Genomic DNA, 105,557 nt, shown 5'->3' with positions numbered 1-105,557 from the left:
TCTATAATATAATTTTTGAAAACATCTGTTTAGATAAGGTTGCTTCCAGGTTTATTTTATTTGAACCTTCAATTGATTACTGTTTTATAGAGGGCCACTGTTATGAAGTGGAAAATATCTTTGTTGACGTATAGCCTTTTAAATGTAAAAATATGTACAACAATTGAAAATGAATAAAAAGTAAAGTTTTAGTATTTTTTCTTAGGGTAATCTTTATTTGATCCTTATTTAGATATGTCTTAATCACAGGTGTTACTGTAAGTTAATCTGGACAGTGAATCCAACATGTCAGTATGTTGTATTCATATGGGAGAAATTGTTATCATTCTGCAGATGCTTTAAGACCCATTTAAAAAAACAACTTTATTGTTAGTGGCCTGATACTGTTTTACCAAAAAGCTGAACCATGGTTTTGCTTTTTGACCTTTAGTAAAGTTACTAGTAAAGTTATTATAAGTTGTACCTTTTATTGCATTTTGCTGTTTAGATTACAATTTATTTCACATGCCACGATTCTTTTCTTATTTCATAACATAACATAATTTATGCTGTAAATCATATTTAAACATTGTGAAAAACAGCTTGGTTTGCGCTTTCTTTGGTTATATGGGCCATTAGATATTTTATGTTACCAGTTCAATAAAAACAAACACTTTTTAGCCCAACAAAACCGAGGGTTCAGGATGAGCTTTTACTATCAAAGGGGGATGCTCCGTCGTCCGTCATCATGCGTCAACATTCATCTTGGGCAAATTTACTTCAAATTTGGTCTGTAACATCCTTGTGACAGTCACACTTGCTCATATCATTTCAATTTGCCCCTTTTAGGGGACAACAGAGCTAAAAATAGAAAAACCTTGAAACATCTTATTCTACTGAAATAATTGATGGATGATCACCAAACATTTTATGTAGCATTCTTAGATGGTCTGATATTAACTTTATTCAAGGCCACTTTTAGGGATCTCTAGATAAAAAAAATAGAAAAAAAACCTTTAAACGAACTACAAATGTAATTGATTGATGATCAACAATTTTTGTCTGTAGCATTCTAAGGTACACAAATTGCTTATATTAATTTGACTGGCACCTTTTAACTGCCTTGTAGCTTTGTTAGATGTTTTTGTGTTCAAGTTTGCCAAAATATTGTGATTGGTCCGCTATAAGGGGACTCGAAAGCTAAAAATAGAAAAAAAACTTTGAAAAGCTTCTACTGAAATAATTGATGGATGACCAGCAAACTTTGTCTTTAGTATTAAAAGAAATTCATGTGAAAAATTATTTCTAACACTGAAAAACAGTTGCTTCGAGTGTGAGCGATTCAGGGCCATCTTAGTCCTCTTGTCTTAGCTTCTAACATAAAGTCTTCTTCAGCAAAATTGACGTTTTTACCATATTTTATGAAAATCTTATATAAGATGGCTTACCTTCTAACAGGTCCCTCTCCACTGTAGATAAGATATGTTTTTATATCACGAGCTAGCTTACAGAGGTACAGTGCCTCTACTTAGTCGCATGTTCATGACTGAAATAATACTAAGGGGCACCACAAGTCTTCCTTCATTAGAAGAGATGAAAAGATGCCAATGTTGTTTAGGTATAAAATAAATAAAAAATAATGAAAAACAAAACAAAAAACAACAGATGTGAGCTTGATGACGGTGACTGAATGCGCCAAGTGCACACCAAGATCAGACTTGCCGTATGCAGTACTTGTTTCGATCATAAATGATTTTGTCCTGACTGTCAGATTTAAGATACTTGTAATTAGTGCGAAAGGATCAATTAGGAATGTGAATCTTGACGTCACGACTGCATTAAAAGAATTTATTTTAAATAATTGACATTATGTTAATATTTCATGTCTGCTTCGACTCTGTTATGGAGGTTGGACATCTGTTTAAGACAGGATGCGAAATAAATACTGAATTAAAGTTGAAATAAATGCCAGTTTTTGTCTTTTTATTTCCTATTCACGCCTTGCAATTAAACGCCATTCTATTGATATTGAAAAATTGTATTTGAAATTAACTAATTGCCACTTTAATTGAATGATTATGTTAATTGTGGCTTTGATCTATGTTTTATATTAAACAATTAAAAGTTTTATATGCTGCGGCAGTTGTATGATTTTTTACATTACTAAATAAATATGCATTTGTAACACACACATCTCCATGACCTTTAACCTGCTGAATTTCTTTAAAGGACTTGACCGGCATCGGGGTCAGTCAATGTGAATTGGTCTATATATAATGGAATGTCTGTAATGCAATGAATAATTAAGTTGATAGTATAACAACAAACCATTTAAGAATTATAATTTATTATATGAAAGTTGTTGGCAAGTGCGAGATACATGACCCGATATTGCATTTTCACATATATTTATATAGCAGATGATAAAATGTTCTAGACGTCATAATTAAATGTTCAATTTAAATCACTTAGAAAATCACAACATTAAAAAATATCCAACTGATACATTTCTAATTTTTATCAATATTTGAAATACTTATCGAAAATCTGCTCATTGTAGACCAATCCACTTTAAAGGAAATCAGTTAAAAGGATAGAGCCTGACCAAACTGTGCGAGTGTGTAGACTGCGCATGCGCATGCGCCATTCCAGTAGTGTAACAAGAAAAGCATTGATGCAAACCATCAAAGAGCGTCCATGCAAGAAATGCAGCAAGTGAAGAGGAACTAGTAGACATCTGATGACCAGATATTCTTATAAGCTTTTCAATGGTTAATTGGTTTTTACCAGAATTGTTTAATATTTATGAATGGGCGGACGAAAGACATTGTTCATCATGAACTTTGGTAGGCATGCTAAGATTAGAATATTATTTTTTTCCACAGGAACTTGAAATTCTATCAATATTAACGATAATATCCAAAATATACAGGTCTATAATATCCAAAGTGTAATTAATTGTTTGTATATTTTCATTTTTCATATTTCATTTCCTGCAAAATTCTCCAGTTCGTTATTTATAGCCATAGCTCGACACGAATGACCGTTTCGTTAAGCAAAAACTACTTCTATAAATAGATATTCGGACTTTCACAATGTTAAGGTCATCATTCTATTTATAGGTACAGCAATACACAATAACCCACTGTGTGTACTTCAAAATGAATAATAAAAAAAACCCGAAGAGCGCGATTAATTGACGGATAAGATAATTTCGCATTGCGAAATTCTCCAGTTCGCTATTCATTGTTTGCGACATTTCATTTTTGATAATCAAATACCCTCATACCAATCGGAATGATCCGCTATTATGACCGACGAAATGGCCCGAGAAGTTGCTGCCGCCCTTTCACAAAATCTGATTTCATTCCATAAGGGGCGTCGCGCTTTGGCGCGGACGCCAATAACGACCTTTACGGTGGGTTTTCATTTGACCTTGAAAGTGAAGGTTATATTAAGATACGCCAAAGGGAAAAATTGTTGTAGGCTTGAACGTTTAAAATGTAGGCTTGATGTTGATCGTATATAATTGCACCGTTCGCTATTCATTTAGAAATTTCCCCTAAAAAATGAATGAAATGGTAGAGTGAAGTGTGCATTTTAGCAATAAATAGTAAAATTCGTTTTCACCGACGTTCTTTATTTGAGATAGTAAAAGCAGTTATTTAGTTTAACTGTCAACTACATACTTTACAAGTTCCACAACTCAAGCACATATATATTCATTACAGAATTTATTTTAGTTCGATTGTGTAGGAAGCTATAAGATTATAGACACACATTCAAATCCGTTCCTGGAACCAACCAGTACTGAACAATGAATGTAAAGTTTCTTGCACAAAGAAACAAAGACTTGCCCCTGACGGGGTTTGACCTTCACATTCATGTAATGACCATGTACAGTGAACGATCATTACCTTCTTTGCTTGTTTAGTCTTAACAATAAAATTTGACTTTTAGTTCAGATTCCATCAGGCATTTAAGTTTGACCATAGAAAACATTGAATATGTCTCCTTGTCATACTTGGAACTTCATTGTAGAAATTATAACCATGATAGGATGAGCATTTGTTTTTCCATTGATTAAAGTCGAAAGTGAATAGTTTTTATTACTCATTTAAAAACAGTTAATATTTTGTAAAGGACCGTTTTTATTCTGTTCTCATAACTATGATACATTTGTGTTAAAAAACTGGACCTTGACGGTAGCACCCTTAGACAAATTTCAAATACTTTTATCCACCAAGTACAAAATATATGCTAAAAACGGTGTATATCTTATCTAGAATTTAACAGTCAATTTTGTAAAGGAAATACCTGGTCATTATATTTTCTTTTGTATTGTCACACGGTCCTGTTTGAAACGCCGCTTATTCAAACGAACTATTAAAAACCATGATCCGATCAAATGATTATTCGTTGAAACAATTTATGTGAATCTTAATTGTTTACCACAATATCTGTGTCAACCACGACTTAACCAAAACTCATACATTAACCTTTGTATTTTGTTTTATTTATCTCTCTCATTGTTGTTAAGGAATCCCGTTTTTAATAACTTAACCATACGATAAATCACCGAACAAGGAAGCGTAAGATTTATGGCTTCAAATTATGGACATAAAACAGCAATTTTACTTTAACAAAACCATGATTAATTCATTAGTAAGCGTGTGGTTAGTTTTACATATATCTAAGTTTATCCGGTTCCTCTTTTTTTTTCTCAATTTACTTATTGAGGAAATTTGCTTCCCACTTGAGAAATGCAGCAATTGTGTGTATGTGTCGTAGACAGACCGGTGTTTATATAAACGGCACGTTTTATGAAGAAGAAAAATTGGTTTTCTACATGGCAATAGTTTATTTTACAGATGCGTACACTCTTACGTGCATATACGACAAGTGTAAAAAAAACGAAAAACGTTACGTACTATATATTGCACCAGAACAACACCTACCTACCTACCTACCCATCCACCAAACCACCTATCTATCTATTTACCTTACCTTACCTACCTACCGACTGACCTACCTTACCCACCCACCAAACCTACCTAACCCACCCGGCAAACCTACCTACCTACCTACCTACCTACCTACCTTACCAAGCTACATGTACCTAATAACATAGCTACTTACCTACCAACCTACTTACGACCTATTTTCAATAACAATATCAATTCTTCCCTAAATAAGACTTCACAATGAATTCAACCTCCCGAGAGCCGCAACTCTCAGTAAGAAGCCAAATCTTTGCCCCTTAAAGGTGGTCGTTCTGTATAGGTTTTACTGTACATGTATCACAGTTGCACTAGGAAGTTTTAATGTTTGTTTCGCACGATTGTTAATTTGATACATGTATGTATATATAGTTATGCTCTACGGTCCGTAGATAAGTAATTATTGTAGATATATATACGAGATTTTTCTTTGTAACAGAACTTCCGGGTTCTCGTGTTAAGACGAAATGATAAATAACTTTATCTCTTATAAATATCCTCGTCTGTTTGTGATAAAGTATTAAGTTTTATCAGTTTTGAAATTTGATAACATCTAGGTTATTTGAAAAATTGATTTTCCTATTAGATATTCAAAGACTGTAAGCAAATGCAGCAAGTTACGATTCGATGCAGTGCAGTACTTGCCGTACGGTACAATGTGACTGTGGCCGCTAAATATCGCCCTTAACGCTAAATATCGCACCATTGCCGCTAAATGTTGTAACCGTCGCTATAAATGTCGCAAAGTCTTCTGATTAAGCCGGTGCTTGGGGAGCTTAATTGAGAGACTTTGTACTTTTACATTATCTCATGAACAAACTCAAATAAACCGAGTCTACAATTTTATATAATATTGAATGTAGTTTTTTGGTGCTATTTTGCCTTGCCTAAGACTAATATTTTAGCTGACAAATCCATTTTGGTGATGTTCTATTTTAAATAAAAGGTCGGAAATCGTTTATTTATCTAGTACACATAGTACAAAGGTGCAGACAGTAATTTGAACTGTGGTTTTTCATTTCAGGGAAACTTTTTTATTATACAGCAGCAAGTATTTAATTTATATTTGTTCATCCTACATAGTTTCGGTATGAGACATAGCTCTTTCTTAAAAACGACATAAAAACGTTAACTAACTTGATTCATGCCAAAGACGCGAAACATTAAGTGACTATATTTTACATCTAATCATTTACCTGTACTTTCCTGTGATGGATGGTAGTAAATTATTTCATTTTATATTTTGAATAATAAAAATTCATTCGAGCCCACTAGAAAAGAAGGACGTTTTGGCTAACTAACCCTTTATATAATTATTTCTGATTATTTCCATTTCTGGTAATGACGCAAGAGTTAAATGAAATTTATATCAGCTTATTTGTTAATAATGTTTGTAGCTTATTTCAACCGCTCTCGGACCTTACTAAAACTTGTCACATGGGGAATCCAAGTAGGGCTCGAACCCACGACCGTTTGGTTGACAGGCAAACATTTAACCAATAATTAAGCCATTTAACCGAATACTTTCCTTTCTTCCATGTAAAGCTATGCAGTTAGATTATAGTATGAAAGTTTTCCTATTCAGGTACGCATTTGTAGTTTTAGTATCCCGCGGATGAATATTTTTCGGATGTTTCCTCCACCATTAGGAAGCCACCAATTCATTACTAAACAGCTGGCCGTCCTATTCACTTTGAGGTATATTTGTGTACATTTTTGCGGCTTATTGGGTATCAGTGTTGTTTAGTGTTCATAAAACAAAGCCTTCAACACTCATGATGACCCCGATAGCAGATCTTCGAAGAAACTTGATAGTTGCATTTCTATCTACACGCAAAGCTCGTACGTTACTCTTTTACATTTTCTTCTATATGTAAGAAATATCAAAAATTGAAACTTTGAAATGTGATCAAAATTAAAAATAAAAAGTAATAAAATATGAGCTTTGATATCTCGGTTACTTTTTCGACACGCACATGGTAGTCACGAGATAACGATAACGTTCACTCGGAAGTTTACAACTGCATGAACTTCCGGTTACATTCTGTGACAATGTATATATAGTTCTTTGGAACTATTTGCAAAGTTGGCTCATGAAAAGTCAATGTTGAAAGGTTATCGAAAAAAAATTATAGTGATAATTATCGGAATACCATGTAAGCTATAAGTTACAACACAAAACCTTTAATCTAACACCCTACCAGGCAATGTCGAATATTTTTTAGCGCGAATTATATGTTCAGATGTTGATATAGTTTCCTTCGGAGGATTTCCAGTTAAGTGTCATATTAGACCTGCTTCACCAACATGTTATACTATAATATCGTTAGTATACTTATGCCAATAACGCTTCAAACGTTGTGAATAGACGCGTAATTACCACTTCATGACGTGTTTACGTAACGTATATATACACTGCTCGATAATATTTACCTATACGATCTATTGTTATACCTAACGTATTCATTACGCCGTAAGATAGTAAAAGCGTAACGACAACTGCAACGTAACGGAGTATTATTTCATTAATATGTGTCCATGTTTAATATGTAACGTAAAGATTTATTCAAATGGTTTAAACGGATAAAACGTACGAAGAGCGCAGAGACCGAGAAAAAATTGCGTCTAAATTTCGTGGAGGTTTAGGTATGTAAAAATAGTTAAACTTCCTCTTCCCGAGCGATAAATTTTACGTTATCGATATTTCAGCTTATTTCAACTCGGCTTTAGTTGAAAGCGGAAGAAAAAAAAACCTTAAGCGTGTTAAATCTAAAATAACTGAAGTACATTTTTTATTATTATTAAATTCTGTGTAAAGTGATTCGATTCGTTGGACAGCTTTTTTCCATATTCATTTCATTTTAATCTTCAAAAATTGAAATGTGCACTCCAGAAGACAGTTTTAAATTCAGATTTTAATCTTTGGTAAATAATCGTGATAAAGAAATTCATTTCATAGGCTAATCTAAAATGGATTAAACAATACCATATACTAAGAGGTAAGAGGTTATCGAAAATGAACTTGTTATACTATTTATTATAATTGGCAGTGTCGTTTTCGCCGTCGTCGTTATTATCACTATTGTCAGCGTATTCATCATCATCATCATCACCATCACCATCACCATCATCATCATCATTATCACTCTCATCATCATTATAATCATCATCATTTTAACTGTCATCAACACCACCACTGCTATACCCCACCACCACCACCACCATCACCATCGTCATCATCACCATCATTAATATTCATCATCATTGTCATCATCAGTATCATCACATTTTTGTGTGTAAATTTCTTAACCTTAATTACCTAAGAGTGAAAACTTAATAATACATCCAATTGGACATCCAATATAATATCTGTTTTATTTTGGTGAATGCTTAATATAATCGTCATGTAGATTATAATCGTTGGCCTATTATTCCTTAAGGTTCTAAAGGAAATGTTTGGCTGTTATATCAAATGCTCCTTTATCTTTAATTTAAAAAACAACAACAAATAAACATTCAAACATACAAACACATACACATTGCCTATGATCAAGGAAGGCTACTTTTGTATTAATTTGCATATTGGAATTTTAGAACCGTATTTGTCATATATTATGCTTTGTGAAACTGTTATACGGTTGATTCACTTTAAGAAACGGAAGGAGGTATATAAAGAAAATGAGTCAATTCGCGGAAGTTCAGGTAATGTCATTAAGGATTTTGTAGGTCTTTTCACGCGTCCGTATATTGGTAAACATAAATCATATACGAATATGGATATTTCAAACAATAAAATCTTAGTCATTTATGTAAGTTATAGATAATTATCGGCACGGTAAAATGTACTCGTGAGATTATTCTTAATATATTCTTTTTAAATTGTATTAGGTGTGGTAAATATATATATAGATATGATTTTGCTTAACGTGACTTAGTGCTTTTTATATGGGTTAAAAATAATGTTCGTTTAAAGAAACAAATTAGCAAACGATCATTCCGCCTTTCTTTCTTTCTTTCTTTCTTTCTTTCTTTCTTTCTTTCTTTCTTTCTTTCTTCCTTCCTTCCTTTCTTTCTTTTTTCTTTCTTTCTTTTTTCCTTCCTTCCTTCCTTCCTTTCTTTCTTTCTTTCTTCCTTTCTTTTTTCTTTCTTTCTTTCTTTTTCTTTCTTTCTTTCTTTTTCTTTTTCTTATTTCTTTCTTTCTTTTTTGTAAATGTTATATATATACCTATCACTGTCAAACATATGTAAGAAAAAATATGAATGAAGCAATTTTATGAAGAAATATAATTCTCTCAGTAGAAGTAGGTTTCATTCGCCCTAGCTTTTTGGCAAAGTTTATGTTACAGCGACAAGCTTGTTGTTGAATCAGTAGTTGACAGCCCGTGACCATCTTTACATCGTTACTAGACCAACTACGGCTTCCTTTTCCTTGTGTACTGTCGAAATTGACAACAACAACATCAATGTTGTTGGGACTAAATGTCAAACAAAAACGTTCACCTGTTTTTTATATAATGAGAAAAAAAATAGAGAGAGAAAAAACACCAAGAAAACATTAATGAATTGGTCTGTATCAAAGGTAAATTTCTTAAAGCGAAGAAAAATGTATAACTAATTATGATAATGCATGCAATGTTTATTAATATACCATATGATTGATCAACTGCGAAACTACGGAGGCCCATTATGGATATTTTTGAAGCGTGTCGCAGCTCACTGCGTAAAACTACGGAGGCCCGTTATGGATATATTTGTAGCGTGTCGCAGCTCGCTTATCATTATAGACGTGAGACGAATGTAATATATAATGTACTTGATTTATGGACACGAATTTTGTCAGAGTTAGTGTAGACGAAACAAAATTGTTTCCTGCTCTCGTAAGTAGTATGGATGTCCACATGTGTCGAAATGTGTCGGAGGGCGTTTCTGGTCATCAACCACCAAATAAGTTGGACAATATCTATGTTATACTACTCTTTAAATTAAATCTTTATTTGTTTTCGTAAAAAGTGATGAATGTGTTTCCGGTTTATGTAACCATCGATTATGTGTATACATTAAAAAAAACTTATCCAAAACGCCACAGATGAGTGTAACAAGAAGAACAATACTGATGAATTACCAATTTCGGAAACTCCCGCTGTTAGATTAGATAATTACTAGAAATATGCCAATTCTGTATATTTTTTTCTTAAAACGTTTCTGAATAAACAGGATATTATTCGTAATGACTAATACCAAGCAACAAATATAATTTTATTCAAATCAAACAGTTATTGAATTTTAAAAAAGTGTATCGATGCTGTTAAGATAGCAAATCATATTGTCATAATTATGTATCATTTCGAAAACCGGTAGCGGAAACAGCCGAGTCACTTAACTCGTTGGCCGTTTGCAGTTTTCTAACATGGTAGGTTCCTAGGATTAATATTTTATCTTATTATCATATTGTAATAGTTTTTTTTTTACTTATTTTTATATAATGATTTAAAATGAAAGATTATTTTGAAATATTCAGTATGTAAATGATGTTTATGCTGTTAAAATATCTGTTAATCAGAGTTAACTTTCTTGCATATGAGACTGGCGTTTCCGTTAGTTTCACCCATGCCGGAAATTTCATCTGGCATGGGGGGTTCCAGATGAGTCGCGTGCTGTACAATGGCACGATAAAGATGACGTCATTTTACCGTTATGAATGATTTTGTAATTCATACGCTGTTGAATGAAAGTAGTTACGGTTGTAATGATATAAATTTTCATTGAAAATAAAGATAAAGAATTTAAAATATAATGGAATATGGTAGAATATGCAAGAAAAAATATCTGACATATGTTTGCGGTTCGGATCGGAATATCCGGCCCTCGGTCACCCGCCCATGGGCGGATCACCTCGGGACGGATATTCCGATCCGAACCGCAAAATATGACAGATATTATTAATCTCTATGCACCATTTGACTATTTTTTATATAAGTTATGTGCAGAGAATCATAATTATTTCGTCATTAATTAACATTATGCAATCATAATGTTTTGATTGACGCTAAAACCGTAAAATTGACAATTTGGGTCATGGCACAATCTCTGCATTGTTTTTACGTGCGAAACGATTAAACAATCATTGATATTTGTATATATTGACCCGAGGCGCTCAAACAGTACGAATCAATTTTTGTTAAAACTAAAGCTTCTTCAGTCTTAAATGAAAAAAGACCTGAAAAAGAACCTCCGAAATTGTAAGATATATGACCGGGGCGTAAAAGATTACAGAATTTAAGTCTACCGTACACTATCTAAGTTTATAAACACGAACCGAAATTATAAGGAATATCTATATAAGACTATAATATATATTATAATATGTTGCTTGTGGAAACTCTTTTAAGGTAATTATAATACTTAGAATTTAATGTCATTGAACTAAAACACATTTCATTTTATTTCATTCTTAATTTAGACGAAATTAGACTAGGCTACGTGAATATTTTGTAACTTAATATATGTAACATGCATTGTATGATTAAGCGGATATTGGGTTTTAAAAAGTTTACTTCCTTCATGCTCAAGTTAAGATTAAGAGGTTACCAAGAAAGATACATTGATCGGACGTGGCAGGTGCTTGTACCTGGGTAACAGGGTACACATTAAATTGTATAGACTTACAAGACACGCAGCAGTGGATGCTTATCAGGCATATTAACTCAAGTAACTGGCGGCCCATAACGAAACATGTACGTATTGCATTCACTGAATTTCGTAAAAAAAAAACACTTTAAAAATACGACACATATCGCATAGTTCTGTGTATTATGAATGATTTTTGTGATATAATAACAAGGAATTCCACAGTTCAAATTCAAACGCTCTTTTAATAAATACATGACACGGAAATTGTCGAAGCTCACCGGAATCATACGAGAGATTGGAAAGTAAACTAATGGCCAAGATTCTTATTACCTTCATTAATGTTTAAATCGATGACGTCAGAATACTACCATTTTGACTATTGTTAAACATGGTGCATACCAATAAAATAAAACAAATCGGTTCAAAATTTGTATAAAAGTAATCATTAACCTTACTTCGATCAATCAAAATGTCAAACAAGAAGAAAAATGTCAGGTTTTAAAGCTTCTAATAATACTTTAATTGTTATTATAACATTGATTCGTAAAATGAATCATTGTTTAAATAGATAAATCATGATCGGAAGACGCTCCGCTGGTACAGACATATAAATTAAATGGGATTTAACTCATTACAGGATTGGAACAGTACCTCTAGATGCTTGCAAAATTCATGATCACAAAATAAACAAATATCGTTTTTTTCGCCGATTATTACATTGTTCATGCTTTGTACATACTAGAATCGGGGTAAAAAGATGAATTAGACCTTTTAAAATTCATTCCGTTGGGTAAAAAGGCAAGATTTTAGCATTTTATCATTCAAGCGCCTTGTCCGGTATATACCGGAATACGATATTTAGTGTGGTGCGCCAATCCTTGAATTATATGCTGAAAAAAACTTTTTTAAAAGACGAAGTTCAACTGTAAACCTTTATTCTTAAAAAGGCCGTTCGCATGTTGCAATGCATTTATTTTAAACCAAGAAGCTGTCTTCAGATGTATGTTAACACTCAATGTAAACCAATTTTTGTCGTTGCTTGAAATAAGCGTATTGTAAAAGGTCTACAGGTGTTCGTAAAATCTACATTGTAAGACTAATGGTATATTTATTCAATTACCCTTTAATGTACGGGTTTGTGCAATGGGGTTTCTCTTCTTTAAATTTCAAAAATCTACCATAATATATAGCCTAGCCAGCTAGGTAGCAAGAAGGTGCGGAAATAGTAAACACCACACAATTAGTGAATTACTGACATGAATTAAGGACATGAATGATAACATGTCCGGGGTTCGTACTCTCAGTCACTGAAAGGGCAGATGGACCCTTATTAACCCTTTCGCTGCCAGAGGGTTATTGTTTTATTGATCACCTATTTGCCAGAGGGTTTTCTAAGAAATTACTATATTTTTAATTAATATTATTATTATTATTTGTTATTAGTATTATAATAAACATATATGTTTCCAAATCTGTGAGTATAATAATAATTATTGTCGATGGCATAATTTTCTTTATATTTATTTTTATTTTTATTATTATTATTAATAATTTATTATTATTACTATTATTATTATAAAACGGCTAAAGCCGTCCATATGGCAAATACGCCGAAAATAACAGGGACGGCTTAAGCCGTCCCTATGGCAGTGAAAGGTTAAGTATAGAATACATAAAAACAAGGATTTGCAGACTGACCTGGCTCTGTACCGGTGGCAAGGGTTAAATTTTTATGTATTCCAGCAGGTTAAGGGATAAAATTATTTCTTTGACACTGGTATAGACAACTCTAATTGATTATCGATAGCATGATTTGTAATGTTAAATGATCATATTATCTCAAGATAAGAATGGATCACAAAATAATTCCTTAGATCACACATTCCAAAGTAAATTTGGACAGGGAACCAGGCTAGGTATATGTTTAACCCTTCATATTTAGATTAGCGAAGAAAACGCAAGCTTCATGCAATTAATTACGTCTTTATCACTATTTCTTCACATGTCTATAAAACGTATTTCATTATTTGACTATGAATAAAAGCTTATTAAAGTTTGATTAATGTACTGGTCAATAGCTTAAGCAGACTTAGGTTATTAACTTATTTTTTATTACGCAGGAATCCACCATTGATTGAAAAGAGAAAGGACTGGTTATCAAATTGTAACTAAAAGCAGAAAAGTTTCCGTTCAAATGTATGCGACACCAAGAAACAAAGTCAATGCACTTTTTGTTGTCATTAGTGTTATGAACAAAGTTTACACAAACACTTGGAATGGACAATTCGGTTAACTAATTGTTAAGGACGGTTGTTATTGACTTTAAAAGAAAGGATGCGTGATAAAATTTCAAAGTCACATATTTAAAAGACGCATAATGACACAAACTTCCTAACAAATGTCAGCGTTATCCATCATAAATCTAATGATTGATGTCTAATTAATATACATATTATCATTCAAGGTCCTATTTTTAAACCAGAGCATGCTCAAAAGTTCCTTTATTTATAATAAAACTATTTAAAATGATAATTAATTCTGCCTCGCCGGTTATAAATGTCAACTGATCTTGTTTAAAACGTCAATTCATTGCCCACATGCTATATTAGGTCAGGAATGGCAACGTGAGTTTATGTTAGGATTTAGTGATACTATATGTTCTCCTTTGTTTGCAGGATATTGGTCTAGCATATTTTTCTACAGATTTTAAGGAATAAATCGCGAAAATACATTACAAATGAAAATTCCACTATTTTAATCCATTTTGAGTCAGTTTCACACCGAGTTTTTCTCAAGATCTTGAGACTATATCTGTTCTCCGATCTAGATGCACATTTTATATTATTTCGGTAGAAATTTGGCTTTTGCCAATTAATAGAAATTTTCTTTGGTGGTACGATGTGAAAAAGAATGTATTTATGACCCGTCACCTCGGCTAAAATGTATATGCAGTCATTTTCATCATACAATATGCCAAATGTTTTTGTTGTTATGTGTTTGTTTATTTGTTGGTGTTTTTTTTTTAAGAATTAAAGATTTGTATAGCAATTGCCGAAAAGTACTGCTTAAAAGTTGGAAAATATATTCTTAACGCAATACTGTTTCTTATTTACAGTGATGTTAAAAGGAATACATCTTGCATGGTAAATCAATTAAATATGTGAAAATAGTTATAAATCAAAATATTTTTGGAAGATTTCTGCTTAATTCTTGTATATTATCTTGTATGCAGGAAAGATAAATACGACTCAGTAAAAATACCTATGAGACAAACAGCGCAAGATTAATTTATATTATTTCATAAAAATACCTTTTAATTTCTAAAAGAAGACTCCTTGGACGTTACACAATCTAATACCATGTGTCATTGCATTGTTAGTTAATTAGTAAGTTAGTTAGTTGGTAAGCTAGTTAGTTAGTTGGTAAGTTAGTTAGTTAGTTAGTCTAGCTAAGCTAGCTAAGTTAGTTGGTTGGTTGGTTGGTATGTAAGTTAGTTAGTTAGTTAGTTAGTTAGTTAGTTAGTTTAGTTAGTTAGTTAGTTGGTTAGTTAGTTAGTTAGTTAGTTAGTTAGTTAGTTAGTTAGTTAGTTAGTTAGTTAGTTAGTTAGTTAGTTAGTTAGTTAGTTAGTTAGTTAGTTAGTTAGTTAGTTAGTTAGTTAGTTAGTTAGTTAGTTAGTTAGTTAGTTAGTTAGTTAGTTAGTTAGTTAGTTAGTTAGTTAGTTAGTTAGTTAGTTAGTTAGTTAGTTAGTTAGTTAGTTAGTTAGTTAGTTAGTTAGTTAGTTAGTTAGTTAGTTAGTTAGTTAGTTAGTTAGTTAGTTAGTACGTTAGTTAGTTCAGACGACAAACTGGTTTCTGCTGATTATAGTTAACATTATATGTATATAATTTATCATGTGATAATGGAAAGAATAACTTCAAGATTCCAAGAACATATCAATTAAAATATTTCATTACAATCTTTTATTATGACATATTTGCTGAATTATAATATTTTAATTCTTTCTAGCGAGTTTAAAAACGAGCTTAATTAATTACAGCTACGACTGAATTTTAATGAAGTGACGTATATTTTGCTTTTACGAGATTTTACGACGCTTTTCGAGATTTTCCTTTTAAGCATTTTAGCTTCGTTCAATTAAATATGTCTTAGATTCAGGTGTGCATATGTCGTAAGGCTAAATTAGACTTCCTGTTTAAATGATATATATCGTCTGCTTTTAAAAAAATTGTAATTTCTTCTTAAAATTTTAAACCGCACATTCGAATGCCTTGATAGGTCCCTCAAAAAAGCAGGAACTCTATTGATATTAGACTTTAACTTAGGTTAACTGCCGGGTAAACATTAAGTCCATAAAAACGACATAAAAACACTTTTGAAAAATCACACTCTACACACTCACATACGTTTACGGTTTTTAATTCAGATGTCTATCGCACGAGGAAAAAATGATTTTTTACAGTTATAAATGAATTCTTCTTATATTAAGTGGTTGTTAGGATTCTTGCTCCAGATGCTCAGTTTTAAATCCATCTTATAACAATAAAATCAGCCAAAACAGGACATCCCTAATCCTATTGAAATAGCTGTTAATGTTGAAAGAAACATATTGAAACATATTAGAACTATACTAAAAATACTTAGCACGTAGAATACTTAGTACGTCTAGTCACACCAAAAAAAAACAACAACAAACAAAAAATTTTTTTTGTTTGTTTGTTTTTGTATTTTGTTGTTTTTGTTTATATTTTTTTAATGTTTTGTTGTACCCCCCCCCCCCCACAAATAATTCGTAATTTCAAATTTGCAAAGTATTGTGTGACAAAGTTTACTGACCGTCTATTACTACCGGATGCAAAAATTGACATTAAAAGTGTGTCCTGTTTTGATTTTACAGAAAAAACAACAGCTCTGTTTTTTAAAACACTTGTGGTTAACCAACAATTCAGTCAACTTCCTTGCTTTTGAATACAGATATTTCTTTCCGTTTGTTCATTGGATGGCATTGTAAATAACATAATATATATCATAAATAACATATTAATTATATTCCGGAAATAAAGCAAAATTCACGTAAAGGGAGACAACTCAACAAAAAATATCTCTTACCTTTGCAATGCTCACTTTTGTATGGTGGCTGATTTGTGTCATGTCGTAATTTTGCTCCGCGGGACAAAGTCACTAATTAATAAATATTTATTAAAAGCCACTACATAATTATGCAAAAAAGAGATGTTTCAAAGATATTTACCAGAATGGCATATTTGCTGTTTATTAGAACTATATATGTACTTAATAAATGCATTTCTCTTTCAGTATGAGTTGGTGAACTTTATGTCATTTTAAACAATGGATGGACAGACAATAAGAAATGGGGATTGCACTGTATCAACTACTAGTTATTCAAAATGGATTTAATTTCGGCTGCAAAGAATGGCGATTTTGAGTCTGTTTTTAGTTTACTACAAAACGGCTGTTCAACCGAGTTACAGGATAAAGACAAAGCCACGCCCTTATACTGGAGCGCGTGTCATGGACACACCAACATTTGTGAAACATTAATCCAAGCAGGAAGTGACGTCAACACAAGAGTCACGTGGGGATCGACACCGTTACACGCCGCTGCCGATAGGGGACATAATTCTGCTATAGACGTTTTGATAGAAAGGTGAGCTCTTGATAAGTCCATCATACAAACATAAATATAAACAAACAAGTCTTCACACGGAATCGCAATATTTCAAATGCATTTCCATTTCTATCAAGCAAAACTATTTTTTTACGTTTTGTGTTCAAACGCGTCTTTTCAATTTTAACATAAATAAAAAAGAGTTTAATTTAAGACTATTAAGAAACTACAAAGATGCGTTTTTATATCAATCTTTTTTTTTGCATCATTAATGCATAATAAATAGCAGCCTTATTAATAAGTATGAATAAATTATATTATATGACGTAAATTGTAATTAATTTAGGATGTTTGCTGAAACTAAGGTCATTGGGGCATATTTATCTAAATGTGTTGAAAACAAGAGCTCAGAAAAAAAAACATTCGGAGAAAAACATTTTAGAGAGTGACGTGTTAGCTGTCAGGTGTCTACAACTCAAATCGCATTAAACCGGTCAGTTTTAGAACCTAATCTAATTCCCCCCACTGCCCACTTGAAATTCTTATATTGCGACGTTGTGGTCATTCTTAAATTAGTAAAATAATCTAATAAAGGATCTTTCTGATACGCATACACATCTAATTTCTTTAAAAAATCTAAAGGAGTTTCGAAAACAAGGAATCTAGTTAAATTTGTAGCATGTTTGAGGCCTGTGAATCGTGCTTCCTTTAAACTTTTTACAACAGTGAACTCGGCTTTTAAATTTCATGGATTCTTTAGTTTAGAAAAAAAAAGTATTTTAAGCAACTAAGAATTTGGACACGTAAACACTGTCATTATTAAACAAGCGCTGAGCTGACATTTCTTTATGTATTCAAAAACACCGAAATAATCTATGCAAATAAAGCAGATTTATTTCGGCCGAGAATCTTTTTAAAGGTACTTCTTGTTCCTTCTAAAACAACAGTTGGGAGAAAAACGAACAACAAAATGGTAACAAATATATGTCATATTTCAAATAAGTCTGGTGTAGCACATGCATATTGGATATAGAAAGCGGGATAACTCTCCGATTATTAATCTTATTAGGAGTTATATTCACTTCTTAAGTCACTGGTTGTCTTAAATTTTGAATTGATCGGACAAACCCCCCAAAAAAACTGTAAATAAAATCTTTACATAAATGAATTCTAATTATCAATTATGACCGAAAAGGATAATGCGTTAAAACGCCCGAAATTAACATTTTAATCGTTTTGTTGACACTAAATGATCAAGCTTATGATTTATCATTGCTTTAACTAACTATATATTCACTAGAAAAAAGTCTGTTATTATATTTTAACTTTGCTGATTCAGAAAAAAGTCTCATTTGTGACGTCATTAAATGATGTTTTATACTGACAACCATTTAATTTAAAATAATAAATTTCTAAATTTTTTTTTTATGTTTTCATGCATATTAATTGCCAATTATCATAAATTGTGTATTAAATAACAAACGAGAAATTGTCGAAACGGTCTTTGTGATAAATTCACGAGTTCTTTATGATAAAAGTTGACACAAATTAAGAGGGAAAAATACGTTTATATCTTCATATGATATGCAAATTACATGCTTAATTCCGATGTAAATCGTGCTGTAAAATCCATGGATATGCAACGCCATTAAAATGTCGCGAAAACTAATTCAACTTTGCGATACAAAGCAGACGTGGGCTTCAATGGACAAACAACAATAACAATATACTCAGTTTTTTTTATTCTTGGTATATGAAATATCAAGTGTTTTTTTGATGTATTTCTTGGAATAATTCTATTTTCTGACAAAATGGGTAAATATATTTATAAATTTTATGAAAGCAGCAAAATTGTATTGTTTTGTTCAGAAATAGGTATAGCAAGACAGATTAATTGGAAGCCTTTATCGAACTTACAATTTACATATCAAGGAAAAAAGTAACTGAAAAAAAGAAGCTTTGTTAAAAATATGACATATTGCATAAAAGTATTGGTAATTATTTAAATTATTTGAAATCGCGAAAAAAGGTTTTCAAGATGAATCCGAGAAATGAATGAATTTGCTCTCCAAATATATCTATATTGCGGATGTGATATTTTTTCTACATTTTGATTTTGTTAATTTACTCTGCAAAATTCGAAGATTTTTTCAATATTATTTTATGTATATAGAAAGCTGAATGAAATGTTTAATTTTGATATGTCACAGGGTGAGACGGGGACTCGAACCCGGGACCTTCGGAATACCACTCTGTACCAATTGAGCTATCCGGCCACTTACACATCCTAAATAGTGAACCGTGACATATTTCCCCGCAATATTGAAATGCGTCCGCGAATTTAACAAGGCAATGCTAATTATTTAACTCTGAGCTATATGCAGTCACGGTCCCCCTTGGCACCTAATGCCACAGGGAGTGAAAAAAAAACAGTTCTGAACCGTTATATAAATGCTGAGAAAAACCTGAAAATTGACCGAACATCAGTTCAAGTATACCATATATATCTGGACAACAGAAGATATCAGTCAAAGTTGTCGTTTTGGTTTTCAGTGGCGCAGACGTTAACTCACAAAACAACCGAGGTGACACTGCGTTACACATTGCAGCGTACCGAGGGCACAAGGAGGTCATAATGACGTTATTAAGGGCTAAAGCTGACGTCAGAATACGTAACGAGAAAGGGAAAACACCCCAACAAGAAGCGATGGAAGGAGGTAACCGTGCCATTGCTGAGGACATTGTTGAATATGCAAATGGTAAAATTATATTTCTGAAAATGAATTGTAAAATATCATGTCACGTAATTCAAAATGTCAAGGAGAAAACATACAGCCTTTTTCATCTATTTACAAGAAATGATGTCTACGATGACGTGCGTTGGCCTTTTATTTTCAGGAAATAATTAATTAATTTCAAACTGGATCATAAAATTTTGTTATTGTAGTCATTAAGATAGGCATAATAATATGCACCATTGTTAGAAATAATGATAATGTTATTTAAAGTTTTCCTTGTGGTCTATATAGAAAGACAAAACGCGTATTTCACGCCGTTGACTTATTTTTGACGTAGTGTCCATTGACCGACTGGATGTTATTGTTTGTTACGCATCACAATTCAGTGGATGTGTTTCACAAAGTCTGAATCGTTATCCATATTCCTTTGCAAGAGACATTTTTTTCTATCAAATGCACACACGTTGGATCGGCTTATTTAATTACAGTTCAGAGAAGAGTGGGTCAACGTCAGGCTGTGACACCAGACGAACTCATTCCAAGAAATCCACCGGAAATCCGGATATCGAGCGTGGCTCGCCGGAAGTCAGAGTGCGCAATTAGTTATCACGTGACAGAAGCACAGCCAGTAGAAAATACGGAAGAAGACCCAGATTACGAGAATTCTGAACGAAGACCTTCAGGTACTCTTTACATACATTGATTAAATTTCAAAATATAGATCTACCTGTTTTTGGTTCAAATTGTAAGACAAAATATATTGATGTGATGTAGTTCAATTGCTACAAAATAACCTCTTAAGAAAAGAAGTTTCTATAACGCTATTTTATCATTTTTGGTCTGTTTCCAATTTGAAACAAAACATAAAAAAAACCCATGGAAATCTTAAGGCTTTTGACAAAGTATCTATACATTAAGGATCTACATAACTAGTTATATGATCACAGATGAAACGCCGTACAAATCGTCGCTGTGGTATAAATATCAATAGTGTTAATTATCTATAACAAGTTCTTATCATGTATGACAAAAATATGATTAAAAACAACAGCAACAACAACAACATCGAAATGCTTTTATTGTTCGAAGCTCACTAAATCTAGAATGCAAAACAGTCTTTGCAGAGCAATCTCTTTTGAAGACAACTAGTTGGGTTGAAAAAAAGGTTAAAGGTTAAAGTCTTACTTTTAAAGGATGATTTATACTGTTGTTTTAAGAAAGTTATACAGAGTGCCATTCTATATAGTGGTTGTGCTTAATATATTGACCTGGGTACATGGTTCATTAATATTCTAAAATCGTTTCATAATTATGAAGCAATTCTAATATAGTTGCAATATAAATCTATGAAAACAAGAATAGTTTGAAATTGCTGAAATCTCATTTTTATACGTTTATATACAGTTCCCGGTCCACTACCCACCTTCAGGCACAACTCCCTGGACATACCACCCCCTCGACCTCCTATTGCCAGGAGCACCAGTTTCAGTGGCAAAGGGGATTCCGCGCTAAACAACGTCCCTGACAACAATAGTGAGAACCAGAAGAAATTATACATGGCGTCCAGAACTAACTCCGTTGGTTCGATCCCTTATGACACAAGTCGAATATTCTTGAATGACGTCAACGTGAAGTTTTACACAGAAAATACAAATACGCACTGCCAACAAGACACGTCATTGTCTCAGCCAACGTCAGACTTTACTGATACTACCTCAGCGTATAGTAGTGATACGTCATGGCGCACGCCATCAATGACGTCAAGCGAACCTACAGAAAGTTCTGACTTTACTTTGAATCATTCGCGGACCGTTCCAGAAGTTCCACCAAGGGCGCGTTCTCAAAACAGACCGAATCGTTTGTCCCTTGGCTCCTCTCGCGAGATATTTGATGGTAGCCCGGATGCTGAATTAAAGAAACAATTAGTCGAATCTTATAAACAGACAGAAAAGCTAGGTAAAGAGAACGAGGTGCTAAATTTTAAGTGTTCCACTTTGCTTGGTCGTCTGTCAGATACTGAACATCTAATGAAAGAGCGCATTAAAGAATGCGAAAATCTAAAAGAACTTCTCAATGTTAAGAGTCAGGATATTAAGGAAAAAGAAGATATCATACAGGCTCTGAAAAATAACCCAGTCACAGTGAGCAAAGTTGTTGCTAACAATGGATTTAAACATTTCACAGAACGACTAAATAAGACACTGTCAGACGACACTTTAGACGAGTTTCAAGAAATTCTTCGTGTAAGTAAAAACTTTTATCCAACCTTACGCACGAAAATTTTGTTCACTAGATTAATTTTTTCTCAATTGCTTATGTGAAAAAAATAGAGGAACTTTGAGAGTTGGCTTTATTAAGAATGACATTGCCTTTGTTAGAAATATTGCTTACCGAGATAGATCTATGCTATTGTTATACTTTTTCTTGATACATAACCTCTTTTTTACTTATATTGAAAGTTTTATTCCTAAGACCAACTTTTGACTTTTTCAACTTTATTTGACCCTGCCATCCACCCTCACCCTGTTTATCAAACTGGGATCATATCTATAATTTTGATAAAAAAAATCAAAAGAGATCTAAGACTTTTTAAAATAATCACTTTGTCCAATTCGAAAAGTTGTTTTAAATAATAAAAATTTTTGTATTGATTTCTCTGGCATAAATACTTATTCATTTTGTTTCCAGGAATCTTTACAAAACTTTGCATTAAGCCCGTGTTCGACTGTTGAGCAGCTGGATGCGCCGCACAGAGAATGGGTACCAGGCGTTGATTACGTCATCATTGGACGTCAGCATCTGGAGGACATGGTTGACCCGAATCAAGTATACATGCCTAAACAGTTGTCGTTCCTGATCAAACATTTGAAAACCGGAAGAAAGCTTGTCTTAAAAGTAATAACAATTTAATTTTAAACATCAGCTCAATGCACTGTTCGTTATGAATTTGCCTAACGCTAAAGATCAAATAAACCAACTTAGAAATTCAATTTTTTTCCAAACTTTAAAGACTTATATAACAATCATGGAAACTGGTTTTAAATCCGCACTGCTGATAGTCCATGGGGTCCAAAACAAAATTTGTCGTTGGTAGCTTCTTCTAAATAGCACAGCAATAATAAGAAAAACCACCGTGAAGCGTGCCAAAGAAGGCATGAAATGAAATGTTATAGGGTCCTTTTCAATAAAGTTCATGAATGAAAATGGCTTGTCACATGTCACCCTGCGCGTTTTCCAAGAAAATATATTTTGCCCAAAATATCAGTTCTTATCAAATGCGAGCTACTTGAACTATTGAGAAAAAAGCCTTTATATTACTTTGCAAGGGACGGTTACATGATGTAGAACCCAGTCAAGTACGGATTGGCACTGGCTTGCGTGGTACAAAGATTTACAAAACAGTGTAAAATTAATGAGACTCATAACGTGCGTTTATTTATTTGTTTCAGATGTTGTTACGCTTTAGGAAAAGAGGTGAAGCCGACTCTGATATTGCCTGGCGATCAACAGACGAGTTTGACATCATGGACAGACTGTCAGATCAACCAAATGTTACCAAAGTGCTGCATTCTTACGAAAGCTCTACAGAACGATTCAAGAAATTTATAGCTGTACCACATGGACATCCATACAACGCGGATGAATTGTGCAGTCGGACTACTTTCTTAGTTACGGAGCAAATGATAACGTTGACAACATTTATAAAAACGTTTGCGACAGAAAGTAATTCCTCCCTAATGTCAACATTCTTATTACATTCTTTTTATCAGTTGTTATCGGTGCTTTGCGTGCTTGAGGAACTGGGTATTGAGCACAATAATATAACAGATACAACAATATTTGTTAACGAAGAGCTAAGACCAATGTTAGGAGGTTTTGAAATGGCATCATTCAACAATGAGGTAAAAGATATTCAAACAGAAGGACCGCCTGATTATGAAAATGTGGAACATCTTGCTAGAGGCTCCCATGTAAGTTCACCAATTTTATTTTTTTGGAAATTTAGATTCTTTTTTAGGGGGTATCAAGGCTGTCATTTGTTGTATGCAAAACATGGGGTGATATAGCGCTCTATAAACAATATACATGTAATTCGGACAGATCCATTCTTATTTAAAGTAAAGTCTATGCATGATCTCTCAAATTGTTTTATTTCAGATGCACAGGTTGCCTAGAAATTTCGCTAGAAGAAATAATGACCTATTTGCTTTAGGGAAATACTTTGATAACATTCTTTTGGATGATGGCATACAAACATCAGACGACGCTACGTGGCCACAGTATACTTCCGGTTGTATGGCGTCTCTTCCGCCGTCCGTTTGGCAAGTTCTTAACGGCATTATCACAAAGTTTCAAAACTACTCAAGCCGGGATTGCTTGCATCGGTAAATTTTGTATTTTTTAACTATTTCTAAAGATGAGTATTGTTCTGGACTTACTCGTTGAAGTAATGGGCTTTAACATGCGAAATAAATAATAACACTTCGGTGTAAATCTGCAATATTGGTGAGACATACATGTATACCATTCGTACGATAATATCCCAATGCTGAAATAACTCCTGTCCCATCTATATTTTATAAAATGCAATATATTTATTAGATTTTTTTTATGCATTAACATTATATTAAAAGCACATAATTATACCTTAGATATTAATATGTTTTCCTTCTTAAGACAGTGTTAGTTTAATACATATAGATAATGGCTTTGGAGCATGTTAGATGCTTATCCCCTAAAGAAAATCGTTCTGCTAAATTATTTGTCATGAAAGTAGCAATATGTTAGCAAAGAAGTATTTTGAATTCCAAACAACATACTTAAATAATTGTAAAGTGCTAATTGCCAATAGCAACAAAAGTAAACGATGGTCTAGGTAATTCGCAATAACATTTTGTACACTATAACAGAGCACTAATAATAAAATGTTTTTGTTCAATATAAATGAAATATTTCTAGGGCAATATGGGACCCTTTTAAACTAAATATGATATTAGAATTATTACGTCATTACACATGTAATGTTTCTATTAATTAAAGTTTAAAGTCGATTTTTTAAATTTGTATTTAGGGATACTTTTTTCGGTATCGATGATTTTGATATTAAAACATAATAGTAAATTTTTTTTGCACGATATTTTTTATGTACGAGTATTTGCATATATATTTTGAGGGTTATGTCACAACAAAGTGTTAGTAAAGTTATCTCCATGTTTTACAGGATAGGGTTCTCATTGTTTGGACCTCGAAGAGGAGAGGTGTGTAATGTTTTTCAAACAAAGACGTACATGCAGCAACAGATGTTAAAACTTTTAGCTTTAAACCCCGTCACGCAAAGGTAAATTCGGATATTCATTTTTTATGAACAATTAAAGAGACATTTTATTAAGTTATATAAAAGCAAATAGAAAAGATACTTGCTGAGAAGACCTAAAACAGCTTCTCATAATACTACTAGTTCTCTTTTTTTTATGGGCACATTTGAATAACGTTTGACGTCTTGCGTTCGCCACTTTTATATGTTTGTATTTTCTCACGTTAAAAAACCACTTTTATTTGTATTTTTAACAGAAATGCCGCACAACCAGAACAACTTACCGTATCAGATGCCGTAGATAGAAACAAATACGAAATCGAGACTCACTTTTTGTGTAACATCACTCAAAAGCAGCTGTGGGACATGTACAAGATGCTTGAAAAGGATGATTTACTGCTGGATCAATAAACGCTTGCAATTCAAAATTCAAACGCCAGGCGACATATGACTTCCTGCTGGAGCAATAAATGCTTGAAATTCAAAAGCAAAGAGCAACAACTCTTATGAGAAGATGTCAGCATTGAAGGAGAGACTTCAAAAGTTTGTTCGAATCAAGATAATGACTGATGTAACAATTTAGAAATGTTGATACTTGAGAAAGGTGTCCGAGTATACTACCTTTTCGATGACATGGATCTCGGTGTATACTCATTTTGATTTGGTAAGGATCTCCGAGCATCTTACCTTTTTGAACGAAAAATTGTATGGCGTAGAATCAGTTTGTTAAATAAGTCTGTATGTGTGTTGTTTAAACATACAAATACACAAAAACGTTTACCTTTCACACGTGACCATTGATATTCTAGCACTATAAGAACAATGGAAAGTGTTTTAACAGCAATATTATGCAACATTATCACACACAGAATAGCCAACAAACATGTCTATGAATTCGGCAAACTTCGTCGTTTTCAGTTTCTGTTGTTTCAATTAAATTATTAACGGCTTCGGAACCGCTCAGGTGAACTCCTCACAACAATCACCTCAGTACTGATATGGGGGGATCACTGCGTAGGAGACTGAAGATGTTCTATTGCTACTGGTCATTATGACGCATGTTTCTTTTATTAATGAAACGGAAAGGGACGAACTATGTCGAATTTTCACGAGCTTATGATGCACATAGAACTATTATAACCTTTATATAGATGAGAACAAGTGATTATGTATGTAAATATAATATTACGAAGAACGGAAATGACGTCAGGAGTTTAGTTGTTAGTTGATATCTTTAAAAAGGATTGTACAAACTAGAGTTACCTCAATTTCTCGTAAATGGCAACTTTTATTTTCAGGAGTTGTGACGGAAAAAACACTATTTTGTATCATGTTTTGTGTTCATATTTTTGTCATATTTGAGCCGCGTCATGACAAAACCAACATAGCGCGTTTGCGACCAGCATGGATCCAGACCATACTCAGGATCCATGCTGTTCGCTATCAGTTCCTCTACTTGCTATAGGGTTTGTAAGCGAACAGCATGGGTCCTGATCAGACTGCGCGGATGCGCAGGCTGGTCTGGATCCATGCTGGTTGCAAGCCCATTATGTTGGTTTTGTCATGACGCGGCTCATATTTATTATTATGATATATTTGTGTGTTTGAAGTGAATATGGTATATACATGTACTTAAGCAGTCTGATTATTTTACATACTCAAATTAAAGTTAGGGTTTACACTTTGAAGTAAGGTATATTTCATATAAAATCAAACATGTTTATTGTTATTGAATACTGAACACCAATGTTATAAGTACACAGTGAACGCTACAAGATATATCTCACCGATTAAATACTAGTATAGCATTGCATTTACGTAGTACATAATAAACATAGTAAAGTCAACTATGTTGTCATGCTTTCGACAATATTTTCTTTATCTTGATCATATTCTTGTGCTCACAGCAATTTCCACAATCATTTTGCTCTACACATGTATATTTAATTTATATATTTACAAGATACTTTGACACATGTAATTACAAACGAAAAATAAATAGAAATAATAATGAAAATAAAGTGATAACAAATATGATTATAATATTATATCAAAACAAGAAAAACATGAGACGTAAGTTATACATTTTAAATTTTTGAATATGCAAATGACCTTCGAGCTCTGGACTCATGTTTGATATATTGCAAATTGTCTTTCAGTGGATAAGATTTGTATTAAAATAAAACTTTTAAAATAAATACAGCAAAAAGACAATTTATAACTTTGATTGTAAATTTCAATTTATGTTTATTGTGCTTTTCTGCGGTCCTATCATAATCTTCTGTTGTGTCACAGTATGACCTTGACATTTGACCTTTAAGTAAATCTCTTACATGTCACAACAAATATCTATGAATAATTATAATTTGTAACACATTTTTTTTTCATCATCATCATCATCATCATCATCATTATTATTATTATTATTATTATTATTATTATTATTATTATTATTATTTTATTAACTTTAATTTTAGCAGATTTCGACATTCTGCAATTAATTCAGATTTGACCTTGACCTAGTGACTTTGTAAAAAACACCTCGATAGAGCGTTTTATCAGACTTAGCATTAATACTCATTATGTTAAGTCATTTATATGCTTTCAAATTAATATGAATGAGTGGAGATTTTATTATCATGCCGAGTTAACGGAAGTGGGATATTTGAATAAACATAGACTTGAAAAGATACTTCTAAATCAGTTTTATGGCAGCGTTTGAAGTCATAAGAAGTATTCATAGAATTGAAATATTGGGTAGCTCGACTTCAATGGTGGTGTTAGTTATCTTGATTTGTTTCCCTTTGTTCTGAAATGAAATGCACACAACAGTTTTGTCCGTTTTCAGTTTGTTAATGTTTTTTAGCTTTCCCAAGCGTGTTCGCGTTGTGCTCAAGAGTCATTTTTAAGGATTTGTCAATTGTTCGTTATCTTGTCCGTCGTCCTAGATTAAATAAAGAAATAAAGAAAGAAAGAAAGAAAGAAAGAAAGAAAGAAAAAAAGAAAGAAAGAAAGGCAGAAAGAAAGAAAGAAAGAAAGAAAGAAAGAAAGAAAGAAGAAAGAAAGAAGGACAGACAGAAAGAAAGAAAGAAAGAAAGAAAAAATGAGAAAGGTGTTATTGGTCTTACATCAGGTGAGCGATAAAAGGATCGTCATGGCTCTCTTGTTTTTTTAATATAGTCGGTTCACTGTGATATATCACTAAATAAATAAATAAATACGCACAAATATATCTAATACTCTTGTTTTATTTGTATGTTTGAATGTTTATTCTTCATTCGTTTTTTTTAAGAAGTTGCACTGACAACTTTTGACCATTAGACATATTTTCAGATTACTTGGTAAAGAAATTTCACACCATATCCTCCATTTTTTCAGGCAAGTGATGTCCATGCAGTCCTCTGATGAAACTGAGTAGTTACGTAAAATGAAAGAAAAAATATTCCTTACTTAATTTGAACCAACATACTACATTATTAAGTCAATTAAGACTAAATCAGTTAATTAAATGAATATGTTCATCAACACAAATAAGTATATTTGCTGTGAAATATCAAAAAACTTTCATTTTTTGAGTTCAATGCACATTCACAGTCAGTCTTAAACGAAAAAGTAAATCAAACGTTAATAGACTGATAAAAAATATATCAAAACAGAAACCACCTTCAAGGGCCTGCTTAAGTTCGAAACTAAAAAGGTTAAGTCAGGCATAGGAAGGATAGAATGTCTTACACAAACTTTGTCATATTCAAGAAATTGAAAACAATATATGTCTATATGGGGAAATAATCTTACATAGCAAGTGTGCACTAATTATTAAACGTTTATCATATTTAATGACTTAAAGCAAGAACATTTATACAATTATTTATCTTCGTTAATTAAATGAACATATCAATAAGATAAAGTAGTTATATCAAAATACATAAATTACACATTATGAGCCACTACAAGCCATTATATACCTAGTGATTGAATATAAACCGAAATACAATACGATACGTTATATAGATTCAAAGTATATAACACTGTGCGGTAAACTGTTTTTCTTTGATGAACGTATGTTTGATGGCCGTGTCCGAGTCTGTGTTACCTACGAAAATCTGAAAACAGTCGTAAAAAATAAATGAGCCGCGTCACGACAAAACCAACATAGTGCGTTTGAGACCAGCATGGATCCAGACCAGCCTGGGCAGTCTGATCAGGATCCATGCTGTTCGCTGTCAGTTTCTCTACTTGTTAAAAGGTTTAAAAGCGAACAGCATGGATCCTGATCAGACTGCGCGAATGCGCAGGCTGGTCTGGATCCATGCTGGTCGCAAACCCATTATGTTGGTTTTGTCGTGACACGGCTCATTTTATAAATGTATCTCTCCCATTTATCTCAGTATTTTGTTGCTTGACACCGTACTTGACACAGCAAGATAAACTGATACAATTTAATTCCATTCCTTTCTATGTTGGCTGACTATGAATATATGAGTTGTAGCGATTCATATATCGTAGATTCTTCATTTAAATTTTAAAAGACAAGAATTCAAATCTGCTGCCATTTTAATTAAAGACGTTGTTTTAATCAGCTGATATAAGTCAATGGCAAAGTGTAACCAGCAAACATAGACAGATTATCATGATATACGAATGATAGTTAAAGCAAACTTGGTGCAGACGACATTTAAATTTGTGACCTTGACATAGTTCCACGTTTGATAATACAATTGTAAACATAACACTGACCGATGAATGAACTTTCATGGTCTAACAAGTGGAACACTTACGATAAGAATATTTTATTTTACGCCACTTTTCGATAATTTCAAAATTGTTTTAATCTCCGTATGAAAATAGGACATATTTCATGTAAGCAAAACAATAACTCTCGGTCATTTCCGTGCATTTCCGGTAATGTACCGATCGATCATGTATAAAAGTCGATGGTTACCTGCAAAACAACAGAACAAAAACAGTAAAAAAAATCTCTTAGAGATAAAACGTTGTAGGAGTGTTGAAATTAAAAAAAAAAGTTTTCACCATTTTTCAACAAAAGACTTAATTAAATTACAAAAAGACTTAATTAAAGACTTAACAAAATTCCTGTGAAATACACAGAGATGAACTGAATAAAAGTAGAGTTTTCATTGGTCATTTTGACCCCTTTATTCCCACGAGCGCTCCAAATGTGCAAAAACGCCTTTAACTACCAAGCCAGCGCTAGGTATTCTGACAAAATACGGACGACATGTTGGTCCGTTATATGTTGACTGGAAAGAATGAAAAATCCTAAAATAAGTTGCCCGAAACACACTTGCTTTTTTTCCCATTTAACGATAGTCCATCTCTAACATGTGGTCAATAAAGTTACTGTTTTTATTTGAATATTGTATTTAGAAAGGTTGCATTTCTGCATTGCTCCGGATTAGTTCGGCGATTCTTTCAGATCTTTTATATAAGAAATGGAAATAAGAGATTTTATAAACATGTATAAGGGATGAAGGGATGGAAACTTGAGATTTTATATATAAGAAACAGAAATTTGAGATCTAATAAAAAATCTCGCAAGATTAAGAAGGCTGTTGGCGCTTACGTTATTTCAACAAAAGAAAAAGTTTTGTACTATTGCACCATATACTAGTACCCCATGAAGGGCATATTTCGTAAGCATATATGAGCCGCGTCACGACAAAACCAACGCAATGCGTTTGCGACTAGCATGGATCCAGACCAGCCTGCGCATCCGCGCAGTCTGATCAGGATCCATGCTGTTCGCTATCAGCTTCTCTACTTGCTATAGGGTTTGTAAGCGAACAGCATGGATCCTAATCAGACTGCGCGGAAGCGCAGGCTGGTCTGGATTCATGCTTGGTCGCAAACCCATTATGTGGGTTTTGTCGTGACGCAGCTAAATGATCTTTTATCAATCTATCAACTAAAAACGAAACAAAGGTTTGGTTATATATAAATGTATAAAATAAACACACAAATAATCAAATATAATCACAACAAAATGCATATACAAACATCAGTTCACATATACATGAAAAGTTCCTTACTTCCCTTTTCATTGCTAATATAGTTCCGCCGACAACATGGACATTCTCTAAGCATAACTGGGGCTGTCAATTTGTACAAGATTGGTGGTCAAAATAAATTGACCATACGTAGCTAATAATGGGTGCAGATTCCGAAACAAATGCTTGAATGTTTTTTACAATAAATGTGTCACCGCTTTTCATTGTAATCCCAACGATTATTGTAAGTAAACGTTGCTTATAAACATCTAGCAGTTAATCGTGATAAAGCCACAAAAGAAAGTAAATGATCCGCGTCATGACAAAACCAACATAATGGGTTTGCGACCACCATGGATCCAGACCAGCCTGCGCATCCGCGCTGTCTGATCAGGATCCATGCTGTTCGCTTACAATCCCTATAACAAGTAGAGAAACTGATAGCGAACAGCATGGATCCTGATCAGACTGCGCGGATGCGCAGGCTGGTCTGGATCCATGCTGGTCGAAACCCATTATGTTGGTTTTGTTATGGCGCGGCTCAAATATCCACGAGTATATGAAATACAATAAGTCACAGAACAACCACATTCGCAGTTCGGTAACACCTTGACCAACTTCCAATGCGACATTTAAATGCCAATGAATAATTAAGTGGACCACGCGGTATTTATCGATTAGGTTGATAGTGTATAAATCTTATATCTAAGTTGTACGATTTATGCAACTGACACATTTACTGTTACCTAACATTTAAGTGTCGTAACATAATTTTATCATATCTATAAGACCTCCTAGTCTGGATTACCAGTCACTGACACCACGTGATTGTCACGTGATTGTTACGCAAGGAACCTAACTATACGACCTCCGGAAAGAATCTCCCGTGTAGGTTATACGGCACAATGGTTGGGAGGTAGGCCTTTGTTACAAGACTCATATTCCTCGCATCAAGTATTGCCAAATAAGAACTGGCATTGTGTCCATCAATCACTGGAAACATGATTAAACCATGGTCTTCACTCTGTGCATGAGGATGCTCAATAAACCATGGCTCAACAGGATAGTGCCCTTCGATTAACCATGATTTATCCACTTCCGGTTGACCGCAAACATTTTTCTTCACGATTGAAATGTTACTCAATCGCTTGTCGTCACTTTTTAAAACAAGACCATATATGTAACAATATTTCTTGTACCGGAAGTTTTCATTAATCACTGGCATATCAAGTTTGACAGAAAAAGGCACGGAAATAGACGGCTCAAAATGATGTAGTCCGATTTCTTCCGATTCGACATCAATGACGTAACGTTTAATCAGTGCATGCGCATCAAAGCTATTCCTGCGAACTGGGTCCATGAGAACTTCAATTTGCAAGCTACCGACGAAATCTGGGTTGGGATACGAAGAAGCATCTACGACTACTTGTCCATTTTCATTCTCAAAAGCGTTTACGAAATGCATACAAAACATGTTATCTGTTTCAAGAGTTTTCACTTCACCTGTTTTAATATTTACGACAAAAACTTTAGTCTTTTCTTCCGGGAACCAATCTAAACTCTCAAAAGGTTCAGCAGATTTAACTATTTTCAAAGTATTCACGTAGAATGGACTGGCAAATAAAATGGCGTAATTCTGAGTGACGGAGAAAGAATGCATGTAAGGTACCTTCTCAACATTCCACTGTGCAACTAGTTGTCTCTTCGACAATGAGTTGATACGAATTAAAGATATCGTACTTTTTATCCAAGGCACTAAACTGACACTCGACAAGAAAGTAAAATGATTATTGGTCCCCGGCTCTGAAAGCGGATGTGCTGATGACAGGAAGCTGAGAAATGCGAATTTACCGACTGGTGTATTTTTTCTTGGAATGTCGGCTGTTACGTCTCCTAATGTTGACAGATCTGTCGGGTTGAATTTATACACTTTCCAGAAGTCATTTAGTGCGATGTACTCAGGACGTTTTTTTCGATGTCATATATTCTATACACGTTGACATTCATATTGTCTATACCCCGAGTTAATGCTTCAAGTTTCTCAACTTCGTTAAAGGGTGGAGTAACCCCTTCAAACATCAGAAACGCTGCGATGTCGTCATCATTTGTTGACGTTTTGTAGAACTCAGATTGTAGAATTCTGTAAAAATAAAGGCTGAAAGTTATTCCTAATTCTCACACAAATTTTGCGAAACCACATTTCATTAATCTCATAGAATTTCTTTCAAGCATCATTTAAATAAAGTGACATCAACATTACCTTGTTGAAAAAGATGCTGATCCGTTGCCGTAGAACTTCCAACTGGAAAGTTTGCTGAAAGCATCAAATGCATGGAGGAACCTTCTCTTGCCGACTTCAAATCTCCCGAGACCATTTCTCACCTGAAGAAAGGTGAATAAATAAAAGAACAAAACAAAACCTTCTTAAAACAGATCATTAACATACTGAAATATAATATTATGCCTGCATAATTAACAGCAAATTCAACGCAGAATTTGAAAACATATAAAATACTGTCCGATAAAAATAAATTACTTTTTTTTTGAACATGCTAATTTTTCCTCAAAAAGAAATACGTTGTTTTGAATTTAATATATCGTTGCGTATATATCAATTTTGCTTTGAATTATAAAAACAACAAAACAGCTAAATGCACATTTTCTCTTTTCATATTAACTTACCAAAGTGCCTTTTATCCACGCCGGTATCGGTGGGTCAAATTCTATTGGAACATCATTCATTTCATCGAGATTTGTTTTAAAGAACAAATCAAAGCCTTCATCATAACATAACACATTACTTACAAGAACAATTCCGTAATATAAAACAATTAACATCTCGTTTGATCTTTGGATAATTATTTGAAAAACAAAAATAAGCGCAATGAACAAAAACAGTGTAGGACTGACAAGTCTGAATTTTGTAACACTGTATTGAATTAGTCTCTTATCAGACTTATATAAACATACGTCATATGAAAGAATGACATTGATAATGTTAAGAGCACGTTATCCTGGGGTAACCGTTAGGGATACGTATAGAGATACTAGGGTATTGAACTTTGACACACGTGATTTTTTTTATATGATGGTATCTGTAGTTTTATTAAAATAGTAATAAAAATAAACTCAAAATAGAAAATGGGCCACCATACGATGAAAGGTGTCATTACTAAAATATGTTCATCAGACACTGAGTTTTTTTATTCTTTACATGACTGGACTTGGGAATACTTTTGAAGATTAATTTTCCATTTACTGTATGGTAGGACTAGACAAAAAAATTGTGTGCAAATTTTTAGATCATTCGCTCACTCTGTTTTTCGATAATAATCATGTTTATTGAGAAAACTACACAAAATTAAAAAGCGTTACAACGCATTTCACTCAAGTCGAGCTAAGAATAGCACAAAAATACGATTTTCAATGTATGAATGAGTATATCTTTTAATCATCATTTTCATATCTTTCTGTTTTATGCGCCCAAATGATCTATGTTTTATGTTTTAGGCTTTTGGGCCTCAGTGAAGTTCCTTTACATATTCAATAAGAGAAACTTCTAGTGCAATTTCATCCAAACTCTACAGGAATTATCAGTATCAAGTCTAGTTGTGCACATTATATGCATTTTCCGGTTCAATCGTTTTTGTCAGAGTTATGGCCCTTTTATGATTTTTATTTTTTAAAGTTTTGTCCGGACTACTTCTCTTATACTACTAATGCAAATTAAATGAAACTTTACAGGATTGATCGGTACATTAAGTACTTGTGCATGTTAAACGCGTTTTCCTGATCAATGTTTTGGCTGAATCATGGCTCTTGCATAAAAAACTCGTTTTGGCCTGTTAATGGTTTTTGTGCCTCCTGTAACACAATAGCTGGCTATCATCAGGCGACCCATGTGATCACTGATCTCTCTTGTTTTGTAAAGTTTTCGTTCATGGTCATTAACTTTAACAATTATAAAGCCATATCATTGAAACTTCAAATGTGATTACATCATGAGTTCGATCTGCAACACTGATATCGAGGTCAAAAGGTCAAGGTCACTGTAAGGTGTAATGTTTCATGTCAGTTATCATAAAAAGGACTGGGTTAATGATTTTTAGCTTAATTTTTCGAAGAATAATGGGGCTATCCTACTCCTCTTGGCATCAGTGTCCGCGTTGGCGTAACAGTTTGGTTTAAGTTTAGGATGTAACATCTTGAACATCATCATATCTCATGAACCACTAAACATATTTGCTTGTACCTTCACACGTGTCTTTAAGAGTATCCCAAAAATGATCTAAGACCAACAACTCTAGCATGGCCGCATTCACATAATCCCATTTATCCCATTTTCGTCCGTCGCTTCTAGTGCTTTCAGCACTTTGATTTTGTCACTGAAGCAATTTTACTTTTTTCAACAAAGGATCTGTAATAACAACGTCGTTGTCATCAACAGTTTTACGTCTTCGTCATTTGCTTTTGTCACAGTATTCATTATCATTATCCCATAATAGGCGACCATATCTGTAAATTTTAATGTTGATATATTTGAATCAAATTTATACAATATCTTCATCTTTAACATTAATTTCCTTCTTTTAAAGGTGTCGTTACGTCGTTTTCGAAGTTTTAAAAGGGTATAAATGAACATTTTACAACGGCTGTGAATCAACTACCAGCGATTGATAATCATATTCCATTACTCGTTGTAAAGATGCCAATTAAAGGTTGCACTTGTTCGACTCTGCATACTTTAATCTATCTGCCTGTCCGTCTAGAAAATATTGCGCCACAACAAAATGACTTATCATTACGCAAAAGATTATTTGAACTGATGAGCACATACATATGATCCGCGTCACGACAAAACCAACGTAATGCGTTTGCGACCAGCATGGATCCAGACCAGCCTGCGCATCCGCGCAGTCTGATCAGGATCCATGCTGTTCGCTATCAGTTTCTCTACTTGTTATAGGGTCTCTAAGCGAACAGCATGGATCCTGATCAGACTGCGCGGAAGCGCAGGCTGGTCTGGATCCATGCTGGTCGCAAATCCGTTATGTTGGTTTTGTCATGGCGCGGCTCAATTATGTATCAAATCGGTAACATAGTAAGCTAAGGCAAAAAATACATGTAATATATCCAAACGACTTTTGTAACGCCATCCTCTCAAGTTAGTCACGACAGGTGAACCTATCATTCCTGGTACATTGTACTTAAATGAATTGACCATAACCTGCCTCATGCCTTCCCTACGAGGAGCAGGCCTAGAACAAAACAGCTGTATGCACTGACACGTCAGAATAAGAACAAGACCAATTCTTTAAAACGAAAAACAAATAACAAATATGGAAAATATGGAATAATCAAACATTTATTGCCATGCATAGATAGTGATAATGCATCTTTTCGTGCATTAAAGTTTGAAGAACTCCTTTGGTGATCGGGCTTTAAAATCGACCTTGTGATACTGCAAATGTTAATGCACGAAAACACATGCATCTACTCTACAGTATACAACATGCAAGTACATATTTAAATAATACAACAAAAGCATAAAGAATAAATATATTTTACTTTAAATAAGTTAAAGACACAACTTACGCAAGACAGATGAGTATGGGACCAAAAATAAAGAATCCAATACGACCGAAAACGTCCAGATGGCCGAAATAACTGTGTATTATTTGAATATAATAATAATTTCATTACAGTGTCTGATTTATAATAATCTACACTCAAAATGCAAATATGTAATCAATGAACATTATCAGTGAGGTAATAAAAAAGTGATATAAGAATTAGTCAACAAATCACAAGGACCAAAAGTCTTTTGCCGTAGATGCTACGCAGAACTATTCTCGGTTTGTTTACTGATTTTGACTTATTTTATTTATAGATCTTGATTTTAGATCAAATAAAATAATTATAAAATAGTAAATAGAAATATCGTACTTCAAATACAGATTGAATATTTAACTGATATATTGATTTCCACTACCGGAATCTCTACCTAGTTGTATCCCCTTAATTAAAAGATATTCTATTAATTACTTCCCTTAAATAGGCAGTATAGAATTGATTACTTCCCTTTAATCAGAAGCGTTAAATTTATTATTTCCCTTTGTTTAGAATTGTGCTAATCGATTTATCTCATTTTAAGTTTAACTAAGCTACGCATTTGCATTGTTTTGTTACAGCTCGGTGTGTACCACTTTAAAAGTAATAACTCTGTGTTAAAAACATTAAAGACACATTATGCCTCAGAAATGAATAGATTTTTACTTCTTAACAAAGGGTAAATGTTCAAATAATGTGTTTAGAACATAGTAGATGCTTCTTACCTTATGGAAGTAGCGCCAAATGTGAAATACTTTGGCATAAAAATAGCAAAATGTAAACAAAGTACTATTTTGACTTCCATACAAACTACTAAATCACTATAGCTTCACTATAGCTAAATGCCAAAAAAGCAACAGAAGAAAAAGAGTAATTTTTTGGAAACTTTAACAGTGCAACAACAATAAAAAGCTTTTGAGAGATAAAATTAAAAGTATTTCTGGGATAAATGGGACTTTAAGCATTTGTTTTGTGGCTATAATTTGATCTGGATACACCATTGTCATTAATATCACAGTTAGTATCTGACTCCACTTCATCATCCGAATCCGAGTCCGAATCACTTCTTACATCTTCTAACTGAAAATAAAAAAAGAAAATCACGTGGTCCAATTACTAGTAACATATCAATATGAAATGATGTAGATTGTTCACTCGGTTTATCCATGTGAAAACAGTTTAACGTTTTTTTTTTCTTTTAACAAATGCGTTAAAAACATGGCTGTTATAATTTACTCCCGAATATTTCTATACAATAATTTTGTAATCACTGACGGTGAAGGTCAATATGCCTTCCTCGCTTTGACTTTTTATATTCTAAGGTAACTTAATTTTCTTCTGGTTTTAAAATCGAAATAAAAGATAATTTGTTAAATTTTAAAATTAATTAAAATATTATGCTGTGCACATATGGACTTTTTTGTTATCCAAATTTTAATATAGATTTGCTAAATGAATTTAATACTGTCTGACCTCTCCTTGTCTGAGTTTCTTTATGGCTATTCTAGCTATACTGTACGACCACATGAGATGCAGAACCATTAAAAGATATAAGAAGAAGTTGAAAAACCAATGTGTAAAAAACGTCTTCTCTATTACATAATACGGCTCGAAGGTGCTACTATATAGTACTCTGAAGAAGAAGAAAAGAAGCTTAAAATAGATTTTCCTAAAATAAGTCATAGATATTTCATATGTCATTGATGAGTGTACAATAAAGAAATCAGCATGGTTTCATAGAACAATTTCATTACATAAAACAAATAATAAGACTAACTGTAAACGCAATGGAGGTACGCCTGTGAAAACAAGTTAGGGCAAAGCGTTATCTTTTTGTTTTACAGCGATTGTCGTCAGCCTTCGTATATTCCTGACGCCTTTGAATGATACGCAATAGGTTATGTATGAAACCCGCTGATGATGCCAGGAATAAATAGCAAAGCAAATTGTTGAACTGTCCACGAAATTGGGGCTTTAACTGTTTATTTGGGGAGGGGCTCAAATATATATGTTCGCTATTGCGATATAGTATCAGCACAAGCATTTAAAACATAAAATGATTTAAAAAAGGAAAAAATTCATGGTAGATAGTGAACAAAATGATATAATAATAAACAAATGCTCCGCACTGGATTATAGTACATTTGTTTTAAGAGAAATAACAAAATAAGGGACATAATAGCATGAGAGAAAAAAATATGGCATATGTATACATGTATAAGATGTTCATAATGGATCCCTATATAACCCGAACCTGTAAAATTCAAATAAGAATTTCACCACAACCTATTTGTTAACATAAGAACACACGTCTAGGTTTGTGGCTAAAAAATCTAGTGTCATCAAAATAAATTAAAAAAAAAATCTCACAAAGAAATAATTATTTTTATATATCAATTGAGTTAAGTAGGGTTACAATTAGCAAAACATCTTACATAAATGGATAATATATCAGTATATAATGTCAATTAGCAAAACAACAACGGGTCCCGTAACATTAACGGTTACCCTACAATTAGCAAAATTACTCTCTAAAGCTTGTACAATTAGCAAAAGTGCATTTAAAATAAATTAATATTAAGCTTCACATAATTATTTTTATATATCAATTGAGTTAAGTTGGGTTACAATTAGGCAAAACATCTTACATAAATGGATAATATATTAGACGGGAGACAATCCATATCACGATGAAAATGACGAAGATTACTTCAGTTATCTGTTTTCGTTTGGTGTATTTACACATCTTAGCTAACTGTAACAAAAAAACAACAACACAGTATATATAATGTTCACTACTATATTTGTGTGATGAAATTTAAACTGCTTTGAATTTGGAATAGTCCATTAAAAGTTTAAGGGATTTCAATATTAAAATATAAAATATTAAGCTACCAACAGCATAGAGCCTGGCCAGACTGCATGGATGTGTAGGCTGGCCTAGGGCTTAGTTCTTACGGTTCTAGCCAGTTAAGAGTTAAAATACAAACTCGTTCGTATAAAAAAGCAATATTTCATACTTCACTAGTGAATCATGCTATATCATTTGATATCTCTTTATAAAAAAAAACCTTCAGCTAACAGAACTGTCATTTTTACATTTAAACGCACCCCTGGAAAAAAATTACGAAGCGAGTCGATACTAGCTTTTTTAAAAGCTAACCTTGTTTACTTTATTTAAAACTATCTGCATCAATCGGAACGTCATCGGCTATTATCTATATCCGAAGACTGACGGAAAGGGCCGAAAAGTTGCGATTTTATCTGCATCAGTGTACATATAATTAAAGTGAAATGATTTTCTGAGGAAGAGTATTTAAACTATATGAAATATTTTACTTACATAACATTATAATGCATACACAAATGAATTTATTAAAAAATCAAAATAAATTTGAAAACTTACAAGCAACCACGGATCTGCAACATCATGGGCTACTAAAACCAATGTTCCAATTCTCACAAAATTCATAAACCATGAAAAATACAGCAAAACAATTGTTGCTATGTGATGTATAACAAACTCTGCAAAATCCTGAAAAATAAATCATTTTTCTTGTCTTGACATTGAATGTTTATACCACTTCCGGTTGCGACTTAGGTAATTGGACCCGAAACAGGAAGCAGGCGTAGCACGTGTATGATTTGTAGTGGCTGATTTTGGTTGTTGTTTTTTATAATTTTATTTCAATTTGAAGATTTAAAAGAAAATGACTAGATAATCTAAATGTATTTAAATATTCTCAAAAGTTATGTTATAATGTGATTAAAAAGTGATTTTTGTCATGCACCTTAGATGAACCTTTAAGTGGCCTTCATACAAGAATATATATTAAAATAAAAAAACCCATACTTTTCTCCTATGGTCCTTCATTAACGTGAGAATAAGGCACCAGTAAAACGCCATCTCAAAAGTATAATACCAAAATACATCATTTGATACATGCTGAAAAAATTAAAGCGACGAAACATAAAAATTCACAGTGAAATTGTAAAAGTTTAATTGATATTATTTTATAAAACAAACATTTAAGTTGTAAATTCATACGCTATTGTAAGAACATAGTTATGTAAAAAAATGACATTAATTTACATGAACCAAAAATCTTATTGAGGTAAACCATTTTAAATATGAAAGTACATGGCAGAATATGCAAGAAAAATTATCTGACATATATCGGCAAGCCTGATAACGCCAGATGGGCGGGGTACCCTCGGGACGGATATTTCGATCCGAACCGTTAAAAATGACAGATATTATTATTCGTCTTTTAAGATTTTTAATGCTATTATAATTTTCCTGGGCGTCGTCGCCATCATCTTTGTTGTCGTCGATGTCATCATCATCATCATCATCATCATAATCGTTAAAAATTACGATAATAATACTATTATGATAATAATATGATAATTTTGATGATGATGATGATTATGATGATGATGATGATGAAGAAGATGATGATGACGATGATGATTATGATGATGATGATGATTATGATGATGATGGTGATGATTATGATGATAATGATGATGATTATGCTGATGATTATGATGATGGTGATGATCACGATAATTATATGATCATCGACAATGAGATATGTATAGCAAAACTTACTGAATAAGGCCATGTTAACCAGCATTCTTTAGTTGACCAAAACCAAGGCTTCTGTAATATAGAAATAACATTGTTACAATAGAAACGTGGAATTTAATACGTAAACAAATAAATAACATTTCTTTCAAGTTGCTTGATAAAAATAACTTAGACACCTATGTAAAAGTTGGTTTTCGAATAGTGAATTACAAACAAATGTAAGTAAATTTAATCTCAAACCTGCTGAAACAGAAAGTCGTCACCCTTTGCCACCAGTATAGAGCCAGGCAAGCCTGCGCTACTGTGCAGTCTGTCCAGGCTTCATACTGTTGGCAGCTCAATTTTTGTAAGTCCCTTAAACTTCGAATGGACTGTTTTAAACTTAAAGTATGGTAATTCCATGAAACAAATTATGTCATTGTATAAATAGTTTCAAATCAAATCATTTTTTTTCAATCAGTGCACCACATATAATACAATTATGAGGTATATATGCAGTATATACAGCAGTACATTGCATCTCATTATAACAGGGGTAAAAAGAACAAGAACATAAAAATTTAATTTCATGCAGTTATTTATGTATTTTTTTCTCTCTCTGCATAACCGAGCTTTAAAGATTTTGTTAATGTACACCGCACGCCAATGGATATGGCACTCGAAGAAAAATTCATTATTTATTAGATAGGAATCGCTAAAAGGCAAGGTTTTTTGTTTTACATGTAGCGTCACTTAGAAGCTGGTTTTATATCAGATTGGGAGTCGCTTTAACACGGGCAAAATTCGGTAATTATAAATAAAAGAAACGTTAAATGGTTCTTACAACTATTAAAGAGTTATCATTTCAAGGTACTCACGTCCCACAAAACATATAGTCCATATAGGAAAGCTGTACTGTAAAATATGAAATGCCAACTGAAATGAAACAAGAAATTGAATGTGTAATAATAATAATAATAATAATAATAATAATAATAATAATAATAATAATAATAATGATAATTATAATGATAAAAATCGTGAAGATGATAATGATGATAATGATGATGGTGATAATGATGATGATAATGATGATGATGATGCTGCTGGTAATGATGATAATGATGCTGCTGCTGATGGTGATGACGTTGATGATGATGATGATGATGATGATGATGATAATAATAATAATAATAAAGCTCTAAATAAATAAATGAAAGCCACACTTGGAAAATGCCAATGATGCTATCTTATTTAAAGGAAAAAGATTGAAATCTGTAAAACATTAAACTATTTTACTGTTTGTACAATTATTATTCATGGCAAATGCTCATATCAACTGTCACGTTTTTGAAATCTTACACATGAATTCAATTCACTAACTGGCTTTAGTATCCTTGAATATGCCTCTCATCTTTATAAGATCATTGCTTATATTAGTACAGTTGATGGGTGAAAGGGGTGGGGATAAAGGGGGAGGGGGGTAAGTAGGGGACTATTACCAGCTGTCTTCAAACTTCTTCATCGGAGATGGCGTATCTTTTTGTCTTCTGATACGAAACCATATATCTATCTTCCTCGTTGACATGTCCGTCTGCTTTGAAAGGTTCTGAATTACATTAGAAACAATGTATTTACATAACAATAGTTTACCACTATAGCTGATTATTATAAATATAGTGATAGGCTACGGAATCCTGAATGTGCCATTCAAGAAGACGTCCAGCGAAATGACATCTCGACAATGCGATATTGCGCTCGCCAAAAGAAATATCGCCCTGTCATTTGAAAATGTCGTGTTATAAAGCGCGACATAATTCAATTATCTTGATGAAGCCGCCCGGTTAGCTCGTAGAACGTTGGACTGCGAATCGGGCGACCCGGGTTCGATTCCCAGACGGCGCAGGTCATTTTCGTGTGACTGATCATGAAATCCTTTCTACGGTCATTTGCACTGTACCTCTGCTCTGGTATGTACAAATGTTTCAGTTTCTTGCGAAAGTGATGGTAAACTGCTTGACAGCCTGCTCAGGAGTTTGAACAATGATCTGGTAAATTCAATGTGGCTTAGTGTCGTAATCCAGAGTGAAAACTACCAACATCCACCACTGTCGAGCGTCGTATCGCATTGTTGCTATATCGCTTCGCGTTGCTATAATTACAACTTCAGACACTATTATATGTCACTTCGCATTGCCGTGTTTTCAACCTTTAAATCCGACTTACTGCATCATAGACGGCATGATCAGGATTCCGTAATAATCAGTTTGTATATTTTACACTATTCGTTTGTCTGCATAATGCTGCTTTCGTAACCGTATGCATTTTTTTCCAGACAAAACATGTGTAACGATCAAGTAAATATAAAGTTGAAATTTTTGATATCATGACTTATGTAACTTACTTTTATCAGATCCGGACTTATCGTTTTATTTTGTTTATAAGCCGTTTCTAGCACGGTGTTTTCTGTTAGTGGGCGTGGTTTACGCCTTGATACGCCTAGGTGATACCCCAATGGTTCAATAAAAAGTCTGAAAAACGCAAAATGAATTTAGTGTCTTTATTGGTTTATTTCATTTCTTGCACGGACGGACGGACACTCATTTACAATAATTGACATTCCGTAAGATATAGAGGGTATTTGTTTAGTTCAATGTAAGATCGGAATATATTTCACCGAGTGAGCACCAAAAGGTATATTTCACGAGTGGCGCAGCCACGAGTGAAATATGAACTTTTGGTGTTCACAAGGTGAAATATATTTCGATCTTACACTAAACTAAACAAATTTTCTCTTTATTATATGCAAAGAAACGTTTTAAAAAGACATTTATTAAACCTAATACTGAATGAAAAGCGCGCCAAATAACAATACAACATGACGTCATTTGCGATGTCACGTCATTAAGTTGGTACCCAGTACTGTGCACGCTGGTATTTCACTGAAACAACGTAAGGGGCTTAAATTCAAAACAGTGAAATTATCAAAGTGGTAATTTCACTGTTTCAAACAGTAAAATTACCAGTTTTATATCACTGATATATTTCTATAAACCACCGAAAAGCATGTAATAAAATCAATTAATCGTTAAACGACGTGATAAATGTTATTAAACCTTTTAACCATAAAAGAACGACGCATGAGATTTTTGACAAAATTTTGCATTTCAACAAGCGAAGATTCAAACAGGTACAAACAGGATATTGAACGATCGAGTCATAATTTGCATGAAACTCTTTATATAAACGTCTTAAATTTGATTCTTTAAAACTGTATTATTTTTACATTTCTCGAGGTATGCCGCTTTAAGGAAACTCTGCGGCATTTGTGATGAGTTGAAAAGCAGTTCACGTGTAATTGAATTTGGATAAAAACAACGTTATTAGTTATATTTTAATCCTAAAGATACCGCTCACATTAATGCACTTTTATTGATCGCCACATTTTTTATAAACATAAAATTGAGTGTTTATTCATATTCGTTTATCTAAAACAGAATTTCAAATTTTATTATTGTAATAATGGTTCGTCCCGAAATTCTATATTTAAAAGCATAAAAGTGACATTATGCTCATGTTACTTTGACAATCTGAGATTGTTGATTATAGTTGTTTATTTAAAAAAATGACTTTCATTGCATCAAATTAATGGTTATTAAACGACAACTAAACAATATTTCCTCCATGAAAAACTTTTAATGCAAGCACTGCAAATTAAAAGAAAATAATAATAATAAAATGCATACAGCTTGAAATCTTGGCAAGTCTAAATTCATGTAGAATAAGAAAACAATAAGAACTATATGCTTACTTTTTATTTATATATCTTATCCCAAGAAGGGCAATACCAAGTATAAATGACCAGTGTAAATCATGAACTTGTGGATGGTATATACCCGAGCCTGGGTGGTTCTGCAAGTCCTTCCATCCGTACCTTGGTCCAGTAGAATTTACTGGGAACCAAAGATCTTCGTCCCACACCCATTCCAACATACCTTTAATAGAAAATAAGTCTACATTAATTTTTTACTTAGATTAAATATAACTGCTTCTAAAAGAATAAATATGTGTATAAAATACAAAATGAGTTCTGTTGCTTAACACTGATAACATGAAAAAAATCTTTCAGCAGGAGGTAACTAACGTTGTTAAATAAGAATACATTTGACAGTTAATGATCAGCCTATCTAACCATTTGATGTGATATTGCAAACAATATGACGTTCTTTTATGACGTTATTTCTCTCGTGAACATCATTTCAGGCACCACATGGGACATACTTGGAACGTAAAAAGTCCTGACATTGAACAATACAATTTTGAAATTCAATGCTAGTTTTATTGCGCCAAGTTTCTTGACATATCAAATCCCACACCTGACACCAATTTAAATAGGATTTTTGTTAATTATCTTTTATGACAAATTCTAAAACTATCGGAGATTTTCTCCTATATAAATAAAGAAAGCCAGAAGCGTGATATATTTCATAACAATGAAATATTCATAGGAGGGGCTACAAGTCAGCTGGTGGAACTCTAAATAATGAATTTAAGAAATGAATGCTATATTTATATACTTAATTTTTATCACCTTGACATGCATGTATTTATTTACTTATTTATCTATCTATTTATCAATTTTGATACATGGTGAGTTGGAATATGTACTTTGTATTTACGTGTCTTACATTCAATGTGTCATATTTGTATTTATATTGTGTATGTATTGCAAAAGGCAAGGTTTTGCCCTTTTGCAAATAAGATTTCGAAAGTTTGAACTTTGTTAAACATAACGCTTACTTCTTTTCAGTAACTTAAAGCTGAAGATTATATTATATACCCTCTACCGTAAAGGAAATCGTTTAAATCGGCATATTCAAAAGAAAAGCTCAAGGCCTTTACTGTTCAACATGGTAATGTCACTTTGTTTATATAATTATATCATAGCTTATACGCTTATCACTGTCCAGTGAATATATGCCTTTAAAGTAGACAATGGCCTAGAAAAAATTGATTTCATTCATTATTTGAGAAAAAACAACAACAACAACAACAAAAAAACAAACAAAAAAAACCCAACACAAAAAACATAAAAGCAAACAAAACAGTTCGTACAATTGATCATTTTAACATGACGTACTTATATATTTTCTAGTTTAATCAAAGGGCTGCAAGCTCAGTGGTATTTTCTGATCCCTGCAATCTAAATCGTACTGTATATCTGTATGTGTTTCCCTGTATAAGTTTATTTTTATGTACTATAAGTCATCTTGCAGGGCACCAGAGTTTGATACATACGGAATTTTGCATAACTAGAGTTGCATCAAAAAATAATTTATGTTAATTTTTAATGATAGCCACACTTTATCCTTGCATAACGTGGCTATTTCCTTAACAAAGACACTAAAAAAAAGAATTAAAAAAATGTTGACTCGACTGGGATTTGAACTCCAGCTCACACACTAAACGAGCGCGTTACCCCTGCACCACGGAGAAGTTTTATAGCCACAAGCTGAATAAAATCAAGTCATTCTAAATTTAGAATTTCCATTGCATTTCGGGTTAGGGTAATTTCGAGGTATTTTGTTCAGGGTAAACCTGTTGTTTAAAATTGAAGTAAATAATTTAGCAAAAATCTTCTCGCCCAAACAGTCCAACATGTAGAAACTATATATTCAACTACTCGGCAGTTAGATTTATTTGTGTAGTATTCGGTAATCGACATCGCTAAAAATAGCATTTTCATTGATTAAAATCATATTCATCCGCGTAATTTGTGAGTGTGCATTTATTGACAACTCTATAAGCCAACGCTACTTTAAAAGTTTGAAGGTGTAGTAATTTGTTGGACAATTCTAACAAAAAATTGTTCTTTCTTTTAAATTGCTGGTTTTAAGCAGTTTTGAGTGAGAACTAATTTGCGTTGTTAGGAAATTTTGTGTTAGACCGTGGATGTTAGCTATGTATTATCTGATCTGCGATCAGAAAATACAAAAACTGTACCAACTCTGATGATAAAAAGAGTCTCTATAGACCTTTTTACAGTACGATTTTTCGCGCATGCGCATTCTGCGTAGGACAAAAGCGCAATAACGATAGCATACATTGAGCGCACTTAAAGTCTTAAAAAGGCGTGATTTCAAGTTATGTCACCCATAAAAAAGAAATTTTGTGATTAATTAAAGCGGTAAGTACTTAAAACGTGAATTGATATTTATAACAGATATACAAAATTAGCGGGACTTATAATTCAACGACCAAAAGTCCTCTGTTCAAGGTATCATTAGGTGACTTTTTCATCAGTAATTTAAATTAAAACAGCAGGGTGTTAAAGATCACATTTTATTACCCATATATTACATAATATTACACAATTGGTATTCCTTTGAAAGTGGATTGGCAAGGCGGTAAGTGTCAAACAGATTGACACGTGACCGGTTGTTATTTGCCAGCTACTATTCCACCACCAATCTTAACTTCACAAGAGTTTGAAAAATTATTTAAATATATTATGTGACTTAAAAAATTTCTGTTTGGCATCTCAGTCAAGTTGGATAAAGGATAAAATTAGCTAAACTGAAAACAAAAATGCATTAGATCACGTGTTCCGACTTTTTTTTTCAGAATGATATTTAACCTCGATTTTAAATGTTAATAAAATTTATACAAAAATGTTATATATGATCTAAAAATATTTTTTTTAATATGGACGTTTTCAACAACAATTAAATTGACTACTCTATTTGCTAATATATATGTTTCCACATATTTTTACATCAATAATCTCAATGTCAGGTCAGTGATCGTAAGGGGGGATTCTTAAACAATCGTCTTTTCCATGCCTTTTTTGGCAATCTTGGCCACAAAGCTATGAAGGCATCTTTTAATTGTGTTTCTGTTAAAAGCTATTTGATATGATTTTCTAATTTTTACCTTAAACAAACTCGGAATTGTCTATGAATTTCTACTTCATTTCTATGTAGGGCATGGCTTTTTTGCCCTACGCAAATTGCGCATGCGCGAAAAAATACTACTTCCGGTCATTTTTTTTCATAGCAACGGACCGCGTCTTAAAAAGGTCTATAGAACGTAAGTATTTATCTTGCATTTCTTTCGTTATATCCTTTATCGCATATTATCCATGTATATGTAAACCATAATTCATGTACTGATTAATGATAAAACAATTTAAACGTACGCACCTATAAATTTTAATCACACTCTTTTATGATATTATTATTAATACTAATAATACTAATAATAATAATAATAATAATAATAATAATAATAATAATAATGATGATGATGATGATGATGATGATACTAAAATGAATAGAAAATTTAATTTATTAAATTCAACAACAACAACAAATATCGATCACAAAGTATATTCATTAACCCATTACTTCATATACACGCCTTTTAACGCCTTTTTCACCCCCCCCCCCTTTTTGTTGTCTCAAATGATGAAAAAATGCCTTATTTAGGCCCCAAACACTTGTTTTTGTTTGAGAAATGTTGTTAAAAAAAGTGACCTCTTTTTCGGCGCGGCCCCCAACCAAAAGATACATCAGGGGGTTGCCAGAAGGGGAATGTGCCCCCTTCTGTTTGGGGGGTTTGAAGGGGGGCGGAGTCCCCCTCATCGCCAAGAAAAATTTTGGACTTGGGAGAGGCTGTAAATGACCCCAGATTGATCATAAGGTAACGTTTAACCAACGCTGAAAAGCATTTGACTCTATCTCAATCCATTGAGAAATTGCAGCACTTTGAAATCAATTTTGATGGAAAAAATCAACGCAAAATAGTGATTTTTGGCAATTTTGAGATGTCCCCTCGTTGCCATGGTAACAGAAAATTTAAGCCTGAGCATGTTGTTGCAAGTGCAATGGTCCAGTCAACATTTGTGCCAAGTTTGATTAGTGTTGAAGCAGTTTTTTATAGTATTATAGCAATTTGAACTTGTAACGGGAGACTTTTCAATGAAAACAGCCATTTTCACAAAATGCTCATGAAGTAATGGGTTAATGAAAAAAATAAAAAAATCTACAAAACAACAATTTTTCTTCAAATTTATATGACAGGCCATGTTTAAACATGAAAAAACGCGATTTAGGGTAATTTCAAGTATTTTCATCATTTTCTGTTAACCCATTACTTCATATACACGCCTTTTAACGCCTTTTTCACCCCCCCCCTTTTTGTTGTCTCAAATGATGAAAAAATGCCTTATTTAGGCCCCAAACACTTGATTTTGTTTGAGAAATGTTGTTAAAAAAAGTGACCTCTTTTTCGGCGCGGCCCCCCAACCAAAAGATACATCAGGGGGTTGCCAGAAGGGGGATGTGCCCCCTTCTGTTTGGGGGGTTTGAAGGGGGGCGGAGTCCCCCTCATCGCCAAGAAAATTTTGGACTTGTGAGAGGCTGTAAATGACCCCAGATTGATCATAAGGTAACGTGTAACCAACGCTGAAAAGCATTTGACTCTATCTCAATCCATTGAGAAATTGCAGCACTTTGAAATCAATTTTGATGGAAAAAATCAACGCAAAATAGTGATTTTTGGCAATTTTGAGATGTCCCCTCGTTGCCATGGTAACAGAAAATTTAAGCCTGAGCATGTTGTTGCAAGTGCAATGGTCCAGTCAACATTTGTGCCAAGTTTGATTAGTGTTGAAGCAGTTTTTATAGTATTATAGCAATTTGAACTTGTAACGGGAGACTTTTCAATGAAAACAGCCATTTTTCACAAAATGCTCATGAAGTAATGGGTTAATGAAAAAAATAAAAAAATCTACAAAACAACAATTTTTCTTCAAATTTATATGACAGGCCATGTTTAAACATGAAAAAAACGCGATTTAGGGTAATTTCAAGTATTTTCATCATTTTCAGTTAACCCATTACTTCATATACACGCCTTTTAACGCCTTTTTCACCCCCCCCCCTTTTTGTTGTCTCAAATGATGAAAAAATGCCTTATTTAGGCCCCAAACACTTGTTTTTGTTTGAGAAATGTTGTTAAAAAAAGTGACCTCTTTTTCGGCGCGGCCCCCCAACCAAAAGATACATCAGGGGGTTGCCAGAAGGGGGATGTGCCCCCTTCTGTTTGGGGGTTTGAAGGGGGGCGGAGTCCCCCTCATCGCCAAGAAAAATTTTGGACTTGGGAGAGGCTGTAAATGACCCCAGATTGATCATAAGGTAACGTTTAACCAACGCTGAAAAGCATTTGACTCTATCTCAATCCATTGAGAAATTGCAGCACTTTGAAATCAATTTTGATGGAAAAAATCAACGCAAAATAGTGATTTTTGGCAATTTTGAGATGTCCCCTCGTTGCCATGGTAACAGAAAATTTAAGCCTGAGCATGTTGTTGCAAGGGCAATGGTCCAGTCAACATTTGTGCCAAGTTTGATTAGTGTCGAAGCAGTTTTTATAGTATTATAGCAATTTGAACTTGTAACGTGAGACTTTTCAATGAAAACAGTCTCTTTTCACAAAATGCTCATGAAGTAATGGGTTAATGAAAAAAATCAAAAAATCTTCAAAACAACAATTTTTCTTCAAATTTTTATTACATGCCATGTTTAAACATGAAAAAACGCGATTTAGGGTAATTTCAAGTATTTTCATCATTTTCTGTTAACCCATTACTTCATATACACGCCTTTTAACGCCTTTTTCACCCCCCCCCCCTTTTTGTTGTCTCAAATGATGAAAAAATGCCTTATTTAGGCCCCAAACACTTGTTTTTGTTTGAGAAATGTTGTTAAAAAAAGTGACCTCTTTTTCGGCGCGGCCCCCCAACCAAAAGATACATCAGGGGGTTGCCAGAAGGGGGATGTGCCCCCTTCTGTTTGGGGGGTTTGAAGGGGGGCGGAGTCCCCCTCATCGCCAAGAAAAATTTTGGACTTGGGAGAGGCTGTAAATGACCCCAGATTGATCATAAGGTAACGTTTAACCAACGCTGAAAAGCATTTGACTCTATCTCAATCCATTGAGAAATTGCAGCACTTTGAAATCAATTTTGATGGAAAAAATCAACGCAAAATAGTGATTTTTGGCAATTTTGAGATGTCCCCTCGTTGCCATGGTAACAGAAAATTTAAGCCTGAGCATGTTGTTGCAAGTGCAATGGTCCAGTCAACATTTGTGCCAAGTTTGATTAGTGTTGAAGCAGTTTTTATAGTATTATAGCAATTTGAACTTGTAACGGGAGACTTTTCAATGAAAACAGCCATTTTTCACAAAATGCTCATGAAGTAATGGGTTAATATGATGAAAACCCAGCATGGTACACCGGTACACCATATAAAATCATTTACCAGTTAGTTTCAATATATTACGGAGGCATATAGTTGACATGTATCATCTCGTGCCAGGAGTTAAAAAATCATGAACTATCTTTAGATAACTCAGCGGTAAAATTTTGCTGTTTTCATTATCTTATGGTTTATACTAAAAAAGTTATAACAAAGCATGTCTTTGATATTTATTGAACATTAACAGAGTAAAATGTCCCGGAACAAAGTATTATAATTTTTTTACCTTTTAGCAAGAATTTTGTGCATGCCCCATTCGCATGTAAGCAAAAAGTGCAAACATGTGTCTGTCATATTTATTTATCTATTTATTATTAATATTTTATCTTTTTTTGAGGGGAGGGGATTTTTTTTTCAAAATTAAAACCAAAAAAATGTAATCTTCTAAAAGCAGGTATATAGCTTCATGCACTTTAAATATATTTTTCTCGTATACATTTGAGTTACCTCGTGGCAACGGGTTATTTTTATATTTTTTTGCTATCCCTAGACAACAGGTTAACTTTATTTGTTCTATGGCTACAAGAAGCCTTTTGTTTTGATCATATGACCAATAGTTAACTTAAAAATATGTCATCTTATGACTGCAAGGAAATAGGTAATATTTTTGTTTCCTTTCTTTGCTCATCATGTCGTGGCTGCACGCTAATTGTTGTCCGTTTTATTTCTCAATATTTCCTCCTAAGACATTAGATAACAGTTTGCATTTTTGTTATCTCTTTTTCCATTTTTATTAACTTGATGATGCGATGATCAAAAAAATGTCTGCATGTGTCCTATGTGCTTCCGTAAGTAGTATTTGATACAGCTTATTTATCTCTGGCCGTTTTCATTGATTGATTATTAAAGTTCCCATCTATGCCCATCCATGCGGTAACCTTGAGTATTCAGTAACTTTACATTTTATCATATTTGTTTTCAATAATATATCTACTTAATATGTAATATGAATATAACCAAATATATCGAATGAGTCTATCTGCAAATAAAGCATTTTATGCACATTAAATGTACATAACAAATCAAATAAAAACAGCAGGACATAAAAACAATCAATTAGAATATAGCAAGGAAAAGATCCAGAAACACTTGTCTGATAAATATTTTGGCAACACGTAACCTGACATCAAAATTAGACCCTGACCATTATAACTGATTCTTGTTTTCAGCTACGGATAAAGTAGAAAGCAAATAGGCTTTGTTCTAAAGTCAAATTTCAGCATTTTCATGTTTAGTTTATACAAATATATCTAGTTCGATTGTGTTGGAAGCTATAAGCTTATTGAAAAACTCTCGAATCCGTTTCTGAAACCAACCAGTACTAAGCAATGAATGTAAAATGTCTTGCTCAACAAATAAACGGCTTGCACCTGACAGAGATTAAACCCACGCGGTCAGCAATCCTTAAATTGTTAGTCCGACGCGTTCACCACTCGGCCACGCCGCCACACACACATGCAGTTGAACCGACGATAAGAAATAATGTTGGACTCAGTTTGTTGTCTCTGTCGTGCTGGCAGGTGTGTTAGACCTTCCTGTTGATTTTTCTAATTGTTGAATGCTTCCTTTTAGGCTTAGGTGTTTTAGGAGGACAGGACATACAACCAAAGTAATGAAGAGGAGACGGAAGTAACTGAGAAGGTTCCTAATAGGCAACAAATAAACTGGAATGTTTGTGTTTTGGATAACCTGGACAATGAACGGAACTGACTCCCAATGGTCAACCAGTTTGTTAAGGCCCTCAACATCTTTGACAAGTACTCTCTCATTCAATTCCAGCTTGGATACCCTAGCATTTCTGTCATAGGCCTCTTTATTCAAAGCTGCATGTTTCCTTGCGCGATAGGTATGCATTAATCGATGGTATTGTTTTTTTTTCAAGCACCATGTGGGGTTATAAAACCTTTCGTTCCTAGATCGGTATCCAGACAGGCATCAGTAGGAATATCTGAAAGAAAGTGATCCCTCTGAAGCACTAAAATCAAGAAAATAACACGGAAATTGCATCTCGGTTTGTATGAGTCTGTACATCTGTAAATGAGGGATAATGAAAAGGTGCAACCTCCCTCACGCCCCTAAGCATCGGCTTGAACAATACTCAATTTTCAACACCTAAAATTGCTAGAATCAATGATCCAGGAGGACCAGAAAATCATATATAGCAAGTGATATTTGCAAATTTTAGCAGAAACCAATTCTCATGATCTCATGGGCCTGGACACTTATCATATCCTGAATCTGAGCTTTTCTCAACCTTTCAAACGGAATGGAATATGTTAAGAACACTGCCCCTGATGCTATAGAGGTCATACCTCTTGCGGTAACACAATTTAACAGAGGGTATAAAAGTTCAACATCTAGACGTATTGCTGCTATGATAATCGCCGTATGAACACATCTGCGGATGTTTCTAAATTTCACCATAACCGTGATTAAATGTTGAATTCTGCATTTGACAGTGCTGTCCATGTACAGGCTTAATAAAAAAACAAGAATAAAGATCAACAATGTAAAGGCAACGTTCACAGGACGCAGACCCCAACACACTCAAGCAGGGAACCCAGAAGGCACCAAACCTAGCCTGTAACATTTTCAATTTTGACGTGTTGGGCTTTCTTTAGGGATTGTTATTTTCTCAATTTTGCGTATTGCTTTAACCATTTTGAGGTTACATCTGCATTAACATTGCGTTTATTTGCTTTTTAACTTATTGTGTAGAGCTGCCTGTCATCTATTGCTTTCTGGCTTCTGTTTCTGCATAAAGATTTTGTTGTAGCGTTAACGTATGCTAAGGAGTTGTTATTAGTTGTCACCACAAATTTGTTTATGTAAATATTGTCATGAAACTTTTCCATCACAGACCATTTTAAAGGCCAAACCTTCAATCTTTGAACTGAATAACTTGCTTTAGAAAGATTTGACATCTGAATGGTATGTAATTATCAAATGTATGCGCTCTTAATTTTTGTAAAGGCAGGTCGTGTTTAACAGGAAAACTGGTCATAATTTGCATATGCTAAATCCGGGAATGAGATAATGTAGATGTTTCAAAAACTTTGTCTTTAGCTTCACCAAATCCCGATTTAACTGGAATAGCATCTCATTTCTTTGACCCATTTGTACCCTTACTAGCTAGACTATTTGTTTCTTTAGTAACTCAATCATAAGTATATTGGCTCTCCATACCTTCTATAAAAAAAGACAACAAAGTCATGAAACTGACGTAAGTAGGTTTGGATAATTTGGTAACAGCAGGTGTCTATACAATGTATAAGGGTTTGTGGAAATACCAAACTGACTGAGCACATGGCGGAGATAGACAACACACATTCAGAAAGCTAACATTTAGAGGATTTTGATGTTAAAAACACATACAAGCAAAACTTAGGATCTCAAATAAAAGATGAGATAGTATCTAAGGTGCAAGTCGCCCACGAATATTTCCATCAGATGTTTAAAAGTTGCTGGAGAGTATGTGAGCGAGCTGAAACCTCATTCTGCTTCATTTGAGATTGGGGCCTTGTGTTCTGCCTCACCTCTTCATACATGCCAGATGGATTCCTTCAGGATTGTTGCTTCAAGGAAGATGCCTATAAAGTACGATTTCATAGGGACAAGGTCTGGCTTTTTCAATATCGGTAGTCGCTGAAGAAAGCACATGGTTTCCTGTGATACAAGACTTCTTTCATCATAGAATGCTGTTTTTCAGAAAAATTATACTATTCATGTTCACTCCTAGATCATACAAAAAGTTGTTTTCTTTTTCACTTGATCTATATCTGGCACATGGTTGTTCACCACCTTAACCTCTGAAAGATGACATATGTCGGACTTTGGGCTAAAGAAAATTTGTTTGTCGGTCAAGAAATGAATTTTTCTCATATCAGTTGAACATATGTGAATAACCCGTCAAGAGCAAGAAACTTTACACGCTTTGCTTAGTACTGGTTGGTTGGTTGATTGGTTGGTTGGTTTGTTTCAATAAGCTTAAAACTTCCAATACAATCGAAATAAATAAATTAGTATAAATAAATGTTTATAAACACATATACGTATAATTATTTCAAAATATTGAAAATAAATGTAGAAATAAATAACCATGTTTTAACAAAGTACTTGAATTGTATTTATTGAAGATTTGACGATGATCAATACAGGGAAAATAGTTTTACAACAAAGAGATTACAATCACATGCGTATCAATTTGTATGTGTGTTTTCCATTCCATAGTTAGATTGACAGCTAGAGTAGCAGCATTGATATAATAGAGAAAAAAACAGAATCCCTAAAAAAATCCCAATACGGCAAAATTGAAAATGTTGCAGGCTCGGTTTGATTGAGCCTGTTCATGGACGGTACTGGAAAGTACAAGTTACCGTCCACGCCCTATAGCACCGACTTAAGCAGAATTCAATATGGAAAAACGAAAATTTAGAAATTTTGAATACTAACCAGTTTTGTAAATTATTTGATACATTACATGTTTTTGTAAAGTGAAAAGCTGATATATATATATATATATATATATATATATATATATATATATATATATATATATATATATATATATATATATATATATATATATATAAGTACAAGCAAAATCATAATAGTAGAAAAGATATCATATGATACACAAAGATGTTGTGAGAAAACTCCATGACAATTTTAGATTATTGCGATCTTTATATCTATAATATGACCTTGGCCTTAAGTTCAAGTTTCATTGCTTGCTAAAAATTATTGTCATAAAAATGATGCCAAAAAATAAAAAGATATAGCATTTTAGCGGTATTTGGCATTTGAGAAATATGTTTTCAAAACCTGTTTCTTTACACAACATAATGTTTTTTTTCCAAAAGATTCTTCATTTAAAAGTAGTTTTTTATGAATGCATAATACATAGACACGGTCGAGCTTTACCCCCTTGCGCGCTGAAAATGATATCAAAAATACGGTAGAATTTATTATTTTATTTTGAATTGGACATACGAATATATAGATTGTATAAGATTTTAAAAATCTCAAAGAAAGTGTTTTAGACTTATTTTACGCATGGTATACTATATATACCAACATTGCTATAGTTTGCTTAATAATATCGTTCCATGATAAAGGATAGCCTCACATTTCTAACATTTTTAATGTAGATAAAGGCAACTGACCACTGACCTCCTAAGACATAAATGCATGTAGCAGGAAATAGTAATATATCACTAGCGGGATTCAAACCATGATGAAAAATATGACTTGTCAATGTAAAATTAACACGTTAGCGTCAAAAACCTCTAAATCATGAAAGATTCCGTATATTCTGTATATATTTACAAAAAAATTATATGATTAAAAAAATCCATGCATTTGTCACGAACATGTTTAATATAATCGTCTCTGATATATTGCATAATACTTGTTTAATTATTAAACGTATCAATTATAAAATTGTATATCACAATGTTTTTATATGTTTACCTATTTGCCAAGCTTATTTATCACATAATTTACACTTTTATGTTCATTTATATCAGTATGTTCCGTGTTTTTAACTTCAATATGTGTGATCTTTCCTTTAAAGCGCAAAGATTTTATTTAACGGTAAGTACTTAACATTAATTAGCATTCAATTGGTGTACGTATTTCATGAGTATATAGACGTTTGAAAATAAACATCATCAACAACAAATGATTTAAGATGAAACATTCTATGTGTAATTATGTAGATCTATGTATTCATCAAACAATGTAACGCTTCAATAAAACTGTAAAGAGTAATAAAAATAATTTTATATTAAGTGAAGTAAAACTGATGTAAAACTTACCTTATCTAGTGTTATAAACTATCCAATTATATGTACCTGCAGCGTCTGGTTTTACATAGATCATTAAGTTACACGGCAGCTTAAATCTAAATGCAGATATGATCCCTTTAATGAGTACATGTACATTGAGATATGTTGTATACAGATAACATATATGTGTACGTGTCCATATTTAACCACAACCTGATATAGCTAGTTCACAGTTCACAAATAGATAATAACTTTTAACACAAAATTAAAGCTATGATGTCGCAGATGGTGCGAATTTAGACACGAAAAGTAAAATTTCTTTGGGGTGGGGGTGGGGGTTGGGGCAAATTATTCATTGCGGAGGTGGTTTAAGTCATTGATAATCGATAATTATAAAGTGATTATATTTACGATTGTTTTTTTTTACATTTATTGGTATGCTTTCATTTATTCATTTTAGTTTTTTTTGTTGCAACACTTACACCTTAATTATGGGAAATGTTGCACATTTTCAACAATTAAATGTTTCTTGCAGTATTTAATGAGCCTCTTATATTTCAACTTTTTTTTTACATCTTTTAGCTCAAGTCCAACGTGGTCGCAAAGGGAATTCCTTAAAAAAAGCCATCTTTTTCATATGTTTTTATGGCAATCTTGGACACAAATCTATAAAGGCATCTTTTGTTGTTTTCGTTTTTTTGTTGTTGTACAAGGCTATTTATACTTTTTACTTTTTACAGTCAACTAATCAGAAATGTCTAATTTTCGCGACGTAAAAAGGTTTATAGAAAGTATCCCTTGTTTTTTTATAAGTAGACAGCGATAAACCAATTTCAGATGTGTGACAATGATAAAAGGACAGTGTTATTTGACTAATGATAACGCAATATAGGAAATAATAAGTTGCTATTTCATAGTTAAAACTATTTGACACTTTATTTTGCAGTCACGGATTGGTTTTCTTGGCCTATTGGTTGATGAGCATTTACAGCTTGTACAGTACTGAAAGCCTTAGATTTGCCGTTTTTTTTATTGCAATAAACATCCGTTAAACAACGGCCACATATGTTTCACTTACAAATTATATATGAGATACGAGAATGGTAAAATATCATTAAATATTGGTTTAAAATAATAAAAAGTAATTACTTAATTTTACAGCGCGCGTGTTGCTGGCATACATGGTTCTTCAAACCACCTGTTGTCTAAAAAAATGAATACATTTGAATGCGCAACGCAAGAGCATGGTAAAAAATAAAATGCACAATGTAAATGAAGTGTAAAAATCAAGCCATGCACGAAAGTCTTCATACCTTTTATTTTAGTCTCTACTATTTCCTATTGAGTTAGTCTTCGTGCCTTTTCAATTATCTTTATTTCATCTTTGACTCTACTCAAACGCTGGTACTTTTTATACCATCTTTTAAACCTCTGATTATTTACTGTTTTTGTATTTCACCAGAAAAAAACGGTCTAAAATTAACATAATTTATCGACGTATCAAACAAAAATATCTAAAAAAAAACAACAAAAAACAAGGTACCTTAATCTGGGGACAGTTTTCTGCCAAGCATGCGATAAACCTAATTAATATTAATTAAAATATTTATCTATTTTCGGCAGGTTTTTTCTTGTTAATCTTTGTCCTCATATTTGATTGAGTCTACTTATGTTAGATAATGAATAAAAAAGAACAACATCACTCATGTCCTCTAGCAACCGCTTTACTGTATCACTCTTCAACACTTATGTGCTGGAATCCAGATCCCGAAAAACGAGAAAAGTATATCAACACTAAAGTGAAATACGGGACAATCTTTTACAGCTGCCATGCATGTTGTTGCAAAGTAAATGGATAAGCAGTGATCCCGAGTAAATTATGAAACAACAAATTTATATGAAAATTGCAAACTTGAAAATTGATTGAGTCAGTTTACGAGAAAACCATTGATTGGTTACATTTGATTGGAGATTTACGTATTGTGACAAGGAAAGGGATAATGATAAAAAAAGTCATATCCACATGCTCGTACATTGGTTATATTTTTGTAGGGTTTACATATTTTGACGACAGGGTGCTGCTAGGAAAAACGACTTACACACCTGACAGTTCGTGTAGACTAGCCCTCGAGACGATTTCTCTTAGGTAAGAGCTTTGTTCTATATATTCCTGGCCATATATTCCTGTAGAGAAGAATCTCCCAACTCATGCAATGATCAATCCGCAATGGAATCAGAGATATAGTGTTTTAACGGTTGTCAAAAATTTTGTTTCTTTTACGAAATTCATGTACTTTAAATTTAGAAAGAACAAATCGCCGATCCAAAACCCGATCATGCAATGCTGGCCTTTAGAGGCTAGTTACCTTGGATTAGGGACATTGTCTTCAAATTAAGTAATCGGCTAATCCGCAACACAAAAGGCCTGTGTAATACAGACATCGTATGAACCAATTATGACATTTTTGTATAGAATTGGCTTTAACATTTTTTGTATGAGAAACAAGGTGAAATAATAGGTTTTAAGTGACAGAGGCAACCATTTACGAACTCCACAGAACAATAACTGTTGTTTTTTTACTTTACGTTCGCCCTTTGATTTGTTTTAAATTTGACTACCAATGATTGAATTTTGCCAATCAAGCACATCCTTTCGGATTTTGTCAACCAAGATTTGAATTTAAGCTCATATGATGCGCCATTTCAAGCAGATTCCGAATATATATGGATCATGTAAGGTGAGTCATATAAGGGGTTAAGAAACACTTCGACCTATTTGTCTAAGAAAACCAGCTAGAAAATCACTTGTTTTAAAGGTGCTTGTTCAGATTTGCTTTGTCCCTCCGAGTGTTATTCTGTACTTACACGATAATACTACAGGAATAATATGTAACTGATGTCATTTATCCGTAAGCTTGTGTGTGGCTTTATTTTTCTTTCATGTGGCTAGAAGAATAATGTGGAGAAAAAAGGAGTATTCACTTAAAGATATACTATGCTCATCTTTTGGTAAAATATTTTTATCTTAGAAATGCATTGAAATCCATGAAATTCTTACTGAATATGTTAAATTTGAATAAAATAATGAATAAACTGTATGCGGGAGCCTCACCCTATTACGGGTCAAATAAAAATGCGTTCTTTTCTAAAAAATCTCCTATTTTTTTATGGATACTATAATATTCTTCATTGGTACCACATATCATTATAGTGTGTAGAGTCTAAAACATATCATATCCACCTTCAATGAATTCAAAACATGTTTATTTTATACATACAAAGAGACTGTGTAGCAATTATTAATATTTTTAAAAATAAAATTTGAGCATAGTATATCTTTAAGTACTGTCTCAATCGACTTAATAAAATGGCTTATCATTAGAAAAAAGTAAAATAAATGAGAACTAAGATCATCAAGAAAGGGCTTGTTTGATTTTATTGTAGACTGATTTGTTGTGTACATAGATTTATATCAGACAATAATCACAGATTTAGCTTGGGCTGATAGGCTTCCAACTCCAGATTGCCACGTTGCTAGGCTGTTACAAAGCTTATCTAGTACATGTATTTCTGCAGTCTAGAGGTATATTTTTTCATTTAGCAGAGTTGCTTGAAATGCCACAGGGAATTAATGAACATTTAACCTTGTACGTATATAATGTTCTACATGTATTTTACTGGACTTACAAAATTCGTCAGATAACTTTAATGAAAATTAACAAACAACAAATGAAGGAACACTAGTCTTAATATAACCAGAAACTTCTGTACCATAACTAACAGCTGATCGCATATCGTTTCCTTCCAAAGCCTAACGAAACGAGCGACACTCTAATGTATATACCTTTTTATATATCAGTTTTTTTAAAAGCATCAAAATTTTTGAAAAGAATCTAATTATAAACATGCTTTAAAATAAAATTTATTTTTAAACATAAAGTAATTGAAAGTTACCACAATAAAAATTACATATATATTGGATAAAAACTTAAATACATATATATCTCTATAAAATTAACAGCAATAAACCAGTTTTAAAAATATTCTTAATATTTAATATTATCGTGCCTAAACTTCGCATTATTGTTTTTACCATTTTTGTTCTATATATATATATTTAAATGTACTAGTTGAAGATTTGAATGGTTAATATATGAATAAAAATTAAACGACACTCATCCATTCTCATATTTAGAATTATCAGAGTATAAGATTCTTTTCAATATATAACTCGTTTTTCTGTTACTTGTTAAAATAAAATGGGCAATATTTAGGCTTCGACATACATATTTTAGTATGAAAACAATTTTAAACAAGAGAATATAATATAGTTGCTCTAATATATAATCTATCTGAGTACCTGAGTAAGAAATCAGTGAAATGAAATAAAACGTCGTAGGACATTCTACATTGTACATATACAATTGATAGAATAACTGTTTGCAGTATGATAAAATTGTACCAGGAATTATGGTGTTTGTAAATTTCAGATAAAGCGACTAGCGCAAGAATGGACCTATACTTAGCAATAGTATAATAGTATATAGTTTAATGTATATGTATTAAACTATTCAGAGATATACTTAAACTACTTATTACTAGTTGAAATTCAAACAATTTCGAAGCTAACATAGATGTTGTAAACAATGCATTGCACATTGTTTTTAAAGTTATATAAATTACGCCAGTAATTGCTTTTAATTCAATATTTTTCGCTTTATTCATATTATTGAAATGAAGGATAACTAATAACGTTAAAACATGTGTATAAAGTAACAGAAAAATCAACAGCAGAGGAAATCTACATCAAATATTTGAGTGCAAAGAGAATTGTTGCCATAAAAATATTAACTCTGCTGATCGACGCAGACGATGACAATGGCGTCGTCGATTTCCCACCGATTTCTGATCCGACGCAATGATGACACGTGAAAAAGTTTTCCGGGTCGTAGCGTTTCTTGATCTGCAATAATCTCGTGTAATGGTCGCCCCAAAAATCTTCCCGCCAATTCAGGTTGTTTTTGGTCGGCTCGTTCAGGTACATTCCGTTGCCAAATCTTTGAAGTCTCACACTAAAAGCATCGGCTTTCGGGATGAGTAGTTCGTCGTCTTTAGATTGATCAAACCATGATTGACTCTGAGCGTCTGCAAGTGCGACAAAGCATGTCAAACATGTTACAGCAGTTCTGTAACCCGGATGGAGAGGAGTCGATTCAACGGAGAAGTCTGTGGTTCTGCCTAAAATTAAAAAAAAAATGAAATTAATAATTTTTATTGCAGTCATTGAATTTAAGCATAACGTAACATAACATAACATAATCTTTATTTCTCTCAATACATGTATACATGCAAATTTGAGGAATTTACAATAAATAAAATAAATAAAAGGTGACAAACAAAACATGCTAATCAATAATTACAAATTAAGAACTAATGTAATATAAATAACGTAAGTATTTTCAGTGAATAATTAAGTTCTTATCTTTTGAATAATACATTTAACAATTTGAGAAATTCAGATTTGTTTTTAGTACACATAATATTTTCTAGGTTAAAAATGTTTGGTCGTTGATAATATACTTTTTTTTCAAAAATCGTTTTCTTTCTTCGTTGACTTGACAACATTCAAGTAAATAATGAAATTCGTCGCCAATTTTATTTTGACATTTAGGACAAAATCTTTGGTTAATTGGAGTACTGGACCAATTACCCGTTTCTATTGGAAATCGATGATTTCTTGTTCGAAATTTAATAAAAAAGTACAGTAATGAACTATCTAAATTAACCAAGTACGATTCAAATCCAAAAGTTCTTTTGATTACTCTGTAAAACAAATTGTTACTCGAATTTTCAATTTTAGAGTACCACTCATTTTAAAAAAAAGATCTTTAACTTTTGTTTAACAGAAAGTTTGAACCACTCAGAGTTTGTAAATGTGTTGTCGAACCACACTTGTGATAGACCACATTTGATTAAAATAGTTTTGACATTAAAAAAACATGGAAATTTCTTTTTAAGCAAATTTTCACTTAAACCAGCTGTTGAGTGTAGTAAGTTATTATAGACAAGAATTGACAATTTATTTGTAACGTTAACGCCGTTGTTATTACATAATTTTGACCAGAATGATATTATCCTTTCTTCGATGTCAATAGCTAGAGGCATTACAACCGGTTTCTTCCATAAACAAAATAATTTGCTGTTGACTTTCTTTAATTTAAGAATATTTTTAAAATACCTTAGTTGTACTCGCTCAATAATGTCGAGATTACCAAATCCCCAAATTTCTACACCGTACAGTAAAATTGGCTTAATTGTTTTGTTAAATAAATTCAATTTGTAAATCAATTTGGAAGATTGAGACTATTAGAATTTTTTACTAAACTATACATGGCTCTTGTAGCTTGGCTTGCGACATGTTTTTTTTACTTTTTAGAAAAGAACCTGATTTACTAAAATAAATTCCAAGATATTTGTACTCATTAACTACCTCGATAGATTCGTTTTTAAAAGTAAAATTATTCATTTTGTTGTCTACCTTTAGAAAAAAACTACGAATTTTTGTCTTGATCGTATTTACCTTAAGTTCCCAAGTATCACACAGTATTGTTTCATATATATTTAATGCTTTTTGTAAATCATCTGCTGTTACTGATATTATTACCGCATCGTCCGCATAGAGTAATATAAATAATTTTAAAAGACTTGAAAAGCTCATTTGTATTACTTCCGTTTACCCACTGTTATTCCATGTACCGTTACTATCATTTTAAAAAAATACGATTCTAGATCGTATAGAAATAGTGAAAATAGCAATGGCGATAATTTTCTCCTTGGCGTACACCTATATTACAAGGAAAAAAAAATTAGAAAACACAAGAATTTTACCCTTAACACATGACTTGATATTACTGACCTGTAAACATTTTCCTTAATATTTGAGTTTATCAGTTCGTTCCCATAAACCATTTCTCCAAACTGTTTGTCAAATGCTTGTTTATGATCAATAAAGTAGCAAAAAACGTTTTTTCCATTGTTATTAAACGATAATGAATAATGTGTTGCAAAACAAAAATAAATGATCTGAGGAAGAAAATCCTTTTCTAAAACCTGCCTGTACATTGTTAATTATTTCATTAGATTTAACATAATCAGTTATTCTTTTATTTGAAATACATGTAAAAACTTTACCTAAACAACTTAACAAAGTTATAGGCCTATAATTTCCAGGGTCAGACTTGTCCCCTTTGTTTTTATTTGTTTGGGTCGTCAGACCAAACAAGTAATGGTAGCGAAATTTCAGACCCTGATGCTGTTAATTGCAAATGCCGAAAGAAGTCCGCTTTTTTGAAGCAGTTATTTCCCTTTACATGTTCGCTAACGCCGAAAAATTCAGGGGAGATCACTGCGTAAAGATGGTCAAATGACAGGTGCATAATTTTCAAGCAAAATAGTTCCCGAATATGTGGTCGAAAGATTTCTAATATTGTTTTATTCTCTTATAGATATACATGCTTATAGTAAGCTCCATGATTATTTACATCTGTGTTAAACAACAGGTTTTAGCGTCCGAAATAATAAGAGTTTACAAAACCCTAATATAGAATAAATATGGGTTTTCTTTCCAAGTATACCTTCCACCGTGGCCGAGGGAATTTGCTGCGCTCGCTTTAGGAGCGAGAGTCTGGGGTTCAAATCCCCAGTCGAAGGCAAACTCATTTTTTTTTTTCAATTGTTTTTAAGTCAATTAATATCAGTGGTGCAATAAGTACTTATTACCCAATTTACTACAATTAATTAAAACGCTTGAACAGCATTGGTTGATACTTTACCAAAAACAAAATTGGTTTTTAATGCTCCACAACCATAAAAAAATTTTCTGACATTCTGAGACCCAAACAAATTCAAGCGCATTCTGTTTTGCTTTGATATTATCATATTGGGTTGTTTATACAAATAGTCCCATGATTCAGCTGAACTTATACCGTATTTAATATTAGGTTAAAAAGTTTAACATATATTCTTTTCATTAATGGAAATGTTCCTTTAAGGTGTTCATTTACTACATTGTCATATCCACTGGCTTTATTATAATTTTTAAGGGTTTTGATTGCATGCTCAATTTCAAATGTCTGATGATTGGAACATTAATCTGCTTCGTTACTTTCATTCAATTCGTTTGTAGAATTTGGGTCTACTATTTTGATTTTCATCCCTTTCATCATTTTTTAAAATTTACCACTTTTAAATAAATTATCAAAGGTCAGTTTAAGTCAGCCTCGCAATTTTTGTTTTGGTTTTTTTGTTTAAAAATTTCCAATAGGTTTTCCGTGGGTCTTTACCTTTATGATTCGCAATTTAACATTATACTTTCTTTTTCTCATTTTATAAATTGTTTTTAACGCTTGCCTTATTTTGTTCAAGTTTTCCTTTTGTGGTTCTTTTTTTCTTATTTATTAAGAATGCTTTGGCAGTTTGACCATTTCTTCTAGCCTTTTGCATTCTTTGGTCCCACAACCAAGGTTTGACCATTATTATTATTGTTGTTATTAATAATCTTTTTTTGTATATCCAAAAATTTTACGGGGACGTATTTGAAATAATGATGATATTGGTTTCAGTTATTAGGGTCAGCATTTTCTTGAGTAAAATTATTTATTGACTTCAAGTTATCTAAATTGCTTCATTTAATGTTTTGTATTTCAGTTAACACTCTATCTTATTTAAAAAACCTCATTTTGTTTTAGTGCTTATCCCAAAGTTTTACGGTAGGGTTCTCCATTTGTATACTACATTTGCTCAATTTAAAGCTTAAGTTAAGTTCTACAGGGTTCTGTACGTCTGACATTAAGAGACAAAAGTCTAACACATTAAGAGACACAATTTTGCTTAAAAACAGTTTGAATTACAGATAAAAATAAATCAACAGTACTTGTGCCTTTACACCCGTTTGTTTCCCCGGAATATCCATATTTGTTCCTACCTGTTTAAAATGTATTAGACAATTAAGTTTTAAAAAATCGAGGTAATTGGGATCCATAATTGTTAGACGTTTTGTCACTATTTATAACGGGTCCGTTTAACATTAACTGCCGAGTCGAACATACTCATCTCAATATTATTATTCTGAACAAAGTTCTTCTAAATTTTGACTTTCAAAAAATCTGTGTCAAGTATAATATAATCATCTAAAGATTTAGTTCTGTTATTGAAATCTCCAAATAGACAAAATGTGTCATATTTATCAATAAAATTACTATAATCGTTCTGTATCTCTAAAAAGGGGTCCTCAACTAAAAAATCTGAATATTCTGTTGGTATATAAATAACACGTGCAATAATAGGCCTAGGTCTTCCGGTTTCTCTTGCTTTTACCTGGTTACCCACACGAAACACTTTTTCAAATTTCAAATTTTCGTCTTGCACCAGCTTATTGCTACTTACTGCAGGATTGTCTATTAGTTTTGAGGTCAATGTTTCAGTTAATGTAGATTCAACATTTTTTTTCTCGGACTCCACTTTTCGTTAGTAGGACGGGTCTCTATTACACCGAAAATAATAAGGTCATTTTCCATAAGTTTGGTTTGTAAATCTAAACAACGTGTTTCTAGCTCATCATTTTTTGATACTAGTGATCGTATATCGGATTCTATTGTTGAGTTTTGGCGTTTCAAATTGTTCAGATCAGCTTCAGTTTGCTCACGAGAACGAATAATTTGGTCAAATATTTCACTATTAAATTGACACGATCTTTCAATTTCGGATAGCTTTTTCGTCAAAGCAACGTTTGAAATCCCATGGATTGTTTAACATCTGAGTCTTTAAGGTATGTCAAGTTCTTGTTTGATAGGACCCAATTTTTGCAACATTTTGTTCCCAATTGATTTTAATCTTGTATTCATCTCTTTTGAATAGCTTCAATAATACCATTGTTGTCCTGGTGGGGCGGTTTAATTTGTGAATGGTGTCGATATGGACAAAGAAAACGGGGTTGGTGCCTGACCTGGTAGTGGGAAAAAACCAGGCTGGGGGCCCATATACGGTTGTATAATTGGCACTTGATTACCTTCACTGGTATTCTCAATACTTGTATTTTTTTTGCATAGACTTGTTACCATTGTTCCCTTTGTTTGAATGTTTATCCTTTTAGTTGGTCATTTCGGAAAAAGTTATCAAGAAAATCACTTTAACGATTCACCACACTAAATAAGTAAACTCCTTTCTCTAAAATTTACGAAGCAAACATGCTGGTCAGATCCAAAAACTATTCTGAGACATAGGAGATTTTCTTGAATTGTCTATTATATGTTTGTATAATATGTGATGGCTAGGAATATTATTACATTTAATATCTAAGACATATTGTGTTTTATTTTTTTATGTGATTTTATGTCATGCTATACGTCACATTATGCTACGTTACGCTACGCTACGCTTTGCTTTGCTTTGCTATGCTATGCTTCACATACAAGTATATTATCATTAGGGGTATGTGATCAATTTTTAACCAATTGAATAATTTCACGATATATTAGCGTGAAGCGCTGTTTACATTTATTCATATGTGAACGTTAAGATTTACGAAAGTTTATATTGCACGGCTGCTTGAATTTTCTAATATCATCGTTCTATATGGAAACGTCAGTCATTTTATTAAGTTCATTTTTCCATGACGATTCCACACTACAAACAAAAGAAAAACGTAGTAAAGTATGTTTTACTTGACTACATAATAATTGATCCATTTTGATTTGAAATCCATCCCTTGTTATGAAAGGAGAAAATCGAAAGAATCCTGTGTGTTCTGACGTAGGTCAACCTTGTGCAGATGGATCAATTGATAGGTCGGTCGGACAATGATTGGTTATCATATTTGTCTTTGTTGTTCTCTTTTGTTGTTGTTCATTTGTGTTCCTTGTTTTAGATGGTCCTACTTAAATCTTTTTCCTGACAGTCACATATATTTGTAGAATATTAATTTTAGGATTTCAAAAAATTATCTATGTCATTTGTTAGTCTTAGTATTATTTATATAGCCATACCTTCATACCAGAATAACTGTTAAACACAGTTACAATGTTTACTATTCAAGACACACTTTGATTTGATTTCAATGGGAAGCGACTGCATACAATTTTCTTGGAATACTCGTTAAGACTAAATGTTTCGTTATCTGCTCATGCATACACTTCAAAACCGTTAGATAAAAAGTAATAAACAATTGATAAAAACTAACATATTCATAAGAATCGTGGTCATATATGCTGACCACGATACATTGTAAATGACGTCACATATCACGTGGTGTAGCCACATTTACGTACTTACCCCCAACCGATGTTCCTGTGCATCCAAAGTAAATTCCTGCCATATTAGTGAACAGTTCCTCTTGAAACATTTTGACCAGCTCTCCGTTGACCTTTTCCGGCTGAAGTAAAGTATTAACCATGTAAGCCCGAGTTATAGGTGGATCATAGATGTTCTTCTCGTACTCCCAGAAACTGCTTAAATTCGTGAATGTTAAATTGGTTTGAAGCTCCTTGGCAATACCAATAAATTCTTCGAAGATTCTATTTTCGGAGCCATCCCAAGGAGCAAACTTGTTCATCGTTAACTGTAATCGCCCGGTCATCTCAATACCTTCGAAATAATTCTTTTCATTACCAATTAAATAATATCCTCCCCATTCCCTAGGCATAGTTGTTATAAGGTTCCCGAGCGCCGACAGGATACGCTCGCTGTAATCGAGACCGTATGTGTCTACTTTTAAAGGCAACCATGTGTCTGCACGAACCATTGCAGTTGGCATTGCGTGTAATTTGAAAACAAAGTAAACAACAACGCCAAATGTTCCCCCACCACCGCCACGTAATGCCCAAAATAAATCTCCGTCGTCTGAATCAACGTCACCGTCTAGATCTTCGATTTCACATCTCGATTCTACGCACGTTGCGATCCTACCATCGGCTAGGACGACCTAAATGACATAAATATAGAAGCGTTTAGTCAAGAAACAAATCGTCAGAAGGAATTGCCTGTTTTTGTGTTTAACTCATTTAAATGTTTATCCTTTATCATTTTAAAATTGATTGAAAAGACAATCTTTATAGACAATTACGTATTAGGTGGGTATATATGATTTGATTGTTAAAATTTATACGCACGTAGAAGAAACAAGTTCATATTTGCAAATACTTTATTGAAGATCTTCAAGTAAAAAAGATTTATTTTAGAAAAAATTAAATACGGTATTTGTTTTATAATATAATGCACACGCCAATTATAATTCAAGTCTCCCGCCAGTGAAATACAGAAAACTTTAACATTTGGTTATACAAGCTCCAGGTGGATAGTAAACACGCTAAACGGTCCCGCACTGCGAGTGGAACATACATCCTGATTATTTTTGCCAAAACGAAACCATGCCAGGCAGAACGTGGACAGACAATACGCAAAAAAAGAAGAAAAAAAACGTACAAAATGTTGGTAGTTTCCCCTTACTGATTTCCCCATGAAAATTCTTAACAGGATGGAAAACATAAGGGATGGGAACTGGTGTGATATTTTTGAACTGCTATACATATAACATAGACCTAGCAATGTAATGGAGATCTTGCTTACATAACATTCTTCATACGGTTAATATATTTTTCACTAATTCTTTGATAGACTAGGGAGTCATTTAAAACTACTCGTAAGATATAAAACCTTTTCTTTATATTAAACATATTCAGTATATCCAAACAAATCTTTTTTTAAAAAAAAATACTGAATAAACATCGGTGGTTACCTGCACTTCAAGGACATTGTCAACTGCATATCCTAATGACCTTGAGATAGGACTATGACCTCCACCTATGGTATAGCCACCAGGTGTCACTGTGTGAGCACTTCCGCCTACGATAGTTCGATTGTACTCCTGATCAAGCTGTTCAAAATAAATGGGGAACATGAAGACAGATTTCGTCAATCGGACTATCACAGCTATTATCAATAATCCGAAGACACGGACATTGTCAAAAAGTTGCAATTGAGATTTCGTTGCATTGTACACAAAAGCAATTACAAACAACAAAACAAAGTCTTTTACGAGATAAATATACTCTTAAAGCCAAGATACCAGGCATTTTATAAATATGAATTAAAAGCCACACCCAAGGGCAACAATTATTTATACATTTTATAACTAATAAAGCAAATACATGATAAAATTTTGTGTATGTGCATGCTTTTTTTTAATAATATATGATTCGACAATACATGTCTATATATTCCTAATGATTCCTTGGAGAGAAGAATCAACTTATAACAATTGTAGAAATATAGTACATGTGTGTAAGAAAATAATTGCCTTGAGTGATCCAGAAATGCCTAGAGGATAAGCTTTGTTTTAAAGGAAGCCTTTAACATTGTTTAATATTTTCAAATGATCTTCCCTGTAATTATTGTGTATTTGTATTGTATTGTAAGATAATCCGTTTTTTTCATGATGTTTCCGTTTTTCTGCAAAAAGTACTTTCAGCTGAATACCTCCAGATCCATGCTAATATACATAAAAATGAATGTATTTAAAAGTATATTGTTTTCAAATGTACAAAGAAAGTTATTTACACATTGCAATGGACATTAATAATCGGGACAAATTACCAAAATGAGGATAAAATGTGTTAAAATAACTATTACACTGCAGTAGAAATATGGTGAAAATTGCGACAAAAGCGGTAAGATGTCACACATGAAATGTAAATTATTACAAGAATCTTAATTATTTTTAATTTTCTGAAAATATTGGTATATTTTTCTAAAGTTTGATTTTCTTGAAATATTTTGGAAAACTAGAGCAAGCAGTGTAGGAGCACATTTGTCTCGGAGAACATTTGTCTTACGTAAGACCGATGCGGTCGCATATGTCCCACATGAGACAAATGGGACCTCAAATGTCTACCCCAAAAAACTCATTTGTGTGACAAATGTGCTCCGATCAAGTTTTTTAAGGGACAAGAAAGCACATTTGTCTCATGTGTTTTTAAGGGACAAGAAAGCACATTTGTCTCATGTCATTTTTTATGAATTATTTGTCACACATTTCCCCACGTCATAAACTCTTTTTTAGAATCGAGGTTCGCCGTTTTACCTCATGTCAAGTGTAATCATCAATAGGTTTGCTTATGCCTTCTTTATGAAAACCTAAAGTGAACTGTTAATTAAAATATCTCTAATTCAAGAAATTGATTGGCTTTAACCTGAAGGCGTAGACTGAAACATACTTAATCCCGTTCACGATGGTTACAATGGTGACAGCGCGATGGCACGATGGTACGTTGATGAAAACGCGATGGTGCAGATGGTGAAAACACAATGGTACGAACCTGAAATAACGATTGTTCTATGGTGGAACAACGAAGGCTCGATGATGAAAACGTGATGGTACTATGGTGAAAGACCATGTTACGATGGTGAAAATACGATGGAACGATATGATGAAACTGCGATGGTATGATGATGAAAACGCGATATTATTTTCTTTATCGTGTCATCGCATCATCGTGATTTCACCATCGTGCCATCGTGTTTTAATCATCGTAACCATCGTACCAGCTCATTTTCACCTTTGTACCATTGTGCACAGCTGTTCAGGGAGACAAAAATGTTACTGATGTCCAAACGGAACACCGTAATAGGTTGATACTGAATGACTCGTTTCGCATCTCGCCGAATTCTCGCGTCTCGCTTCGCATCTCGTTCGTCGACGCGAGACAAGAATTGGTTCCAGGTCATATACCGCTAAGTAGTATTCCCTTTATAATCTACATAAAATCACTTTAAGGCCCATTATGCCTGTAAAATGCTTTTATTTGTATTCCTCAAAATTAAGGCTTTTTTATATTTGATATATTTTTATAGCTCTAAAAAGTTACTCATTGGCTAATTACCTAAAACATTTTTTCATCTGCTGCTTTTTGGATTTTGTACAGTTGAAGTGATTTAGAATTTTGCATTGAAGTCAAAATACTACTTTTTTACATTTTGCTACTTTTATGACGCATTATTTCACATTTATAGCGAATTCCTTTGGGTTACAAGCATCTAACTTCAGAAATCATTATTTGAATATTAAAGGGACTCCACTGAGGTTTTTTGATATGACAGGACTGGAAATATTTTTTTGAGATTATTACTTCATTTGATGTAGATCTATACTTATAACTCATGTGCAGAACTTCATATCATTAGCTTGCTCCGTTTTTCCAGACTAATTATTATAATAGTGAAAAATGACCCAAAATTGAAAAGCGTTTAAACGCTTTTCACTCAAATCGGACTGAGAATAGCACAAACTTATGATTTTCAATGTATTTCTTGTATACTTCTTAATTATATTTTAATTATATTTCTGTTTTAAGTGCTAATGTTGATCTATGCGAGAAATTAAAATTTTATGTTTTTACGCTTATAAACCTCAGTGGAGTTCCTTTAATAAATTCATACTTGCCCTATCTAAAGAAGTAAAAATTTATTCATTTCTGATTTCTCGTGATACGGGATACTTCGACATTGCGAGATCTCGTGTGACAATATCGTGCCTCGCTTCGTGTCTCATCGGAATGTCTCGTCTCGCCCGATTCTGAGTGGCCCGATATTCCATAATAATTATTATTATTAAGGATTTATCTGGATTATTTTAGGAACTCATGCATGTTGTAAGTGTTTTTTCAATGGCGGATCTGAAAGCCGCAATTCTTGGAAAATGACGATTTTTTATACATATATTTCTGATGAAATGGTCTTCTTTTTTTCTTCCATAGATCATTTAAGTGCCTCCGTGGCCGAGTGATTTCAAAATACCACTTGCCCCTAAGCGCTGTAGGTTCGACACATACACGGGGTGTCGAACTATTCATGCGAGGATCCCGGTCAGGGTCCAAATGCGGAATACATATCCGTTGCGCACGTAATAGTATCGCATGGCCACGTAAGGGAAAGCTATCGTGTGCGAACGTAATAAATAAGAAAATTTTATGTCTCCTTTATGGCACCGTAGATACTACCTTGTTTTTGCTAAGAATATTCCTAGTGCCATTAATCATCTATAAAACTTTAAGCAAAAATAAACGTATGCCAATGAATAACGATAAGAATAGACTTGTTGCATATGTTGTTAGGTTCTGCATGCTGCACTTGTAGTAATTTTCATTGTGACATGCAGAACAGGGATATTTTTTAATTTAATATATGACTCCTATGCAGAGGTAGGAAGTTTTTGACTGACCGGAAGTGACCTTAAAACTGTATTATAGATAAAGAAAACACAGAACAATGCTGGTAGCCGGTATACAGATGGGCATAATTATTACCTTTTAAGAATTTTATGGAAAAATGTGAGAAAAATGTGCTTCGAGTGTCCTTTCTATTGTGTGTCGAACACATCTGTCTCATTTCCAATTTATCGCAAATATGAATGTTTACGAACACATCGGTCACACTTCGTGAGACAAATGTGCTCCGAGACAAATGTGCTCCTACAAAGCAGTGTACAAATATTTTGATGTTTATGAAAAAAATACCAGTTAGTGTTATATTATGTCATTTGAATGCTTAAGCCAAAAGGACTCAAAATATATTGAAAAATAACATTTTTCATAATGTGATTCTGACTTGCCAAAACGAACTGTACCTACCATTTTGTAAATCTCCGCCCAAGATAAACCAGTTTGAACTTTGACTTCCCCATGATCACTTCTACTAGAGTCAAGATTAACTTTGTAGTCTTTCATTTCAGATAGATTGATGTTTATACTTCCATCCCATGTTGATCTGCCAACAAAGTCATGACCGGAACTCCTCATTGTCACGTGCAAATTGTACTTCCGGGCAAACAAGACCGTATCTTTGATATCTTCCTTCGAGTGCACCATAACAACAAGGCGTGGGTATCTGAGAAAAAGACAATGTCGAGGCTTTGTCACTAAATAATTTATGGTATCTTGTCTTTAATGCAATAAGTTACAGTCATGTTGCATTGAAATTTTGAAGCACGGGATTTTTTATTTAGATAATAATGAGGAAAGGTTCGTCATAGTTATCAGAAGAAAATAGGGGCTTTCATTTAATAATCGTGAAACATTTACTTGCTCTAACTGACCTTATATAATACAGAAAAGTGTTATGCATTCTATCCTGCACTTATGGCTTTAAAACAATGTTACTTCGTATACTCGTATGCTCCCCGAAATGGAGAGTGGAATTATTTTAACTGCCGTCGAATATTTTTATTGGATGAAAAAAGAAGGTCATACTCTACGTAGGCGATAACCTGCAAGCGAACATATAAACATATTAATGGTCATACCTCTGCTCGAATGTGTTATACATATGCGATTGGTTGACATATTCCTCAAAGTGTGGAACAATTACTCTGCCTTTCAACTTGTTGTTTAAAGACGCCACTTCCGCTTGTGACGGATAACAGTCGTCTGCAGGACAACACCGTAGTTTGATGATGTCATTTACATCATAATTTGTCATATCTTTCCCAAGGTTTTCAACGGCGGTCTCTGTTTGACCGATGCACCAGCAGAGTAAAAACAACATTAAATTTAATGTCCTGAAAATACAAAATCATCATAAATTATCTTTTAGAAATCGGATTCATCCATATAATAAGGGTTTTCTGCTTTAAGGAGTATGTGTCGTACAGACGCATGACATGTGACTATAGACACCAAATATATTTGTAGAAATGCGTCTCTGTTGATACAAATTTCTGCAAATCATGAAGCGTCCATTGGAAAAAGAAATGGAAAGCTGCTTTTTATATCGTCGATTTGATTTTTCTTGTATGGACAACACTTAAATGCGAACACGAAACAATATATTTTGTATTGTTATGGAAATCCAAACAGTGACTTACAATATTTACAAAGCAAGTATACTTTCGGGAAAAAAGAATCTCAATTTTGGCTTTTATTTTATAAAAAAAAATCCCATATTCGTTTTATTTGTTCCAAAAGCGCACGAATTTGTATAGCAAGAGATAACTGGTGCAATAACGTATGCTACGTAGTGTGACATTTCTTTTTGAGAAGTGAGGCCAGACTGTAGATTTGAGGACTATTTTCTTCTTCTCTCATGCTTCCATAACGAATATCTTACCCGGAACACTCTACTTTTATCATTAAAAAATCGTAGCTCTACGATAAAATTGTATTCCGGGCGACGTATTATTATGTGAAGTGAATAAGAAAATATCTGTTTTGCAATTCTACGGTCATTCTTACTGTGCCTTTGCTCTGGCATGTACAGAAGCCACCTCTTCTTCTACAAGTTATCTATGTGCTTCCGTAAGCCTATAATACGCCGAGAAAATGATTATCACTGGTCTAGTGGTAAATGGGTGTCGGCCTTTTGTTGTAACTTTACATGACTGCAGCATGAATAATGGCCATGTGAGACACCAGTATTGTTTCAAAGGTTATCAAGAGATAATATCTATAAGTTCAAACTCAGATCGCAGGTAACTGATTGGTCACAATTTGACACTGATTGTACACTGACCAATGAAAAAACTGAGATTAGAGACAGAACTTGATAAAAAAAAATGTTTTATAAACTTGTGGCAAGTTAAGTTCCTGGAAGCGAGCGTAAGAAAAACGTGCATGTAAGCGTCAAGACCCTATTACAATCAAGCACAAGTTAATATGTTTAAACTTAACTCGTCAGGGAATCTTCCATAAGAATTTCAAAACAATTTACATGTCAATTGGTTTTAGAGCTTATAACAGATACATGAACATTAAAGGAGAATTTTCTGAGAAAATTCAAGACCTATTTATTTTTAATTGTAAGCCTAGGAATTTCAAAGCAACTTAGATGTATTTCATAGTAAATGTATATTAAAGGAGAATTGAATTTTTTGATAAAATTGAAGACAAATTCGTTTTTAAATGAATGCAGTTTTTTCCAATAATTATTTAATCTTTTACGTATTTAAGCTTGAAATATATTTAGCAGTTACGTAAATAACGGTGTAAACTTAAATATGTATACATGTCCAATGTACCTCTGTAACACCGCACTTTGGGGTCAAACGCACTTTGGGGTCCGACCCCAAAGTGCGTTAAACTTCGCACCGCACTTTGGGGTCAAACGCACTTTGGGGTCAAAATCGAGAAATTGACCCCAAAGTGCGTTAATATGCTACATATCAACGCATTTTGGGTTCCAGAGGTCTAAAGGTGTAATCTGAGTTCTGCTTAAATACTGAGAACTGACTTATTTTCGATCTTCGACATTGAACTATTTGAGGTGGAGTTCAAGATGGCGGTCAATACTTTGATGATGCTTAAGTGATAAAAGTTTCATTAATTTTACCACTTAAAATATCCAATAATAATAATAATAATTTGTTCATATAACAAAATTACGGTGGCATAAAAGTGACATTTGCATTTATTTTTATTTAAGTTTTGCATACATATTTTTATTTAAGTTTTGCATACATATTTTTTTTTCAGTTTTGCATTCATATTTTTTTTTAATATAATTAGTGTATTTTTTTAAAATTATTATCTACTATTATATTAGTGTCTATTTGGAAAGGGCTGTTGATTGGTGAATAAATATGCACCTCTCAACCCCACCCCCTGAGTATAGCGGGGGGAGGGGCATTGACTTTAAACCAAGCCGACCACTGGTAAAATCTTCGCCCTGCGGGGATATTCAGATAATAACATTCCTGCCTTATGCCCCGGAACAGTGCAGACATCACACGATTCTTTTTTAACCCGCACTCCCCCGGGGGCAAGGGAGGTGGTTACAAATGATGGTGTATTACAAGTCAAGTCAAAGTATTTATTAGCATAAACATATATACATGTTTTTCGCCACACATAATTGGCGGTTATGTTAACAAAAGTAATATAATATTGAAAAGTATGAAAATATTTAGTTCATGTTTCATGTTCATGTTTTAACTAAAGATGGGCAGTTTTAAGTACACATAAACACATACAATACAAGACATGTCATATTTAACATATATAATAATATACAGCATAAATATGAAAAATAGTTTAAAGAAATACATATTTTATTATACAACAACACTCTCGTTTCTCTTCTTTAAAGCCAGATAGACAAATTTTGCAAGTTTTATTATAACAGATCTTTTGGTTGTTGACATAAGCTTATTGAATTTATTCATATTAGGCCATGTGTAATAATAATTATCTAAAAGAGTTAAACGTAATTCTCTATAAAAAGGACATATTAACAAAAAATGATACTCTGATTCAACTTGATTCATATTACATCTTCTACATAATCTTTCGCTTCTAATAATATTCCTATATCGACCTTCTTCAATCTCTAAGTTGTGTGATGAACATCTAAATCTCGCTAGTGATTTCATATGTGCCTCAACATTAACAGTATTTAAATAACTAGCTTGAATAAAGTTTAACTTAAATTCTCTATAATAATCTAATTTAGAAGATGAGTCTAATTCAGATAACCATTGTTGTAAATATTGATCATGGATTCTTTGAATAATTAATTTAACATTCATTTCAGATATTCTATCACAATTCCACAGGTAAGAAAAACCAAGGTCATCTAATAACTTTTTTACATTACATGACCAACTATTTAACAATGTATTATTTCGTCCCTGCAACATCATTAATTTATACATAGTTGAGTCAGGCATATTTTTAATCTTATACCAAAACTTAATTATTCTAATTTTACGTACTATATATAAAGGAAATACACCAAATTCTCCATAAACTACAGTACTGCATGTTTGCTGATTAACACCAAGTATTTGTTTGAGAAACTTTAAGTATACACGTTCTATGTCCGGAGATTTATGGAAACCCCATATTTCAGACCCGTAACATAAAATTGGTAATACCATTGAATTAAAGAGTTTAAATTTATCTTCAATATCTAAATTAACATTATCAAAAAGGGAGTTCAAAGAATAAAGAGCATTTAAAGCTTGGGCAGACAATGATTTTTGAGCTTGATAAAAACTTCCATTAGATGATAGCGTTACTCCTAAATAAGTAAATGTTTTAACTTGTTTTAAAATTTTATTGTCATACGTAAGCGATATATTTGAAGGTCTATTACCTTGTCTAAAAACCATTACAACTGTTTTATCTGAATTAACTTCAATACCCCATTTCCTACAATAATTATACATTTTATTAAGTAGAATTTGTAAACCTTGTTCAGAGTAAGAAAATAAAGCAGTATCATCTGCGAACAACAACAAATAAATTTGTAATTCCTCAATGGTAAAAACATATATACTATCGTCAGCTAAGTGATCTTGCATATCATTAATAAACATAATAAACAAAAAGGGAGATAATGGCTCCCCTTGCTTCAAGCCCATGTAACTATCAAAAAAATCAGTTAGTGAGCCATTATTACGTACACATAATTTCACACCCTCATACATGCTTCTTAGAATTTTTAACATTTTACTTGAGACACCAGTGTCAATTAATTTGAACCAAATACCATTTCTATATGTTAAATCAAATGCCTTGCGGAAATCTACAAATGCAGTATACAATTTCTTTTTATCACGTTTAATAATCTTATCAATGATAGAATTTAGTACAAATATGCAGTCAATAGTACTTCTACTATTCCTGAATCCATACTGATTATCTGTTAAGAAATTATTGACCTCTGACCATTTTCGAAGTCTATTATCTAGGATTACTGAGAAATTTTTTGAAAAAATACTTGTAAGCGCAATACCCCTATAATTATTTACTTCACCGGGATCCCCTTTTTTCGGGACAGGTACAATGATTGCTTTATTCCATGAGGTTGGATAAGATCCACTTGTAAAAATATGATTAAAAATTTTACTTAAAATTGGAGATAATAAATCATTACTTCCAATAAATATTTCTGGTAAAAGTAAGTCATAACCACCACTTTTATTCCAATTTAGCGAAGAAATAGCCTTAGATACCTCCTCTATTGTAATTTCTTCATCTAGCATATCAACTTGTTGTAATATAACATCATCACTATTAATACACTGTTCAACATCATCATTTGAAAATACATTTTGGCTATTAAATAAATTCTTAAAATGGTTAAAAAACGTTTCACTCGACATTTTACAATCGGGACTTTTCTTTCTAAACTTTTTTATTTCCTTCCAAAACAATTACGGAGAAGTTTTTGATAAATTATGCATTTATTCTTTTGAGCTAAATGATATTTTTTCTTTGCTCTCCTCTTAGCTAATCTATACAATCGTCTATTATTAATCAAATTTTCTCTATTAAGTACAATAATGCACAATAAAAGATCTAAATAGGTCCTTATATTCCACTGATTTAGAAAAAAATATATATATACATGTATATACATATACATGGGGCCTATTTATAAGACCGAGTTGAGTGGCATTATTTCTTGCAGTCAGTTTTTATATATGCCACTATGTAGGCATATAATGACATTTCCAAACAACAGAACTAAGGGGTACTAAGTTATATATATCAACTATATATTTAATTTTACCGTAGGTGAAAACATATTGACCAATAACATAAAACCCCATTAAAAATATATACATTTGTGGTACATATATCATTTACTACTAAAACCGGCCTACGGGCACTATGTTAGAAGGGTAGCCTACGCCCCCATACATCGTTTTAAACATGCCAGAGTTGCGAGGCCTTCTGTATGCCCCACATTAAATATAAATCCCACAAGTATGGTCTCAAATAGACCGATGCCCCGTAAATGGAGGAATGTGACTGTATATATATATATATATGTAAGTGTATGTATGTATGTATGTATATATATATATTCACACATATCTTCACTTACGGGGCCTATTTATAAGACCGAGTTGAGTGGCATTATTTCATGCAGTCAGTTTTTATATATGCCACTATGTAGGCATATAATGACATTTCCAAACAACAGAACTAAGGGGTACTAAGTTATATATATCAACTATATATTTAATTTTACCATAGGTGAAAACATATTGACCAATAACATAGAACCCCATTAAAAATATATACATTTGTGGGACATATATCATTTACTACTAAAACCGGCCTACGGGCACTATGTTAGAAGGGTAGCCTACGCCCCCATACATCGTTTTAAACATGCCAGAGTTGCGAGGCCTTCTGTATGCCCCACATTAAATATAAACCCCACAAGTATGGTCTCAAATAGACCGATGCCCCGTAAATGGAGGAATGTGACTGTATATATATATATATATATATATATATATATATATAATATATATATATATATATATATATATATATATATATATATATATATATATATATATACTAAAAGTGTTATATCTTTTTGATACCTCCAAAAATGAAAAATGTTGGTATTTGCAAATGGCGTTTGCAAATGGGGTACTGTAATTTACAGATGGCGAAGTGTTTGAAAATGGTATTTTTACAAATGGCGTAATTATTCAAACCTCTACTTTGCAAATGAACGTCATGTAAAATTATGTACGAAAAAAAGTAAAAAACAAAACAAAAATAAAATATGTACCAAAACTCAAATAAAATATGTATGCAAAACTAAAATAAAATATGTATGCAAAACTTAAAAAGAATATGTATGCAAAACTTAAAAAGAATATGTATGCAAAACTAAAAAAAAGTATGTATTCAAAACTAAAAAAAAATGTATGACAAAAAAAAAGTATCAAAAACAAAAAAAAAGTTGCAAATGTCACTTTTTTTGACACCGTTCAAAATATTTTAGTACAGAAATCGTGTATTCCTAAAGTTTAAAGATGCTGCGAAAAATATCCCGTTCTGTCAGTCATTTACTTGATAACTTTTGGTGCCATGTTGAGCTCCATTTTAATTATGTAAGGAATGAAATAAAATGCAGTTAATATTTTTCCCCCTCCGTAACAACCGTTCGCCAGATGCTTTTTTTAATGGGAAATCTTACATACTTCTTTAGAAAGATGAATTTTATAATGTTCAAATAAAGGTATCAAAGAAATGTAAGATGCTTGTTACCTGAATAAAGTAGCGATAAATGTGAAATTATTTGTCATAAAAGTAGTCAAAACAATGTAGTATTTGACTTCCATATAAAACATGTAAACTACTTATCACTATAACAGTACTGTACTCATCATTGTCAAAAAGCAACAGATGAAAAAGATGGTTCAGGTAATTGGCCAATGTGTATTTTTTTGATAATATAAAAGAACATCAAAATAAAAAAGCTGAAGAAAAACAAATAAAAGCATAATGGGCCTTTAAAATGTTATTTTTAAACCTCGGGGAGATCGATACCCCACAATCCCCTCTATACCCCCAGTGAGAATTTTACATTATTCTGAAGCTCGCTCTTAATGTGCGACTACTTAAATAGTTGATATTTTTTGACTGCCTGGGAAAATGATGCATTTAGCAAAAAACAATGGAGTTAATGAAAGGTGTACATTAATTTAAAATAAATGGAAAATTTTAGAAAAACATATTTTAAGCTTAAAGCTGCATGCCTCCAGATGAGTCAAAATATTTCAATTAAATCAAACTTGAGAAATATGTACTACGATTATAGGAAATGTAAAATGATTCAAGATTCAAGTAATATTTTACATGTTATGTGCGGTCAATGACTGAGTTTTCAATATTTACAACTATATTCCTACTGCGTTACTAACGCATTAAGGGCTATTTATGCATATTTTGACAACTTTTTGGTAATTTACGTTAGTTATAAGTGCCATTGATAATGTGCAAATTGCTTCCTTTTGGTTATTCCACAATATTATACATTCAAATAAATTTTCAAAATTTTCATGAAAATTAGCGTGAATCTGGAGGCGTGCTGCATTGATACACATTCTTTTTTTGGTGATTTATTTTGTGAAAGTTCTTCACTTACTAATCAAGACCATTTAAATCCCTATTGATTCGGGGCACATGTTTTGTGTCTATTTAATACCTTGATTTTTGTTTACCATTGGCTTTGACTACACTATATTATTTAAAACATAATGAACATAAATTTTCTCTGACCCCAAAGTGCGGTCGTTTGCCTGATGTTGAAAAATGCATATGTACCTGTTTAACGCACTTTGGGGTCGAAATTAGACCCCAAAGTGCGTAACGCACTATGGGGTCCGACCCCAAAGTGCGTAACGCACTTTGGGGTTCGACCCCAAAGTGCGTTTGACCCCAAAGTGCGGTGTTACATACCTCAATGTTTCGAGAACAAATAACAGCGGATGCGCAGGCTGGTCTGGATCCATGCTGGTCGCAAACCCATTATGTTGGTTTTGTCGTGACACGGTTCAATTATATTATCACGATAAAAAGTAGTACAGAAAGTAGTGCTAATGTGAAATGTAGCAAAGTGTAAACAATGTAAGGCAAGTATTTTGACTTCAATACAAAATTAATACTATTAAACTAATATTTAGCAAAAAGTGAAAGAAGCAAAACACGGTTAAGTAAAATGGCCAGTGAAGTGTAACAGCACGCTAAAATTTAACAGCTATTGAGAAATAAAAAAACCCAAAACATTTCAGGAGCTTAATGGGCCTGTATTTATAAACAGATACATATAAACTCAATAATCCATATAATAAATGTATAATGCAGTCAAATACACAAAATTTATAATTTAAACACTCACCTCATTTTGAAGCTTTATTCCGAACAAGATTCGATCTCACTTCAGTATAATTTATTATGTCTGAATCACTAGAGTATTATTTATAATTCCTTCTTCTCGTTACATATTTTGAAATGGCGATATTTGACAGTTTTTTGTTTTCTATTTACCGTGAAGGTTACACCATCTCTATTCACGTGACTTAATTATTAGACGGCGCGGGCACGCGCTGTCTAGTAGACATGCATTTGTCTGTATAGCAATGGGAAAAATTCTTTATTTGATTTTGTTTATTTTTTTTCTTTTTTGTTTTATCAAAATCACTTTGTTTTCAAATTTTCAAATAAAAATAGCTTTTCTGATGTACAACATGTCACAGAGCTTTAATAGATTAAAATAAACGTTTAAGTGAAGTGATAGTAACATGTTTGAATATCATATTCTTTTTATAAGTAATTTAATCTACCTAATAAATAACGTGCCAATGAGCCAGTCTTTAGTCGATTGTTCTAAAACTTTACCGTTGAGAGAGGTAACTACTGAAGCAGTGCCACTCACTTCATTTGCTCCGCCTCTGTTGAAGTTCGCCTCCGTCTTCGTTGACGGGGGTGGGGGGGGTGGGGGAGGAAACCAGGACAATTATGATCAATATAACGCCTCCGTCTTCGTTGACGGGGTGGGGGTGGGGGAGGAAACCAGACAATTATGATCAATATAACTGACGAAATTATTAAATTACAAGTAAACAAAGCCTAAACCACGCCCACTATCAGAGAGGCGGTTCGCTATTGGTAAAATAACAGACAGTTCGTCCTCAAAATCATTCGAACATTATGCAATTCGAACCAATATTTCAATGGCCTGCCATATTCTCGTTACATATTGTCTTCAATTTGTTTAAATTTTACCAATCATTTCAATTTCACTTGTTATACAATTTATTTCTCTTCGACCAGAGGTTCCAATTTTTGTTGCAACAGACAAACATTTCAGTATTTCAGACACATACCAAGAACATGGAGAAAAAAATAATAAATTCTTCGGATATTCAGCTGTGAAATAGAACGATTTTCAATTCTGATTTTGTACATTAGCTGTGACTGAACACATCATTTGGCGACGTCTCTGATGTGCAACTTGTGTTAAGTTTGTTTAGTTTAGCAAAGCTTAGTAATACGATATGTTTACAATGAAGGACTGCTTTAGTTCAAAAGATATGACATAAATCTTTTAAATGTTTCATATTTTCGTTAATTTCTAATTTAAAGAACACATGAATTTTATAACTTCATTTCAATTATTACATGCATATTACACATTTTCGTTCAATAGAGTCTTAATTTTCTGTTGTTGTTATTGGTTTTGTTGTTGTTGTTTTTGTTATTGATTTTTGTTTTTATTAATTTATTTATTTTCTTTTTTGGGGGCGGTAGAGGGGGTTGGGGTAGTTCTTGCTTTACCTTTTTATACTTTTTATTGTATTGTCGAATGTCGGGGGTATGATAGAAATAGATTCTATTCGGCATATGATTATATGCAAAACCAGCCTGCACAGACGTGGAGGGGAAATTGAAACTCCAGCACTGCTTTTTTAAAACATTAAATCAGCAGTGTGAGGGTACAGTAAGGAGGTAAAATCCTTGACGAAGTAAAGAGTTTAACTTGATTATTAGAGCGGTAATATTTTATATATTTTCGGTTTTTCTTTTTTTTTTTTAGAAATACATGCACATGAGCTTATTTCCAGATCTCGTTCAGAAGGTAATGACACAAATAATTTTATTTTGCAGATCATCGATCATTTCCGGAAGCTTTTAGTATCTCCACTTCGAAAAACTTCCTGCCATTACTTTTCTCTCATATAAATATGTTGGTAATGTAACCTATACATGATAAATCCCTATTCATGCTTGGCCCCTATATATGCTTGCCCGCTATACATGCTTGGCCACTATACAGGTTGATTTCTGTACATGCTAAATCACTATACATGCTTGGTCACTTTACATGCTGATTTCTGTACATGCTAAATCACTATACATGCTTGGACACTATAAATGCTCTATCACCATCCTGTAAACACCATGAGGAAACCTTCATTTTTAACATTCCAAAGAAATTTAAATCTCACAACGATGCTTATTGCCTAGTGTTAAAGTTATTTCAAAAACCAAAGTCTTGCTTCTTATGTGCTTAGAATATGATAAGATTGCATTTTCGACCGTTCCCGTATTTTAAATTTATGTTCTTACCTTTATGGTCATACCCTTAGCCCGCGCTGGTCAGAGGTATAAATGGTCACAGTTATAGTAGAATCAAAGTGCTGAAAGCACTGAATGCGACGTACCATAATACAACACCTATCTATAGGAAGAAATATCCTACTCAGCATAAAAAACAATGACATGTTTGTATGAAAACCTTGTCATGTAGCTATAGGCTGTAAAGTTGACATAGAACACTTAATTTTACAAATACTTTTTTATACAAACGTTTCCTGTCTTTATCAGATATAGTCCCCTCTTTGTATTCTGCTAGTGATTCAGAAATTAACAAATAACCCTGAACTTTTCTAATAACAATAAGGTCAATGTAATTGGACATTGCCAGCTTTTTCGTACAACTACAATTGTTAAATGTAAAGAATGTTTATAACAGCCGATCGTTAGGGTTTTTCTTTTATTGTACAATTTTGTCAATAAATTCTGTATTTAATCAATTTCACACCTTAAGTATTTCAACCACTTTTTTCTTAACAAGTTTCTATATTTTACTTTTTATGTGTATATATGTTGGTTAACTATAATATTACTGTAGTCGTTGTCAAACTTTTTCTAACAGTGTATATGGGATGGTGAAAAGAAAACATATTTCGAATATCTCTTCGTCTCCAAAACTTCAAGCCATCAGTAAATGTTTCTCCTTATCCTACAACATTGAAATTGAAATATTTAAACATGTTCGAAAATGTTTTGCATAGAAAATTAGACCAAACATGTGTAGTGTATACTATATTCTTTCGTGTCATTCGTCTCGAGTCATCTGAATGATAGACAAGTTTACTTTCCGGTCTGTCTGCCTGCAAGAAGTCCGTCGCAAAATAGGCTTTCCGATCACACAATATAATTCCTTACATAAATGTGTTTCTTCTTTACATGTTAAATTGCTTGGCATGCTTTTAATCGAATATAAAACGCTAAACTTTGAAGTCTGAAACCTTATTCTAGGTGATTAAAGGTATGGTAAACATTCGAGAGTTTCTTAATATTTTATGCAATGTGAAGTATATTTTCTTATTTAGCCCGTGATTTTTGTGTTTGTGTAATTTGTGCTATGCTTCAGAGCATCTGCTTTCAAATGATACCAAAATTGTGTGTCTGTAATAAACAGATTAGGAATCTTATCACATTTAAAAATTCCTTACACGAATAACTTCATGTATAATTTTGCAGATAAACGCTCAGTTAAAAGTGCTAAAATACGGGCTTACATGAAAGCTCGAGCCAAAATTTGTTTTTTGTTTCATTGGGTTTTACGTCACATCGACGCAGTATAGGTCATATCGCGACGTTCCAGCTTAACTAGTAGAGGAAGACCTCAGGTGCCTTTCCGTGCATAATTTCAGGCACGAACGGGCACCTGAGTAGAACTTCCGACGTTCCGTAAGCTAGCTGGATAGCTTCCTCACATGTAAGAATCGAAAGTCCCTGTCGGGATTCGAAACCCCACCGTTGAGGGACAAGTGGTTTGAAGTCAACGACCACAACAACTCGGCCACGGACGCCCCTCGAGCGAAAAAAGGAAAATCTGCTAAAATGTTTAAAATGATATATGTAATATTCATTGCAACAATGAAGTATCTCTTGCAACTGTTTCGGGTGGATGCATATTAAAGAATCATTTAAAGATGTCTGTTATTTTGAAAAAATACGCTTCGGATGTACTGACATTATAAAGTGAAGCTTATTTACATAGATTCCAGATATTCACATATGTAGTATAACAATTGAGAACCAAGATCATCCAGGAAAGGCTTGTTTGAATTCATTGTAGACTGAATTGTTGTGTACAAAAATTTATATTCGAAAAACAATCACAAACTTAGTTTATGCTTAAAGGCTCCTTCCCCAAGATGCCACGTTGCTAGGTAGACATAGCTTAGGCTTATAGGCTACCAGCCCCAGGATGCCACGTTGCTAGATAGACTTTAACTTAGCTAACAGGCTACCAGCCCCAGGTTGCCACGTTGTACCAACAGCTCCAGCCCCAGGTTGCCACGTTACTAGCTTAGCTTAGGCTTATAGGCTAGCCCCAGGTTTTGCTAGATAGACTTAGGCTAACAGGCTACCAGTCCCAGATTGCCAGTTGCTAGGTTTTAACTTAGGCTAACAGGCTACCAGCCCCAGGTTGCCACGTTGCTAGATAGACTTAGCTTAGGCTTATAGGCTAGCAGCCCCAGGTTGCCACGTTACTAGATAGACTTAGCTTAGGCTTACAGGCTACCAGCCCCAGGTTGCCACGTTGCTAGATAGACATAGCTTAGGCTTATAGGCTACCAGCCCCAGGTTGCCACGATGCTAGATAGATTTAACTTAGGCTAACAGGCTACCAGCCCCAGGTTGCCACGTTGCTAGATAGACTTAGCTTAGGCTAACAGGCTACCAGCCCCAGGATGCCACGTTGCTAGATAGACTTAGCTAAGGCTTTATAGGCTACCAGCCCCAGGATGCCACGTTGCTAGATAGATTTAACTTAGGCTAACAGGCTACCAGCCCCAGGTTGCCACGTTACTAGATAGACTTAGCTTAGGCTTATAGGCTACCAGCCCCAGGTTGCCACGTTGCTAGATAGACTTAGCTTAGGCTTACAGGCTACCAGCCCCAGATTGCCACGTTGCTAGATAGACTTAGCTCAGGCTAACAGGATACCAGCCCCAGGTTGCCACGTTTCTAGACAGACTTAGCTTAGGCTTACAGGCTACCAGCCCCAGTTTGCCACGTTGCTAGATAGACTTAGCTTAGGCTAACAGGCTACCAGCCCCAGGTTGCCACGTTGCTAGATAGACTTAGCTTAGGCTTATAGGCTACCAGCCCTAGGTTGCCACGTTGCTAGATAGACTTAGCTTAGGCTAACAGACTACCAGCCCCAGGTTGCCACGTTGCTAGATAGACTTAGCTTAGGCTTATAGGCTACCAGCCCCAGGTTGCCACGTTGCTAGATAGACTTAGCTTAGGCTTATAGGCTTCCAGCCCCAGGTTGCCACGTTGCTAGGCTGCTACGTATATAGAGCCTATCTACATGTATTTCAGCAGTCTTAGATGTAAAGTTTTTATATATATATTATAGAAGCTTGAGATGCCACAGGAAATTAATAAACATATAACCTTGTACGTATAAAATGTTCTACATGAATTATACTGGCCTTTACTGTAGTCGCCAAATAACTATAATGAAAATGAACAAACAACAAATGAAGGAACTCTTTTGTATAGAAGCTTCTCAACCATAATAAACAAAAGATCTTTCCACAACCTACGAAACAGCGACAGCCCTAATGCAACATCGTGGACGAATGCGTTGACTCATCAGTTTTGTTTATAATCAAACACGGTAAAAAAGAATCTAATTTATTACAACTGGAAAATATATTTTATTTAAACAAAGGTATAGAAGTAGAACAAAAAAAAAATGGCAAAAATTATGGAAAATAAACATAAGTACAAATAGCTTCCAAAGAAACAGCCACTAACAGTTTTAAGAAATTATCTGGAATTTATTAATTTTATGATGCCTAAAATTCTGCTATATTGTTTTTCCCATTGAGTTCCGTGTATAGATAAGTTTTTTAAATGTACTAGTTTGAAGATTAGAATGTTCAATGAATGAATTAACAGACGGCTAATACGAAACTCGTCATCTCGCCATGGCTATTTATCAATATCACCTGGTTTAAGTTTCCATTTAGGCTTTCTAAATTCGCGCTTTTTCTATTACTTGTTAAAACATAATGCGCAATATCTTGGGCCTTAAAATGGATTTCGACATATATGTATTTTAGTAAGAAATTTTAATCAAGAGAATATAATATAATTGCTCTAATATATAATCTTTCTAAGTATCTGAGTATGATTTCTATGATATAAAACGTCATAGGACATTGTAAATTGTATATTTTATACAAGTGATAGAATAACTGCAGTATAAAAATTGTAGCAGGAATTATGATGAGAAAGCTACTAGCACAAGAATGGACCTATACTTATTTATAGTAAAATAATATAAAGTTGAAATAGAGGATATTGAAGTAGGTTTAATACTAAATTTATTGAACGAGTTGAATAAAATCATATTATGCGAGCCTCTGGCGAGCACAATATTGTTCTATTCAACGAGTTCAATAAATTTAGAATTGAATCTACACGAATATAATATTCTATTTATCACATATATAAAATAAGAACGGTAAACCGTTTTATCCTGTCACTTCTATCAATTTCGGCCCGATAACAAGGTGCCGTATATTTTTACTGATCTACGGCACTTGATCACGTGGTATGCATGAATGGGCACCTCTTTGTCGAACTACTTTTCAAGAAAAAATATATTATTGTTATAATGTTGGACTTTTATGTTTGGTGGTTAAATTTCAAAATTTTCATTGAAAATTTAAGCTTTTTTGTTTGGTGGTTTAAATTTCAAAATTTTCATGAAAATAAGCATAAATCTGAAGCATGCTGCTTTAAAATAGCGCGTACTTGATTTTGATTGTTTTGCACGTGCTGTTTGGCGCTACATTGTGACGTCACGTAAACAATACTTTAAACGTCTGTACATCGTTAACGACTGAATAAAAGATATTGGTGTTCGAATTCATTTTCTTAGTTAGACCATTTTCTTCCATTCTAGATAGTTTTCACAACAAAATTCGACAAAAAATTGTTTATATTTCTCACATTTTTCAAACAAAATGGCGCCCTCAATGTGAAAATACACAGGGAGATAATAAGAATGGCGAGTGCATTATTGTAGAATAATGCACGCTTCGGGCCTTCTTTGTTTATATAGAAACATTTTCGATAGTGTGATTAAAGGTAGTTTGTCTAATAAAATTCTTTAAAAAAAAAAACGGTGACAGGATAAATAGAATAATAGATTGGTGCCGTGGATGGAGAAAGTTTATCTGGCTCTGCTCCGGAATTTATTGGATTCGCCTTCGGCTCACCCAATAAATTCCTCCGCCTCGCCAGATAAACTTTCTCCATCCACGGCACCAACCTATTATTCTCTATATCAAGAGTCATTTTTCTTTGACGCGCCTATAGTGTAACGCTCACATTGGCTCGCTTTAACGCTATGTTTATAGCGCAAATGACGTGACGTCAAAGTGTTATTACACTAGTGTAATATCGTCTTGTGTAAAACCGTTTTTATTAAATGGCTTTATTACACTCCTGCGCCTCGGTTTATGTGATAATGTATATGTATTAAACTATTCAGAGATATTAAACTACTTATTACTGGTTGAAATTCAAACAATCATGAAGCTAACATAGATGTTGGAAACAATGTATTGCGCATTCTTTTTAAAGTTATACGTATACATTACGCCAGTAATTTCTTTTAACTCAAATTTTTTCGCTCTATACATGCTTATGTAAATGAAGGGTAGCTTAAAATGTTGATACATGTGTATAAAATTACAGAAAAATCAACAGCTGAAGAAATCTACATAAAGTATTTGAGTGCAAAGAGAATTGTGGCCATAAAAATATCAACTCTGCTGATCGAAGCAGACGATGACCATGGCGTCGTCGATTTCCCACCGATTTCTGATCCGACGCAATGATGGCAAGTGAAAAAGTTTTCCGGGTCGTAGCGTTTCTTGATTTGCAATAATCTCGTGTAATGGTCGCCCCAAAAATCTTCCCGCCAATTTGGGTTGTTTTTGGTCGGCTCGTTCAGGTACATTCCGTTGCCAAATCTTTGAAGTCTCTTACTAAAAGCATCGGCTTTAGGGATGAGTAGTTCGTCGTATTTTGACTGATCAAACCATGATTGACTCTGAGGATCTGCAAGTGCGACACCGCATGTCAAACTTGTTACAGCAGTTCTGTAACCCGGATGGAGAGGTGTCGATTCAATGGAGAAGTCTGTGGTTCTGCCTAAAATTTCAAAAATGAAACTGATATTTTTTTGCAATCATTCAATTTAAGCAAACATGTCGGCAACATCCAGCAACTACTATGAAACAAAGAAGACTCTCTTGATTTTTTAAACTATCTGATACATACACGTGCTGCATCTTCTGCTGGAAATAACCAAAATTTGAATTGTAATTGGGACAAAGATGTGTGAAAACATTTTTATTATGCCCATATACAGTATAATTTTTCACGGAGGCGCTAAAATAGAACGATTTTCTATTGACAATATTTTGACGGAGTTCTTTTACTGCATGTTTGTATAATATGTGATGGCTATTGGCTAGGAAAATTATTACATTTAATATTGGATACATATTGTATTATATTTTGTTATTTTATGTGATGCTTTGTCATGTTACGATTTGCTTTGCTATTCTATTCTATTCTATTATATGCCATGCCCTGCCCTGTCCTGTCCTGCCCTGTACAGTCATGTCATGCTATGATTTACTCTGTAATTACTATACGATTTACATACAAGTACATAAGGGTTATGTGATCATTTGATTATACTATGTCCTTTCACGATCAATTAGCGTAAAGCGCGGTTTACATGTGATCATTAAGAGATCTATGGTGGCATATTTCAGCCACCAGATAACCTGATGCCTAACTAGTTAATTAAAAGGTTAACTAGTTACGTAACTAGTTAACCTGATACCTATGTTAACTAGTTACGTAACTAGTTAACCTCTTAATTAACTAGTTAGTTATATGGTTATCTGGTGGCAGAAATATGCCACCATAGAGATCTCAGTTTTACGAATGTTTAAATAATTGTAGCATGACTGCTAGAATTTTTAATATCATCCTTCAATATGTAAACGTCAGTCATTTTATTAAACTATTTTTTCCTTGACAATTCCAAACTATAAACAAAAACAAAACAAACAAAAAAAACGAAGTAAAGTCTGTTTTACTTGACTTAATGATAATTGGACAAGTTTGAGGCTCATCACTTATTATGGTTATAAAGAGTGGTAAAGGAAACAAATCGAAAGAGAATCCCCTGTGTTCTGAAGCAGGTTCACCTAGTGCAGATCGATCAATCGATCTATCGTTTAAACGGTCGAGCAATTTGTTATAGTATTTGTTTCTTGTTGTTGTTCTTTTTTATGATGGCCGACTTAAATTTTAATCCTGACCAACCGGTATATCTGTAGAACATTTATTTCCGGATTTTTAAAAAATATATGCTATTTGCAAGTTTAATAAGCATTAAACGAAATATGCAATTTATTAGAAGGTAGACAAGATGACATGTCATTATTTACATATTTATACTTGTTGCGTCCCTTTACAAGCCAGGTTGTGTACTTATAAACCCAGCCTTTCCCTCCCAGAATATTTTCCGTCTGCTTTTGTTGAGCTTTCTTTTACTTATTTCTGCTTTATTTAAGATGGATGCCATCAATAGTGTTCGAACGAAACGTCATGGCTCGATTTTCCAGTGCGAATGTACTTACAAATTTCGAGACAAATGCCTAAAGACTTGAACTTAGAAAAGCTATAATGAGTTAATGTGATAACTTTTCATGGAATCCGTCGGAAAACCTCTGTCTATACTACAAAAACACTCGTCAAAAATGCTACTTTTAATATTTGGTGCTAAATTAAACTTTAATGATTAAGCTTGCCTTTCATCTTGTATTATGTGTCAAAACTAATTCATACGTCATTGTTCATTGCCTCTAGTTTAAAATCTGGTAGTTTTGAGTAAGATTTTAAAATTATTTGCAAATTCGAACGTATTGATCTGTTCATTTCTGGTCTTCATCCTTGCCATACATAATTACCTAATTATAATGCAAAATTGCAAACACAAAGCCCTGGCTAACAATTTGATGCCCTTTTTTAAATGTCCCGGAGTTCTTGTGATAACCTTGAAGCTGTCCTAGAGTTCTCATGATAACTTTTGTTACTGCCCGTGTTTCTTGCAATAAATCACGGCACGCTTTAGCGTTTTTAGCAGAAATATACTGGTCAATATATTTGATTTGGTAAATTATTTGTTTTGCAGTATCTCTTTTTCAAAATGTCACTTATTTCAATTGATAATATCTATCAAACAAAATTGATAAGCTTCCGATATTCGGAATTTATTCATGCATACATAGTTTTAAATATCTAACTATCTGTTGTCAGGACATTTGTCAGCACGTTGTCAAAATTTAATTTTAATTGATTTTAATATTATCTGAATAAACAAATAAATTTTTATTTTAAGTTTCCGATATCCGGAGCAATTTATGTCACTTCCGACTGTCTGGAGTAAAATCAGCCATATGGGTTTTAGTCAAATTATATTGTGTACATAAAATTGTTAATCTTATTCCATGTCCAATAGCCTGGAATATTTAAAGTTTTTATTCAGCCCTGGACATAAAAAAATGCCCCTTCATCTTGTATATCGTTGTCAAAACTAATTCATAGTCCATTGTCATCGCTCTTGTTAGTTTTTAGTTAAATTTTTCCCTTCGCTAATAAAAGGTAATAAACAATTAATAAAAGCTAATACATGTATATTTATTAGAACAGTCGTCATATCACGTGGTATAGCCACTCTTACCTCCAACCGATGCTCCTGTGCATCCAAAGTAAATTCCTGCCATATTAGTGAACAGTTCCTCTTGAAACAGTTTGACCAACTCTCCGTTGACCTTTTCCGGCTGAAGTAAAGTATTAACTATGTAAGACCGAGTTATAGGTGGATCAGAGGCGTCCTTCTCGTAGTCCCAGAAACTGCTTAAATTCGTGAATGTTACATTGGTTTGAAGCTCCTTGGCAATACCAATAAATTCTTCGAAAATTTTATTTTCGGAGCCATCCCAAGGAGCAAACTTGTTCATCGCTAACTGTAATCGCCCGGTCATCTCAATACCTTCGAAATAATTCTTTTCATTACCAATTAGATAATATCCTCCCCATTCCCTAGGCATAGTTGTTATAAGGTTCCCGAGCGCCGACAGAATACGCTCGCTGTAATCGAGACCGTATGTGTCTACTTTTAAAGGCAACCATGTGTCTGCTCGAACCATTGCAGTTGGCATTGCGTGTAATTTGAAAACAAAGTAAACAACAACTCCAAATGTTCCCCCACCACCACCACGTAATGCCCAAAATAGATCTCCGTCATCTGAATCAACTTTACCGTCTAGATCTTCAATTTCACATCTCGATTCTATGCACGTGGCGATCCTACCATCGGCTAGGACGACCTAAATGACATAAATATAGAAACGTTTAGTCAAGAAAAAATCGCCAGAGGACTGTCTGTTTTTGTGTTTTACTCATTTAAATGTGTACCCTGCTCAATATAATCATTTTAAAATTGATTGAAAAGACAATCTTTATAGACAATTACATATTTGTGGGGTATATTTGATTTGATGTGATATTTTTGAACTGCTATACGTATAACTTGGCCTAGCAATGTAATGGACATCTTGCTTAAACAACATTCTTCAAATGGTTAATATATTTTTCACTAATTCTTTGAAAGTCGTTCCCAAATTAGAAAAAAAAATCAATGAAGTCTTTGTAAAACCAATTGAACATACAGTATTTCCAAAAAAAATTGACAACCTGTCCATGGAAAAATACTGAATAAACGTCTGTGATTACCTGCACTTCAAGGACATTGTCAACTGCATACCCTAATGACCTTGAGATAGGACTATGACCTCCACCTATGGTATAGCCACCAGGTGTCACTGTGTGAGCACTTCCGCCTACGATAGTTCGATTGTACTCCTTGTCAAGCTGTTTAAAATAAATAGATAACATGGACGCATATTTCGTCGTATAGTATACAAAAGCATTTTTAAGTTACCAGGCAGATTATGAACATGGATTGGTAAATAAGCCACTCCCACAAGAGCAACAGATATGTATACCTTTTATCACATATAAAGCAAATATACTATAAAATATCAAAGTATGTGTAGGCATCCGAATCGAGGTCTATCCGAACACAACATGTTTTTCTTTATAATTCTGCAATACATGTATATTCCTAATAATTCCTTGGAGAGAAGAATCAACAGAAACAAACATAAACTGTGCAAATTGAGTACTTATGTGTAAGGAAATATCTGCTTTGCGTGATCCAGAAGTAGTTGGATGACAAGTTGTTCGGATAAGTTTTGTTTTAGAGTCTTTACATTTTCAAATAATCTTTGAAATGCCTGTAATTAGTGTATATTGTTATTGTATTATGAAATAATCCATGTTTCATGTTGTTTCCTTGTTTCCTTTTTTCTGCAACAAGTACTTAATGTGTCAATTTTCAAAAAAAAAAACTAGACCAAGCTGTGAGACTATAGTTTGATTCAATCTGTCTAAAGTTCACATCTACTAATGTTTGTTCTTGCATATAGATCTGATTGCTACAGTATTTGTTTTGCCTTCATTGCGATTCGGATTTCCCGAAAAAGATATTATGCCATGCAATCAAACCGTCCTCTACAGATAGGCATATAACGAGCTACCAAAATATCGTCAAGATGTTGAATTTTGTTAGAAATCAAATTATTTGAAGTAATTTGAAACATTTAAACATGAAATAACAGACTTAAATTCAAAAAAATGCAAGGTTATTTTGCCAGTTTATGCCGGCAATATGGAAAACGCCTTGTTTGTTCTCGAAATCGTGCAAATTACCTACTTAGTATTGGTTTTCCAGCGATTAAACTTTAAAAACCGCATTGCTTGTGGAAGCTTGCCGATGACTGGCTGTTTGAAAGGTCTCGAGCAGGTGACAACCTATTGGTGGTTGTCAGATCCTAATGCGTAGTGTTAATTAGGAGCTGATTTTAAATAGATTTTTATCAAAAAACTAAAATGTTTTTGTGTAATATTACGTATTTGAATGCTCAAGTCATGGGACTAAAAAAAATATATTGAAAAAGAACTTCTTTTTCACAATGTGATTGCAGCCCTACACTAACTTTACACCTACCTTTTCGTAAATCTCCGCCCAAGTCAATCCAGTTTGAACTTTGACCTCCCCATGTTCACTTCTACTAGAGAGAAGATTAATTTCGTAGTCTTTCATTTCAGATAAATTGATGTTAATACTTCCATCCCATGTTGATCTACCAACAAAGTCATGACCGGAACTCCTCATTGTCACATGCAAATTGTACTTCCGGGCAAACAAGACCGTATCTCGGATATCTTCTTTCGAATGAACCATAACAACAAGTCGTGGGTACCTGACAATAAGACAATTTCGAGGCTTTGCCACTAATATATTTATGGAATCTGGTCTTTAATTCAGTAAGTTACTGTCATGTTGTGTTGAAATTTCGAAGCATGGGATTTTTTATTTAGAAGATAATGAGGAAATGTTCGTCATAGTTATCAGAAGAAAATACGGGCTTTCATAAAAAATGATCACTGTGAAACATTGACTTGCTCTAACTGACCTCACATAATACAGAAAAGTGTTATGCATTTTATCCCCCACTTATGGCTATTAAACAATGTTACTTCGTATACTCATATGCACCCCGAAATGAAGATTGGAATTATTTTAACTACCGTCGAGTACTTTTATTGGATGAAAAAAGGTCATACTCGGCGTAGGCGAAAACCTGCAAGTTTCGATCAAACATATAAAAAAAATAATGGTCATACCTCTGCTCGAATGTGTTATACATATGTGATTGGTTGACATATTCCTCAAAGTGTGGAACAATAACTCTGCCTTTCAACTTGTTGTTTAAAGACGCCACTTCCGCTTGTGACGGATAACAGTCGTCTGCAGGACAACATCGTAGTTTGATGATGTCATTTACATCATAATTTGTCATCTCTTCCCCAAGGTTTTCAACGGCGGCCTCTGTTTGACCGATGCTCAAGCACAGTAACGTGAACATTAAATTTAATGTCCTGAAAATACAAAATCATCATAAATTATCTTTTCAAAATCGGATTCATCCATATAATAAGGGTTTTCTGCTTTAAGGAGTATGTGTCGTACAGACGCATGACATTTGGCTACAGACAACAAGTCTATTTTTAGTAATGCGTCTCTGTTAATAGAAAGTAATGCAAATCATGAAGCGTCCATTGGAAAACGAAATGGAAAAACTGCTTATTTGATATTTCTCGTATGGACAGCAATTAAATGCGTACGGGCAACACTATTTCTATGGAAATCAAAACAAGAACTTACAATATTTACAAGGAAAGTATTTTTCGGCGAAAAAAGTACATCATTTTTGACATTTTATTAACTCACTCTCATACATGTATTCGCTTCATTTGTTCCCAACGCGCACAAATTTGTAAAGCAAGAAAACAAACTGGTGCAATAACGTATGCTTCGTAGTCTGACATTTCAATTTGAAGAGTGAGGCCAGATTGTAGATTTGAGGACTATTTTCTTCTTCTCTCAAATACCTCCCCTGGAATACTCTACCTTTATCATCGAAAAAATCGCAGCTCTACGATAAAATCATATTCCAGCTGAAGAGTTATTATGTGATGTGACGAAGACAATATCTGTTTTGCAATTCTACGGTCATTCGCTCTGTGCCTCTGCTCTGGCATGTACAGAAGTTAACAGTTCCTTACGGAAAAGTAGGCAACCAGTACTGGTAAACTGCTTGACAGTCTGCCCATGAATGACGCGGTGACTGAACTGTTCTGGTAAAAGGAATGTGACTTTAGGGTTAGGGTATTGCCCTACCTACATCTTACTATTGTGATCTGGAGTGAAAACTTCAAACATCACCACCACTACTACTACTACAAGTTATTTATTTGCTTCTGAAAGCTAATAATACGCAGAGGAAATGATTATAACTGGTCTAGTGGTAAACGGGTGTCGACCTTTTCAAACTAGGGAAAGTCTGTTGTAACTTAACATGAATATTACATGAATAACGGCCACGTTTACTCGTATGACACCAGAACTGTTTAAGAGGTTATAAAGAAATTATGAATTAGTTCAAACTCAGATCTCAGGTGATTGATTGGTCACAATTTGACACAGATTGTACACTGACCAATGAAAATATTGAGATTTGAAACAGAACTTGAGAAAAAAATGTTTTATAAACTTGTGGCAAGTTAAGTCCCTGGAAGCGAGCGTACGAAAAAAGTGCATGTCAAGACAATATAACAATCCAGCACAAGTTAATATGTTTAAACTGAACTAAGTGACAATGAAAGTTAACAGCCTTACGTCGTCAGAGAATCTTCCATAAGATTTTCAAAAAAAAACTTACATGTACATGTATTTCCAATGATTTTAGACTTTAGAACAGATAAATGTACATTAAAAGAGAATTTTATGATAAAATTTAAGAGCTTTTTACTTTGAATTGTAAGCATAAGAATTTCACAGCAACTAGGATGTATTTTATAGTAAATGTACGAGTATATTAGAGAAGAATTGAATTTTCTGATAAATTGAAGACAAATTTATTTTTAAATGTATTTAGTTTTTTTTTCATAAATAATTATATAATCCTTTACGTATTCAAGCTTAAAATATATTTAGTAGCGTAAGGAACCGTGTAAACTAAAATATGTATACATGTCCAATGTTCAATACCTCAATGTTTCCAGAATAAATAAAAAACTTAATATATTATTGATATACCGTAAGAGACTGTTTTCTCAAGTTACAAGGTAAGTTTTGTATAATGTCAAAGTTTCAACATAAAAGCAAGACTAATTATAAACCGTTGCAATGTTTTACTTCATATGTAGAATAGTACGTTATGCCCCAGAAACGAATAAATATTTAATATATGGGAAAGAAGCAGATTTAAAAGCAAATTATGTCCAGAAACGAATAAATATTTCCTAAGTGGGTTAGTAGCCTAAACCAATATTTGCTGCACATATTATTGTTAACGGCACATTAAAGGCACATTATGTTTCTTCAGAAATTCATATTTTATTAATACTTAAGAAATGTCAAACATGTTAATGGATTAAGAGAATGTTAGATGTTAAGGTACTGAAGAAAATAGCGCTTAAAATGCAATGATGTATCGTAAAGGTACGAAGTAGTATTTTGATTTTCATAAAAGTACTAATTCACTTTAACTATATCCACTGCCAAAACAGCAAAGAAGCAAAAAAGATAATTCATATATGTGGCAAATAAGTAATTGTTTTGGAAACTATATTTAGAAACCAAAAATAAAAAGTTTATGAGAAATAAAAACGATCGCATACATGAGACATAATGGTCCCCTTTATGCCCCAGAATTGACTACATTTTGTATCTCAAGAACAGGCAAGCATGTGTTCTATAATATAAAGAATATATTATCACGTTAATAAGTAGCACTGAATGATGTGCTAATGTGAAATGTAGCAAAATGTTAACAATCTAGCCTAGTATTTTGACTTCCATACAAAATTACTACTATTAAACTAATAGCAAAACGTGAAAGAAGCAAAACACGGTTTAGTAAAATGGCCAGTGAACTGTAACAGTACGTTAAATATAAACAGCTTTTGAGAAATATAAATAAAAATGAAACATTTTAGGAGCTTAATGGGCCTGCATAAATAGATTTATATAAAACTCAATAATCAATATAATAAATGTATAAGCTAAAGGTTTTAAACAGTTTAAAAGCAGCCAAATATACAAAATATATCATTTAAACACTCACCTCATTTTGAAGCTTTATTCCGAACAAGATTCGATCTAACTATAATGCCTGAATGACTAGAGTCTTATTTATTCCTTCTTCTCGTTACCTATTTTGAAATGGTGATATTTGATAGGTTTTTTTTCTCTATTTACCGTGAAGGTTACACCATCTCTATTCACATGACTTTATATTTTATTCAGTTTGGTTAGCGAAGCGTAGTAATACAATATGTTTACAATGAAGGACTGCTTTAGTTCAAAAGATATGACATTAATTAATTTTTTTTAATGTTTCATATTTTCGTTATATTCCCATTTAAAGAACACAAAAATTGTATGACTTCGTTTCAGTTATTTTAATTATACATGTATATTTCACTTGTTCATTCAATAAAGTCTTATTATTTTGCAGTCGTTTTATCTTTGTTTATTTGTTTTCTATTGTTGTTTTTTGGGGTTTTTTTTTGTATGTTTGTTTTTGGGATTGTATTATTCCTTTTTTTCATTTTTATATATTTTCGTGTAATGTCGGGGATGAAATAATAGATTTAATTCGGCAAATGAATATGCATCGCCAGCTCGCACACCCGCGGAAGGGAATTTGAAACTCCCGCACTGCTTCTTTAATTGGCCAAAAAGGAAATAATTACATTAACCCAGCAGTGTGAAGTAAAGCCTTGCTTATTTACTTGTTGGGTATGGGGTTGTTATTAACTGGTGTATTAAATTATATGGTTATGGTTGACGAACTGTAAGGTTTAACTTGATTATTAGAGCGGTATATATTTTCATATTTTTTTATTTCTGTTTTCGTAAATACATGTACATGACCCTGTTTCAAGATCTCGTACAGAAGGTAATGACATATATAATGTTATCTTGTATATCATCGATCATTTCCGGTGTGTTTTAGTATCTCCACTTCGTAAAGCGTCCTGTTTTAAGTCGTATTTTTCTCTCTCGTATAAATGTTGTTAATGTAACCTATACATGCTTAATCACTAAACATGCTTGGCCACTATACATGCTTGGCCACTATACATGCTTGGCCACTATACATGCTTGGTCACTATACATGCTTGCCCACTATACATTGCTTTAATACTATACAGTCTTAATGCACATACAATGCTTGGTCACGATTACATGCTTAATCTCTATACAAGTTGGTTTCTGTACATGCTAAATCAATATGCATGCTCGGCCACTATACATGCTTGGCCACTATACATGCTGGTTTCTGTACATGCTTAATCACTATACATGCTTGGTCACTATACATGCTAAATCACAATCCTGTAAAATACCATAAGGAAACCATCATTTTAATATTCCAAAATTAATTTTGATCTCACAACGGATGCTTTTTTAACATGTTTCAGTCTAGAGGTAAAGTTATTTTATATAGTACCAAATACTTGCTTCTTATGACCTTAAAATATATTTTATTGCCTTTTCGACCGTTCCCGTATTTTTCATTTATGCCCTTACCTTTATGTCCGTACAGACTGCTAGCCCCGCTGGTCAGAGGTACAAAAATGTCCACATTACTCAATTATAGTTGAAGCAAAGTGCTGAAAGCACTGAATGCGCCAAACCACAATATTACATTCATTTATAGAAAGATGAACACGAAATGCTAATGTGTCCTATTCTGCATAAAAACAATGAAATTGTCGCATAAAAACCAAGTCTTATAGGCTTAACGTTGACACAGTGACCTTATCTATAAAAATACCTTTTCATGCGAACGTTTCTTGATTTTATAAGATTATAGTCCCCTTTCTATATGCTGCTGGTGATTCAAACATTAACAACTTATCCATTAATAATTAGGGACATTATCCGGTTTTCCCGTACAACTACAATTATTGAATGAAAGAATGTTTACAACATGCGAACGTTAGGGCTTTTCCTTTTACTGGAAAATTTTGTCAATAATTCTGTATTAAATCAATGTCACACATTTAGCATCTCAGCACATTTCCTTATTGATTGTCTATATTTGACGTTTTATATTAACTATAAGATAACCATTGTCTATCATTGTACATGTACATAGGATAGCGAAAAGATAGCATATTTGCAATATCTCTTCGTCACCAAAAATATCATCCAACATTACCGGCAATAAACGTTTTTTTATCCAGTAAGGTGATTTATCCTTATGTACAATCTGGAACTTGAAATATTTAAACATACATGTTGTAACATGTGTTTGCATGGACAATTAAACTTAATATGTGTTGTGTGTATTATTTTCTTTGGCGTCATTCGTTTTAAATTATTTAAATGATTGATAAGTTTAACTTCCGGTCTGTCTGCTGGCGCGCTGTCCGTCGCAAAAATATCCTTCCTACCACACAATATTATTCCTTACAGAAATGCATTTCTTCTTTACTTGCTTAATTGCTAAGCATGCTTTTCATCGAAAAACGCGCCAAACTTTCAAGTTTGAAACCTTATTCTAGGTAATAAGGGGTATGATAAAACTACGAGAGTTGCTTACTATGTAATGCAATATGAAGTATATTTTCTTATTTAGCTTGTGATTTTTGTGTTTGTGTTAATAGTGCTATGCTTCTAAGCATCTGCTTTCAAATAATACCAAAATTGTGTGTACAGTAAACAGATTGGGAATTTTATCACATTTAAAAATTCCTTAAATGAGTAACTTCATGTATAATATGGCTTGTAAAAACTCAGTTGAAAATGCTCATATACGGGCTTACATAATAACTCGAGCGAAAATAGAAAAATCTGCTATAATTGTTTAAAATGATTTTTGTAATATTTATTACAACATTGAAGTATCTCATTTAACTGTTTCGAGATGGATGCATACCTGAGTCAATTAAAGATGCCTGTAAGTCTAGTTGAAACGCTCCATTCTTACTGGCTGATCATTATCATAGATGCCAGACTTTCACTTACCCTCAAGAATATCAAAAGGGTCAACCCATACGATTCTGAAGAATCACTCAGTTTAGGCAAATATCTCACAGATGGATTCCTCATTTGCTGTATTTCTAAATATATCAGACGCCGTATTTCTTATATTGTGAATGGTGATGAAAAAATGGTTTTACTATTTTACATTAGTTCTAAGATTTGAGCCATGAATATATTAGTCGACCATACATTGCCAAGGGATTGACAAGAGTCTTTTCAATACGAGAATCAGTGAGACTGATGTGCTAGAGGCTGTCGTGTCACACATAAGTAGTCTAGATATGTTGTGTAATGAAAAATTGAAAAACATTTAAAACGAATTAAGTTTGTCCTTCGACTGAAATCAATTTTCTGTATTTTCTGCATGACGACGCGCACAATGCACACAAAGGAGCTAAAATAATTGGATTCCCCAGACTTGGCACCCTGTGACCTGTACCTCTTTCCTCTCGTTCCTAGACTAAACAAACATCTTGCAGGTCATACTAATGAGCAGAAATGGACTTGGTTTGGCCACTTTGTAGCAATTAAAGGATAATCCTAAGGAGGTCTATGTTTAAGCATTTATAAATTAGAATTTAAAAGTCTAAACTTTTGTACTGCAGGAGGAGAGTATTTCAAAAGGTTGAAATAGAAAATTATAAAATATTTGCTCTGTTGTTAAATTATTGACCATATTGCATTACATATTGACCCACCCTCGCTAAGTTTTGTTTTCCCATATGTGAAGTACAAAATATGTCTTTCAATACGAAACAAAAGGCATTCATTATATGCAATTATTACATGTTCGTGAAAATAAATAGTGTTCAGTTATTTTTATGCTTCGTAGAAATAATTATTGTCAAATGTTCAAATTGAATTATCAACAGGCCCGCTTTGATGACATGCCTCCAGTTGGACCAAAAAATAAGTAAAATAAGATAAGTAAGATTTATTATTAGTAAATAATCAGTTCGTTGTTTAAACACATACTATATATAGGTCAATTAGGAACATAATGTTTGAATTATAACCATGGTAACCAGAAACCTGACCGCTTCTTTGGGTTTGCCCGTTTGTCTCGGGGAGGCAGTGGGCAAGGAACCATTCTTTGACGATAAAATTCAACTCTTTGAAGCATGCTTTCCACTCGTTCTGGAAACTTATTGGCCAAGTTATGTCTTTCAACTGGGTCTTTTACTATATCAAATAACCAGACAGGCTTTTCTTTAGTTCCGTTGTTACCTAAAATGATAATTTCAAACCATTCAAATATGTAACAGAAGCTAACTATAATAATAGAGTTGAAATATTTTTTTTGTTTACCGCCTAATAGCTCATAAAATTTAAATTTGAATACTATTAAGACTGTATGAATAGTAATCATGGTATTATATGTAAGAAATGGAATGCAAATGTTAATAACATCTGGATTGTGCTTCATTATCTAACAAAGACTCAGTTTGTGGATGTTTGTTTTGATTAATATCTTATCATTCAAATCAAATGTAGCTGGTCTCTAACATTTATGGGTGTAGAGTCACTTTTACAAAGCAATGGTCACTGCAAGTAGAACACACAACCAGCAACTTATACAATTCACCCGATTCTCTGACTTGGAATCGCTTTGTCGTTTTTGTTCGAGTTTTGCTATAGTGACAGTTGGCTATTAGTGTAAACTATAACGGAGGAGTCACGTGTCTTTAATGCTGATCTCCTAGTTGGTCTTTACTCTCAGATATACATTGTCGGCGTTACTTCACACCCAACACAATTGGGCTATCAACCTTTACTTATATGAAAATATCCTCAAAAGAAATACCGCTGTGAAAGGTGTTCCGTTTTGGCCATCGTATCTTTGCATCGCTCTGATGAACCTAAAACGTCGGAGCGACGAAACGATAAGCTGAAGCGACGAGCCAATAACACGTGGTCGGTTATTCGGAGGAACGATGGCTCAAACAGAACACAAACGTTTTGTATCAAAATTACCTATTTTACTAGTTATAAGTTTCCATCGCCCAGTCCTGATTCCTGTTCGTACCGTCGAATTAAATATGTTATCATATTTGTCAACATTTTTTTCTTTATTAATGGGCTTGATGTCAATGAGGATTTCTGAACGGGGTGTTCTCTCCAGTCCACTGAAAATTGAAAAGCATTGTATAGAAGTTTCTAAACTAATACAGAAGTACATAGAAACAAAATTTTAACGAATGTTTTTATTTAAACAAAACTTGCTTTATGACATTATAGCTTACATATAAACGCAAATAAAGGAGATCAATAGTTAGAAAAAACATGTTTTTGTATGAAAATCCATGCAAATTCGGGTTCCCCTAATCATGCAATTACACGTTCACATTTTTAAAATTTTGATTTTGATTTACTGTAAAACTCCAAGATTTCTCTAACGTAAGCAGGAAATGAAATTTAGGCCAATATTTTTCCATTCTTTTTTCATTTTAATCCTTACTCTTCTGGGAACGAAAGTCACCAGTCTTTGCTACAGTTTAGGGCCAGGCCAGTCTGT

The 105,557-nt window shown here is 33.1% G+C and overlaps 6 protein-coding genes across 9 annotated transcripts in view; 1 reads left to right on the top strand and 5 right to left on the bottom strand.

Moving 5' to 3' along the window:
* The first annotated feature begins 7,470 nt into the window (after window positions 1-7,470).
* Window positions 7,471-28,317, top strand: LOC132752482 (ankycorbin-like). Of its 3 annotated transcripts, none has more exons than XM_060742810.1 (10): window positions 7,471-7,625; window positions 16,923-17,274; window positions 19,789-19,994; window positions 20,462-20,656; window positions 21,378-22,216; window positions 22,662-22,868; window positions 23,423-23,944; window positions 24,132-24,358; window positions 25,195-25,311; window positions 25,545-28,317. In XM_060742810.1, exons 2-10 carry the CDS (start codon window positions 17,015-17,017, stop codon window positions 25,696-25,698), a joined length of 2,727 nt encoding a protein of 908 aa, XP_060598793.1. In that variant the 5' UTR covers window positions 7,471-7,625; window positions 16,923-17,014; the 3' UTR covers window positions 25,699-28,317. The 3 variants fall into 3 exon arrangements, with proteins under 3 accessions (XP_060598793.1, XP_060598791.1, XP_060598794.1); XM_060742808.1 differs by lacking the exon at window positions 7,471-7,625 and adding an exon at window positions 7,698-7,978; XM_060742811.1 differs by lacking the exons at window positions 7,471-7,625; window positions 16,923-17,274 and adding an exon at window positions 18,791-19,050.
* Window positions 28,318-31,790: 3,473 nt separating this feature from the next.
* LOC132752490 (uncharacterized) lies at window positions 31,791-34,237 on the bottom strand. The gene is given in 4 exon segments (XM_060742816.1): window positions 31,791-33,263; window positions 33,266-33,435; window positions 33,556-33,677; window positions 33,978-34,237. Coding segments are annotated over 4 exon segments (1,557 nt in total). The 5' UTR covers window positions 34,134-34,237; the 3' UTR covers window positions 31,791-32,154.
* Window positions 34,238-36,656: 2,419 nt separating this feature from the next.
* On the bottom strand, window positions 36,657-57,798 carry LOC132752481 (ceramide synthase 5-like). 2 transcript variants are annotated; one of them, XM_060742806.1, is made up of 11 exons: window positions 57,617-57,798; window positions 45,290-45,473; window positions 43,883-44,009; window positions 42,981-43,087; window positions 42,357-42,414; window positions 41,521-41,571; window positions 40,759-40,851; window positions 40,312-40,440; window positions 39,554-39,660; window positions 38,379-38,538; window positions 36,657-37,985 (listed from the first exon to the last, which is right to left on the bottom strand). In XM_060742806.1, the coding sequence occupies exons 2-11, from the start codon at window positions 45,469-45,471 to the stop codon at window positions 37,863-37,865; spliced, it is 1,137 nt and encodes a 378-aa protein (XP_060598789.1). In that variant the 5' UTR covers window positions 45,472-45,473; window positions 57,617-57,798; the 3' UTR covers window positions 36,657-37,862. The 2 variants fall into 2 exon arrangements, with proteins under 2 accessions (XP_060598789.1, XP_060598790.1); XM_060742807.1 differs by lacking the exon at window positions 57,617-57,798 and adding an exon at window positions 57,270-57,379.
* Window positions 57,799-62,090: 4,292 nt separating this feature from the next.
* On the bottom strand, window positions 62,091-83,363 carry LOC132752480 (uncharacterized). The gene is made up of 6 exons (XM_060742805.1): window positions 83,282-83,363; window positions 74,937-75,191; window positions 74,266-74,521; window positions 70,377-70,514; window positions 68,915-69,563; window positions 62,091-62,824 (listed from the first exon to the last, which is right to left on the bottom strand). Exons 1-6 carry the CDS (start codon window positions 83,284-83,286, stop codon window positions 62,388-62,390), a joined length of 1,740 nt encoding a protein of 579 aa, XP_060598788.1. The 5' UTR covers window positions 83,287-83,363; the 3' UTR covers window positions 62,091-62,387.
* A 7,447-nt stretch (window positions 83,364-90,810) lies between these two features.
* On the bottom strand, window positions 90,811-100,260 carry LOC132752478 (uncharacterized). Its single transcript, XM_060742804.1, has 6 exons — window positions 100,110-100,260; window positions 97,105-97,359; window positions 96,425-96,680; window positions 95,089-95,226; window positions 94,034-94,682; window positions 90,811-91,422 (listed from the first exon to the last, which is right to left on the bottom strand). Exons 1-6 carry the CDS (start codon window positions 100,112-100,114, stop codon window positions 90,986-90,988), a joined length of 1,740 nt encoding a protein of 579 aa, XP_060598787.1. The 5' UTR covers window positions 100,115-100,260; the 3' UTR covers window positions 90,811-90,985.
* Window positions 100,261-103,961: 3,701 nt separating this feature from the next.
* Window positions 103,962-105,557, bottom strand: part of LOC132752477 (arylsulfatase B-like) — a 10,066-nt gene continuing 8,470 nt past the window's right edge. Inside the window, exons 8-9 of the mRNA XM_060742803.1 lie at window positions 105,017-105,168; window positions 103,962-104,269 (exon numbers count right to left, since the gene is read on the bottom strand). Of these exons, the coding sequence (XP_060598786.1) occupies window positions 104,052-104,269; window positions 105,017-105,168 (370 nt within the window). The 3' untranslated portion in view covers window positions 103,962-104,051. The remainder of the gene's footprint in view (window positions 104,270-105,016; window positions 105,169-105,557) is intronic.

This window comes from Ruditapes philippinarum, unplaced genomic scaffold (assembly GCF_026571515.1).
Source record: "Ruditapes philippinarum isolate M1 unplaced genomic scaffold, ASM2657151v2 ctg3001_1_1_1_1, whole genome shotgun sequence".
NCBI classification, from domain to species: Eukaryota; Metazoa; Mollusca; class Bivalvia; order Venerida; family Veneridae; genus Ruditapes; species Ruditapes philippinarum.
The sequence above is the reverse complement of the archived record's forward strand: the minus strand, read 5'-3'. Positions and strand labels throughout refer to the sequence as shown.

Coding starts and splice junctions, on each gene's coding strand:
- LOC132752482 (XM_060742810.1), top strand. CDS start 17,015: ATGGATTTAATTTCGGCTGCAAAGAATGGCGATTTTGAGTCTGTTTTT. Junction 17,275..19,788: donor ATAGACGTTTTGATAGAAAG/GTGAGCTCTTGA, acceptor TTTGGTTTTCAG/TGGCGCAGACGTTAACTCAC. Junction 19,995..20,461: donor CATTGTTGAATATGCAAATG/GTAAAATTATAT, acceptor ATTTAATTACAG/TTCAGAGAAGAGTGGGTCAA.
- LOC132752481 (XM_060742806.1), bottom strand. CDS start 45,471: ATGTTGGAATGGGTGTGGGACGAAGATCTTTGGTTCCCAGTAAATTCT. Junction 40,852..41,520: donor GGTTAACATGGCCTTATTCA/GTAAGTTTTGCT, acceptor TAATTTTTTCAG/CATGTATCAAATGATGTATT. Junction 37,986..38,378: donor AGAAACTCAGACAAGGAGAG/GTCAGACAGTAT, acceptor TTTTATTTTCAG/TTAGAAGATGTAAGAAGTGA.
- LOC132752480 (XM_060742805.1), bottom strand. Junction 74,522..74,936: donor TATAACACATTCGAGCAGAG/GTATGACCATTA, acceptor TCTTTTTCTCAG/ATACCCACGCCTTGTTGTTA. Junction 70,515..74,265: donor GGGCGGAGATTTACAAAATG/GTAGGTACAGTT, acceptor TATTTTGAACAG/CTTGATCAGGAGTACAATCG.
- LOC132752478 (XM_060742804.1), bottom strand. Junction 94,683..95,088: donor ACAATGTCCTTGAAGTGCAG/GTAATCACAGAC, acceptor TATGTCATTTAG/GTCGTCCTAGCCGATGGTAG. Junction 91,423..94,033: donor CACAGGAGCATCGGTTGGAG/GTAAGAGTGGCT, acceptor TTGAAATTTTAG/GCAGAACCACAGACTTCTCC.